We start from the raw sequence: 144,179 nt of genomic DNA, 5'->3' as shown, positions 1-144,179 counted from the left end.
GTGGTTACAGGCAACCTGGGGTAGTTACAGGCAACCTGGGGTGGTTACGGGTAATCTGGGGTGGATACGGTGAACATGGGGTGGTCACAGGCAACCTGGGGTGATTAAAGGCAACCTGGGGTGGTTACCGGCAACGTGGGGTGGATACGGACAACCTGCTGTGGTTACAGACAACCTGGGGTGGTTATGGGTAATCTGGGGTGGATACGGTCAACATGGGGTGGTCACGGGCAACCTAGGGTGGATACGGACAACCTGCTGTGGTTACAGACAACCTGGGGTGGTAACGGGTAATCTGGGGTGGATACGGTCAAAATGAGGTGGATACGGTCAACATGGGGTGGTTGCGGCAACCTGGGGTGGTTACAGGCAACCTGGGGTGGTTACGGGCAACCTGGGGTGGATACGGGCAACGTGACATGGATACGGACAACCTGCTGTGGTTACAGGCAACCTGGGGTGGTTACGGGCAACGTGACATGGATACGGACAATCTGCTGTGGTTACAGACAACCTGGGGTGGTTACGGGTAATCTAGGGTGGTTACAGGCAACCTGCTGTGGTTACAGACAACCTGGGGTGGTTACGGGTAATCTAGGGTGGTTACAGGCAACCTGCTGTGGTTACGGGCAACGTGGGGTGGTTACGGACAACGTGGGGTGGTTACGGGCAACGTGGGGTGGTTACGGGCAACGTGGGGTGGTTACAGACAATCTGGGGTAGTTACGGGCAATCTGGGGTGGTTACGGGCAATCTGGGGTGGTTACGGATAAACTGAAGTGCTCATAGGTAATCTGTGGTTACCTGTAATCTGGCGTGGTTACGGGCAATCTGGAGGCGGTCATTGGCAATTTGGGGTGGTTAGCAGCAAGGTGAAGTGGTCAGTGGCAATGTGCGGTGGTCAGTGGCAACGTGCGGTGGTCAGTGGCAACGTGCGGTGGTCAGAGGCAACGTGCGGTGGTCAGAGGCAACGTGCGGTGGTCAGAGGCAACCTGCTGTGGTTGCGTGCAATCTGGGGGGGTTACATGTAATCTGGCATGATTACGGCAACCTCGGGTGGTCACGGGAAACCTGGGGGGGGGGGGTTACAGACAATCTGGCATTGTTACGGATAAACTGAAGTGCTTATAGGTAATCTGGGGGTGGGTACATGTAATTTGGGGTGATTATGGACAATCTGGAGGGGGTCACTGGCAACGTGCGATAGTTACGGGCAACGTTAGGTGGTTATGGGCAACGTGCGGTGGTTACGTGTAATCTGGGGGGTTACGTGAAATCTGGCGTGATTACGGACAACCTGGGGCGGTTACGGGTAATCTGGGGGGGTTAAGGGTAATTTGGGAGTAAACTGCAATTATTACTATAATAAAAAGTGTGTGTTTTATTTTTTTGTATGTTTGTCACTTTTTGTACTTTATACATTCATTTTCACTGTATTACTATGATTACTGTGATATTTTCTATCACAGTAATCATAGTTCAGTGACTTTAAATTTTCAGAGTTGGCTGGTTATGGAGCGCATGCGCACTTCATTACCAGCCTGGACGTCGAGGAGGAAGGAGCTCCAGGAGCAGGTAATGTATAAGGGGCAGGGGGGTGACTTGGTGGGGGGGGGGGCACGTTGACACTTTTTATCCCCTGTCACCAATCATTTTTGGTGACAGGGGATAAAAAGTGCTGATCAGCACTGGGAACAGGCGATCAGCGGTATATAGTATATACCGCTGATCGCCTGTTCCGGGACCACACAGGGGGGTCCCCGATCACTGCCCCATGCTCTCCGCTACCTCCGGTGGTGGAGAGCATGGGTGTTTCATTCATTTATATTTTCTGATCACTGTGAACAGACATTAGTCTGTTCACAGTGATTGCGGCGGCCATCTTGGATCTGATGGCTGCCGCGGGGAGGGAGAGGGTTAGTGACCAGCCCACTAGGGGGGCTGATCTGGGGTCTGATTGACTTATTTCATCTCCCCACGCCGTGGATTCACGGTGGGGGGAGATGAAATGCAGTACAGCGCCGGCCCATTAGTGACCGCCGTATCGGCGGTCACTAAGGGGTTAACTGCCGGGATCCGGGCACGGCCCGGATCTCGGCAGTTGCGGCGGGTGCCCGGCTATCACTGACAGCCGGGCCCCGCCGTGGATGACAGGAGTGCAGCTACTGCGGCCCTGTCATCCCGTGGACGTACCGGCACGTCCATCTGCAGGAACTGTATGCAGATTTGGACGTGCCGGTACGTCCATATGCGGGAAGGGGTTAAATTTGACTATTAGTCGAATTGATGTCGATTTGATTTGAAAATTGAAATTAAAGATTAAAAAAAGGACATAAAGTGGCCTTTAACGAGCAGCTGACTACTGCCTTTGAAACAGCTACAAAATGAAAGGACGGCAAAGGACACCCGCAAGTTGACATCCACAGATTGTATGGTTCGAAATGGGCAACACAAGGATGCTAAATTAGGATCCATCATTTTCACTGTCTGTTCCTTTGAACTGTGCCAGTGCCTGACAAGCTGACTACTCCCCTCCTTCCCCCCTTATTAACTTATCTTTTTTAAATTAGTAGACTGACTAGTAGCTGACTACTGCCTTTGAAACAGCTACAAAATGAAAGGACGGCAGAGGACACCCGCAAGTTGACATTCACAGATTGTATGGTTTGAAATGGACAACACAAAGATCTTAAATTAGGATCCATCATTTTAACTGTCTGTCTGTTTCTTTTAACTGTGACTTGTATCTTGGAGATACAATAGATGACCTGACAGCCCTGCAAAATAGCACTTGAATTGAAGTCGATTTGATTTGAAAATTGAAATTGAAGATGAAAAAAATGGAAATAAAGTAGCCTTTACCGGCCTTTAGATGAGGCAGGCGTGGAACCTCCCAAAAATTAGGCCTGACACAATAGAGTACCAAGGGGCAGCAACCGACATGAGGTTCCTAAAAGCCTCTGTCTCTACCAGCCGACAGGGCAGCAACTCCAAGCTCAGCAGTTTGCCTATGTGCACATTTAGGGCTTGTGCATGCGGGTGAGGGGCAGTGTATTTGCGCTTCTGTTAAAAGGTCTGTTGTAGGGATAGTTGAACGCTACGCTTGGACACCTTGCTGGAGGGTGTGGAGCATAGTGGAGTTGAAGGTGTGGGTGTAGGGCAGGAGGCGCTCAAGCCTGGGGCCTTGGCGGGGGGACTGACAGAGCCAGCACGTTACACAGGGGAAGGAGTAGGGGTGAGACTTGCACTCACTGAACGGCCTTGGTTCCACTGAGTGGCGTGTTTAGCACTCATATGCCTGCGCATGCTAGTAGTGGTTAGGCTGGTAGTGGTGGCTCCCCTGCTGATCCTGGCGTGGCACAGGTTGCACACTACAGTCCATCGGTCATCCGCAGTTTCTTTAACAACATCTAGCCCTGGCCACGGGAGTTTGACTCCGTGAAACAGTTGCTGATCTACTTGCTCTGGCCCTGCTTCTCCCTCTGCCCACCCCTCTTCCTCTTCCAACCGGTCCTGTGGCTGAACTTGCCTCCCCCTCAGAAGCACTGTCTTCACTAGGCTTATCCACCCAGCTTGGGTCAATCACCTCGTCCTCATCCACCAGCTCTTCCTCCAATTCCTCACTCCCCACTTTGAGTTACATCCATGACAACAACCTCACTGTCTGACAACCGGGTCTCATCGTTATCATCAGACACCTCTTCCAACCCCACTTGCAAGTCCCCACTCTCATCACCACTGAATGCGTGACCTGCATAGTTTGGGCATCAGGACAGATCGACTGCTCCAGTTGCTCAGACTCAGAGAAGGGTCCAGAAAAGAGTTGGATATGGCTGCACTAAGAAATGTCCCTATTCTCTTCCAGCATGCATGTGAGCCGAGCGCCATGGGCACAAACTTTTATATGCCAGGGTCATCTGATCTGGCCAACCAATCGCTGCTATCGACATGTATGGGTCCCATGTGATTGCAGGATGCACCAAAGAGTCTCCTGCATCTTCATTGGCTGAGAAATTGCGTCCAAACTTACAGGAAACTGATGATGCCATTTTCTAGAGTATCGCAAAATGCTCATTTGAGTAATGAGTACCATTGAGTACCCTAATACTCAAACGAGTACCAAGCTTGGACAAGCATGCTCGCTCATCACTAATGCTGATCCTTGGGAAAGTAAAAAAAAATGAGTCCTTATGCCAATTGCCCCATACTAGGAGTAAATGTCTTCTTAACTCCAAATCTGGTGTCAGTATAAATCCCTGGTTCAATGTAAAGTATTGTAAAGCATTGTATACATTATGCACTTGTCAGCCTAAAAAGAATAAAATGAAGTTCACATGTTTACCAAATGGACGAGTGCACGTCAGGTGATACGCATGCCATTTAATAAAACATTTAGCACGAAAAAAAATTGCAGCTGATTATGGTCAGGACTCAGGAGTCCGGACCAATTGCGTTCTGCTCCGGGCTCCTGGTCCTGTATCTAAAGAGCCAGCGGTCATTTCCCGATCGCTGGCTATTAAGGTTAATTCCCTGATCCCAGATCCCCCTGTCTATTCCTGCGATCCCCATACCTAACCCCTCTGCTCGAATTACCTTACCTTTGACTATTACTTTGTATTATGTTGCCCATTTGGTTCTGACTTGGTTTCCTGACTCCCTTTTGTTGTGTTTGTTTGTCTGTCTTGTTCTGTGTCGCATGTATCCAGTACAGGGAACGTCTTCGTGGTTGTCCACGGCTGCCTAGGGCTGACCGAGGCAAGTAGGTAGGGACAGTGGTTTAGTTAAGTACCAGGGCCCACTGTCTTGTCTTGTCCTTATCTCCCTGTTTTGACAATTCCTCTATGAACGTGAATTCTTGGGTGACTAAAATCAAAGAAAAAAAACAGTACAAAATTAAACAAAGATTTTCTTTGAGGCACATTTAGGTAAAAATTGTTAATGTAGTCTGAATATTTGGGTGTGTTGAATGGTGCTAACACTTGTCCTGGAGCCACTGATACTTGGCCTACAAGACCAACCATCGCCTGCTTTGTCCATCATGTTCAGCTGCTGCTGCCACTCATCTTCTGGGTTGGCCACCACCACACAGAAGCAATTTCAAGGGGACATTAGTGATAAATTAGTGATAAGACAGATACATGTTCTACTTAAAGGGAACAAGTCAGCACATTTGTGCTGATTGAGCTCCTAGAATGGCTTGATGCACCTTGCAGCCAGGTCTACAATGGTGTAATGAGTTCCAGGCAGGAGGAGTGTGATCTGGGCTGTGACTACTTACGGCTCTGTGTCCTATCAGCACACTCTGTGGGGTGATTGACAGGCATGGAGGCCCAAAGACTATGGAGCCCAGAACCCATAACATCCATTCTGGGGGCCCAATCAGCACAAATTGGTGCTGATTGATTCCGTTTAACACCACGCCCATAACCTCACAGGGCAGATGTGGCGCTGTCATGGTCACTTCTATGCCCAATGTGCAAGGATAGATGTTACAAATGTAAAGGTTACCGCCATCCCTGCCGTGCTGAAGCTGTGAAATGTAACTTTATGGGCCCAAGCTTTGGTACCTGAGAGGATGACTGGAAAACACTTACTGTACAGACAATTATTGTTCAAGTAGGGTTTAATTTTCTAGGTAAATCGATAAATCAATTAATCGGAAACAAACATTAATCTGAAACATAGAGAACAGTTGCTGTTGAATGTGGTGATGTAGAGGATACTGCGGCTCTATGGTCTCCGGGATGCTGCAGTAAAATCTTTTTTCAGGTATTAGTTATCTTGCTGTCTCTGTAGCTTGATTTACAATAGATACATTTCCAATATTAAATCTTTATTATATTCCATTGTATGGAAGGAGATCGGCAGAAGAAGGGAATGAACTCTTTGTTGTGACTGAGAAAACTTCAGGTATTTCTGGATTCTCTCGAGGATCTGTAAAGCTGAATTTTTTTTTTTTTTTTAAATCTAAGCAGTAACATAAATCTGTAAGATAATTCACAGTTAGACCACTAAATATATAGAGTGCCTCTATGTGATATGGATTATGGGAACCAGAGCTTGGTGACAGAACTGATCTTAATTGGATTTACCCAGAACCCACAGGCAGGAATATCACTGTCCGTTCTGTTCTTATCCTTGTACATTGTCATCGTTTTGGGGAACGTTTTCATGATCTCCACCGTAATCCTCAGCCTCCAGTTACACACTCCTATGTATTATTTCCTCTGTCATTTGTCTTTTATTGACTTGTGCTTCACAACCTGTACTGTTCCAAAAATGCTGTTTAATTCATTTTCTAATATGAGAACAATTTCGGTGACGGGTTGTGTGGCCCAGATGAATCTTGGTATACTTATAGGAGGAGCTGAGTGTGTCCTGCTGGCGGTGATGGCCTATGACCGGTATATCGCCATATGCTTCCCCCTATATTACACCGTCATTATGAGTTGGAGGCTATGTAGAAGCCTCACTGTCGTTGTGTGGTTGGGAAATGTATTCTCTTCTGTTATCCCGACCACCATAAAACCTCTCGTATTCTGTCGGGGAAACACACTGGACCATTTCACTTGTGAGATTTTACTGGTTCTCGAGCTGGGGTGCGGGGATCTCTCTCTTACTAAATCCATCATATCTATTGAGAGTTTTGTTATTATAGTATGTCCTCTTCTATTCATTGTGGTGACTTATATTTGCATCATTAACTCGCTTCTAAAAATCCATTCGGCTCAGGGTAGATCTAAAGCCTTCTCCACCTGCGCCTCCCACCTCACCGTGGTGATCATGTATTATGGGACAACTATGACCACGTATTCCGGACAAGTGAAATTTTCTTCTAATTTGAAATATTTTGCTGTGAGTTATGGGGTTTTTACTCCTTTGCTAAACCCTTTAGTCTACAGCCTGAGGAATAATGAAGTGAAAGGCGCCTTTAAAAAAATAATAACCAAATATTCTGTAAAGTGACGGATGCAGGAAGACAAACATTGGACAAAGACATTAAGATGTCAAACATGGCTACAAGTGTGTACAGACGTTCTATCTCTTCTACAGGGAGTAGTTTAGTTGTTTCTTAAGTTCTTCTTTATGGGTTTTCACACTGTAGTTGGTGGCAGATATTTTATTATATGGAGAGATTAGTTATGGCTACTACCTAACGTACAACTAACAATATACAACGAGAGAGCCCCTCGGAGGCTGTACACTGCCTATAACACATCTTCTGGCCGTACACTGCCTATAACACACTGTCACATCTTCTGTGTCCTTGGGGGCCGTACACTGCCTATAACACACTGTCACATGTTCTGTCCCCTCGGAGGCCGTACACTGCCTATAACACACTGTCTCATCCTCTGTCCCCTCGGGGGCCGTACACCGCCTATAACACACTGTCACATGTTCTGTCCCCTCGGGGGCCGTACACCGCCTATAACACACTGTCACATGTTCTGTCCCCTCGGAGGCCGTACACTGCCTATAACACACTGTCACATCCTCTGTCCCCTCGGAGGCCGTACACTGCCTATAACACATCTTCTATCCCCTCGGAGGCTGTACACCGCCTATAACACACTGTCACATCTTCTGTCCCCCCGGAGGCCGTACACTGCCTATAACACATCTTCTATCCCCTCGGAGGCCGTACACCGCCTATAACACATTGTCACATCTTCTGTCCCCTCGGAGGCCGTACACTGCCTATAACACATCCTCTGTCCCCTCGGGGGCCGTACACTGCCTATAACACACTGTCACATCTTCTGTCCCCTCGGGGGCCGTACACTGCCTATAACACACTGTCACATCTTCTGTCCCCTCGGAGGCCGTACACCACCTATAACACACTGTCACATCTTCTGTCCCCTCGGAGGCCGTACACTGCCTATAACACACTGTCACATCTTCTGTCCCCTCGGAGGCCGTACACCGCCTATAACACATTGTCACTTCTTCTATCCCCTCGGAGGCCGTACACTGCCTATAACACATCTTCTGTCCCCTTGGAGGCCGTACACCGCCTATAACACACTGTCACACCTTCTGTCCCCTCGGGGGCCGTACACCGCCTAAATAATAGTATAATAGATAATGAAATAATAGCATAATAGGTAATAAAATAATAGTACAAAAGATAATAAAATTAAAGCATAATAGGTAATAAAAAGTTAAATTGAGTAAATGCGGGGGGGGGGGGGGGGGGGGCTGGGAGTGTTGGGTTTAAGAGATAAATAGAATAAATGTTACATGGATTGTGTGTTTCTCCTATATTTATACATTTTGTCGAAAAAAGGAAGTAAGAAAAAAAAAGTGTTCTAAAGAAACATTGGGCGATTCCGCAGAGTGATCCTATACTCGGTACGTGTAGTCCTATACAGGGCCGGCTCCAGGTGTCTGTGGGCCCTCGGGTTACTGAGCCTCGCTGGCCTCCGTGTGGAGCAAATCATGGGGATACAGGAAAGATGCAGGAGAAACACGCGGCTGATACCTATCTCTCCTCTCCTGTATCTCCTGATGACAGCCGCTGCCAGGAGGAGTGAGATCATGTGCTATGTACTATGGTGCTATATACTATGATATGTGCTATGTACTACGCAGCTATATACTATGACATGTGCTATATACTATCACATGTTCTATGTACTACGGTGCTATATACTATTATGTGCTAGGCATCAGACACGTCTACATCATCTCTCTGGAGATCTCTACATGCGCGGCCGTGTTTTTAAAGGGGTTATCCAGTGCTACAAAAACACGGCCACTTTCCCCGCTACTGTTGTCTCCAGTTCAGGTGCAGTTTGCAATTAAGCTCTATTTACCTCAAAGGAACTGAGTTTCAAAACCCCACCCAAACTGGAGACAACAGTAGGGGGGAAGTGGCCATGTTTTTGTAGCGCTGGATAACCCCTTTAAGCCACAAGAATAGACTCATGCGGACACATCAAGGATTCCTCCTCTAGTGCCAGGGCTAAGAACACTGAGAAGTGGAGTTCTGTCCTTAGTACAGGTCAGATCTTGTTTTTGCTGCGGTTCTGCTATTATAGCACTGTGAGGTTGGCTGCAGTTCTGCTATTATAGCACTGTGAGGTTGGCTGCAGTTCTGCTATTATAGCACTGTGAGGTTGGCTGCAGTTCTGCTATTATAGCTTAATGAGGTTGGCTCTGGTCCTGCTATTATAGCACTGTGAGGTCGGCTGTGGTCCTACTATTATAGCACTGTGAGGTTGGCTGTGGTTCTGCTATTATAGCACAATGAGGTTGGCTCTGGTCCTGCTATTATAGCACTGTGAGGTCGGCTGCGGTTCTGCTATTATAGCACTGTGAGGTTGGCTGCGGTTCTGCTATTATAGCACTGTGAGGTTGGCTGCGGTTCTGCTATTATAGCACTGTGAGGTCGGCTGTGGTCAGTGGCGGAACTACCGCCATAGCAACCGTAGCGGTTGCTATGGGGCCCGCCGCATCAGGGGGCCCGCTACCCGATCCTGAAATGGATTGGGCCCCCTGACACTAGCAGCACCCGGCCGCCGAGCGGGCCTCCCGGGTGCTGCAAATGCCCAGCTGCAATGTGCCCGGCGTCCCCCGTCCGGAGGCTCCTCCCTGTCAGCGTCCCCTGCGTCCGTCCGGCGTCCCCTGCGTCCCCCTGTCCAGCATAACATGCAGCCCCCGCCCCCATCCGGCATACCTTGCGGCCCCGCCCCCGTTCGGTATCTCCTGTGTCCCCCGACCAGCGGTCCAGCGCCCTCTGTGGCTCCCATCCTGCAACCCCACCCTCATCCAGCGGCCCCAGCCCCCCTACCCCTCACATAGTGTGTCCCCAGCAGCCCCAACCCCCCTCCTACACAGTGTGGCCCCAGCCCCCCCCCACACACATATAGTATGTCCCCAGCAGCCCCAGCCCCCCCCCCCACACACACACACATAGTATGTCCCCAGGAGCACCCACCCTCCATACAGTGTCCCCAAAGTCCCCCTCCCCCGCAGTGTCCCAGGGACAACTCCCCCCCCCCCCCCCCCAGTGTCCCAGCATCACCCCCACCCTTCCCCACAGTGTCCCAGGGACAACTCCCCCCCCCCCCCCCCCCAGTGTCCCAGCATCACCCCCACCCTTCCCCACAGTGTCCCAGGGACAACTCCCCCCCCCCCCCCCCCCCCAGTGTCCCAGCATCACCCCCACCCTTCCCCACAGTGTCCCAGGGACAACTCCCCCCCCCCCCCCCCCCAGTGTCCCAGCATCACCCCCACCCTTCCCCACAGTGTCCCAGGGACAACTCCCCACCACCCCTGCATTGTCCTGAAGCCAATCCCCACCCACACCCCCAAAGTGTCCCAGGGCCAATCCTCCCAGCCTGTATCACCCCCCCCCCCCCCCCCCCAAACTCAGACCATCACCCCCCCCCCCAGACCAGAGAGAGGAGGAAGGTGGGTAGAGCAGACACACAGGACGGAGCAGGAACCAGGACAGGTGAGATTACCCCCAGAAAATTACAACCCCCACTATGTCCTGCTAACAGTGCATGGTGGGAGTTGAAGTTTTGCAGCCTGTGGACATTCAAGTTGCAGAACTACAACCCCCATCATGCCCTATTGGCAGTTCATAGTATCATAGTAGGGGATTTACAGGACTACATCTTCCAGCATGGTGTGTGGTAATATATAGGACTACATCCCCCAGCATGGTGTGTGGTAATATACAGGACTACATCTCCCAGCATGGTGTGTGGTAATATACAGGACTACATCCCCCAGCATGGTGTGTGGTAATATACAGGACTACATCCCCCAGCATGGTGTGTGGGGTAATATACAGGACTACATCTCCCAGCATGGTGTGGGGTAATATACAGGACTACATCCCCCAGCATGGTGTGTGGTAATATACAGGACTACATCCCCCAGCATGGTGTGTGGGTATTATACAGGACTACATCTCCCAGCATGGTGTGTGTGGTAATATACAGGACTACATCTCCCAGCATGCTGTGTGGGGTAATATACAGGACTACATCTCCCAGCATGCTGTGTGGTAATATACAGGACTACATCCCCCAGCATGGTGTGTGTGGTAAAATACAGGACTACATCTCCCAGCATGGTGTGTGGTAATATAAAGGACTACATCTCCCAGCATGGTGTGGGGGTAATATACAGGACTACATCTCCCAGCATGCTGTGTGGTAATATACAGGACTACATCTCCCAGCATGCTGTGTGGTAATATACAGGACTACATCTCCCAGCACGGTGTGTGGTAATATACAGGACTACATCCCCCAGCATGGTGTGGGGTAATATACAGGACTACATCTCCCAGCATGGTGTGGGGGTATTATACAGGACTACATCCCCCAGCATGGTGTGGGGGTAATATACAGGACTACATCTCCCAGCATGCTGTGTGGTAATATACAGGGCTACATCTCCCAGCATGTTGTGTGGTAATATACAGGACTACATCTCCCAGCATGGTGTGTGGTAATGTACAGGACTACATCCCCCAGCATGGTGTGTGGTAATATACAGGACTACATCTCCCAGCACGGTGTGTGTGGTAGTATACAGGACTACATCTCCCAGCATGTTGTGTGGTAATATACACGACTACATCTCCCAGCATGCTGTGTGGGGTAATATACAGGACTACATCTCCCAGCATGGTGTGTGGTAATATACAGGACTACATCCCCCAGCATGGTGTGGGGTAATATACAGGACTACATCTCCCAGCATGGTGTGGGGTAATATACAGGACTACATCTCCCAGCATGGTGTGTGGGGTAATATACAGGACTACATCTCCCAGAATGGTGTGGGGTAATATACAGGACTACATCTCCCAGCATGGTGTGTGGTAATATACAGGACTACATCTCCCAGCATGATGTGTGGTAATATACAGGACTACATCTCCCAGCATGGTGTGTGTGGTAATATACAGGACTACATCTCCCAGCATGGTGTGTGTGGTATTATACAGGACTACATCTCCCAGCATGGTGTGTGGTAATATACAGGACTACATCTCCCAGCATGGTGTGTGGTAATATACAGGACTACATCCCCCAGCATGGTGTGGGGGTATTATACAGGACTACATCTCCCAGCATGGTGTGGGGTAATATACAGGACTACATCTCCCAGCATGCTGTGTGGTGATATACAGGACTACATCTCCCAGCATGGTGTGTGTGGTAATATATTGGACTACATCTCCCAGCATGGTGTGTGGTAATATACAGGACTACATCTCCCAGCATGCTGTGTGGGGTAATATACAGGACTACATCTCCCAGCATGGTGTGTGGTAATATACAGGACTACATCTCCCAGCATGGTGTGTCGTAATATACAGGACTACATCTCCCAGCATGGTGTGTAGGGTAATATACTGGACTACATCTCCCAGCATGGTGTGTGGTAATATACAGGACTACATCTCCCAGCATGGTCTGTGGGATAATATGACTACATCACATAATAGGAGTTGTAGTTCTGCAACAGATGATGACAGGGTACACAAGGGGGAGGCGGTTGCACAGTACACTAGTGGCCATATGGGTACATGTAGGGCTCACAACACGTTGCCGGAGGCAGCTGTGTACCTCCAGCCATAAGAGCCTCCACACATACAGTAATTATCTTGCCCGACGCAGCGTTTCTTCGTTCTTACAGCTGGGTGGGCCAGGTGAGGATGTTGGGCAAGGGGGGGGCCCCATTCAGTTTTTTGCTATGGGGCCCCATGAATCCTAGTTACGCCCCTGGCTGTGGTCCTACTATTATAGCACTGTGAGGTCGGCTGCGGTTCTGCTATTATAGCACTGTGAGGTTGGCTGCGGTTCTGCTATTATAGCACTGTGAGGTCGGCTGTGGTCCTACTATTATAGCACTGTGAGGTTGGCTCCGGTCCTGCTATTATAGCACTGTGAGGTTGGCTGAGGTTCTGCTATTATAGCACTGTGAGGTTGTCTGCAGTTCTGCTATTATAGCACTGTGAGGTTGGCTGCGGTTCTGCTATTATAGCACTGTGAGGTCGGCTGTAGTTCTGCTATTATAGCACTGTGAGGTTGGCTCTGGTCCTGCTATTATAGCACTGTGAGGTTGGCTGCGGTTCTGCTATTATAGCACTGTGAGGTCGGCTGTGGTTCTGCTATTATAGCACTGTGAGGTTGGCTCTGGTCCTGCTATTATAGCACTGTGAGGTTGGCTCTGGTCCTGCTATTATAGCACTGTGAGGTTGGCTCCGGTCCTGCTATTATAGCACTGTGAGGTTGGCTGCGGTTCTGCTATTATAGCACTGTGAGGTTGGCTCCGGTCCTGCTATTATAGCACTGTGAGGTTGGCTCCGGTCCTGCTATTATAGCACAGTGAGGTTGGCTCCGGTCCTGCTATTATAGCACTGTGAGGTTGGCTGCGGTTCTGCTATTATAGCACTGTGAGGTCGGCTGCGGTTCTGCTATTATAGCACTGTGAGGTCGGCTGCGGTTCTGCTTTTATAGCACTGTGAGGTCGGCTCCGGTCCTGCTATTATAGCACTGTGAGGTCGGCTGCGGTTCTGCTATTATAGCACTGTGAGGTCGGCTCCGGTCCTGCTATTATAGCACTGTGAGGTTGGCTCTGGTCCTGCTATTATAGCACTGTGAGGTTGTCTGCAGTTCTGCTATTATAGCACTGTGAGGTCGTCTGTGGTTCTGCTATTATAGCACAGTGAGGTTGGCTGCGGTTCTGCTATTATAGCACGAACTGGAGAGAATGGAACGGCTGCACATCCCATCTATGGCTGATACTAATGCCGCTAGGCCTATATTAAAAATCAACACCAGAGTGTCTGTATATGAATTGATCAAGCCATATTGCCCCGTGTACCACCGCGCAGGTCCTCTGGTCCACACGGGTCCCTACGCTAACTCCACAACGTGTCGGTCAGCGACCGCCAACCCCGCAAAGCGTGCACATGCAGGGAAGGGAGGCCATGGAACGGCCCTGCAACCCCAATGTCACAGGACCAGACCCAAAAAGCCCCACCAAAACCCAGCCAGCACCACCGGCGGGGAAGGCTGCCCCCAAATGACACAAGTATGGATATGGTATTACACTTACCATTGCTGCTGCTTTCCCATTCTGTCTGCTGCAGCTATGGTGAGCGCAATACCTCATCCAGACTTGTGCTGTTTGGGGGCGACCTTCTCCGCCGGCGGTGCTGGCCGGGTTCTGGTGTGGTGTTATTGGGTCTGGTCCTGTGGCATGGGGGTCGCAGGGCCGTCCCATGGCCCCCGTTCCCTGGCTGTGCACGCCTGCGGGGTTGGTGGCCACTGACTGGCACGGTGTGGACTTAGTGTAGGGACCCATGTGTATCAGATACCGGCACGAGGTACATGGGGCAGTATGGCTTGATCAATTCATACACAAAATTCTGATGTGTTTTTTATTTAGCCAAGCGGCACTAGTATCAGCCATAGGTGTGAGGTGCAGCACTCTGTTTCTTCCCTGAACCGCATTCTGCTATTATAGCACAGTGAGGTTGGCTGCGGTTCTGCTATTATAGCACTGTGAGGTTGGCTGCGGTTCTGCTATTATAGCACAATGAGGTTGGCTCTGGTCCTGCTATTATAGCACTGTGAGGTTGGCTGCGGTTCTGCTATTATAGCATAGTGAGGTTGGCTGCGGTTCTGCTATTATAGCAATGTGAGGTTGGCTGCAGTTCTGCTATTATAGCACTGTGAGGTTGGCTGCGGTTCTGCTATTATAGCACTGTGAGGTTGGCTGTGGTTCTGCTATTATAGCACTGTGAGGTTGGCTGCGGTTCTGCTATTATAGCATAGTGAGGTTGGCTGTGGTTCTGCTATTATAGCACTGTGAGGTTGGCTGCGGTTCTGCTATTATAGCACAATGAGGTTGGCTGCGGTTCTGCTATTATAGCACTGTGAGGTTGGCTGCGGTTCTGCTATTATAGCACTGTGAGGTTGGCTCTGGTTCTGCTATTATAGCACTGTGAGGTTGGCTGCGGTTCTGCTATTATAGCACAGTGAGGTTGGCTGAGGTTCTGCTATTATAGCACAGTGAGGTTGGCTGAGGTTCTGCTATTATAGCACTGTGAGGTTGGCTCTGGTCCTGCTATTATAGCACTGTGAGGTTGGCTGCGGTTCTGCTATTATAGCACAATGAGGTTGGCTGCGGTTCTGCTATTATAGCACTGTGAGGTTGGCTCCGGTCCTGCTATTATAGCACAATGAGGTTGGCTCTGGTTCTGCTATAATAGCACTGTGAGGTTGGCTCCGGTCCTGCTATTATAGCACAGTGAGGTTGGCTGCGGTTTTGCTATTACAGCACAATGAGGTTGGCTGTGGGTCCAGAATAAGTTTATATACAAGGATTCGCCGTCCGGCTTAGTGTTTATAATCTCCGCTTTTCTCTGATTCGTCCCCAATTACATTGATTTATTATGAAATATTTTTTTGTTTTACCGCGAGTCCGATCATGTGACTGAAATTCATAGAAGAACTACACGTCCAGTAATCTAGAACCTGTTCTTATCAGTGAGGGACGTCATTGTGCTCCCTCACTTATATACTTAAAGGGGTTGTCTAAGAGCCCTAAAGCCTCGGGCTCCCCGCCGCCTCCCTCTTCTCATTCCGGAACTCCAATGCTTCATTGCAGTAGCTGCCCGCTGTCTCCAATGTTGTGGGGTCGCTCTGAAGTTGTTGGACACGATCGGTTCTGAAACTCTGCGGGATCGCTTAGACCTTCTTGAAGGGATTTTGTGGGGTTCTGTATTTTTACATATTGCTGTTGAGCGTGTAAAACAATAAATATCTCACTCTTACCTCTCTGCGCTCCCCTAGTGTCCTGCTGCAGTGTGGTGGTGTCCCCCACTGACTGCACAGCCTCCATGTCCGAGACAAACTCATCTCAGAGGTTACAGCCGGCTCGGCCAATCACTAACTGAGACAGACAGCCCCGCGACCAGTGATTGGCTGAGCCGGCTGTAACTCCTGAGATGAGTTTATCTCGGACATGAAGGCTCTGAAGTCAGTGGGGAACACCGGAGACACCAGAGGATGCACGGACGGTAAGGAGAACAACCTCTTTACTAACTCTCCATGTCATGTACAACCACTTCTGTTTTGTTATTCTCTATTTTGTTTAAAAAGATTTTTTTTTAAAACACAATACACCTGAAGACACAATACCAGAGAACACAATACACCTGAAGACACAATACCAGAGAACACAATACACCTGAAGACACAAGACCAGAGAACACAATACACCTGAAGACACAATACCGGAGGACACAATACACCTGAAGACACAATACACCTGAAGACACAATACCAGAGAACACAATACACCTGAAGACACAAGACCAGAGAACACAATACACCTGAAGACACAATACCTGAGGACACAATACACCTGAAGACACAATACCAGAGAACACAATACACCTGAAGACACAAGACCAGAGAACACAATACACCTGAAGACACAATACCTGAGGACACAATACACCTGAAGACACAATACACCTGAAGACACAATACCAGAGAACACAATACACCTGAAGACACAATACCAGAGAACACAATACACCTGAAGACACAATACCTGAGGACACAATACACCTGAAGACACAATACCTGAGGACACAATACACCTGAAGACACAATACACCTGAAGACACAATACACCGGAGGACACAATGCACCTGAGGACACAATACCGGAGGACACAATACACCTGAAGACACAATGCTTGAGGACACAATACACCTGAAGACACAAGACCAGAGAACACAATACACCTGAAGACACAAGACCAGAGAACACAATACACCTGAAGACACAATACCAGAGAACACAATACCTGAGGACTCAATACTTGAGGACACAATACAACTAAGGACACAATGCACCTAAGGACACAATACACCTGAGGACACAATACACCTGAGGACACCATACCTGAGGACACAATACACCTGAGGACACAATACTCCTGAGGACACAATGCCTGAGGACACAATACACCTGAGGACACAATACAACTGACGACACAATGCACCTGAGGATAAAATACCTGAGGACACAATACACCTGAGGACACAATATTGAAGGACACAATGCCTGAGGACACAAAACACCTGAAGACACAATACCTGAGGACACAATACACCTGAGGACACAATACCTGAGGACACAATACCTGAGGACACATTATTGAAGGACACAATGCCTGAAGACACAATACCTGAGGATACAATACACCTGAGGACACAATACCTGAGGACTCAATACCTGAGGACACAATACAACTGAGGACACAATGCACCTGAGGACACAATACACCTGAGGACACAATACCGGAGGACACAATACACCTAAAGACACAATACACCTAAAGACACAATACAACTGAGGACACAATGCACCTGAGGACACAATACCTGAGGACACAATACACCTGAAGACACAATACCTGAGGACACAATACACCTGAGGACACAATACAACTGAGGACACAATACAACTGAGGAAACAATGCACCTGAGGACACAATACCGGAGGACACAATACACCTAAAGACACAATACCGGAGGACACAATACACCTGAAGACACAATACCGGAGGACACAATACACCTGAAGACACAATACCGGAGGACACAATACACCTGAAGACACAATACCAGAGGACACAATACACCTGAAGACACAATACCGGAGGACACAATACACCTGAAGACACAATACCGGAGGACACAATACACCTGAAGACACAATACACCTGAAGACACAATACAACTGAGGACACAATACAACTGAGGACACAATGCACCTGAGGACACAATACCTGAGGACACAATACAACTGAGGACACAATGCACCTGAGGACACAATACAACTGAGGACACAAAACCTGAGGACACAATACACCTGAGGACACAATACACCTGAGGACACAATACCTGAGGATACAATACACCTGAGGACACAATACACCTGAGAACACAATACACCTGAGGACACAATACACCTGAGGACACCATACCTGAGGACACAATACACCTGAGGACACAATACTCCTGAGGACACAATACACCTATGGACACAATACCTGAGGACACAATACATGAGGACACATTATTGAAGGACACAATGCCTGAGGACACAATACCTGAGGATACAATACACCTGAGGACACAATACACCTGAAGACACAATACCTGAGGACATAATACACCTGAGGATACAATACACCTGAGGACACAATACACCTGAGGACACAATACTCCTGAGGACACAATGCCTGAGGACACAATACACCTGAGGACACAATGCCTGAGGACACAATACACCTGAGGACACAATACACCTGAGGACACAATGCCTGAGGACACAATACACCTGAGGACACAATACACCTGAGGACACAATACACCTAAGGACACAATACACCTGAGGACACAATACCGGAGGACACAATACACCTGAAGACACAATACCTGTGGACACAATGCTTGAAGACACAATACCTGAGGACACAATACACCTGAAGACACAATACCTGAGGACACAATGCTTGAAGACACAATACCTGAGGACACAATACAACTGACGACACAATGCACCTGAGGATAAAATACCTGAGGACACAATACCTGAGGACACAATACCTGAGGACACAATACCTGAGGATACAATACACCTGAGGACACAATACACCTGAGGACACAATACACCTGAGGACACAATACACCTGAGAACACAATACACCTGAGGACACAATACACCTGAGGACACAATGCCTGAAGACACAATGCCTGAGGACACAATGCCTGAGGACACAATACACCTGAGGACAAAATACAACTGAGGACACAATACCTGAGGACACAATGCCTGAGGACACAATACACCTGAGGACACAATACACCTGAGGACACAATGCCTGAGGACACAATGCCTGAGGACACAATGCCTGAGGACACAATACACCTGAGGACACAATACACCTGAGGACACAATACCTGAGGACTCAATACACCTAAGGACACAATACACCTGAGGACACAATACACCTGAGGACACAATACACCTGAGGACACAATACACCTGAGGACACAATACACCTGAGGACACAATACCTGAGGACTCAATACACCTAAGGACACAATACACCTGAGGACACAATGCCTGAGGACACAATACACCTGAGGACACAATACCCGAGGAGACTATACATGAGGACACAATACACCTGAGAACACAATACACCTGAGAACACAATACACCTGAGGACACAATACACCTGAGGACACAAAACACCTGAGGACACAAAACACCTGAGGACACAATACACCTGAGGACACAAAACACCTGAGAACACAATACACCTGAGGACACAATGCCTGAGGACACAATACACCTGAGGACACAATACACCTGAGAACACAATACACCTGAGGACACAATGCCTGAGGACACAATACACCTGAGGACACAATACACCTGAGGACACAATACACCTGAGGACACAAAACACCTGAGGACACAATACACCTAAGGACACAATACCTGAGGACACAATACACCTGAGGACACAATGCCTGAGGGTGGTATTACACGGAACGATAATCGGCCGAATTGGCCCGATTCGGCCGATTATCGCTCCGTGTAATAAATGCAACGATCAGCCGATGACAACGATCATCGGCTGATCGTTGATATAGGTTTAGAACCTATTTTCGTCGGGCGCCGACCGCGCACCGCTGCGTGTAATAGCGGTGCGTGGCCGGCGACTAACGATATACATTACCCATCCACGTTCCAGGGCTGCTCCTGCGTCAGCTTCTCCCTGCGTCCCGCGCGCGCTCTAGCTTCACAGCGGCCTGTCAGCTGATAGGCCGCTCAGCCAATCACAGGCCGCGGCGGTCCCGGCCTGTGATTGGCTGAGCGGCCTACTAGCTGACAGGCTGCTGTGACGCTAGAGAGCGCGCGGGACCCCCGGGAGAAGCTGACGCAGGAGCAACCCCGGAACGTGGATGGGTAATGTATGCCAGTTTAGCAAGGGCTGCAAGGACATCGGTAACGATGTCCTTGCAGCTCTTGTCAAACGATTATCGGGCCGTGTAATAGGTCCAGTAAACGAGCAACGATCTAGCAGATCTCTGCTCGTTTACAGGTATTATCGGGCCCTGCTCGGCCCGTGTAATACCACCCTGAGGACACAATGCTTGAGGACTCAATACCTGAGGACAAAATACAACTGAGGACACAATACCTGAGGACACAATATACCAGAGGACACAATATACCAGAGGACACATTGCCTGAGGACACAATACACCTGAGGACGAAAAACACCTGAGGACACAATACCTGAGGACACAATACACCTGAGGACGAAAAACACCTGAGGACACAATACCTGAGGACACAATACACCAGAGGACACATTGCCTGAGGACACAATACACCTGAGGACACCATACCTGAGAACACAATACACCTGAGGACACAATGCTTGAGGACACAATACAACTGAGGACACAAAACCTGAGGACACAATACACCTGAGGACACAATACACCTGAGGACACAATGCATGAGGACACAATACACCTGAGGACACAATACACCTGAGGACACAATGCATGAGGACACAATACACCTGAGGACACAAAACACCTGAGGACACAATACACCTGAGGACACAATACCTTAGGACACAATGCTTGAGGACTCAATACCTGAGGACAAAATACAACTGAGGACACAATACCTGAGGACACAATATACCAGAGGACACAATATACCAGAGGACACATTGCCTGAGGACACAATACACCTGAGGACGAAAAACACCTGAGGACACAATACCTGAGGACACAATACACCTGAGGACGAAAAACACCTGAGGACACAATACACCAGAGGACACATTGCCTGAGGACACAATGCCTGAGGACACAATACACCTGAGGACACCATACCTGAGAACACAATACACCTGAGGACACAATGCTTGAGGACACAATACAACTGAGGACACAAAACCTGAGGACACAATACACCTGAGGACACAATGCACCTGAGGACACCGTACCTGAGGACACAATACACCTGAGGACACAATACACCTGAGGACACCATACCTGAGGACTCAATACACCTAAGGACACAATACCTGAGGACACAATACACCTGAGGACGAAAAACACCTGAGGACACAATACACCAGAGGACACATTGCCTGAGGACACAATGCCTGAGGACACAATACACCTGAGGACACCATACCTGAGAACACAATACACCTGAGGACACAATGCTTGAGGACACAATACAACTGAGGACACAAAACCTGAGGACACAATACACCTGAGGACACAATGCACCTGAGGACACCGTACCTGAGGACACAATACACCTGAGGACACAATACACCTGAGGACACCATACCTGAGGACACAATACACCTGAGGACACCATACCTGAGGACACAATACACCTGAGGACACCATACCTGAGGACACAATACACCTGAGGACACCATACCTGAGGACACAATACACCTGAGGACACCATACCTGAGGACACAATACACCTGAGGACACCATACCTGAGGACACAATGCACCTTAGGACACAATGCACCTGAGGACACAATACCTGAGGACACAATACACCTGAGGACACAATGCCTGAGGACACAATACACCTGAGGACACAATACCTGGAATCCCATCGGGTTTTTTTAATGACTTTTCTCGCCCTTCTAAATCGCCCACGGCCCAGATGGAAGTTGGAAGAATAGTCGGTTATAAAATATTGTTTCTCATTTTTCCAAATAGGTGGTGGTGGTGAAGGATATGAAGGAACATCCATAGTCACAATCTGGTTTGGTACTTAGTTGTTCAAAAGTTATCAACAAAGAAACAACAACCCGGAACGTTACGGAGACAAGAAGCCGAGTCCGTGGGCAGATTTTTCCCGTGTTTTGCCCCGACTACAAAGACTTATAGGTGACCTATAGACACCCAGAACCTATAGCCACTTGTCAGTAAACTTTGTATTATCACCCAGCAGTGGCTTTATGTTTCCCCGGATGTGTATGGTAATGGTGTGCCCACATTGTGAGCGGAGCCCTGTGGTTTGGACATCACAGCAGCACAGAGGTTATAAGCCCTTGGGTGCGGCCCATATGCAGACTGAGACTGGGACATGTCTTTGTATTGCTGCTGATCTTGAATTTCTGACAATTTTACAGATAGAACCTGGCCCCTATGACTATGAGGTGGATCTCTATATATTGGAACTTTTCTAGAGCCGGTGTCTGAGATCTCGGGGCTGATCTTCCAGGTAAGTGGCCGAGGTGTCAGACCCCGTAATGTAAAGATAGAGGCGTGTGAACAGAAAGGTGTGAACCACAAGGAGATAACCTGACCACCATTACTGATGGCTACGTGAGAGTTCTCAGATACACAGCACATATATACAGCATATATGCTGTATGGCTGTATATGTACTGTATAGATGGCGGTGGTCACTTTTTGTGATCATGGTACAAGCATTTCATCGATGGAGCCATTATTCTCCAAGCTTTTAATAAAACAGCAAAGAAGCATGAAAGGCAAAACTGCACCATGTGACCACAGAGTATACAAGAGGCCGTGTGCCATTGCTTACACTGTATACAGCCGGCGGGACACACCTGATCACAAGCTCCATGAGACACCCTCAGAAGTAATGGGCCACATAGCAAACCCTTCTATCCCACTGGCATCAGGACACTGGGAACAAATCCAGTATGGGCTTAGATATAAGGCTTTAGCATGGGCTTAAATACAAGGCTTTAGCATGGGCTTAGATACGAGGCTTTAGCATGAGCTTAGATACGAGGCTTTAGCATGGGTTTAATAAAAGGCTTTAGCATGGGCTTAGATACAAGGCTTTAGCATGGGTTTAATACAAGGCTTTAGCATGGGCTTAGATACGAGGCTTTAGCATAAGCTTAGATACGAGGCTTTAGCATTGGCTTAGATACGAGGCTTTAGCATGGGCTTAGATACAAGGCTTTAGCGTGGGTTTAATACAAGGCTTTAGCATGAGCTTAGATACGAGGCTTTAGCATGGGTTTAATACAAGGCTTTAGCATTAGCTTAGATACAAGGCTTTAGCATTAGCTTAGATACAAGGCTTTAGCATGGGCTTAGATACAAGGCTTTAGCATTAGCTTAGATACAAGGCTTTAGCATGGGCTTAGATACAAGGCTTTAGCATTAGCATAGATACAAGGCTTTAGCATGGGCTTAGATACAAGGCTTTAGCATGGGCTTAGATACAAGGCTTTAGCATTAGCATAGATACAAGGCTTTAGCATGGACTTAGATACAAGGCTTTAGCATTAGCATAGATACAAGGCTTTAGCATGGACTTAGATACAAGGCTTTAGCATGGGCTTAGATACAAGGCTTTAGCATGGGCTTAGATATATTACCTCTAGAGATGAGCGAATAGTGAAATATTCAAATATTTGATATTCGTACGAATATCTCCCGAATATTCGAATATTGGATCGAATATTCGATCCCATTAAAGTCTATGGGAACAAGTATTAGATTATTGAAAAACATCTATTCGACCACTTGGAGGTAAAAAACGGAAGCTGGGGGATTTGAACGCTTATCGAGTATTTTTTGAAAATTAAGCAAACTATTTGATAATATTCGATAGATCAAATACCTTACTATTTGATGGAACAGTATTCGCTCCTCACTAATCACCTCTCTCTATATAAGGTTCAATACTGTAATAGTCATGCAGTTGGTCCACTCTCTTACAGCACCATTCACACTAAGCAGGAGCACGTTACTGTGGCTAAAAATGAAGACACAGAAAAACACAAAAAAATGCACCAGTTTACTGCAATGGCAAAACCCCATACAGATATGAAAATCACTAAAAGCAACCCCCCCCCCCCCCAACTGCTAAAGAAAATCTCCATAGAAATAATGAGGCTCTTGGTTACCATCTGCAGGTAGTGTGAACCATCCCACCGTGGTGAGGCGGCCTCATGCCGGGATGGACCCTACACTAACTGCGGCCTCTCCTGGGCTAATAATAAGCCTATTCTCTGTGCACCATCCAGCTATTAGGAAGCTATTAGGAGCCCCCCCCCCCATCTGTAATACAGACAAAGAGACTATGATAATTATACCGTTACCTGTAGTCAGAAGAGAAACAGAAAGGTAAAAAATAAGTGAAATGACTATTTTGTCAAGTTCACACCAGGAATGCCGCAATGTCTTACAAGAGGAAGACCTATATACTGCCCTGGGAGGTATAAACTGTAAGGATGTGCGGAACAATCTATATGACGTCTATAGGGGAGACTAAGTGCTGGCTGCTGCACCCCTGCAAGGTCCACCCCTTACAAAAGTCAATGTCCGGTTATTGGACGGTAACAATAATTCCCCTATAGGAAGCCTCCTGCGCTCTCCTCCCAGAGCCGGGTGTGTTCTCTTCTTCTCTCCGTGCGTGAAGACCTGTACTAGGCCTGGCGGGTGGTATAATATCATAGACTGGCTCCACAATACTCAAGGCTTTGCCAACGTCAATGACAGAGCCTTCATCTTCAGGAACGTCTGTCACTATGATAAGAAGAGAAATGAGAAGGAAGTTTGGGCTTCTTGGGAAGCTCTTAATGCCGAGTTCCCTTTGTTTCGCTGTGACGGTCGCTGTAGTAAATGCGTTACACACGGAACAAAGACAAATGCTGAATGCTTCAAAGAAGGTTGTAACAATAACAATAACACGGAAGACAATATGTGCCAGAAAGAAGGTTATAACAATAACAAGGAATAACATGGAAGACAATATGTGGTTCAGTAATTAAACCGGCTGATCACTTACAGTCATTACTGATTTGTTATTACGTATAGAGTAAAATAAAGGGGAAAAAACAGGGATGCAACAACAATAAATGTTTAATATGTGACCATTGGCTTTTAATAAATAACTGTATCAGGTGTGGACTCTTTGTAGAAATTCTTTCATCTCGGTTAAAGCCGATACTGGGAGACTCATGGACGGCATCAGAAGAGAGACATGTTCAGATCACTGGAAGTCCTGCAGTACCAGCAGCTACCATGAGGTGGGGATGGGCGCCAGTGGACCAGCAATCCCAAAAGCTGATACAGTCACAACCAATGGAGACAAGGTCCGCCAGCATCCCAGGAAGGTCTTCATTACTTTATTTACATCTCCAGGTACAGGCAATAAGCAACGTCACTACCTGTGTGCTCTTTATGCTTTATTACAGGTAATAGGTGACTACACAGCTCGAAACATCACCTATTACCTGCATAAATAAAGCCATGAAAACCTTCCTGGGAGGCTGTCGGACCTTGTCTTCATTGGATGTACAGATCACCGGTCAGACCCACATATAGATTATTGTGTACAGCACTGGGCCCCTGTATATGAGGAGAATATGGCTGACCTGGAGCGGGGGCAGAAGAGGCTACCAGGGTAATAGGATAATATAGAGGGGATATAATTACCAGGGATATCTATATCAGTGGACAGGGATCTGCTCAATAATCCCTTTATACCCAGGCCTGTAACCATGAGCACAGGATCTACACGAAATGGTTTCACATTATCTCAGATTATATCAATGCTATAGATCACTAGGGAAGCAAAAGTAGTTAGACCCCCTCTGTGTCCCCATATCATAGTTATGCCTCTCTGTGCTCCCGTATAGTAGTATAACCCCTATGTGTCCCCGTATCTTAGTTATGCTTCTCTGTGCTCCCGTATAGTAGTTAGACCCCTCTGTGTCCCCGTATCATAGTTATGCCTCTTTGGGCTCCCATATAGTAGTTAGACCCCTCTGTGTCCCCGTATCATAGTTATGGCTCTCTGTGCTCCCATATAGTAGTTAGATCCCTCTGTGTCCCCGTATCATAGTTATGGCTCTCTGTGCTCCCATATAGTAGTTAGACCCCTCTGTGTCCCCGTATCATAGTTATGGCTCTCTGTGCTCCCATATAGTAGTTAGACCCCTCTGTGTCCCCGTATCATAGTTATGGCTCTCTGTGCTCCCATATAGTAGTTATGCCTCTTTGTGTCCCCGTATCATAGTTATGCCTCTCTGTGCTCCCATATAGTAGTTATGCCTCTCTGTGCTCCCATATAGTAGTTAGACCCCTCTGTGTTCGCATATCATAGTTATGCCTCTCTGTGTCCCCATATAGTAGTTATGCCTCTCTGTGCTCCCATATAGTAGTTAGACCCCTCTGTGTCCGCATATCATAGTTATGCCTCTCTGTTTCCCCATATAGTAGTTAAGCAGCTATGTGCCTTCATATAGTATAGATCCTCTCAATGACCCCCCCCCCATATATTGTTCCCCCTGTAACCCCATACAGTAGTTAGGCCCCCTCTTTGTATCCATACAGTTGTTTGGCCTATCTGTGCAGTTAGAGTCCCCAACCAAAGAAGGTAGTAGGTAGGTAGTTGTTCAAGAGGTTTCGAGGAGAACTGAGATAGGGGGGTTGCTGGACAAGGAGGCAGGGTCAAAAAATGGCTTTTTAAGGATGGGTGTGATGGTTATAAAACTAAAAACAAGAATCCCTGCTTTGGTAATAACCACTACCAGACTGACCGATTACTATCTTTCCGGAGCCGCAGGATAGGGTACTTGGCTACCTGCTTACCAAAAACATGAATAGAAGAAACAATATCAGCCCTTCTGCATTCAGAACACTATAAGGCCCAGCATGAAGGAGAATAACCTGCACACTAACCTGTTTATATAACGAGGGAAAGATGCCAGTGGTTAGGGATAGACTGAAGAGAAGAGTTAGTGCTGGGACAAACGCTGAGGTAAGGTTGGGGATCAGATGGGATTGGGTCAGGTGCACAGGTGGTGAGGTGTGATGAGGAGAGTAGATTGGAGAGGCGTTCCTCAGTGATGGTGGAGAGGTGAGTTAGTCGGAAAGAGCACTGAACAGGTGTGGGGGGGTGAAGGGACTGTGAGGTGAAACTTTCTCTGATGTCATCAATTATCTGTTTAAAGAATGTGACAAAGCCCTCGGGGGAGATAAGAGATGTGTGTGTGTGTGTGGGGGGGGGGGGGGGGGTGGAGAAGGAAGTTGAAGGTGTTTTAGAGTGTTTATTTAGTTTTTAAAATAAAGTCACTATCTTAAAAATAAAATAGTAAAATAACACAAAAGCTTTATAACCATTGGTATCTTTGTAATCAGACTGACCCTTTAATGGAACTGACCTCCAGGGTGGCTATTATGGAACTGACCTACAGGATCCCTGTAATGGGACTGACCTACGGGATGGCTGTAATGGGACTGACCTACAGGATGGCTGTAATGGGACTGACCTACAGGATGGCTGTAATGGGACTGACCTACGGGATGGCTGTAGTGGGACTGACCTACAGGATGGCTGTAATGGGACTGACCTACGGGATGGCTGTAATGGGACTGACCTACAGGATGGCTGTAATGGGACTGACCTACAGGATGGCTGTAATGGGACTGACCTACAGGATGGCTGTAATGGGACTTACTTACAGGATGGCTGCAATGGGACTGACCTACGGGATGGCTGTAATGGGACTGACCTACGAGTTGGCTGTAATGGGACTGACCTACGGTATGGCTGTAATGGGACAAACCTACAGGATCCCTGTAATGGGACTGACCTACGGGATGGCTGTAATGGGACTGACCTATGAGATGGCTGTAATGGGACTGACCTACGAGTTGGCTGTAATGGAACTGACCTACAAGATGGCTGTAATGGGACTGACCTACAAGATGGCTGTAATGGGACTGACCTACAAGATGGCTGTAATGGGACTGACCTACAAGATGGCTGTAATGGGACTGACCTATAGGATGAATGTAATGGGACTGACCTACGAGATGGCTGTAATGGGACTGACCTATAGGATGAATGTAATGGGACTGACCTACGGGATGGCTGTAATGGGACTGACCTACGAGATGGCTGTAATGGGACTGACCCACGAGTTGGCTGTAATGGAACTGACCTACAAGATGGCTGTAATGGGACTGACCTACAAGATGGCTGTAATGGGACTGACCTATAGGATGAATGTAATGGGACTGACCTACGGGATGGCTGTAATGGGACTGACCTACGGGATGGCTGTAATTGCACCGACCTACGATATAAAGATGACATCAGTTTTACAGTAAAGTGCCTGTGTGAAATCAAAACTCCCCAAAATTATTGAATTTATGATTTCTCAATTTCACCCCACAAATATAGTTCTTTTTATTGTTTCGCTGTATGTTGTCTGGTAGAATGGAAGGCGTCACGTAGTACAATCGGTGCTGCACAAAAAATTTTAAAAAAAACCAATGCTCTGTAGATGGAAACGGCTCCTAGTCAGCAGGGAACAAAAAAAAAAGAGCAAAAAAAGTTCTTAAGGGGTTAAAATGACATTTCTAATAAAGTTTGTAAAATTTCTTTTGAGCCTGAGAAACTAGAAGGAGGATGACGAGAAATGTCCGTCATTCCTGGACAGCTGACACGAGATTCTTGTGAATCCCTTTAAATTAAAGCTAAAAGTCTCGTCTCTGGTGTGGTGGTCACTGTGGTCGCGGAGAGAGATTAAAGGTTATTTTTATCAGTCACAGGAAGTCGTCAGCCCCAGCCATGTTCTGTGGAAGAGTCCCGGACTCTATAAATCCTGCGTCCCACAGGCAGAGAGCGGAGAGCAGCAGATCCCCGGCTACAACCACATCATCATCCTCAGCAGATCTCAGGTGGAGTATGGTCCTAAGATTACTACCCATACTATCGGGAAACCTCTGTCTAAAGTGTTTTTTAAGATTTTTTTTTTTTTTTGCTCAGCACCTATAGAAGCCTAAGTGTGGTATTACGTAACGATAACGATAAACGTTCTCAAATGGCTGCTATGATCTTAATCATTCACCCTATTACACAGGACGATGATCGTTATTTACAGTCGTCCGTGCGATCATCTGTTCCTGGCTGATAGACCAGGGAAGGACCGAATGACATGTTATTACACCAAACGATGTTCGATGAAAATAGTTCCAGATTCGATCAAATTATCAATGATTTCTCGTTGGTCGTTTAATCGTTGCCTGCTATTACCCAAAACGATTATCGTTCAAATCTAAGGATATGGCCATAGCATGCTGTAATTTGGCTAAAAACATTGACAAGGACTAGCACCATCTCAGCTAATATCGTTATACTTGTAGGACTCGTCAAAATATATATTTTTTTCAAATACATTCATTTACCAAACTTATCACCTCCGGATATGCTAATCTTTACCTCCCAATCCTCTCAACCACCGCCCTGCTCTATAAGCAGTGGTCTGGCTGATGTCTATAGAGCTAATATGTAGGTATATAGAGAGATAGGGAAAGATTTATTAAAATGCACCTCAGGGGCATATTCACCCAGCACCAGCCGTATGTCCCGCCTTGATGGGCGGGGAGGAGGCGTGGCAACACGGGGAGGAGGCGTGGCCACCAACACCTCATTTATCATCATGCTCGCAAGTGTAAATCATGTCAGAAACCTACTGTACATCTGACCCTGAGCAGGTGGTAAAGCACCGGCCCCATAGTAACAGATCGCTCCCCCCTACAATGAAACCAGATTAGCCAGATCTTTCAGGCGCCAAACAGCTGGTTGGGGGAAGGTTGTCTCCATTTTGCCCTTTATTCCTTAACGTTTTCCGTGACACACTTTGTTTTCTGTCTGTAAACGACAGAAAACATAGAAGTTTATGAGGGCGAGTGTCTGTAACAGTTTTACTACCAACAAACTACTAAGATAAGGGCTGCACCAGGTTAGAAAGGGGGTTTCCAGGCAGGGAAGGTTTGTTTGATGTATGGTGTGAGCTTTGGTGTAAATAACTAAGAAGCATCAACAAACACCCCCCCTGTCCTTACTTTAAAGGGGTATTCTGATGAAATTATTATTTTTTTTCTTTCATATCAACTGATATCAGAAATGTATAGAATAGATTTGTAAATGGCTTGTATTAAAATTAGAGCTGCTGTGTGTCCTGCAGGACATAGTGTATTTTCTCTTGCCATACCTGCAGGGCCACTAGGCACCCGCAGGACACATTTTTTGTTAAAATTTTTATTTATTTATCTATTTTGTTAACCCCCTCGGGGTGCAGCTTTTTGGCCAGGGTGAGCTTCCAGCACACATTCAGGCCGGAAGCTCACAGTGCAGCCCCGCGGTGCCCGAACTTCTCCCCTGCTCGGCGCCGATGACATCACATCATGTGCGCTGCCAAGAAGGGGAGAAGTTGGGGCACCGTGGGGCTGCACTGTGAGCTTCCGTCCTGTGTGACATGCTGAATGTGCCGGAAGCTCACCCTGGCCCGGCATTAGGGGGAACTTCCCAGCCTGCCTCTGTCTTGTACCCGGCTGTTCCCTATGCCACCCAGCTGTTCTGGCTGTTCCTCCTGCCGCCCGCCTGCTCCCTCTGCCCCTCGATCGCTCCCCCTGCTTCTCCATCTGCCCCCCCATCTGCTCCCCCTGCCACCCCCAGCTTCTCCCTCTGCTCCCAACTGCTCCCCCTGCCCCCAGCTTCTCCCCCTGCTCCCCCTGTCCCCAGCTTCTCCCCCTGCCACCCCAAGCTTCTCTCCCTGCCCACCCATCTTCTCCCCCTGCCCTCCCATCTTCTCTCCCTGCCAACTCAGCTTCTCCTCCTGCCCCCAAGCTTCTCCCCTTGCCACCCCCAGCTGCTCCCCATCTTCTTCTCCTGCCCACCCATCTTCTCCCCCTGCCAACCCATCTTCTCCCCTTGCCCTCAAGCTTCTCCCCCTGCCACCCCCAGCTTCTCCCCAACTGCTCCCCCTGCCCCTAGCTTTTCCCCCTTCCACCCCAGCTGTTCTCCAACTGCTCCCCCTGCCACCCCCAGCTGCTCCCCAACTGCTCCCCCTGCCCCTAGCTTTTCCCCCTTCCACCCCAGCTGCTCCCCAACTGCTTCCCCTGCCCCTAGCTTCTCCCCCTGCCACCCCCAGCTTCTCCCCTGCCCACGCTTCTTCTACCCTTGCAACCCCCAGCTTCTCCCCCAGCCCCCAGCTTCTCCTCCTGCCACCCCCAGGTTCTCCTCCTGCCACCCCCAGCTTCTCCCCCTGTCCACCCATCTTCTCCTCTGCCCCCAAGCTTCCCCTGCCACCACCAGCTGCTCCCCAACTGCTCCCCCTGCCCTCAGCTTTTTCTCCTGCCACCCCCAGCTGCTTCCCTGCTTCCTCAGCTCCCCCCCCCCCCCCCAGCTTCTCCCCTGGCCCCTGCCACCCCTAGCTGCTCCCCCTCCCCCTGTCGCCCCCGTCCCCCAGATTTTCCCCCTGTCCCCCAGCTGCTGCTCCCCCTCCCTCTGTCACCCCAGCTGCTCCCGCTGTCCCCCAGCTTCTCCCCCTCCCCTTGTCGCCCCAGCTGCTCCACCTTTCGCCCCAGCTCCTCCCCCTGCCACCCTCAGCTGCTCCCCGTCACCCCAGCTACTCCCCCTGCCACCCCAGCTGCCTCCCTTCCCCAGTCACCCCCAGCTGCTCCCTCTGTCACCCCCAGCTACCCTCCTGCCCCAGTCACTCCCAGCTGCCCGCCTGCAGATGAGTTGTGGTTGGAGAAGTCTTCATGGTGGCTGCGCCAGATGGAGAAGATAACGGTAATTCGAGAAGATGTCACCTGTGAGTCATTAGTAACTGCACTGTAATCATTTCTATAGTGTGCAGAGCCTGTGTACCATTGGTGTCTAAATGGGTCAGTGTATGGTTTGCGGTAGTGTACTGACACAGCCCCGCGGTCACTACAGTACACTAGCGCAAACTTTTAAACTAGGACCCAACTACAACAGCTGCAGGCACTACAACTCCCAGCATATCCTGAGGGCTGCAGACTGTCAGTAAATGCTGGGAGTTGTAGTGCCTGCAGCTGTTGTAGTTGGGTCCTATACACTGGATGCTTTGTGGCATATAAGAATACATAGATCTGTGGGGGCTCAGTGCAGGGAAGTGACCCCAGAACATCACTAATAGGGGATAGAACAAAAACCATCTCCCCCTATATCTTATTAGTGATGTTCTGGGGTCACGTCCCTGCACTGAGCCCCCACAGATCTATGTATTCTTATATGCCACAAAGCATCCAGTGTATAGGACCCAACTACAACAGCTGCAGGCACTACAACTCCCAGCATGTACTGACAGTCTGAAGCCCTCAAGATATGCTGGGAGTTGTAGTACAGTAGTACAATCCTCTGATAGCTGCCGCTGTAGACAGATGTATTGCTGAACCTTCAGGGCTGATGTCACCCACAGATTGCAGCCACCAGGAGACTCTGCACACAGTGATTTATTACAGGGTTGTCCTCTCAGAGACTACAACTCCCAGCATACCCTGAGAGCTGTATAAATGGAGGGTATTCTGAGAGTTTTAGTTCGACTGAAAATGTTGTTCACAAAGTATTTGTCACAGATACAGATGAATCCAGGAAAGTACGGGGTCAGCCTGTCGTGTCTCACTGGTTCTATATTTGGGGGCCACAAGGATCATTTCCTCTGGTGGGCCCCAGGTACCCCAGTCCGACACTGCACAGAAGCGGTCCCCGAACTAAGACGTCTCCAGCCTCCTTCCTTCCTTCATCCCATCTGATGAGAAGAGCGGGCATCAAGCAGAGCGTGCCTGCCATCTGTGCCAGGGTATACACCATGCATGTTACCTGCCAGTGCCGGGGGGGGGGGGTTGCCTCAACATGCAAAGTGCATAGGGCAGCGTGAACTCTAAGTGCAGGCCTTTATACTTGCATTCACTTACCCAATCACAGGGGGAGTTTTAGGTTGACAGATGTTTTGCACAGATCTCTGTACCCCAAAAAGTGGCCAAATAATACAATGATACATCCTAGAGGTTATGGCGCCCTACAGGACACGAGCTATTAAACCATGAACACTGAAAGTTTAATACACCAAGAAAGATACAACCTAGTGTGGTATTATGGGTACATGATCGGGGTGCAAAGACCATCTAGGCCAGGGGTGTTTTTACACCCATATAGATGGCCATGTCCAACCATTCCCACACTCACTTACCCATACTCACTATATCTTCACTCACTTACGCATACTCACCTATCCCTTCACTCCCTCACCCATACTCACCTATCCCTTAACTCCCTTACCCATACTCACCCATCCCTTCACTAACTCACCCATACTCACCTATTCCTTCACTTTCCATGCCAACACCATCTAAAGCTCTCAATCACTGGCCCAGAGTTCCAGGAACTTGTGATCATCCACATATCCAGACACCAGACACTCACCCCTACAGACTACACACCAGACACTCACCCCTACAGACTACACACCAGACACTCACCCCTACAGACTACACACCAGACACTCACCCCTACAGACTACACACGTATCTACTCATCCTCACTCACAGCCACTTAATGGCAAATACTGTAATGTCTGTAACAATGGAAAACCTATACAGATAGATGGGGGACAGGTCACCAATAATATAGAAAAAAAACTAAAACTTGTAATTTTATTATTTGTGTGATTCCAGGTAAATATGGGGCCCATCACCCTAACATTGCTCTGTGTGTGCAGCTGCCTGGTGACAGGGACCGCATTAGGGATAAAAGATTTGAAAACAGCAACAAGATACATTGAGGAACGCATCTTTAGGTAAGAACTGTTCCTGAAATTTGTCACCATGTAATGTGTTAGAGACCGATAGATAGGAGTGTGGTGTCCCACCACGGGTATTGCTATTGGTTACACCCGTAACCAGTCGTAAAAGCCTGTACTTTTCAGAGTAAGTGGTAATGTAGTAGTGCCAGAGTTTTGCCACTAGATGTCGTTGCTATCAGTATGTATACCTAGATATTGCATGGCTGTAGTACCCAAAGGGTTATTGTTTTGTTTGTGTACCACATGGATCTGCACACCAATGAGAGTTCTTTCTCCTCTTCACCTATCATCTCTCTCTTTACTTCTTCTTTTGCACTTCTCGCCCACTCACAGCGCACCTGGAAGGGGCTGTAGGAGGAAAGTCACAAGGGTAGAAGAAGTGTGAAGTTTTTTGCCTTTGGATTCTGTGGAGGAAGGACGCAAGCTAGAACGCTCTCTACAGCAGTCCAGTTGAGCCCTGCCTCCTGCCAGGTCCCCAGTCTAGGTTGTGCAGTCTAGACGTAGACCAGAGCACATGTAGCTCCACACAGTTTCTTCTCAAGTAACCTCATGCAACACTTTGCAGTGTTAAGCTTCCACTAGAGAGGACAAGTCAGGGATCATCCTAACCCACGTCGTGGACAAGGAGAGACACAGTGCAGGACAGTATCCACAAAGAAGAAAGGAACTGATCGGGATAGAGCAAAGTTACTAGAAGCCTATGAACTCTACCTCACAGCACGGGTGTCAGCAGGGAAACCTCAGCATTCCGCTCATCCCAGGTAACAAGGTCTGGGGCTTGTGTCACCCTCTAGGACTGGTCACTTGACACTGGGGGGCAATAGGTGGTGCAAAGACTAAAGAGCCAAAACACAGGCACAAGTATTCTCTTTACTCTCAAGTATTCTTCTATTTCTACCTTCGAAGTTTCAGCAGAGCACAGTACTACTTTGGTTGGGACTCTCTTGACATTCTCCTCTCTACTCTTCTGATCTACTATTTCACCTTTCATCACACAACTCAGTCAGCTCAACTGTACCACTCCTTCTACTCTCAGTGCAGATCTGGACTGTAAAGTAACTTATCAAGTGTAAAGTATTGTATGAAGGCAAAGCTGTATTATCTGCTGCCTACCTAAAGTGTCTTCAGAGTAAACAAGATTATATTTATGATATAGAGACTCTGTGATTCCTTGTCCAGCACCGACACAGCACACACGTCTTCCCTGGGTCATCTTCCCTTTCTGTGGGTGGAAGTACCAATAGTCCGGGTGGGTCACTACTCGACTCCGGACCACCGTGATAAGTACCCAAATAACTATCCCCAAATAGCCCAGCAGGTCACTGTCCACAGGGGAACAAGGTATAGCCGGCCCATTAAACTAAAAGCAGGTGTGCCACCATACCTGTGTGCCCAACCGGCACTGGCGTCACAACACTATACCATCAGGCAAGGCTATATCTCGGCCAACCACCACAGGACTGGCATCACGCTTTACCCTCTGGCAAGTGACCGGACGTACCTCCACACCGGCAGTGAACACCACAGGAGATAGATGGTCACTATGGTTGTGGGCTGCTCCAGTGTAGCACGCTGTCCGCTCTCCGGCACCTTCATGACTGACCTTCACCTCTCACATCACTGGGTGCTCTGCAGTTTCCACATCATTCACAATGGCGCCATACATCCTCTCACCATTACAGATAAGTCAACTTTTGAAATATTTTACACTCCACCATGTCACAGAACAGCCACTGTCTTACAAAGTGTGAACGTTGTCTTACTGTGATTTGCACAACTGCAGTAAAATAGCACCATTTTTACAGCAATATTTGAAAAATCCACAAAAAAAAATTAACCATAAATGTCAAATGTGAACACAGCTTGAGGGGAGGCGAATAACTACAAAATATCCAGATGACGTAGGAATGAGTAAGGAGGGGAGTGAGCTAAGAGGGGATGATGTCATTCTGTAGGTCACAGGAAGTCACCTGACCCAGGACCCACCACTTCTCCTGACACATTAAACACTGTGATTTTCTATGGGTCAGAAGGTGATCACATGACCCAGTTATAAAGAAAACATATGGAAGCAGCTGAGCTGGGATGAATCAGATGGTGCTGTAGGACTAGTAATGGGGATTGTGCATGATTTGGCCAAAATAAAATATAATAAAAACTGGAGTCTACTTTAACTATGTGGGTGTTACCATGTTCTGGATGAAGAAAGTTGAGTAAAGAATAAGTAATATTACTTTATGGAGCCAGAAGAATATTATGATGATGGTATTTTCTCCTCTTCTGTTACAGCCGCCATAATAATCAATACGCTTATTTTGTCAAGTTCACCCCGGATGAATGTGACAATGGCTTACAAGAGGAAGACGTACGTGCTGCCCTGGGAGACACAACACGTAATGAAGTGATCTTAAGCCTATGTAGAATCTATAAGGGGACACGAATGGTGGCTGCTGCACCCCTACAAGGCATCGAAATCAATGGTAAAATTGGTAATGTACATTCAGAGTATCGATTGTTGGACGGTGGCGACAATTCCCCTATAGGCAGCCTCCTGCGCTCTCCTCCCAGAGCCGGGTGTGTTCTCTTCTTCTCTCTGAACTCGCCATGTGTGGAGACCTGTACCAGGCCTGGCGGGCGGTATAATATCATAAAGATGCTCGACAATACTCAAGGTCTTCCCACAGACATCAGTAACAGAGCCTTCATCTTCAGGAACGTCTTTCACCACGATATGGGAAAAGATATAAGCACTTGGGCAACTCTTAACCACGTCTTCCCTTTGTTTCGCTGCAACAATAATCAATGCACCAAATGTTTTCCCAACAACGTTGGCGACAATACGTATTATGACAACAACAATAACCTAGAAGACAATAAGTATCATATGGAAGGTTTCGGCTGTAACAATACCATTGGCAGCATTAGATGCCTCGGTAATTAAATCCTGCGATCACGTATCGCCATTACCGACTTGCATTTCAACTTACATAAAAAAATAAAAAAACCGTGATGGAATAACTTAAGCGCTTTATACTCTATGTCGCCATTTAATAAAGGCTGTAACCGTATCAGGTGTGGACGACATTTGTGGCTTTTTAGATATCTATTCATGACGTTTGAAGCTGACGCTGGATGTTGGTGGAAGAATTGTGTAAGAAGAGGCACGGACGCTCATCCCAAGTACAGATCCCTGATCAGACCCCACATGGTGTATTGTATACTGTACTGGACCCCTATAAATGAGGAGGACATGGCTGACCTGGAGGGGGGGCAGAGAAAACCATAGGGATAAGGGGCCTATTACAGATCGGCGCTCACTTACCGAGCCTTTACACGGCTCAATAATCATGTGGCAGGGCTGCACAGACATTGTTAGAGATGTCCATGAAGCCCTTGCTTTGGTGTAAAATAAAGAGACATACTTACCAGTCCAGGCTTGCTCAGTGTACTCCTGCCTGTTCCCTGCTCACAGCAGCTGCTCAGCCATTGTCACATTGTCACGGCCTGTGATTTGCTTAGCAGCCTGGCACTTCGGAGACGGGTTCTGAAGTGCGGTAGAAAGCTACAGTGAGTTGGGAAGAGACAGTGGGAAACAGGGGGAGCCTGGACAGGTAAGTATAATCTTTATTTTTTTTTTCTTTACCTCACATGAAGCATTGCCCTTGCATTAATAGTACATGTGGCAATGCCGATGCCCAAAGATCAGCCAAACTTTATTTCAAGGAACTATTTACGTGAATCAGCTTTATTCAGCAGTTGGTGGATATTACTGGGAGGCTTCCTGTAATTAACAGCATTGGGAATGGTGGACATTACTGGGAGGATTCCTGTAATATATAGCACCGGGGTTGGTGGACATTACTGGAAGGATTCCTGTAATATATAGCACCGGGGTTGGTGGACATTACTGGGAGGATTCCTGTAATATATAGCACCGGGGTTGGTGGACATTACTGGGAGGCTTCCTGTAATATATAGCACCGGGGTTGGTGGACATTACTGGGAGGCTTCCTGTAATATATAGCACCGGGGTTGGTGGACATTACTGGGAGGCTTCCTGTAATTAACAGCATTGGGAATGGTGGACATTACTGGGAGGATTCCTGTAATATATAGCACCGGGGTTGGTGGACATTACTGGGAGGATTCCTGTAATATATAGCACCGGGGTTGGTGGACATTACTGGGAGGCTATCTGTAATTAACAGCATTGGGAATGGTGGACATTACTGGGAGGCTTGCTGTAATATATAGCACTGAGGTTGGTGGACATTACTGGGAGGCTATCTGTAACAAACAGCACTGAGGTTGGTGGACATTACTGGGAGGCTTGCTGTAATATATAGCACTGAGGTTGGTGGACATTACTGGGAGGCTTGCTGTAATATATAGCACTGAGGTTGGTGGACATTACTGGGAGGCTATCTGTAACAAACAGCACTGAGGTTGGTGGACATTACTAGGAGGCTATCTGTAACAAACAGCACTGGGGTTGGTGGACATTACTAGGAGGCTTGCTGTAATACATAGCACTGGGGTTGGTGGACATTACTAGGAGGCTTCCTGTAATAAAAAGCACTGGGGTTGGTCGACATGACTGGAGGGGGGGGGGGGGAGATTGTTGCTTTTTTCAGGTGGAGAGATAATTTGTACGTGATCAGGAGTTACGATCAGTTCCTCGGAAGCTGCCGCCATCGCCCTCCTCCTCCTCCAGAGTAAATAGTGGGGCATTGTTCTGCCAGACGACTCCCAGAGGCTCAGGGAACAATGAACAAGAACAAAGAAGAAAGAAATGAAGGACTATTCTTCATCTTGTTCATAGCTTTGCTGAAGGTACACGGTGACCGGACATGGAGTAACAAGGTGATGGCTGATGGTGCCGCCTGGCTCCGCTCATATACAGTGATATACAGCGGACTTCTGTCTTGATAATACAGGATCTGTGCTGAGAGCTTATAGAGTAGTGCAGCCATGCTGACTGGATTACATGCTGAGAGGTAGAAGAGGTTCAGAGATGTGGAGAGGAGGATGTCGAGAGAGTCCCAACCCAATGTAGTACTGTGCTCTTCCGGAACTTAAGAAGTAGAATAAGTAAAATACTTGAGAGTAGATAGAATACTTGTGCCCGTGTTTTGACTCCTTGGTCTATGCACCACCTATTTCCCCTCAGTGTGGAGCGACCCGTTCTAGAGGGTGATACAAGCACCAGACTTTGTTACCTGGGTTGAGCAGAGCAGTCAGAGTTCTCTAATTACACCACGCTGCGATATAGAGCACGTAGGCTTCTAGCAACTTTGCTCTATCCGGATGAGTTCCTCTTTCTTCAAGATTCTGTACTGCACCTTTAGAATTCACGGCATGGGCTGGTATGATCCCTGACTTGTCCTCTTTGAGAGTACTTAGCTATGCATAGTGCGTGTAAGTGCCGCTTTCAAGAAGAAATTGTTCTTGCTTCCCATGTGCGTCTGTTTTGTACTACACCTCAGACTACACTGGATACTGACTTTGGACTGGTTTTTCTGTCCCTGACAGGGGATCTGGCATAAGCCAGGGCCCAGCTTGACTATACCCAGGACTGTTCTGGCTTGCGTCCTCTCACTACAGGAACCAGACTAAGACTCACTAAGTGTGGCATTTTCTTTCCCCATGTGACAACTTCCTGCAGCATATGTAATGTGCTGTGAGTGGGTGAGAAGACAGTGCAAGACAAAAAAAAGGAGATAGGTAGAGAAGAGAAAGAGCTCTCATTGGTGCACAAATCACAGACACAATAACCCTTTAGTTACCTACAGCTGTGCAATACTTAAGCATACAATATACATACTAGCGACATCTAGTGGTTAAACTTAGGTACTACTTCATCACCACTACTACTTTGAAGTACAGGCTTTTGTAAGGGGTGTAAAGACAAGTAACACCTGTGGTGGGACACTACAAAGCAATTGAAGAAAAAGTGTTTGTGGTCACATCTGCAGGGGCCAGAGCATCAACACCACCAGAAAAAGTTATCAGGCTGAATCTACTAACTGCATCAGCTGCTTCCACAGAGGTCTGCACTGTCTCCTAAGTGCAACCCCAAGTCCAACTCCTGTAACAACCACTGCATCAGCCAGGTGGGAGACCTGCAATTGCTGTGAAAGAAGTGGGACCAGACGACTGCTGCTGGTGCAAGCTAGAAAGAAGACGTCAACTGCACCTCCAGCTTTTAAGAAAGAGTACAGAGTGTCCCTGACACTCTAACAAAGATGGACACTCTGCTGAGTAAAAGTTAAGCCACGTTGGCTCCCCAACTTTTGTGTGTCCCCAGTTAGCAACACCCCTGTTAAGCTGTCGTGCCCAGCCTAGCTGGGTTCCCATTTCCCTTACATCCCCTTTTCCTATGAGGAACAAGCCTCACTACTACTTGTGTTGCCACACAAAAAGGACTGGCGCATCATAGCACCACTCAGGGTGTAAAGGGACTGATGCATCCAGAGTTCCAGTTGTTTGCCAGTTGTTGCATTATGGACGATCTCACCATTGCCTACTACAAAAGTTCTTGTGCACTTTTATATGTATATTTTATTATTATAATATAACCCTTGCTGTACCTTAACTTTTCGTGCAAGCCTTTTTCTAAAAAGTATTACGTCGTGGACAGCTTTTCTCAAGTGGGGGAGTATGTGGTATCCCATCATGGGTGTTTCACGTTTCACACCTTATGCAAAAGCCCCTTACTTAAAGCTAAATGGTGATGAAGGCAGTTTATTATGTATGCTCTTGTGGATTGCACAGCTGAAGCTAACAAAGGGTTACAATTTCTTATATATTATGTATTTTTGTTGTCAAATGGAGATACTCTTCTCTTCTGACCTATCTTTTCTTTGCACACATTCTTTTCCATTAATCCCAGGGAGGCAAACTAGAAAGCCCCTGTAGGAGGAAATTTGCACTGGTGGTAGAAAGTGTAGCATCAGTCATATCCAGATTATATCTTGGGAGGACACACAGTCAGTCTAGTGTGTTAGTGAGTTCAGTACACATGTGTATGATGCAGCCAGAGACACTAAGTTTTTCCAGTCTATCCATTATAGCTATTTTGCAGTGCTAAACACCGACAAGTGAGAAAGTCGGGGATAAACTCAGCCTACGCCGAGAACCACTCTACAAAGTGCAAGGCAGTATCCTGATCTACAGAGGAACTAGACTGGATAGAACAAAGATATCAGAAGGTCTACAAATTCTATCTCGCAGTGCAAGTGAAACAGGGAAACCTCTTTACCCAGGAAACCACAGCTGGGGCTTGTATCACCTTATTAGGACAGGAAACTTAACACTGTAGGGCAGAATGTGGTCAGTCTAAACCCGGGTACAAGTTAAGTTCTCACTCTCTCACGTTTTGAGTATTTCAAGTTCCGGCAGAGCACAGTGCTACTTTGGGATGGGACTCCCTTGACTCTTCTCCTCTCCTCTGCTTCACTCTACTCTCAACTCTCCAAGCACCGCTACAACTACCTCTGCTATACATCACAGCACGTCACCAGTCGACTATCACATAATGCACTGTCATTAATAACACCTCTGCATATATGGGCAATATATATGGAAGTCACATATATATATATATATATATATAATTTCCTAAAGCCTAAGTACACTGTGAGCGGACGGCCCCCCCCGGCACAGGACAAGAGAGACGCTCATTTCCATCTCTACCACAAATACTTTGTATGTGAATTATACTAAGCATTGTTCATTGTCCGCAGCGACATTATTGTGCCCGAGAGACGAGTGACAGAGTCCACACTGCAGTGCTGAGAGTATAAGCTGAGGAGCCGCCCGAGACCCCGAAACACAGGTGCAGGATTGATCACCAGACCCTAATAGTCATGTGTTATCTGTGCTGTTACATAGGACTGCAGGTGACTACAACATTATCTGTACTCAGAGATATCACTGTGTTATCTGTGCTGTTACATAGGACTGCAGGTGACTACTACATTATCTGTACTCAGAGATATCACTGTGTTATCTGTGCTGTTACATAGGACTGCAGGTGACAGCTACTACATTATCTGTAATCAGAGATATCACTGTGTTATCTGTGGTGTTACATAGGACTGCAGGTGAAATCTACTACATTATCTGTACTCAGAGATATCACTGTGTTATCTGTGGTGTTACATAGGACTGCAGGTGACAGCTACTACATTATCTGTTCTCAGAGATATCACTGTATTATCTGTGGTGCTACATAGGACTGCAGGTGACTACTACATTATCTGTACTCGGAGATATCACTGTGATATCTGTGTTTTTACATAGGACTGCAGGTGACTACTACATTATCTGTACTGAGAGATATCACTGTTATCTGTGCTGTTACATAGGACTGCAGATGACAGCTACTACAATATCTCTACTCAGATATGTCACTGTGTTACCTGTGCTGTTACATAGGACTGCAGGTGACTACTACATTATCTGTAACCAGAGATATCACTGTGTTATATGTGCTGTTACATAGGACTGCAGGTGACTACTACATTATCTGTAATCAGAAATATCACTGTTATCTGTGCTGTTACATAGGACTGCAGGTGACTACTACATTATCTGTACTCAGAGATATCACTGTGTTATCTGTGGTGTTACATAGGACTGCAGGTGACATCTACTACATTATCTGTAATCAGAGATATCACTGTTATCTGTGCTGTTACATAGGACTGCAGGTGACTACTACATTATCTGTACTCAGAGATATCACTGTGTTATCTGTGGTGTTACATAGGACTGCAGGTGACAGCTACATTATCTGTACTCAGATATATCACTGTGTTATCTGTGGTGTTACATAGGACTGCAGGTGACATCTACTACATTTTCTGTACTCAGAGATATCACTGTTATCTGTGGTGTTACATAGGACTGCAGGTGACAGCTACTACATTATATGTACTCAGAGATATCACTGTGTTATCTGTGGTGTTACATAGGACTGCAGGTGACTACTACATTATCTGTACTCAGAGATATCACTGTGTTATCTGTGCTGTTACATAGGACTGCAGGTGACATCTACTACTTTATCTATACTCAGAGATATCACTGTGTTATCTGTGTGTTACATAGGACTGCAGGTGACTACTACATGATCTGTACTCAGAGATATCACTGTGTTATCTGTGGTGTTACATAGGACTGCAGGTGACTACTACATTATCTGTACTCAGATATCACTGTGTTATCTGTGTGTTACATAGGACTGCAAGTGACTACTACATTATCTGTACTCAGAGATATCACTGTGTTATTTGTGCTGTTACATAGGACTGCAGGTGAAAGCTACTACATTATCTGTACTCAGAGATATCACTGTGTTATCTGTGCTGTTACATAGGACTGCAGGTGAAAGCTACTACATTATCTGTACTCAGATATACCACTGTGTTATCTGTGCTGTTACATAGGACTGCAGGTGACAGCTACTACAATATCTCTACTCAGAGATGTCACTGTGTTACCTGTGCTGTTACATAGGACTGTAGGTGACATCTACATTATCTGTACTCAGAGATATCACTGTGTTATCTGTGCTGTTACATAGGACTGTAGGTGACATCTACATTATCTGTACTCAGAGATATCACTGTGTTATCTGTGGTGTTACATAGGACTGCAGGGGACATCTACTACATTATCTGTACTCAGAGATATCACTGTGTTATCTGTGCTGTTACATAGGACTGCAGGTCACATCTACATTATCTGTACTCAGAGATATCACTGTGTTATCTGTGGTGTTACATAGGACTGCAGGTGACAGCTACTACATTATCTGTACTCAGAGATATCACTGTGTTATCTGTGGTGTTACATAGGACTGCAGGGGACATCTACTACATTATCTGTACTCAGAGATATCACTGTGTTATCTGTGGTGTTACATAGGACTGCAGGTGACAGCTACTACATTACCTGTACTCAGAGATATCAGTGTGTTATCTGTGGTGTTACATAGGACTGCAGGTGATACTACATTATCTGTACTCAGAGATATCACTGTGTTATCTGTGGTGTTACATAGGACTGCAGGTGACATCTACATTATCTGTACTCAGAGATATCACTGTGTTATCTGTGCTGTTACATAGGACTGCAGGTGACACCTACTACATTATCTGTACTCAGATATATCACTGTTATCTGTGCTGTTACATAGGACTGCAGGTGACTACCACATTATCTGTACTCAGAAATACCACTGTGTTATCTGTGCTGTTACATAGGACTGCAGGTGACATCTACTACATTACCTGTACTCAGAGATATCACTGTGTTATCTGTGCTGTTACATAGGACTGCAGGAGACTACTACATTATCTGTACTCAGAGATATCACTGTGTTATCTGTGCTGTTACATAGGACTGCAGGTGACATCTACTACATTATCTGTACTCAGAGATATCACTGTGTTATCTATGGTGTTACATAGGACTGCAGGGGACAGCTACTACATTATCTGTACTCAGAGATATCACTGTGTTATCTGTGGTGTTACATAGGACTGCAGGTGACAGCTACTACATTATCTGTACTCAGAGATATCACTGTGTTATCTGAGCTGTTACATAGGACTGCAGGTGACTACTACTTTATCTGTACTCAGAGATATCACTGTGTTATCTGTGGTGTTACATAGGACTGCAGGTGACATCTTCATTATCTGTACTCAGAGATATCACTGTGTTATCTGTGGTGTTACATAGGACTGCAGGTGATACTACATTATCTGTACTCAGAGATATCACTGTGTTATCTGTGCTGTTACATAGGACTGCAGGTGACATCTACTACATTATCTGTACTCAGAGATATCACTGTGTTATCTGTGCTGTTACATAGAACTGCAGGTGACATCTACTACATTATCTGTACTCAGAGACATCACTGTGTTATCTGTGGTGTTACATAGGACTGCAGGTGACAGCTACATTATCTGTACTCAGAGATATCACTGTGTTATCTGTGCTGTTACATAGGACTGCAGGTGACACCTACTATATTATCTGTACTCAGAGATATCACTGTGTTATCTGTGCTGTTACATAGGACTGCAGGTGACACCTACTATATTATCTGTACTCAGAGACATCACTGTGTTATCTGTGGTGTTACATAGGACTGCAGGTGACTACTACATTATCTGTTCTCAGAGATATCACTGTGTTATTACATAGGACTGCAGGTCACATCTACTACATTATCTGTATTCAGAGATATCAGTGTGTTATCTGTGGTGTTACATAGGACTGCAGATGACATCTACTACATTATCTGTACTCAGAGATATCACTGTGTTATCTGTGCTGTTACATAGGACTGCAGGTGACTACTACATTATCTGTACTCAGAGATATCACTGTGTTATCTGTGCTGTTACATAGGACTGCAGGTGACATCTACTACATTATCTGTACTCAGAGATATCACTGTGTTATCTGTGGTGTTACATAGGACTGCAGGTGACTACTACATTATCTGTACTCAGAGATATCACTGTGTTATTACATAGGACTGCAGGTCACATCTACTACATTATCTGTACTCAGAGATATCACTGTGTTATCTGTGGTGTTACATAGGACTGCAGGTGGCATCTTCTACATTTTCTGTATTCAGAGATATCACTGTGTTATCTGTGGTGTTACATAGGACTGCAGATGACATCTACTACATTATCTGTACTCAGAGATATCACTGTGTTATCTGTGCTGTTACATAGGACTGCAGGTGACTACTACATTATCTGTACTCATAGATATCACTGCGTTATCTGTGCTGTTACATAGGACTGCAGATGACATCTACTACATTATCTGTACTCAGAGATATCACTGTGTTATCTGTGCTGTTACATAGGACTGCAGGTGACATCTACTACATTATCTGTACTCAGAGATATCACTGTGTTATCTGTGCTGTTACATAGGACTGCAGGTGACATCTACATTATCTGTACTCAGAGATATCACTGTTATCTGTGGTGTTACATAGGACTGCAGGTGACATCTACTACATTATCTGTTTTTTTTTCTTTTTTGTTTTCTTTTTTTTTGGGGGGGGGGGGGGGGCGGAGGCAGTGCCCCTTTGTCTCTCCTTGAACATCTTTTTCCCATATTTTTCATAGGGGCCCATTATATATGTAAATAATCATAATTAATTAATCATATCTCCCCTTAAACGTCTCTTCTCCAGACTAAACAATTTTAATTCATTTATTCTCTCCTGATAACTGAGATGCTCCATTCCCCTTATTACTTTAGTTGGAAGAGACCAGTCCGGCTGTGAGAAGTGTGAAGCTGTGACTGCCGCCTCCGCATAGTCCGGCCCTATGAGCCTCCCCCTGGCAGCAATTCTACTGTGCAGAAGATAGTTACCCTAAATCCCAGTCAGTATTGCCTGACTAGTCTGGGGTCAGGGAAGGGTGGCCAGTCTGAGGGGCAGGGGCAGGGTGACCAGTCTGAGGGGCAGGGGCAGGGTGACCAGTCTGAGGGGCAGGGTGACCAGTCTGAGGGGCAGGGTGACCAGTCTGGGGGTCAGGGTGACCAGTCTGAGGGGCAGGGTGACCAGTCTGGGGGTCAGGGAAGGGTGACCAGTCTGAGGGGCAGGGTGACCAGTCTGAGGGGCAGGGTGACCAGTCTGGGGGTCAGGGTGACCAGTCTGAGGGGCAGGGTGACCAGTCTGGGGGTCAGGGTGACCAGTCTGGGGGTCAGGGTGACCAGTCTGAGGGGCAGGGTGACCAGTCTGGGGGTCAGGGTGACCAGTCTGGGGGTCAGGGTGACCAGTCTGAGGGGCAGGGTGACCAGTCTGGGGGTCAGGGAAGGGTGGCCAGTCTGAGGGGCAGGGGCAGGGTGACCAGTCTGGGGGTCAGGGTGACCAGTCTGGGGGTCAGGGTGACCAGTCTGGGGGTCAGGGTGACCAGTCTGGGGGTCAGGGTGACCAGTCTGAGGGGCAGGGTGACCAGTCTGAGGGGCAGGGTGACCAGTCTGGGGGTCAGGGGCAGGGTGACCAGTCTGAGGGGCAGGGTGACCAGTCTGAGGGGCAGGGTGACCAGTCTGGGGGTCAGGGGCAGGGTGACCAGTCTGGGGGGGCGGTGCAGGAAGCGGGGGAGGAGCAGGGGAGGGGGTGCCTTCTCCGTGTTTTATCGATTGTAGTCTGAACACTGACTGGCAGGTACGCTGTAGTGTCTGAGAATATGAAAATCCAGCTGTCCCAGACTTAGCTCTGTTCCTTAGTTTACTAACCTCTAGCGGACCGGAGGCATCTGCCTGGCAGGGACATTCCACCATCCCATGGTAATGTTATCTTGGCACTATAGATATGTATATTCTACTTGTACTATGATCTTTGTCTTCACCCACCAAGGTGCACATCCTAAGCTTACTCACCAAACTTTTCCTCTATTTACCCACCCAGGTGCACACCCTCTCTAACATACCCAAACACCCATATTCTCATTCATCCATCCATACGCTATGGTATCACTAAACCGTCCAGACACCATTTTATTTGAGCACTTATCCTGCAGGTCACTCACATACATGACCACCCTCTCTAACACCCAGGCGCGTGCAAAAAATCATAGTTTTATTTGTTTACAGGTAAAGATGGGGCGCATCATCCTGGCAATGCTCTGTATGTGCAGCTGCCTGGTGACAGTGACGCCAATGAAGCCAGAAGATGTCAAGAGAGCAACAGCGTACTTTGAGGATAAAATCTTTAAGTAAGAAATGTTCCTGTAGTACAATATATCTCCCTGTGATTTATATGCATATAATCCATGTGTTATTAGTGATGATATATAGTGATCTATAGATGTGTCCATCCTCATCTCTCCTTTAGTTAAGGATTCCAGTTTCATATATAGGATACATGCAGCATTCTAGAACCCATGTCCACTGCTGCTGAAGTCCGTAGATGTAAGGGGACACTACTATCCTCTTTATTCCAGGTCTAAGGGGTTAATATGTGGGTGAAGTGTGTACGTTGTAAGCAAAGGGTTTCTAGGTGTTGTTAGCAGTGGGCTAGTGTGGTGCTATCACTTGGGCACTAGTCACGGTGGCCAGGAGAGGTTAAGTCCTTGAAAACCAGGCTATAGCCTCCTAAAGCACCAAAGGGTTAACTACAGGTAAGGAAACTAGACCTTTCCCCCACCGTCTCCTGCTCAGCTCCCTCCATGTAAGTTGAGGGTCTCTCTCTGCCCAGTCATATAAACCTTGGACCCGTACTACTGGACGTGCCATTCTCTGCACTCGGCCAGCATTGACGGACAGGACCTGAGTACGGGTGATTCTTAACTATATCTAAAGTAATCACAACCCAAGCCAAGACTGTAAGAATCCCCCCCGCAGGGTGTTGTGCCTATTGGACAGGTCCCCTCCAGGTAGACCCCTTGACCACAAATCTTCCTACAGGAAATCTTCAAAGCCTTCCCAAAAGAACCTCAAGTATTATCAACCTCAAATCGTCTGCTGACGCAAAATATCCACAATGTCTTAAAGTGAAACCCTTTTTTTTTCAATATAGTCGGGGAGGGGTAAAAAAAAAGCAGAAGCATCCACTTACATCCCTGGCTCCAGCAGTGACCCCAGCGTGGTCCCCAACCGCTTCCTGGTGGAGAGAGGGGACCCAGGAGGTGGTGGGCAAGCTTAGCCATTCAGTGGCAGAGACGGGACACCAGAACTGCGGCTGAATGGCTGATCTCCCAACACACAGCACATATATAGGATATACCTCTCCCAACACACTGCACATATATAGGATATACCTCTCCCAACACACAGCACATATATAGCATATACATCTCCCAACACACAGCACATATATAGCATATACATCTCCCAACACACGGCACATATATAGCATATACATCTCCCAACACACTGCACATATATAGCATATACATCTCCCAACACACAGCACATATATAGGATATACATCTCCCAACACACGGCACATATATAGCATATACATCTCCCAACACACAGCACATATATAGGATATACATCTCCCAACACACGGCACATATATAGCATATACATCTCCCAACACACAGCACATATATAGCATATACATCTCCCAACACACGGCACATATATAGCATATACATCTCCCAACACACAGCACATATATAGGATATACATCTCCCAACACACGGCACATATATAGCATATACATCTCCCAACACACTGCACATATATAGGATATACATCTCCCAACACACTGCACATATATAGGATATACATCTCCCAACACACGGCACATATATAGCATATACCTCTCCCAACACACAGCACATATATAGCATATACCTCTCCCAACACACAGCACATATATAGCATATACATCTCCCAACATACTGCACATATATAGCATATACCTCTCCCAACACACTGCACATATATAGCATATACCTCTCCCAACACACTGCACATATATAGGATATACATCTCCCAACACACTGCACATATATAGGATATACATCTCCCAACACACTGCACATATATAGGATATACATCTCCCAACACACAGCACATATATAGGATATACATCTCCCAACACACTGCACATATATAGGATATACATCTCCCAACACACTGCACATATATAGCATATACCTCTCCCAACACACAGCACATATATAGCATATACATCTCCCAACATACTGCACATATATAGCATATACCTCTCCCAACACACTGCACATATATAGCATATACCTCTCCCAACACACTGCACATATATAGGATATACATCTCCCAACACACAGCACATATATAGGATAAACATCTCACAACACACAGCACATATATAGCATACAGGGGCATAGCTAATGTCTCCTGGGCCCTGGTGCGCGAGGTCAACTTGCCCCCCCCCCCTTTCACGACCAAGTGATGCTACTTGTAGGTGTATGTGTGTGTATGTATATATATATATATATATATATATATATATATATATATATATATATATATACACACACACTCCAAGACAGATATTACCAATAACACCAGCATATAGGAAGTGAAAATATTATCACCATATATATTACCGCCATCCTGTTACTGTATACTGAGACCAATATTGCCAATAATACAAGTATACAAGGGGCAAATATTAACGCCACCACCACAACCATCACCACCATATTGTTACTGACCAGAACTAGTATACTGAGACCAATAAAACACAGTGCCGGATAACACGTAACAAATATTACCACCACATACCGACTAACACCGCCACATACCGACTAACACCGCCACATACTGACTAACACTGCCACATAATGACTAACACCGCCACATACCGACTAACACCGCCACATAACGACTAACACCGCCACATACTGACTAACACCGCCACATACCGACTAACACCGCCACATACTGACTAACACCACCTCTGCTACTGAATAAGATCCACTGTACACAGATCACTATCACCTCATACACTCATATAGAGGTGGAAGCAGCTCCACACAGGTTGTATACACCATATACATTACAGTGCAGATATATCAGGTGACTCACAGGGGGCGTCTTCTCTGATCAGAGTACTTTCCTTTTCATCTTCTTTTCCATTTGCCCTGGGCCGTTATGAGAACTTCTCCGAGCCACGAATCCACAGAATCTGCCAGACAGACATATTAGGCTCCACACACTGACACCATCCTCATCTCTATACACACTGCACATCTGTACTGTCCCCTTTACACCCTCATTTGGTGGGTAGCCCTGACTCTATGTGACCCCCTTATAGTATATATAGATGGCCCCCACTGCATGTTGCACCCCCCTTCCCTTATAGATGGCCCCCTCCCCTTATAGATGACCCCCTCCCCTTATAGATGACCCCCTCTACCCCCATTATAGATGCCCCCTCTCCCCCCCTTTATAGATGCCCTTCTCCCCTTATAGATGACCCCCTCTACCCCCATTATAGATGCCCCCTCTCTCCCCCCCATTATAGATGCCCCCTCCCCTTATAGATGGCCCCCTTGAAGATGGCCCCCTCTTCTCCCCCCTTATAGATACCCCCTCCCCTTATAGATGGCCCCCTCTCCCCCCCCCTTAAAGATGGCCTCTCTTCTCCCCCCATTATAGATGCCCCCCCTTCTCTTCCCCCTATTTTAGATGCCCCCCCTTCTCTTCCCCCCATTATAGATGCCCCCCCCTTCTCTTCCCCCTATTTTAGATGCCCCCCTTCTCTTCCCCCCATTATAGATGCCCCCCCTTTCCTCTATGCTAAGCAGTATTTAAAAAAAACAAACACACAAACTCACCTGACAACCCGCTCCCCCGGCGATCCTCTTCTTCTTCAGGCGCTGTCCCCGGCTGATGCGCGGCTGCTGGGGGTGTCCCTACCTATCCCCGGCAGCGCGGCACATCAGTGAGCTCCCTGTACGCCGGGGCTGTGACTGCTGACACAGGAAGCGTCTCTGACGTGCGCTTCCTGTGCCGGAAGTCAGGGCCCCAGGCAGCTCACTGATGCGCCGCGCTGCCGGGGATAGGATGGGACACCCCCGGCAGCCGCGCATCATGCTTGCGGTCACAAGAGTAATTTAAGGGGGGAGCAGTGCAGTGGCAAGGGGGTGCCCTCGCGGGCCCCCCCTTGTAGCGGGCCGGATCGCAGCTGCGACCGCTGCGACCCTGGTAGCTACGCCACTGATAGCATATACCTCTCCCAACACACTGAGGAGCCGCACATTTATAGGATTTGTGGTGCAGTGCTGTGAGGCACGACCGGTCACTTGCTAGGTGGTACTGTGCAACGCCACTACCGTGGTGGTTGGTTGGGATATAGCTCAGACAGATGTTGTACTGTCGTGACCCCAGTGCCAGGTGGGCACACAGGTATGATGGCACACCTGCTTTTAGTTTAGAGTGGCGAGCTATACCCTTTCCCCTGTGGTCGGTGACCTGCCAGGCTTTGAGAGCGTCCCTTGGGTCCAGAGTGGAACTGTGACCAACCCGGACTATTGGAAAGGGGAGATGACCCAAGGATGGTGTAATTACTGTGTTGGTGTTTAAGTAAGAATCACCGAGTCCTGTTACCATAAATAAACTCTCCTTTACTCTAGGAATACTTGATATAGTGATATACAGTAGACTTGTGACAAGATTTGTGCTGACAGCTTGAAAGGTAGAATGGCCGTGCTGGCTGGGTTGCGTGCTGAGAAGTAGAGTGAGTACAGAGAAGTAGAGAGGAGGAAGTCATGAGAGTCCCAACCCAAGTAGTAATGTGCTCTGCCGGAACTTTAGAAGTAGAATGTTATGGTCAGTACGGCAAAGGCAGTCTGACAATACACGGACAGTGAGCCCTGAGCTGACCCCATCCACTGACCCTGCCTAATTGCCACGGACGGCCCTAAATGGCCCGGACAACCACGGAGTCGGTCCCTACACTGAGTTGGTGCGACACACAGAGCACGGACAGACGAATAAACACAATAAGAGGTGTCAGACAAACCAGGTCAGCAACAGTCGAGCGGCGTAGTACAAAAACAGCAAACAGGAGAATAGTCGAGGTCAGATGCAGAAGGTCCAGAATACAGAGATCAGAGGAACTAAACAGGGAGCTGAGCAGGCGAGTGAACTCTAATAGTCAGCAGGGAAGGGAGAAACTTGCTGCTTTTTATCTGGGATCAGAGACTAAGTCCAGCAGATCATTGGACCAGCCCTGATCCCAGCAGCAAGTTCAGCTGAGAAGATCAAGCAGAGCAGTAACCCCTGCACTGCCAGGAGTCTGCCAGGAAAAGTGGGTGTGGCTGGCAAATACAACACAATTCAGACAGTGCAAAAAAAACCACAGACAAACTCAGCGCTTCCTCAACCGCCCGGCACGGACCGAGGAGCGCAAAGTCATATTCCTAACAGTACCCTCCCTCTTATGAGGGGCCATAGGACCCTCACTTAAAGGACAGGGCTTAGAGGGGTTACGCGCATGAAACTGCCGTATAAGGCGTGAGGCATGTATGTCCTTACTGGCAACCCAAGTATTTTCCTTGGAACCAAATCCTTTCCACAATTCAGACAGTGCAAAAAAAAACAAAGACAAACTCAGCGCTTCCTCGACCGCCCGGCACGGACTGAGGAGCGCAGAGTCATATTCCTAACATAGAATAAGTAGAATACTTGAGAGTAGAGAATAAGTTTTGACTTGTTACCTGGGTTGTGCAGAGTGGGATAGAGTACGTAGGCTTCTAGCAACTTTGCTCTATCTATCTATCCACATCTAGTGGCATAGTGTATAAACTAGTTACACTCGTGGTGGGACACCACATACACATCTCCCAACACACTGTACTGAGGGGCCACACATACGGTATATAGGATATACTGTACATATCCCAACACACTGCACAGATAAAGGATATACATCTCCCAACACACTGCACATTTATAGGATATACATCTCCCAATAAACTGCACTGAGGGGCTGCACATATACAGGATACACATCTCATGCCACACTGCACCGAGGGGCCATAACGTGGAGCTGTAATATATCACTGGTTTCTTTTTTTCATTATAAATCATATTTTGCAATACTTCATGCTCTGTTGTACATGGTTCTTACCTATGGCTTCTCCGTGTGCTGGAGACTTGAGAAACCTTTATCAAAAGTTGGGGGACATTCTATTAACATCACTTATATTTTATCTATAAAGTCTTCCTCATTGTCTGTGATGTACGCACGCAAAGGAGGATTTGACAGTAGTAATTATATATTGCTGAACACTGGAGGATGTTTTTACTCTTCCCTTCACCCTTTCTTCCCCTTCACCCTTTCTTTCCTTTCACCATTCCCTTCACCCTTCCCTTCCCTTCACCCTTTCTTCCCCTTCACCCTTTCTTTCCTTTCACCATTCCCTTCACCCTTACCTTACCATCAACCTTGCCTTCCCTTCACCCTTCTCTTCACTCACCCTTCTCTTCCCCCTTCCTTTCCTCCTTTCCTTTATACTTCTCTTCCCTTCACCCTTCCCTCTTCCCTTTACACTTCCCTTTCTTCGCTTTTATCTTCACCCTTCCCTTTCCCAATCTCTTCACCATTCCCTTCTCCCTTCCCTCCTTCACTTCCCCCCTCCCTCACACTTTCTTTCCCTCACCTTTACCCTGACCTTTCCCTTCACCCTTCCCTTCCCTCATCCTCCCCTTCACTGTTCCCTTAACCCTTCCCTCATCGTTACCTTCCCTCCCTCCTTCCCTTCCCCTTCCCTCCCTCCTTACCTTCCCCTTTCCCTTTCCCCTTCCCCTTCCCTCCCTCCTTACCTTCCCCTTTCCCCTACCCTTCCCCCTTTCTTTCCCTCCCCTTTACCCTCACCCTTCCCTTCACCCTTTCTTTCCCTTCACCCTTCCCTTCCCTCATCCTTCCCTTCACCGTTCCCTTAACCCTTCCCTCACCCTTCTCTTCCCTTCACCCTTACCTTTGCTCTTTTATCTTCTAGGGGTTATAATGAACCATACGCCTATTTTGTGGTGTTCACCTCTGATGAATGTACTAGGGGTTTACAAAAAGGCGACTTAGATATCGTGATGAAAGAAATAAATCCAATGGAAGTTCTTAAACAACTGAAAACCAGAGAACATCTCTATACAGGAAAGCGGATGGTGGCTGCTCTATCCATAAAGGTGGATGATGATACTGTAAATCCAGAATACCGCCTGTTGGATTCTGGGTATATATTTCCTATAACAAAGCTCCTGAGCTCTGGGATCCAGGCCAGTTGTGTGATCTTTTTCTCTCTGAACGCTCCGTGTGTGAAGGACTGCTTTGATTCCGATGGGCTTCATGATCTCAAAGACCTGCTCAATGGAACATCCAGATTTCCCCAGAACAGCAACAACAAAGCCTTCATCTTCAGGAACATCGCACAAAAGAATAAAGACAAGGAGGGAATGTGGAAATCTTGGGAATATCTCAGCCCTACAATCCCTTTATTCCGCTGTGACAATGCAAAGTGCACCGAATGCTTCAAAAATAAAGTGAGAGACCAGAAATGCGATGACAGGAAATCCGGACAGGACTGATTTCATGCAGATGTAACAGAGCAATCCGCTCATCCAATAAAGTCTAGTAGCGGAGCCAGTGTGGACCCATTTGTCTTATTTGTCTGGTCATCTAACAGACAGGACGCGTTCCGGTCTATACAATGTGAATGCTGCCTGATAAAGCATGGAAATGGCGCACAATACTGAGGTGTGACGCACGGGGTAGTCGCCTTACCGGTCTGGGGATGGTAAGTATGGCCGCCCTTGATTACATTGCTACACTGTGAGCAATACAAATGGGGAAAGTGCCGCGCTTCTTCGGCTGCAGGCTACCTGATTGAAATGAAGTCAGTGCCGCTCCCTTCTGCTGCCGCAGCATTGAGTTGGGTTCCATGCAATGCGGCCGACCGTGTTCCACAATTGTTATTTTAACGTCTGTTCTTTAGAATGTGCATTAAAATAATGAACAATTGCTGGCTGCCGTACTTCACATTGTATATACAGTTATATACAGTATAATACAGTTCTCGGCATAACTTTTTAGAAGATCCTCCATCTTCTTTTGTATACCTGGTGGTGGATTGGTCTGTAATCTCTCGTAAGTCTGAGAGTTGGCGCCTGACCTCCCTGTCATAAGCGGTGGTCTCTATAATAACTATGGAAACCCGGGTTTAATCGTAAGTTAGGCGTCTTCCACCAGTGATCGTAGGGTCAGTTTCTCTCTCTTACACAGGTTCATTTTTACATACATAATTGTGTCCGTTACTTTTTCTATTCCCTCACGGACAAAGTGTATGTATGTCTTGGTGGGGTGGTAAGACCTCGGGGGATCATATATACTCTTGTTCCTGAGATCTCAGGTGCGATGACCAGGCCTGGAATGAACCCCTAACAGGTCTGTAAATACAATGATTTTCAATGCCCCTCAACGTCTCCTTGTTCACCTTAAAAACAAATGGTGGGATTAGTGGTCCCCAAGATTGCTGGCCTGCTTTATGGATAATGCTAGAAGATGTATGGAACCTATGGGACCTGGTAGTAGTCAGTAGTATAAGCTGGGCTCATACTCAGCATTTCTCAACAGTTACACACCAAACTGAACTCTACACTCACTCTACTCACTCTCTCCCCCACTGAATTGAACTGAGCAGGGGCTTCCACCTATGGATTATTATCCCTGTGGGGAATGATTGGTGACCACAAAATCTACAAAATACTGTATATATTATATGTTAAACATACACGAACATTGTCAATTGAGGATTACGAAATAGAAAAACTACACAATCTGACAACAATAAAGGGCAGTTTTAGAGGTAATCTGTGTGGCAACCAAGAAGTGCCAGAAATTCACACAGTGGGACACTGCATCGGCCTCCACATGAAGCAATGGTGTAACTGAGAAGGACAATATACTCTAATATACAGATAACATGTCAACCAGTATAGAGAAAGGATAATGTCAGGACCGGCCTTTGGGGTGTGTGACCCCACTCCCAGCCACCTGGGGGGGGGTTCAGCAGACAGCTGCACATCTAACTTAGAAATAGAAGTTAGATGTGCTGTTTGTCTGCTGGAGCGACCGAAACAAACTTCTGTGGGAGGAGGAGGCCAGGCGCTCCGGCAGACAGACAGCACATCTAACTTCTATTTCTAAATTAGATATGCAGCTGTGCCCCGACCCCCCTCCTCTCACCTCCCACAGTGGTTAGCTCCTCCTCTCCACTCTCCTGTGCGGCGGCGTAGCATAATGTCACCCGGAACGCAAGTCCAGCCAATCAGCAGGTCGGGTGACATCATGCTATGGCACCGCGCTCTGGTAAGAACTCGGCGGCGGCTGGGTGCTGTACTTGTTAGGGGGGGGGGGGGGGCTGAGGGGGCTTGTGGCTGCAGTTGTGCAGGGAGGGGGGTTGGGGCTGTAATTGTGTGGGAGGAGGCTGTTGTTGCTCTGGGGGTATGTTGTTGTGCTGGGGGGATGTAGTTGTGCTGGGGGGATGTACAGTAGTTGTGTGGGGGCTGGGGAGGTACTTGTTTGAATGGCTGGGGGTACTTGTTTGTATGACTGTGGAGGTACTTGTTTGTATGACTGTGGGGGTAATTGTTTGAATGGCTGGGGGGGAATTGTTTGAATGGCTGGGGAGGAATTGTTTGAATGGCTGGGGAGGAATTGTATGGCTGGGGGGAGGTCAGGTAGTTGTGTGTATGGCTGGGGGGAGGTCAGGTAGTTGTGTGTATGGCTGGGGGGAGGTCAGGTAGTTGTGTGTATGGCTGGGGGGAGGTCAGGTAGTTGTGTGTATGGCTGGGGGGAGGTCAGGTAGATGTGTGTATGGCTGAGGGGCAGGGCCGCCGATAGGGCAGTACAACCGGTACTGCCGTATGGGGCCCGGACCCTTAAGAGACATGGGGGGGGGGCCCGGCGGGCCCGCCGGCCGCCGCCTCCCGCCCGACCGCTACCCCCCCACCCCGACCGCTACGCTAGGGGGGCCCGCACGGCCCCCCTTGCCACCTGGGGGGGGGGGGGTTGTGCCGCTTCGGTCCGGTGAGCTTCCGGCACACGCTGCCTCTATCACTGGCCGGAAGCTCACAGCTGCAGCCCCGCGGTCCTTCTCTCCTGCTCGGCAGCGGCGCACGTGACGTCATCGCGCCGAGCAGGAGAGAAGTTCCTGGACCGCGGGGCTGCAGCTGTGAGCTTCCGGCCAGTTATAGAGGCAGCGTGTGCCGGAAGCTCACCGGACCAACGCAGCATGGGAAGGGGGGACCTGCCTCACCTGCCTCTGCTCCCTCACCTGCCTCTGCTCCCCCGGCCGCTCCCTCTTCCCCCAGCCTCTCTTCCTGTACCCCCCCCTCCAGCCTCTCTTCCTGTACCCCCCCCTCCAGCCTCTCTTCCTGTACCCCCCCCTCCAGCCTCTCTTCCTGTACCCCCCCCTCCAGCCTCTCTTCCTGTACCCCCCCTCCAGCCTCTCTTCCTGTACCCCCCCCTCCAGCCTCTCCTCCTGTACCCCCTTCCAGCCTCTCCTCCTGTACCCCCCCTCCTGTACCCCCCCTCCAGCCTCTCCTCCTGCACCCCCTTCCAGTCTCTCCTCCTGTACCCCCTTCCAGCCTCTCCTCCTGTACCCCCCCTCCAGCCTCTCTTCCTGTACCCCCCCCTCCAGCCTCTCTTCCTGTACCCCCCCCCTCCAGCCTCTCTTCCTGTACCCCCCCCTCCAGCCTCTCTTCCTGTACCCCCCCCTCCAGCCTCTCCTCCTGTACCCCCTTCCAGCCTCTCCTCCTGTACCCCCCCTCCTGTACCCCCCCTCCAGCCTCTCCTCCTGCACCCCCTTCCAGTCTCTCCTCCTGTACCCCCTTCCAGCCTCTCCTCCTGTACCCCCCTCCAGCCTCTCCTCCTGTACCCCCCCTCCAGCCTCTCCTCCTGTACCCCCCCTCCAGCCTCTCCTCCTGTACCCCCCCTCCAGCCTCTCCTCCTGTACCCCCCCTCCAGCCTCTCCTCTTGTACCCCCCCTCCAGCCTCTCCTCTTGTACCCCCCCTCCAGCCTCTCCTCTTGTACCCCCCCTCCAGCCTCTCCTCCTGCACCCCCCAGCCTCTCCTCCTGCACCCCCCAGCCTCTCCTCCTGCAACCCCCAGCCTCTCCTCCTGCACCCCCCAGCCTCTCCCCCAGCCTCTCCTCCTGCACCCCCCAGCCTCTCCCCCAGCCTCTCCTCCTGCACCCCCCAGCCTCTCCTCCTGCACCCCCAGCCTCTCCTCCTGCACCCCACAGCCTCTCCCCCAGCCTCTTCTCCTGCACCCCCCAGCCTCTCCTCCTGCACCCCACAGCCTCACCCAGCCTCTTCTCCTGCACCCCTCAGCCTCTCCTCCTGCACCCCACAGCCTCTCCCACAGCCTCTTCTCCTGCACCCCCCAGCCTCTTCTCCTGCACCCCCAGCCTCTCCTCCAGCCTCTCCTCCTGCACCCCACAGCCTCTCCTCCTGCACCCCACAGCCTCTCCTCCTGCACCCCAAAGCCTCTCCTCCTGCACCCCACAACCTCTCCCCCTAGCCTACCCTCCTGCACTCCCAGCCTCTCCCCCAGCCTTTCCGTCAGCACCCCCCCAGCCTCTCTGTCAGCACCCCCCAGCCTCTCTGTCAGCACCCCCCAGCCTCTCCTCCTGCACCCCCTAGCCTCTCCACCAGCACCTCCAGCTGCTCTCCCTGCCCCCCAGCTGCTCCTCCTGCCCCCCATCTTCTCCCCCTGCCCCATCTGCTCCTCCGCCTGTCCCCCATCTTCTCCCCCTGCCACTCCAGCTGCCCAATCTTCTCCCTGCCACCCTAGCTGCCACCTATCTGCTCCCCCTGCCTGCCACCCCAGCTGCTCCTCCTGCCCCCCATCTACTCCCCCTGCCACCCCAGCTGCTGCCCCCGAGCTGATCCCTCTGCCCCACATTGCTCCCTCTGCCCCCCCAGCTGCTCCCCCTGCCCCCATCTACTACCCCTGCCCCTCTCACCCCAGCTGCTCCCCCTGCCCCCCATCTGCTCCTCCTCCTGCCCCCATCTACTCCCCCTGCCCCCAGCTGCTCCCTCTGCCTCCCCAGATTCTCCCCCTGCCACCCCTAGCTGCTCCCCGTCACCCCAGCTGCTCTCCTTCCCCCTGTCACCCCAGCTTCTCCCCTTCACCCCAGCGGCTTCCCCTGGCACACCCAGCTGCCTCCCTTCCCCAGTCACCCCCAGCTGCCTGCTTGCAGACTAGTTGTGGTCGGAGAAGTCTTCTTGATTGCTGCGCCAGATGGAGAAAAAAGCAAGAAGCGACGGCAATCGGAGAAGACGTCACCGGTGAGTCATTAGTAACTGCACTGTAATCACTTCTATAGTGTGCAGAGCCTGTGTACCATTGGGGTCTAAATGGGTCAGTGTATTGTTTGCAGTAGTGTACTGACACAGCCCCGCAGTCACTACAGTACACTAGCGCAAACTTTTAAACTAGGACCCAACTACAACAGCCGCAGGCACTACAACTCCCAGCATATGCTGAGGGCTGCAGACTGTCAGTAAATGCTGGGAGTTGTAGTGCCTGCAGCTGTTGTAGTTGGGTCCTAGGTGCATTATACACTGGATGCTTTGTAGCATATAAGAATACATAGATCTGTGGGGGCTCAGTGTAGGGACGTGACCCCAGAACATCACTAATAGGGGATAGGGGGAGATGTTTTTGTTCTATCCCCTATTAGTGATGTTCTGGGGTCACCTCCCTGCACTGAGCCCCCACAGATCTTTGTATTCTTATATGCCACAAAGCATCCAGTGTATAGGACCCAACTACAACAGCTGCAGGCACTACAACTCCCAGCATGTACTGACAGTCTGCAGCCCTCAGAGTATGCTGGGAGTTGTAGTGCAGCGTAGACAGATGTATTGCTGGACCTTCAGGGCTGATGGTTGTCACCCACAGATTGCAGCCACCAGGAGCCTCTGCACACAGTGATTTATTACAGGGTTGTCCTCTCAGAGACTACAACTCCCAGCATACCCTGAGAGCTGTATAAATGTAGGGATTTGTCACAAATACAGATGAATTCAGGAAAGGAGCGGGTCAGCATGTCGTGTCTCACTGGTTCTATATTGGTGGCCCCAGGTGCCCCAGTCCGACACTGGACAGAAGCGGCCCCCGAACTAAGACGTCCCCGGCCTCCTTCCTTCCTCCATCACATTTGTTTGATGAGAACAGCGGGCATCAAGCAGAGCGACACCCAAGTGCCAGGGTATATACCATGCATGTACAGTAATGGGGGGGGGGCACCTCAGCGTGCAAAGTGCCTAGGGCAGCATAAACTCTAAATACAGGCCTGGCTGCCGGCACTTCATACCAGCAGCCTATGGGAGGCCGGGCCGTGACCTCTCCGGCAGGCGTGATCATGTGACGTCATCACGCCTGCCGGAAGTCCCGTCCCTGCGGCTCGCAAGATGGAGCCCGAAGAGGAGGAAGAGCTGCTGCCTGCACAGCGCGGATTAGGTGAGTAGGATGTTTGTTTTTTTAGGGGCACCTCTGGGGGCATTATTAGTTCGAGGGGGGCACCTCTGGGGGCATTATTAGTGTATGGGGGCACCTCTGGGGGCATTATTAGTATATGGGGGCACCTCTGGGGGCATTATTAGTGTATGGGGGCATTATTAGTTCATGGGGGCACCTCTGGGGGCATTATTAGTGTATGGGGGCACCTCTGGGGGCATTATTAGCATATGGGGGCACCTCTGGGGGCATTATTAGCATATGGGGGCATTATTAGTTCATGGGGGCACCTCTGGGGGCATTATTAGTATATGGGGGCACCTCTGGGGGCATTATTAGTATATGGGGGCACCTCTGGGGGCATTATTAGTATATGGGGGCACCTCTAGGGGCATTATTAGCTCATGGGGGCACCTCTGGAGGCATTATTATCTCATGGGGGCACCACTGGGGGCATTATTAGTGAATGGGGGCACCTCTGGGGGCATTATTAGTATATGGGGGCACCTCTGGGGGCATTATTAGTATATGGGGGCACCTCTGGGGGCATTATTAGTGTATGGGGGCACCTCTGGGGGCATTATTAGTGTATGGGGGCACCTCTGGGGGCATTATTAGTGTATGGGGGCACCTCTGGGGGCATTATTAGTATATGGGGGCACCTCTGGGGGCATTATTAGTATATGGGGGCACCTCTGGGGGCATTATTAGTGTATGGGGGCACCTCTGGGGGCATTATTAGTATATGGGGGCACCTCTGGGGGCATTATTAGTGTATGGGGGCACCTCTGGGGGCATTATTAGTGTATGGGGGCACCTCTGGGGGCATTATTAGTTCATGGGGGCACCTCTGGGGGCATTATTAGTATATGGGGGCACCTCTGGGGGCATTATTAGTATATGGGGGCACCTCTGGGGGCATTATTAGTATATGGGGGCACCTCTGGGGGCATTATTAGTGTATGGGGGCACCTCTGGGGGCATTATTAGTATATGGGGGCACCTCTGGGGGCATTATTAGTTCATGGGGGGCACCTCTGGGGGCATTATTAGTATATGGGGGCACCTCTGGGGGCATTATTAGTGTATGGGGGCACCTCTGGGGGCATTATTAGTGTATGGGGGCACCTCTGGGGGCATTATTAGTTCATGGGGGCACCTCTGGGGGCATTATTAGTTCATGGGGGCACCTCTGGGGGCATTATTAGTATATGGGGGCACCTCTGGGGGCATTATTAGTGTATGGGGGCACCTCTGGGGGCATTATTAGTATATGGGGGCACCTCTGGGGGCATTATTAGTTCATGGGGGGCACCTCTGGGGGCATTATTAGTATATGGGGGCACCTCTGGGGGCATTATTAGTATATGGGGGCACCTCTGGGGGCATTATTAGTATATGGGGGCACCTCTAGGGGCATTATTAGCTCATGGGGGCACCTCTGGAGGCATTATTATCTCATGGGGGCACCACTGGGGGCATTATTAGTGAATGGGGGCACCTCTGGGGGCATTATTAGTATATGGGGGCACCTCTGGGGGCATTATTAGTATATGGGGGCACCTCTGGGGGCATTATTAGTGTATGGGGGCACCTCTGGGGGCATTATTAGTGTATGGGGGCACCTCTGGGGGCATTATTAGTGTATGGGGGCACCTCTGGGGGCATTATTAGTATATGGGGGCACCTCTGGGGGCATTATTAGTATATGGGGGCACCTCTGGGGGCATTATTAGTGTATGGGGGCACCTCTGGGGGCATTATTAGTATATGGGGGCACCTCTGGGGGCATTATTAGTGTATGGGGGCACCTCTGGGGGCATTATTAGTTTATGGGGGCACCTCTGGGGGCATTATTAGTTCATGGGGGCACCTCTGGGGGCATTATTAGTTCATGGGGGCACCTCTGGGGGCATTATTAGTATATGGGGGCACCTCTGGGGGCATTATTAGTGTATGGGGGCACCTCTGGGGGCATTATTAGTATATGGGGGCACCTCTGGGGGCATTATTAGTATATAGGGGCACCTCTGGGGGCATTATTAGTATATGGGGGCATCTCCGGGGGCATTATTAGTATATGGGGGCACCTCTGGGGGCATTATTAGTTCATGGGGGGCACCTCTGGGGGCATTATTAGTATATGGGGGCACCTCTGGGGGCATTATTAGTATATGGGGGCACCTCTGGGGGCATTATTAGTTCTTGGGGGGCACCTCTGGGGGCATTATTAGTATATGGGGGCACCTCTGGGGGCATTATTAGTATATGGGGGCACCTCTGGGGGCATTATTAGTTCTTGGGGGGCACCTCTGGGGGCATTATTAGTGTATGGGGGCACCTCTGGGGGCATTATTAGTATATGGGGGCACCTCTGGGGGCATTATTAGTTCATGGGGGGCACCTCTGGGGGCATTATTAGTTCATGGGGGGCACCTCTGGGGGCATTATTAGTATATGGGGGCACCTCTGGGGGCATTATTAGTATATGGGGGCACCTCTGGGGGCATTATTAGTTCTTGGGGGGCACCTCTGGGGGCATTATTAGTATATGGGGGCACCTCTGGGGGCATTATTAGTATATGGGGGCACCTCTGGGGGCATTATTAGTTCTTGGGGGGCACCTGTGGGGGCATTATTAGTATATGGGGGCACCTCTGGGGGCATTATTAGTATATGGGGGCACCTCTGGGGGCATTATTAGTTCATGGGGGGCACCTCTGGGGGCATTATTAGTTCATGGGGGGCACCTCTGGGGGCATTATTAGTTCATGGGGGGCACCTCTGGGGGCATTATTAGTATATGGGGGCACCTCTGGGGGCATTATTAGTATATGGGGGCACCTCTGGGGGCATTATTAGTGTATGGAGGCACCTCTGGGGGCATTATTAGTGTATGGGGGCACCTCTGGGGGCATTATTAGTATATGGGGGCACCTCTGGGGGCATTATTAGTATATGGGGGCACCTCTGGGGGCATTATTAGTATATGGGGGCACCTCTGGGGGCATTATTAGTGTATGGAGGCACCTCTGGGGGCATTATTAGTGTATGGGGGCACCTCTGGGGGCATTATTAGTATATGGGGGCACCTCTGGGGGCATTATTAGTGTATGGGGGCACCTCTGGGGGCATTATTAGTGTATGGGGGCACCTCTGGGGGCCTTATTAGTGTATGGGGGCACCTCTGGGGGCATTATTAGTGTATGGGGGCACCTCTGGGGGCATTATTAGTGTATGGGGGCACCTCTGGGGGCATTATTAGTGTATGGGGGCACCTCTGGGGGCATTATTATTGGTGAACATATACAAATCAAACAGCCCCCCAGACCCTCGAAATTCAATAACCCCAAACGGGGCATTGCCTAGTACTCAACAGCATTCTGAATACAGGGGAACCCCTACCCCACTCTTGTATAAGTTTTAGTCTCCATCATAATGAGCCCCGCTGGGCTTGTAGACACGCTATAAATTGTACGTTGCAGGGGTGAATATAACGCACTGCATACAGAGCACAAGAGACTCCTATACAAGTAAGTGTCTGTATGGGGACATTTACATTGCACCTTGTTCACATTTAGTTTCTACAATTTTATAACTGTATAACAGAGGTTACATTTTAAGCCACTGGGGAAAATGGGGAATATGAGCCAGTTCTCTAGAATTGATCGGAATCAAATTATACCTCCCAGCAAGGCGTGGGGCGAACACACTATTTTTTTTTTATTAATGTGGGGGGCCCAGACACTTTGGTTGTATGGGGCCCCGAAATTCCTGATGGCGGCCCTGCTGAGGGGAGGTCAGGTAGATGTGTGTATGGCTGAGGGGAGGTCAGGTAGTTGTGTGTATGGCTGGGGGGAGGTCAGGTAGTTGTGTGTATGGCTGGGGGGTCGGGTGATGGGTGTTGGATGTCGTCTGCAGGGGTGGGAGGCTGAAAGAGCTTTATGTTACCTTAAAGGTGTGCGCTGAAAAAAGGCTTTACACAGGGCGCCATCTACCCTAAGGCCGTCCCTGGATTATGTAATATTGGAATCCCCTTTGGGTGAGTTATTTAGGACAATTTCTTTGTTGAATATTGACGTCCATTATTTACTAACGTCCTGTCTCTATACATTGCCGATATTTTGATTTATTTGGCAGACCCGGGGGCCTTCCTTCTTTATGTCCTTGAGATTTTATATGGAAATGGCACCTACTCTGGCTTAAAGATTAGCTGGGACAATTTTCCTTTCTGGAAGGAGTAGGGTGGGTAATAGATCCTAAATTCCAATTTAAGATGGTTCAGGGTTCAGATACCTTTCTATAGCTTAGAGTGGTGTTGGCTAAAGATATTGAGAATTTCCATAAACTGAAAACTAAGCCAGTAATTGGTCAGATAGAAAAGAAAGCTAAAGCCTGAAAAGACCTTCCAATTGCCGGGCCGACAGGATGGCGCTTACCATTTGTCTTCCCTTGTTGCTTCATATATTTAGGACTTGCCCCACGAGGGTTGATGAGGGTACATACTGTATAAGAGAATTATTGCCATCTTTAATTCTTCAATCTTGGGTAGGAAACAAGACCTGGATTAAGATGAGCACCTTCTCGCAGACTATGGTGGTCCAGGCATTCCCGATAGGAGGAGATATTTTTGGTGGTTTTATCGGGATCTGTTATGAAATGGAAAAGAACTTCAGGTACTGGAGGGAGAGGGACAAGGGGAGCCGTGTAGATTTGTTTACATTTCTGAAAGCAAGGAACGCCAAGGTTAGAGAGAAAGTAAGGATAAGTCCAGCACTGGATGTCACAATGGCGAAGACCTCAGCGGCCACCGTAGGCCAGAGATAGGCCGGGACGAAGGAGATCCACACACTGCAGAAGACCAGCATGCCGAAGGTGATGGACTGAGGTCAATGGAATCTCCCCCTAGAGATAGAAAACAAATTCTCAGTATACTGTATATTGATTGAGCTAAAAGAGAAATAATGACAACTCCATGAAGATGAATACAATACAACTGACGGAGCCCGAGGAATCCAGGTATAAGGGGTTATCCAGGTACATATGGGCCACCATAAAAATAAAACAAAAAAAGGCAACTCACCTACCTCTCAGACCAGAACAAAGTCTTGTTTTATAATATTAAATAAAATGCTAATTTGTTACAAACATTGGCACAGTGCACTGGACTGAACAGGCTGGCACTGTTCCAGGAGGATAATTTGCAGTGCACTGGTATAGGTGGTATATGGGGAAAGTATGGGTTACGGATACACTAGCAGGCTGATTGACTGCACGTGATATGTAGTACACATCTGATTGACTGGAGATGATTTACAGTACAGTTGTATAGGTGATATGTGGAGAAAGGAGGGGGTTACTGATGCACTGGCAGGCTGGAGATGGTTTAGAGTACACTTGTATAGGTGATATGCGGAGAAAGGAGGGGGTTACTGATGCACTTGCTTGGAAAGGGCTATCCTATGCACTGAACTTTCATTGCTGCTGTTGATGATGATAAGCCTGCAAACCACAGGGCAGGGGGAAATTAAATTATAATCACACTGTACAAATAGTGTTTTTTTTAACCCTCTGATTACCTCCCAGCTAACTCTTGGCCATAGAGTTTATACAGAATTATCACCACGCACCCTCAATAGTTTTCAGTGTGTAATCATTGCTCCTCCTGCTGTCAGAAATCTGTACTGCAAGCACTTAGACCGTAATGGGGACACAGGTATCCAGCTAGAGAATAGGCCGAGTGTGAGCCCAGCTGTATCCTACATGAGTGTACAGGGAATAGAGATTACAGTTGTGGTTTCCAACCTTGTTAGCCTCAGCGCAACCCCTGGGAAATAATATTTACCTCAGGGAACCCCTAAAAATAAACAGCTACAAAGAAGATAATGCAGAACAATTAGAAATCACTGTTTGCTGTTTAGCAGCTTAATTACATCTTTAGAGAATAAAGAGGCTTCTACTTATAGTGTGACACGCGCTCCCTCTCCCAGCAGGGCAGGCATTCTGCCTTACAATGGCGACCATGGCTTATTATGGCTATTTACAGTGATACTCTCCTACTGGTCTCATGTTCTTTGTCAGATGGCATTGTGGGTAATATTTCCAGCAAGGTAATATACCCCCCCCCCCCCCCTCAGTAGTAATAACATTCAGGACTCACTCCTACCACCCCCCTAGTAGTAATAACACTTAGGGCTCAGACCTCAAACCACCCGATAGTATTTAAATTCAGGGCTAACATCTTGACACACATATACACACACATCTGACATACATATACACACATGTACACACACATCTGACATACATATACACACATGTACACACACATCTGACATACATATACACACATGTACACACACATCTGACATACATATACACACATGTACACACACATCTGACATACATACACACATGTACACACACATCTGACATACATATACACACATGTACACACACATCTGACATACATACACACATGTACACACACATCTGACATACATATACACACATGTACACACACATCTGACATACATATACACACATGTACACACACATCTGACATACATATACACACATGTACACACACATCTGACATACACACACACACACACACACACACACACACACACACCTGACACACATACTGTATACACACATACTGTATATACACATACACAACTGACATAAACATACACACTGACACATATATACATATACATATACACACATAGACACACATACAGTATATGCACACACATACACACACACAAGCAGACATACCTGTAAAAACAGTCACTATAATGAATGCAGTCGTGGATCTGCTGTATGGCTGCTAGCAATGGCTTAAGCCGCACCAGGGAACGGAGTCTAAGGGGCCGCTGGCCTTCACCAGTGACCACCGCAAGGCGATATGGACTTGCTGCAGTAAGCAACCCCCAAGTTGCTACCCCTGGCTTGCTAGTGGCGTCAGGCAAGGTGCATCTGGAGACTGGTAAGCAGATAGGAACACAGTAGGACACACGGTTGGAACCAGCATAGCAGTCACAGGCAGGAAGTACAGATAACTGGAACCTGGAATGGCAGGAATCATGGGCAGGAATCACGGACTGGAATCCGAGGACGCACGAAACGGGCAGAGCAGAAAGAGACTGGAGTGTGTCTGTGTAAGGCGTCCTGCAGAGCAGAATTGACCGTTGGCCGCTGTAAATGCAGTGCTTGGGAAAGCGGTGTGGCAGCCAGGAGCACGGGACACTGCTATGGCCATGACAGCCCCCCCTCCCCTTGGCCTCCCCCTCTTTCTTGCCTGCAGGAACCGCTTGATAAGATCCCGATCCAAGATGTTCAGGCTCCCAGGATCTTTCTTCTGGACCGAAACCCTTCCAGTTGACCAAGAACCACGGTCTTCCTCTAACTGTCTTCATGGCCAGGATGTCTTTGACAGTAAAGATGTCAGATGATTCTGGTTGATGAGGAGGAGAGAAAAGCTTCCTGGAAAAACGTTTAAGACTCACCGGCTTTTGGGGGGAGACATGTAAGGTGTTCAGGATCTGCATGGTGGGAGGTAAACAGAGCCAAGTGACCAAATTCATGTGCCTCAATACTGTAAAAGCTCCAAGGTACCGTGGGCCCAACTTGTAGCTTGGGATTTTTAAACTTACATACTTGGCGGACAACCAGACCTTGTCACCAGTAGAAAAGGTTACAGCAGGTCTCCTCTTGTCAGCCTGGGACTTTATCCAACCAGTGGCAAGCATCGAGTCTGTTCCTACAGTATATGGACGCAAAATCTTTAATCAGTTTGTCCATGGCTGGTACCTCGGAAGATGTTGGCAGAGGCAATGGAGGATGAGCATATTGACCATAGACAATGAAGAATGGCGACTTGCCAGTAGAACTTGAGTCCAGATGGTTATAGAAGAACTCTGCCCAGGGAAGCAGACTGGACCAGTTGTCCAGACAAGCAGACACAAAATGTTGGAGATAGTTTCCCAGAACCTGGTCTTGCCAGGAGGAAGATTCATTAGAATTGAGGTGACCACTAGCATCAGGCGTTTGGGTGGCATAATGTGACGAGGAGCATCGTCCTGACCAGAGGCGAGAGAGAGAGTAAGAGAGAGAGAGTAAGAGAGAGAGAGAGAGAGAGAGAGAGAGAGAGATGATGATGATTTCTTTCAGCTACAATTCATCTCTTGTGAACCTGTCAGACAAACATCTCAGGCTCCGCACTTTTACATCAACTTCCACTTTTTTTGTTGTCATGTGCAGTGAAGTTAGTAGGTATGTGGGTTTCCTTCAGTATGTAGCATCCCCTGCTGTACCCCCATATAGTAATAATGCCCCGTGCTCCCCCCCATAGTAATAATCCCTCCTGTGCTCTATCCCCATATTAATAATTCCACCCTGTACAGTCTCCATAGTAGTAATGCCCTCTGTGCACCCCCATAGTAATAATTCCCCCCATGCAGTCCCCACAGTAATAATCCCACCTGTGCTGTCCCCAAAATATAATCCCACTTGTGCATTGCCCATAGTAATATCCCCTCCTGTGCTCCCCCATAGTAATAACCCCCCGTGCCCCCCATAGTAATAATCCCCCTGTGCTCCCCCCATTGTAATAATCCCCCTGCGCTCCCTTAATAGTAATAATCCTACCTGTGTTCAACCCCATAGTAACAATCCCCCTGTGCTCTGCTCCCCCCTATACTAATAATCCCCACTGTGCTCCCCCCCATAGTAATAATCCCCTGTGCTGTCCATATAGTAATAATCCCTCCTGTGCTCTATCCCCATATTAATAATTCCACCCTGTACAGTCTCCATAGTAGTAATGCCCTCTGTGCACCCCATAGTAATAATTCCCCCCGTGCAGTCCCCACAGTAATAATCCCACCTGTGCTGTCCCCAAAATATAATCCCACTTGTGCATTGCCCATAGTAATATTCCCCCTGTGCTTCCCCCATAGTAATACCCCCTATGCAGTCCTCATAGTAATATTCCCCCTGTGCTCCCCCCATAGTAATATCCCCTCCTGTGCTCCCCCATAGTAATAACCCCCCGTGCCCCCCATAGTAATAATCCCCCTGTGCTCCCCCCATTGTATTAATCCCCCTGCGCTCCCTTAATAGTAATAATCCTACCTGTGTTCAACCCCATAGTAACAATCCCCCTGTGCTCTGCTCCCCCCTATACTAATAATCCCCACTGTGCTCCCCCCCATAGTAATAATCCCATTGTTGAAGGAAGAAGATGTGTGTGGGGGCGGCGGCGGCCTCGCATGTGCAGAGGCGCCGCTAGGTGAGATCCGGGGGGTGCCACCAGCACCCTTTAGCTGTCACCGCCCTGTACGGTCACCCGGTCCGCCTGCCAGTAGAAATGGCCCTGTCCTCTTTCTGAATGTTTTGCGGCTTTTCCTCAGCCAATCATTATGCAGGAGAGTCTTTGGGATCTGGTAGCAGCATGTGGGAACCCTACATGTCGATAACAGTGATTGGCTGGCCAGATCAGATGACCCTGGCATATAAGAATCTGCGCCGGATGTGCTGGCCTCACATGCATGCTGGATGAGCATAGAGAAAGAGCTGCTGATTGTCAGGGAGAGTGTTAGGGAGGGAATTAGCGTTCCAGTAGGCAGGGATACTAGAGAGAGAACCCTTGTAAGGGCTTTAAATCTTTTTTTTTTTTTTTTTTTTGGCGTACTCCAGACTGCTGGCTGGGACTTGCAGTGCAGCTACCACGATCTTAGCTGCACACTGTGGTGACTGGCTGCTGGCATAAAGGGGGCAGCAGGTGTTGCATACAGACCCCTAAGAAGTCATCAGTACTATTATTTTTTTTTTTGTGGCTGGTGCTGCTGCTGTTGTACATTGTATTGCTGTGATTTGTAGTACAGCTGCATAGAACCTCACTGCTCATTGTCCTGTGTAACAGGTGGCATACACCATAAAGCCCCACTTAGACTCAGACTATACGACAACCTCCAAAACTAGTGTGACCAGTATCTGTTGTCATCTGCAGCCAGTCCGCAGGGTTGCTTCCTTTTAAAGTGCAGCCATATCCAACCTCACTGCTCATTGTCAGAGGCTTCAGAGGCATCCATGCATGCGGCCCCTGCTGTTTCCTGTCCATTTCCATGGAGTTTCCATCATTTTCTAAGGTTCCCAGGTTTTCAAGCAACCTTCCCTGGGCCAAGCTTGGGTCCCCTGCAAAAATGCTCGAGTTTCCCACTGACTTCTATGGGGTTTGTTACTCAAAACAAGCACCCGAGCATCAGGAAATATTTGTCTGAAATATCGAGCACCCGAGCGTTTTAGTACTCGCTCATCACTAGAGACCACCTAGCCTGCCTGGGGTTTAGACGCTAGGCTGAGTGAAGATAAACCTCAACCAAAAGAATTTTTTTGCTTTATAGCCCCTAGTGGGTACCAGAATATATGTATATATGTGCTCAAGGATGTATGACTAATCACAACCCCTCCAACATGTTTCCCCGAAGAAAAAACAAAACATCGGAGCCACAACACAAGTATCTCAAAATATTAACAAAGTTTATTTGAAGCAAATTTGAATACATGATTTGAATACATAAATCAAAAAAAGATTTTATGAGAGGAGGACGGCACAAAGGAAACAACACAACACAGGGAAAGGGAGACGGATCATGCATGGATCCTTTATGGAGAATAAATAAAGTGCTTCGACCAGCGAATTTCACATATTTCAAAGTGCCATGTGCTTCATGAAATACTAAAAAATAACGGAGGCAAAGCGTGCTTAAAATACTACTGATTTAGACACGGAATGAGGAAAAAGTGCAAAATGCCACTAATAAACAATAAGTTAATCTCTCAAAGTAACATAATATATCACTGAAAGTGCACACCACATGCCACAGAGCTGTGCAGCTCCCTTACCCACAAAGACTCCCCAACGCACGTTTTGCTACCCCCTTCATCAGGGCGTACCGAAACATGCCTTGGGGTGCCTTTGTGGAGGAATCAGGCAATGACGAAAGAAACCGGGTATGAGGGGTCTTCAAACAGCGGTCAGGGCATTCCGGTCCCAACGCAAGATCTCCCTGGTCTTCCAGTCTATGTTGGAGTATGGAGCTGTAGCCAAGGTAGACCCAACAAGATGGACGAAGAAGAGCGTAAGAGGTCATTGCTGGCACAATAGGGGATATTTTAATGAACATAATTAGCATAAGCTTTTAATTCCCTCCTACGGAAGTATAAGTAGGCCCCATCTCCCCAGTATCATCAGTCTAATGAAAAGAACACAAAAAAGGGAGGCAGCCTTGTGATGCCAATGGGTCTCAGGGAAAACAAATTAACTTAATAATTTTTGCTTCCCTATCGTCCCATTGGCATCACAACAGATGGGGAACTAGCAAGATATCCCCAGGGTGGGTTACTCCAGAGCAGCGGCACTGAGCACCGATCTGGCGAAGGCTGTTCTGGCCTCAAATTTTGCATTCAACCTATAATGCTTGACGAATGTTGATAAAGCCGACCAGGAAGCGGCCTGACAGATGCTTTCCAAGGGTACGGATGATCTTTCAGCCCAGCTGGAGGCAACAGCTCTTGTAGAATGCACTCTTGTAAACTCCGGAGGAGTTTTGTCTGCCGACAAATAGCATAATCCAATTGCATCGCAAATCCAGCAAGATATGGAAGGCTTTGAGGCTTTCTTCCCCCTGTTTTTACCAGCGAACAAGACCAGCAAATTTTCATCCTTACGGAAATCTGCAACTCTAGACAAATAAATTCTAATTGCTCTAGAGACATCCAATAGAGATAGATCCACCTCATCTTGAGAATGACTTGTGGGAGAGAAAACTGGAAGGACCACTGGTTCATTCAAGTTTACAAATGAAGGCACCTTAGGTAGGAATCCTGGCAGGAATCTGAGGGTTACCTTGTCTTCTGCGAAAGTAATGTAAGGAGGGGCTGAACCAAGGGCTTGAAGCTCCCCTACTCGTTTGGCTGAAGTTACGACCAACAGCAAAGTAACCTTGAAAGAGAGAAATTTCAAGTCTTTCTCCTCTAACGGTTCAAATGGCGAAAGACACAGGCGCCTCAACACAAATGAGAGGTCCCACGAATCCACTTGCCTGGTTATTCTGGGCCTCAATCTTGTAATTGCTTTCACAAATCTCTTTACTTTCGGAAACTGAAATAGTCTAGAATTTAAGTGAGCTGATAAAGCTGCAATTTGGACCTTGATGGAGCTCGGCGTCAAACCCCTGTCAAATCCTTGCTGAAAAAACTCGAACAGCTGTGGGGTAGAAGGCTTCAGAGTATCAATCTGCCTTGCAGAACCCCATGATTGGAAAATGTTCCATATACGATCATAGGATTTGTTTGTAGCAGTACTTCGAGCATCCACGATTGACGGTCTGTCTGCTGTTTACAGGGAACAAAAATTCCTCAGTTTGGCATTCTCTGCTGATGCCATAAGATCTATCTGAGGAAGTCCCCATCTCCGGGTTAATTGAATAAATACTGTTCTCGACAGAGACCATTCTCCCGGAACCGTCAATCCTCGACTCAGCCGATCTGCCAGAGTGTTGTGGATGCCCCTGATGTGCATGGCAGTTAATTTGGACACTCTGGGTTCTGCCCATCTGAAGATACATTCCACTTCTCTGAGAAGTAGAGATGATCTGGTACCTCCCTGCTTGTTGATGTAAGCTACACAGGCAGTGTTGTCCGTCCTGACTCTTACCGCTTTCTGGGATAGTATTGGAGAAAAATGTAGAAGAGCTAGATAGATAGCTCTGAGCTCCCGAACGTTCGAAGGGAGCGTCGATTCCTGCACGTTCCATACTCCCGAGACCGTCTTCTCCTCCAAATGAGCACCCCAACCTGTGCCTGAGGCGTCGGTTGTGATCGTGATCCAGTGAGGCTCGATTATAGAGACTCCATGTCTGACCTGTCTCCACCATGTTAGAGACTGCCTTGTTTCCGTGGACAGTACATGAAGCGCATCCAGATCCTCCAAACTGCGATTCCACGTCTTTAGAACCTCTTGCTGCAGGTATCTCATATGCCATAGAGCCCATGGCACCGCATCTGCAGCCGAGGAGAGAAGGCCCAGAAATCTCATGAGTGTCCGAAGAGACACCTGGCGAGGTGGAATAAGAAATTGGGCCCCTCTCTGTATGCGAATCACCCTTGGCGTTGACAAGAATATCTTCATCTGGATGGAGTCTATGACGAATCCCAGAAATGTTTTCGTTGTGGACGGAACGAGATCTGATTTCTCCTGGTTGATTAGCCATCCCAATTGATGAAGAATGTCCAGGACATAATTCAATTGAGACATCAGAAGAGTCTGAGTCTGGGCCATAATCAACCAGTCGTCTAGGTAGGGAACAATCTTTATTCCCTGCAACCTGAAGAGTACTATGACGGCTGAGATTATCTTTGTAAATACAAAGGGGGCTGAAGTTATTCCAAAGGGAAGGACCTTGAATTGAAGGTGCCTTACCACCCCCTGTAACTGAATAGCTATGCGTAGATACTTTCTGTGAGCTGGTAGGATAGGGACATGAAGATACGCATCTTGAAGATCTATGGTTATCATAAAGTCCCCCTCCAGAAGGAGGGTCTTTACAGACTTTATGTTCTCCATACGAAATTTTTTCTTTGTCATAAACTGGTTTAGATATCTTAGATCTAATATAAGCCTCCACTTTCCAGATGGCTTCGGAACTAGAAAAATTGGAGAATAGACCCCTAGACCGATCTCCGATCGAGGTACTTCTTCCAGAGCTTCTATGGTCATTAGATGCAGGATTTCTTCTTCCAGTACAGGATGTTTCACCTGACCTAGGTACCGAGATACCAGAAACCTGGGGGGAGGAAGAGGAGATAAAGGAAGCACGTAACCCGAGCGGATAATGCTTACAATCCAGACGTCTTTTATTAACTTTTCCCAATTTTGGAGAAAATGAGACAGGCGAAAGTCAGGCTTTTTGGCTGAATCCTTGTTCTGCTTTCCTCCTCCCCTCTTGTTGTAATATCTTCCCTTGCCTCTGACCTGGTATCTGCTTTTTCCTCTCTGAGGGGATCTTCCCCTACGAAAGGAACTCCAGGGTCTATACGTTCCACTACTGGAGGTCAATGGAAGGGATTTTCCCTTTTTATCTGACATTTCTTCCATTAACTTGTCAAGTTCAGAACCGAAGAGCCTACCAGGTTGGAATTCTAAATTACATAGTTGAAACTTGGAATTGGAGTCGCCCACCCAAGGTTTCAACCAAAGGGCTCCGGCGACCCGCTGTGGATAAAGCCATAGTCTTTGAGGCAAGTCTAGTCCCTTGTGATGTAGCATCACAGAGAAAATCAATTGCCATATTCACCTTTTTAAACAAACGTAGGACCTTGTCCCTGTTCACACCGGATTCCAGGTCCTCCTGGACCTTGGCCAGCCATCTCCTAAAGCTTCTGGACACCTCGAAGGAGGAGATAGCAACTGCCCCTTGGGCTGCTGCAGCAGTGTATGACCTTTTAAAAGCCACCTCCACCCTTCTGTCCATAGGATCTTTAAGATTAGATCCATCTTTGGCAGGTAAAACTGTGTTTTTGGACAGTTTAGCTATGGCTGTATCAACCTTAGGAGGTTCATACCAATCCTTAGTTTGGTCCTCCTTGAGGACGTATAAGGTTTTTAATTTTTTGCTTAGAACCGGAGCTTTTTCCGGCTTCTTCCACTCAGCTTTTAGCATAGACATAGATGTTTCTCCTACAGAGAAAGCCCTAGGCTTTTTTGTAGGAGAAGCACCCTCTGAATCTTCAGGGTGAATTTCTGCCTGGACGGCCCTACGCAATTTGTAGATGCTGTCCATGGGGAAATAACTTCTAAATGAATCCTTCTCGTATTCAGATGGAGAAGATGATTCCGAAGAGGAGGAGGACTTGACCTCATCAATAACTGTAAATGCTGACCCCTAGGGCAGAAAGGAATACTTAGCTCAAGAGAGCAATTATAACCCAGCCCAATATTACTCACAATACTTACAGGCTGGGAAAGAGAAGGAGAAATACTACGCTTGGATTTCTTTCTCTGACAAGAATGGTGAGAATCTCGATTAGCGAAGGCTTTCTCAACATAATCCTTCTCCCAGACTACTACGTCCTGTACATCAGGCTCCTCAGTATTAGGTTTTGGGCGACATGAAGCACAACGAACTGAAACATATAAAATCTATATAAGCATATTATATAGAAAAAGGAACCTTATCTTGCTAGTAGGTTCAGGCGTACGGTATTCGTAAGCATTGGGTAAAGGTGTTTCGCATTCAGCGCAAGAGAAATGCTTGCCTTTAGTTGTTCTTTTTCCAGACGGACTGGTCTCCATAGCTGACATCTATATAAATATATGTATAAGTCTCACTTATAACCATACAAGCACAAATGTAGGCATAATCACATGAAAGCACAGGCCTAGCCTGTAATCATAAAGTGTAATACAGAAAAAATCCACTAGATGGCAGCAGAGTACAGTAAAATGACACACTTACAATGCAGTTAAAGAGCAGGGCAAACTGTACACACTAGCAGGCGAAGAACTGTGAGCTCCAGAGCAGCGGCAAACAGCAGACAATCCTTAAACTCCAAAGGAGATCCACATACCTGTAACGGACGCCAGAAATACCCGAGCGCGGTCCGCCCACAGCGCGTATGACGCAATGACGTTCGGGCGTGATGACGCGGATCCCGGAAGTCGTCCGGCCGGGTGACACGCAAGGCCTAAGCCCTGCGTGTCACATAAACAGATACTCCGGCGCCGGTAACCACACGGCGCCGCCTATAGTAATGCACAGACAGGAGCGAGATGCTCCTATCCACCACTTACCAGAAGAATAAGAAGAAAGAAATAGATAAGGTAGGAGGGGGCAAGGTCCCCTAGGGCTTACAGAGTATGAAGTAAAAAAAGACTGATGATACTGGGGAGGCGGGGCCTACTTATACTTCCGTAGGAGGGGATTAAAAGCTTATGCTAATTATGTTCATTAAAATATTCCTTCGTCCCAAGGGCTCGCAGGGGCGAGTTAACCCATCTGTTGTGATGCCAATGGGACTCAGGGAAAACAAATTAACTTAATAATTTTTGCCTCTATTGTGCCAGCAATGACCTCTTACGCCTGACGACAAGTTCTTTCCTCAAACATCAGACAAACTTTATGGATGTTGGCGAGGACACAGGAGCAGCCGGACTGTGGAAATCTGGCGCCAGACGGAACGTGGGGCAAGGACAGTTCAAGTCAAGTTTTTGTCGGACCTCCTCCTCTCTCTTAGAGAACAAGACGTCAATCCGGGTGGCCAGATGGATTGGGTCATTTAGAGGGATCGGGTGAGCATGTCCTTCACACGACTGGAATGGTAGCGTTTTTCCAGTCGATTTCAGCTGCCAGAGTACGGATCTGTACGCCAACTGAAGAATTCCCCTGTCGCAGATTGCAAAAGATGTACGTGCTACTCAAACACACTCCGGAAGTCAGTCAAGAAAGCCTGAAGATTCGCAGTGAGCAGGTCGTCCCGATCTCACAGAAGTGTAGCCCAGGCCGAGGCTGATGACAAACGCCACTTCGGAACTCTCTGTGGTGAACTGGGTGGCCATAAGCTCAACGTGCATGGTGCACTAAGAGACAAACCCCCTACACATCTTAGGGTCACCACCATACTTGGATGGCAATTCCAAACATACATTTGGTCCAAAGGGGGAGACATCACTGTCGAAGACAGTGATGGAGATGCTGATGGGGTCTGTTGAGCCGAAGCAAGCAACTTCAAGATGGTGGACAACTGTTGTAGCTGCTGAAACTGCTGTACAATCTGCCTGGTCTGTTGAGCAACCACTCTGGCGGTCTCCTGGGTTTCGGTGTAGTACGGGCCCCAAAGTCTTATTGCACCTGAGTAAGGTAACTCCCTCAGGTTCACACAGTTAAGGATGAAGTACTCACTGTAGTTAGTGTTTTCCCCACTAGGTGCCGCTCTGTATTTAAAGCTCTATGTGAAGCATGGCTGAAGTAGATTAATGGGTTAACTGTTTTTGTGTCACGTGTGTTGTCTTTTCCACTCACAGGTGCAGGTGCTTTCCATACAGTCTTTACCCTATTCACAGTCTTTTCTCTTTTCACACACACACATAGCCTCACCGTTCACAGTAGGGTTTGGTTAGACCCCTGTAGGAAGGAGCTAGTTCCTGGTGGGAGGAGTCAGTCTTCAGTCTGTATTCAGTGTGTGAAGAAGCAGCTAAGTACATAGGGGGAAATTTATCAAGGACTTTGCGTCTATTTTTAGGTGAATAATTGGATTTTTCACCCATTTTTGGTCTAAGTTTTATTTATGAACCAGTATTGGATGGGCGAATATTTTTTACATGCAACTTTTTTTTAATCTGGCTGTTTTGAGTGTTTACCCAAATGTTCGGATAATCCAGGATTAGCAGCCAATTTATCATTTATGACTTTTTAAAAAGGCACAGAAACAGGTGCAGGCTTACGTCTGGTCAATACCAGATGAATATGCTTGCGCAATTTTTTTGCGACTTTTTACTTAGATACATTCACTAAGGAAGTACATTTTAATAAATCAGTCACAAAATATTCCACCAAAATACTGTATACACCAATTCAACACATTAGATTCGTTAGTAAATGTCCCCCTAAGTCTCTGCTGAAGTTAGGCCAGGTTCTGGCTTAGGCCAGGTCCTATGTCAAGGACACAAGCAAGGGGGAGAGTAGCCACACAAATATGTCCATGCCGGGAACCTCTCTAAAATGTGCAGGGCAGTTACCTAGGATTTACAGGAATTTACCACAGTGGAAGAAATTTACTTCGAGTCTTGGTATTCCACTGTGCATCGCAAGACGATTGAGAAGTCTTGGATGTCTGTTTAGCCCAAATAACTGGACCTGGGGCTCGTACTACCCTGACAGGATGAGTAGCTCACTACTGTAGGGCAGAAGGCGGTCAGACACAGTCTATACGTGAGTTTGAGGGTTCTTTATATTCTCTTCAGTTCAAAATGTTCCAGGCATGGTACATGTCTAATTGGACAAGGCCCTTAAGACACCCACTCTCTCTCCTCCACTCTCTCCTCTGCAAAACCTTCTCTCACAAGCACCTGATCTCTACCTGAACCGCAAGCACCTGAGTAACCTCAAGTCCTGTGTATTGCACTAAACTGTATTTTTGCCACGTAACCTTGTATTTAGGGATGAGCGAACTTTTGAAAAGTTTGGTTCGATTCGATCCGACGAACTTTCGTGAATTTCGGATCGGTCCGAACCGAACCGAAAACTAACCTTGCTCTAACGGCTGAATAATTGCAGCTATAATAGTGGGAGTGTGATAGGGTATAGTTTCGTTTAGTTGCAGTTGATATTACAATGAAATAAGTGGGAAAAAAAATGTCCAAAAATAATGAGAAAAAAATAATAATAATAATAATAATAATAATAGGAATAAAATTAGTAAAATATAGTGAATCAAAGTGCCAAATTAGTGAAAAAAAAAATATTGGAAAAAAAAGTTTACAAGGAGGATGCGGCAGCACTTGATTGCACCCAGGCCAGTATTGTTGAGAAGAGACAAGTCGAGAACCAGGAGGAGGCAGCAGTAGATTGCTCGCCTCTCAGTCCAGTATTGTTGAGAAGAGACAAGTTGAGCAGCAGGAGGAGGCAGCAGTTGATTGATTCCAGGCCAGTATTATGGAGGAGAGGCTACTTGAGGAAGATGAGGCAGCAGTTGATTGAGTCCAGGCCAGTATTATTGAGGAGAGGCTACTTGAGGAGGATGAGGCAGCAGTTGACCGATTCCAGGCCAGTATTATGGAGGAGAGGCTACTTGAGGAAGATGAGGCAGCAGTTGATTGAGTCCAGGCCAATATTATCGAGGAGAGGCTACTTGAGGAGGATGAGGCAGCAGTTGATCGATTCCAGGCCAGTATTATTGAGGAGAGGCTACTTGAGGAGGATGAGGCAGCAGTTGACCGATTCCAGGCCAGTATTATGGAGGAGAGGCTACTTGAGGAAGATGAGGCAGCAGTTGATTGATTCCAGACCAGTATTATGGCGGAGAGGCTAATTAAGGAGGAGGAGGCAGCAGTTGATTGATTCCAGGCCAGTATTATCGAGGAGAGGCTAATTGAGGAGGAGGAGGCAGCAGTTGATCGATTCCAGGCCAGTATTATGGAGGAGAGGCTACTTGAGGAAGATGAGGCAGCAGTTGATTGATTCCAGGCCAGTCTTATGGAGGAGAGGCTAATTGAGGAGGCTGAGGCAGCAGTTGATCGATTCCAGGCCAGTATTATTGAGGAGAGGCTACTTGAGGAGGATGAGGACGCAGTTGATCGATTCCAGGCCAGTCTTATGGAGGAGAGGCTAATTGAGGAGGCTGAGGCAGCAGTTGATCGATTCCAGGCCAGTATTATTGAGGAGAGGCTACTTGAGGAGGATGAGGACGCAGTTGATCGATTCCAGGCCAGTATTATGGAGGAGAGGCTACTTGAGGAAGATGAGGCAGCAGTTGATTGAGTCCAGGCCAGTATTATTGAGGAGAGGCTACTTGAGGAGGATGAGGCAGCAGTTGATCGATTCCAGGCCAGTATTATGAAGGAGAGGCTACTTGAGGAAGATGAGGCAGCAGTTGATTGATTCCAGGCCAGTATTATCGAGGAGAGGCTATATGAGGAGGAGGCAGCAGTTGATTGATTCCAGGCCAGTATTATCGATGAGAGGCTACTTGAGGAGGATGAGGCAGCAGTTGATCGATTACAGGCCAGTATAATTAAAGAGACTACTTGAGGAAGATGAGGCAGCAGTTGATTGATTCCAGGCCAGTATTATCGAGGAGAGGCTATATGAGGAGGAGGCAGCAGTTGATTGATTCCAGGCCAGTATTATCGATGAGAGGCTACTTGAGGAGGATGAGGCAGCAGTTGATCGATTACAGGCCAGTATAATTAAAGAGACTACTAGAAGAGCAGGAGGAGGCAGCAGTTGATTGATTCCAGGCCAGTTTTATCGAGGAGAGGCTACTTGAGGAGGATGAGGCAGCAGTTGATCGATTACAGGCCAGTATCATTAAAGAGACTACTTGAAGTGCAGGAGGAGGCAGCAGTTGATTGATTCCAGGCCAGTATTATCGAGGAGAGGCTACTTGAGAAGGAGGAGGCAGCAGTTGATTGATTCCAGTCCAGTATAATCGAGGAGAGGCTACTTGAGGAGGATGATGCAGCAGTTGATCGATTACAGGCCAGTATAATTAAAAAGAGACTACTAGAAGAGCAGGAGGAGGCAGCAGTTGATTGATTCCAGGCCAGTATAATCGAGGAGAGGCTACTTGAGGAGGATGAGGCAGCAGTTGATCGATTACAGGCCAGTATTATTGAGGAGAGGCTACTTGAGGAGGATGAGGCAGCAGTTTATCGATTACAGGCCAGTATTATTGAGGAGAGGCTACTTGAGGAGGATGAGGAACCAGTTGTTCGATTACAGGCCAGTATTATTGAGGAGAGGCTACTTGAGGAGGATGAGGCAGCAGTTTATCGATTACAGGCCAGTATTATTGAGGAGAGGCTACTTGAGGAGGATGAGGCAGCAGTTGATCGATTACAGGCCAGTATACTTAAAAAGAGACTACTAGAAGAGCAGGAAGAGGTAGCAGTTGATTGATTCCAGGCCAGTATAATCGAGGAGAGGCTACTTGAGGAGGATGAGGCAGCAGTTGATCGATTACAGACCAGTATTATTGAGGAGAGGCTACTTGAGGAGGATGAGGCAGCAGTTTATCGATTACAGGCCAGTATTATTGAGGAGAGGCTACTTGAGGAGGATGAGGCAGCAGTTGATCGATTACAGACCAGTATTATTGAGGAGAGGCTACTTGAGGAGGATGAGGCAGCAGTTTATCGATTACAGGCCAGTATTATTGAGGAGAGGCTACTTGAGGAGGATGAGGCAGCAGTTGATTGATTACAGGCCAGTATAATCGAGGAGAGGCTACTTGAGGAGGATGAGGCAGCAGTTGATTACAGGCCAGTATAATTAAAAACAGACTACTTGAGCAGCAGGAGGAGGCAGCGGTTGATTGATTCCAGGACAGTATTATCGAGGAGAGGCTACTTGAGGAGGAGGGAGCAGCAGTTTATCTATGCCAGGCCAGGATTATGGAGGAGAGGCTAATTGAGGACGAGGAGGCAGCAGTTGATCTATTCCAGCCAAGTATAATTAAAAAAAAAGACTACTTGAGCAGCTGGAGGAGGCAGCAGTTGATCAATTCCCCTCTCAGGACCAAGGCTTGGAGGTAAGTGACTCTGCCTGGTAGGTTGCTGCTTCGGTAGCACCTCACTTTCCTCCCCTGATGACACTGAGGATAATGGTGCTTGGGGGCGCCACGTCCGATCGGCGACATCATCATCACCACCACTGCTACTTTCCTCCAGTGGCTGGGACAGGATCTCAGGTGTGGCACTGAATGCCCCTCCCTGGCTTACCGCCACCACCTCCTCTGCAGTCTCTGCACGTTCCACCTGCTGCCTTTGGTGGACTACCTCATCCTCCTCCTAAAAAGTGGTAGAGAATCCAAAGGCAGATCAAGATTTGCCAACAGTTCCCTGGCAGAAGGTGCCCCAGAGGTGAGTGGCATAGTAAAAACGGGACGGAGCAGAGGACTGTCGCTGACCCTCCAATGTAAGGGTGGTGTCGGATGATCCAGCCGACCTCGTTTGGGAGCTTTGGGCGGTGGAAGTGGAGGATTGGGTAAGCCAATCTAGAACCGCTGGCTGTGTGGTTCTTACAGAACCACTGGGTGTCTGGGGTAGCTGCACCCTGTTGCCACGCCTGTTTACCCGGCTGCCGCCGGGCCTGGTGCTGCCACTTCTCCTACCCTCACCGCCTGCCGTTGCAGTCCTTGCCTGGGAAGTGCTGGCAGTAGGACGCTTGGACATAGTTCTTTGGTTGGTGTACATTTTGAAAAAGAAATAATCTATTGGGCAGAAGGCACAAATTTTCAGTGACTATTGCTTTGTGGGTTGGAGGCACCCAGCAAAGCAGAAATTTACAGGTTATCCCCCAAAAACTTTTTTTTTTTTTTTTACTTTTTTGGTTGCGGGTGGCTAGAGGGTTTTTTTTGTGGGGCGCTGAGTTCGCCTCAAATAGAACAGCTGATCACAAACAAACAAACTTTTTTTTATTTTTTTTGGAGGTTTTTTTTTTTTTACTTTTTTTGTTGCGGGTGGCTAGAGCTGATAACAAACAAACCAATTTTTTTTTTTTTCTTAAGGTTTTTTTAAAGCTTTTTTGGTTGCGGGCAGCTAGCCGGGGTTAACGGCAACCAGCAGAGCACAAACGGACAGCTTTTGTGAGGCGCTGACTTAGCGTCACCTACAACAGCTGATCACAAACAAACGTCTAGCGTCTCCTCTCTGTCACGGAACAGTAGCTGGTTCAATGCTACGTGTCCTGAGTGACTCTTCTCACTTTTCTCTCCCTATTTCTTTTTTTTATCTCCCTATCTCTCCCTAGATATCACGATTTTTGAGTTAGATGCCTATCTCTCCCTCTCTCTACCTAACTCTTGATTTCTCAGCCTCTTTCACTATGTATGAGCTTATCAAGCTTTCCCTGGATCTTGCGATTTTTTTTTTTATCTTCCTCTCTCCGGCTTCTCTCACAAACAATATATACTCCTTCTCTATCTCTCCCTGTACTTATCCAGTTGTTTGGATATGTAATCTATGTGTTTTCCCTCTCTGCCTAACGTACACCTTCTTTCTCTCTGCAGTCTAGACACACAATGAGAAAGAGCATGGACGCTCAGGCACTTCCTGTTCCTGGAGTGACGTCACACACCTTGATATTCACATAATAACAGGATACAAAGGATTATAGGAGTAATAATCCCTTGTAGCCTGTTCTATTCTCTGATTAAAGTACAGTTTTGCGACACCGTTGCGATTTTAACGAACTTCGTCACGAGATTTTTGAAAGTTCGGTACCAAACCGAACTTTTTGCAAAGTTCGTAACGAATCTGGTTCGTAACGGTTCGGTTCGCTCATCCCTACTTGTATTGCACTATGCTTCTTCAAGTAAACTGTTCTATTTTTCACGTTTTGGCCTATTTTTGCGCACCCACACCTATACACATCTACACTTGGGTTAAACCTTTCTCTGCGGGCGGGGCCCTAAACTGTCTGGGGTGGGTCCTATACCACTTCAGGCTAACATGAGAAGTGCCCAAGTGACCTTGGATTCACTCAGCTACCACACCATTGTACCAGCCGCCCCCGCAGAACCCAAACAGACCTTGGGTTGCACCCCCGTGTACTGCACTGGCATCTTGCTGGGATCCATTGTTGGAGCCTACTGTAATGACTGGAGTTGGGGATCGGCTGTACCACTGCTAGAGATGGCAGAAGCAGCACCAGGCCGCACCAAGGAGCTGCTGATCTTCTCCAGTGATCACCAACAGGCAGCACTGTATGTACTTGCTGTGGCAGGCGATCACCAGGTTGCTACTCCTGGCTTGCTAGCAGCAGTGGGCGAGGTGCAGCTGAAGGTGACTGGTAGGCTGGCAGGAACACAGCAGAACTCACGGGTGGAACCAGGAGAGCAGTCACAGACAGGAAGCACAGATAGCTGGAACCAGGAGAGCAGTCACAGACAGGAAGCACAGATAGCTGGAACCAGGAGAGCAGTCACAGACAGGAAGCACAGATAGCTGGAACCAGGAGAGCAGTCACAGACAGGAAGCACAGATAGCTGGAACCAGGAGAGCAGTCACAGACAGGAAGCACAGATAGCTGGAACCAGGAGAGCAGTCACAGACAGGAAGCACAGATAGCTGGTACCAGGAGAGCAGTCACAGACAGGAAGCACAGATAGCTGGCTACTATCTGGGGCATATATGGGGGGATTGGCTACTATCTGGGACACTATATGGGGGCATTGGCTACTATGTGGGCACTATATGGGGGATTGGCTACTATGTGGGGCACTATATGGGGATTGGCTACTATGTGGGGCTGGAACCAGGAGAGCAGTCACAGACAGGAAGCACAGATAGCTGGAACCAGGAGAGCAGTCACAGACAGGAAGCACAGATAGCTGGAACCAGGAGAGCAGTCACAGACAGGAAGCACAGATAGCTGGAACCAGGAGAGCAGTCACAGACAGGAAGCACAGATAGCTGGAACCAGGAGATCAGTCACAGACAGGAAGCACAGATAGCTGGAACCAGGAACTGCAGGAATCACAGAGAGATGGGACCACACACTATGGAAGCATGCAGAGGCTTCAACAGAGAGGCCAGGGAGGTGAAGGAATTTACAGGGGAGATCCTTGGGTGCAGCACCAATTAGGGATGTACTGTCCCTTTAAATTTCCAATAGCTGTAAGAGACTGGAGCATGGCAGAGCAAGGCACTCATCAGGGACAAATTGACAGCGGCACTGGGTCCCTGGACTTGGGCTCTGGCACCTGCTGTAACATGAAAGCAATGCGGCCCGGAGCACGGGTCACCGCTGTGGCCGTGACAGTAACCATTAACATTATATATATATATATATATATATATATATATATATATATATATATATACACCACTACACACGTTTACACTGGAATGTGATTACTCTTATATATATGTATGTATGTATGTATGTATATGTGTGTATGTATATACTGTATATACTGTACACACCATAGATAGTATACACCATGTATAGACTGTACACCACATATAGACACCATGTATACACCAGAAACAATATCATCTGCTGCAGAACATCTTTATCAGCAGGTCTGTCAATCATCAGATTGTTGGAATGAGAGAAAGTATTTCCTTTTAGTGGTGGATTCTCTTATAAGAGCCCAGTATTAATAGAAGCTGCTGCAGAACATCTTTGGGAGCATAAACTTGTCAATCACTTGAGACACTGCTAACACACACACACAGAGCTTTCAGCTCTTAGTCCTCCCTCTCTTCCTCTCTTTACTTGGGCTGACCTCCACACAGTAACATTGAGGACCTGTGGGTCATGTGATCACATCCTTCATCACTCTGCTTCTCTGTGTGCATGACACCGGCAGATCCTGCTCTTTTGTTAAGCTGAATTGCACATGCTGTAACCCCCCCCCCCCATTGTTTTTTTTTTTTTGGGGGGGTGCTATCAGTGGCATACCATAAAGGCAGACGAAACACGCCTCTCCGGGCCCCCTTACTGCACAGGCCCCATAGCAATTGAGTGGTCTGCCTTCATGGTAGCTAAGCCACTGGTTCCTGGGTACAGTTCAGACTCCAATGTATGACTTGGCCTGCTAACTACCTGCCTGACCCTTTGGTACCATGTACAGATACCCTTTGGCCTGTTGCATCAATTTCTATAAATCTTGAAGCGGGATAAAGGGTGAAAATAAGAGATGAGCGAACCGGCTGAGGTTTGGGTATATCTGTGGAGAGGGTGGATACAACCTTGAGGACTGCCTGGAAAACTGGGATACAGCCATAGCCATAAGCTGTATCCCAGTTTTATAGGCGGTCCCCCCGCTGTATCCACCCTCTCCACGGAGCGGGCAGACAGCGGGAATCAGAAGCCCGTAGTTCAGGTTCATACGGACCCGAACCTCGGCCGGTTCGCTCATCTCTAGTGATGAGTGAACTTCTGAAACGTTCGGTTCCACCTGTTCATGAAAGTTTGTGTTGGCAGTTTGGTTAACAAGTTGGCTTTGAAAAAGTGGCCCAGTAGTCATGTTTCCCAGTGTTTTTGTCAGGATCAGCGGATTTGAGCCCACTGTGTCACATGCCTGTCTATCCCTAAGGGTGTTGTCTACTGCATCCTCTGGTGGAGATAATGCTTCCTGGAAGATAAGCCAGGTCACTACCTCTTGGGAGGAGACGGGACACAAGACAGCTGGCCAAGACGACCAGATGACAATGGGTGCTAGCCATCCGAGATGCCAAACACATAGTAGAGGCAAATACGTAGAAACAGGACACACCATATGCAGGTGACAAATGCTGGAGACTAAGGGTGCGTTTACACAGACAGATTTATCTGACAGATCTTAAAAGCCAAAGACAGGAATGGACTATAAACACAGAACAGGTCATAAAGGAAAACTGAAATCTCTCCTCTTTTCAAATCCATTCCTGGCTTTGGCTTCAAAAATCTGTCAGATAAATCTTTCTGTGTAAACACACCATAAGGGTCCTTTTACACAGAAAGATTATCTGACAGATTATTTGCCAAAGATTTGAAGCCAAAGCCAGGAACCGACTATAAACAGGAAAGCAAAGCCTGAGATTTCTCCTCTTTTCAAATCCATTCCTGGCTTTGGCTTCAAATCTTTGGCAGATAATCTGTCAGATAATCTTTCTGTGTAAATAGACCCAATGACACAGATGCAGAACACATGGTAAGGTTCCCACAATGCAGGTCACTTGGTTCAGGAACGGGTAGCTGGTACAAACCCGGGTCGGGTCAGGTTGACAAGATGAGAACACATGGAAATAGGGAACCAACCGGGAACGTAATACCAGATGAGAGGAACAGGAGCACAGAACCACAGGTACACGGGGACACTAGAAGAGGAACAAGAACCAGGAGGGCAGCTAGAGGAACCCCAGGCAAGGGATGTACAGGTGCAGAATCACAGACAGGCTTTTGCAATGCCAGGTGTGCTTTCCACTGGACCAAAGCATCTCAGCCCTCAGATAGGGAGAGTTCTTTTTTACTGTTCCTTAAATAGTTTCTGACCATAGAAGGGGATGGGGAATAAATAAGGCACTGTGCCTTTAAATCTGGAAAGGGCGACCACTCTGGCAATCTCCTGGACTCCTGACACCTTGCCGGGATCCATGATTGGAGCCTACTAGGGATGGTCCGAACCTGCCGAGGTTCTGGTTCGTACGAACCCGAACTCTCGGCATTGATTCCCGCTGTCTGTCCGCTCCGTGGAGGGGGTGGATACAGTGGGAGGACCGCCTAGAAAACTGGGAAACAGCCATAGCCATAGGCTGTATCCCATTTTTCCAGGCATTCCTCCCGCTGTATCCACCCGCGGCACAGAGCGGCCGGACAGCGGGAATCTGAAGCCGAGCGTTTGGGTTCATACGAACCAGAACCTCGGCAGGTTTGGACCATCCTTAGAGCCTACTTTAACGACTGAAGTCGGGGATCTGCTGTACCGCTGCTAGCGATGGCATAAGCTGCACCAGGGAGCGGAGTCTAAGGGGCAGCTGGTCTTCACCAGAGCCTGCCACAAGGCGGTATGGACTTGCTGCGGCAGGCGACCCCCAGGTTGCTACCCCTGGCTTGGCTTGCTAGCGGCAACAGGCTAGGTACAGCTGGAGATTAGTAGGCAGGCAGGAACACAGCAGAACTCATGGGTGGAACCAGGATAGCAATCACTGGCTGGAAGCACATATAGCTGGAACCAGGATGGGCAGGAGTCACTGGCATAAATGACAGAGAACTGAGACCCCACACTATGGAAGTATCCAGCAGCCACATCTGGTGCAGCACCGATACTATACACAGTAACCAGGCATGGTGGCGGCATGCAGGAGAAGTGCCGGCCGCCATGTCCGAAGTACCTGGGTCACAAGGATAAAGAGGACGTTGGTGGTGAATAGCACCATTGCCTGCCACAGAAAGAAATAGGCAGCAGGACGACAGCAAGGACGTTTAGCCATCGTTACAGTTTTACAATCCACAAAGCCCTGCCACACACTTTAAGGCAGTCTAAGGGCTCGTTCCCACTGAGCAAAAGCAGCTGAATTTCTGCGCTGAATCAGCGCTGAAATTTCAGCCGTTAAAATAGGTGCAGAGCTAATTTCCATTGTGTTGAATGGAAATTCTGCTCTGCAGTTCACACAGTGGAATTTCCGCACTGAACTAATCCGCTTTCCGCCAGAAGAATGAACATGTTCATTCTTCCACTAGCGGAAGCCTATACAAATCAATGGGGCTCTGATTTTCTGTTTCAGCGCGGATTCAGCGCGGAATACAAGCGTAATACAAGCGGAAATTACTCGCTGAATCAGCGCGGAAATGGGGAAAAGGGGGGGGAGGAGGATTCTAGTATATGTTCTGGTATAGTCTAGTTTACTCACCAAATACTCGCTGAATTTCAGCGCTGAATGCATGCGGATTCAGCGCGGATTCCTCGAGTATTCCGCGCTGAATTTGTCAAGAGCTGATTACGAGCTGAACACTTTCCTAGCGGAATACGCAGGGATTCTGCTTGCATTCTGCTTATATTCTGCTCGGAATTCAGCGTCAGTTGATTTCAGGCGGAAATATTTCCTTGCGTAATCCGCTCCTTTTGCTCTGTGTGAACGTAGCCTTAGAGTGTTTTTAAGTACTTTGTTGCTCTTTTTAAACAAAAGTTAATATGACATTCAAGAAAGATGTAAGCCATATGGGAAGGTACATGGTAATCAGATGGCCGGCTGGTGAGGGCATCAAAATTATTATTTAATTTTAATTATTTAGGATAGCCTTGCAAGTTAATACATTTGTTGTACAGAAAAGTCATTCTACCATCTTTAAAAAAAATAAAATTTTTTCCTAAATGCGTCTTTGATGTCACTGTTCCTTAAACTGTATATCAGGGGGTTTAGGGTGGGAGTGGCTGTTCCATATAAGAGGGCAATGTACTTGTGTTTGGATGAGAAGGTATCTGATGGGGCCATGTACACGGTAATGGTCGCCCCATAGTACATGAATATAACCGTCAGATGGGAGGCGCAGGTAGAGAAGGCGCGAGACCTCCCAGCCACAGAACGGATGGTTAATACTGAATAGATGATACAAATATAAGACACCACAATAAAGACGAGAGGAAGTAAAAGGGTGAATAAACCTAAAACAAAGATGGTGGTCTCATAAAAGGAGATGTCTCCACACGCCAGGCTCAGGATGGCTATTATCTCACAAACAAAATGGTCGACTTTATTCTCTCCACAGAACACGAGAGGTTTTAAGATCATGGGAATAGTCGATATCAAAAAATTTCCCACCCACAAAATGACGATGATCTTGGTGCAGACCCTCCGATTCATAATGGTGGTGTAATATAAGGGGAAGCATATAGCGATATAGCGGTCATAGGCCATCACCGCCAGTAACGTACACTCAGTCTCTCCCAGGAAAATCCCAGTGTTGATCTGTGCCAGACACCCAGTCACCGAAATCCTCCTCCTCCTCGAGAATATATCCACCATCATTTTTGGAAGAGAATTTGATGAGTAGCCGATATCTATAAAGGATAAGTTACAGAGAAAGAAATACATTGGCGTGTGCATCCGAGGGCTGACGAGAACAATGAAGAACAAAAAAACGTTCCCCAAGATGGCCGAGGCGTAAAAGACCAAGAACAAAATGAAAAGTAAAATCCTGATCTGTAAACTTTGAGAAAAACCAATGAGAATGAATTCAGTCACGTGGGTTTGGTTTCCGACCATCTTGGTGCCAGTGTCGTTTTTTACCCCTGTGATGGTGCTAAGTCTCCTAAAGAAACATAGGATAAAGGGGGACAGTTACAGAGAGTGGACTACTCTAATGAAAGGCCCGCCACCTTCCCATGGACCGATTTATTCAGAGACATACTCGGAAGCAGGTGGAGATCTTTGCCTGCGTTACACTTGGTAATAATAATAAACTGCAGGAGGAGGCTGCCCCCCGCACCACCCCCACCCACCCATCAGGAGAGCAGGGGTCACCGCTGATGTACGCCAGGGACAAGGTGAGACTCTCTGCCCTCTCTATGATGTACTCCAGTGGCACAACCTTAGTAGATCTCCCCCATAATGTAACAGCCTGAGGGGCTATGGCCAGAATGATAGAATTCTCTCTGTGAACACTATTCATGTCTTCTCGATCTGCTCCTCACCAGTCTTCCCAACGTTTAGTTGTATTTATTGCAGTAGAATTGCGGATCTTCCTAGACTGGTTTACCAAGAGCTCAGAGCTGACAGTGCCATAGGAGATAGGAGCAAACCATCCTGGACCCCAGACTGATACATTGTACATATAGTCCTGTCTATAGACAATGCTCTGTGAGCTCTACAGGACCCCAGACTGATACATTGTACATAGCTAGTCCTGTCTATAGGCAATGCTCTGTGAGCTCTACAGCCTGGACCCCAGACTGATACATTGTACATAGCTAGTCCTGTCTATAGACAACGCTCTGTGAGCTTTACAGCCTGGACCCCAGACTGATACATTGTACATATAGTCCTGTTTATAGACAATGCTCTGTGAGCTCTACAGCCTGGACCCCAGACTGATACATTGTACATAGCTAGTCCTGTCTATAGACAATGCTCTGTGAGCTCTACAGGGCCCCAGACAGATACATTGTATATAGCTAGTCCTGTCTATAGACAATGCTCTGTGAGCTCTACAGCCTGGACCCCAGATTGATACATTGTATATAGCTAGTCCTGTCTATAGACAATGCTCTGTGAGCTCTACAGGACCCCAGACAGATACATTGTATATAGCTAGTCCTGTCTATAGACAATGCTCTGTGAGCTCTACAGCCTGGACCCCAGACTGATACATTGTACATAGCTAGTCCTGTCTATAGACAATGCTCTGTGAGCTCTACAGGACCCCAGACTGATACATTGTACATAGCTAGTCCTGTCTATAGACAATGCTCTGTGAGCTCTACAGCCTGGACCCCACATACATTGTACATAGCTAGTCCTGTCTATAGACAATGCTCTGTGAGCTCTACAGCCTGGACCCCAGACAAATACATTGTACATAGCTAGTACTGTCTATAGGCAATGCTCTGTGAGCTCTACAGCCTGGACCCCAGATACATTGTACATAGCTAGTACTGTCTATAGGCAATGCTCTGTGAGCTCTACAGCCTGGACCCCAGATACATTGTACATAGCTAGCCCTGTCTATAGACAATGCTCTGTGAGCTCTACAGCCTGGACCCCAGACTGATACATTGTACATAGCTAGTCCTGTCTATAGACAATGCTCTGTGAGTTCTACAGCCTGGACCCCAGACTGATACCTTGTACATAGCTAGTCCTGTCTATAGACAATGCTCTGTGAGCTCTACAGCCTGGACCCCAGACTGATACATTGTACATAGCTAGTCCTGTCTATAGACAATGCTCTGTGAGCTCTACAACCTGGGCCCCAGACTGATACATTGTACATAGCTAGTCCTGTCTATAGACAATGCTCTGTGAGCTCTACAGGACCCCAGACTGATACATTGTACATAGCTAGTCCTGTCTATAGACAATGCTCTGTGAGCTCCACAGCCTGGACTCCAGATACATTGTACATATCTAGTCCTGTCTATAGACAATGCTCTGTGAGCTCTACAGCCTGGACTCCAGACTGATACATTGTACATAGCTAGTCCTGTCTATAGACAATGCTCTGTGAGCTCTACAGCCTGGACCCCAGACTGATACATTGTACATAGCTAGACCTGTCTATAGACAATGCTCTGTGAGCTCTACAGCCTGGACCCCACATACATTGTACACAGCTAGTCCTGCCTATAGACAATGCTCTGTGAGCTCTACAGGACCCCAGACTGATACATTGTACATAGCTAGTCCTGTCTATAGACAATGCTCTGTGAGCTCTACAGGACCCCAGACTGATACATTGTACATAGCTAGTCCTGTCTATAGACAATGCTCTGTGAGCTCTACAGCCTGGACCCCAGACTGATACATTGTACATAGCTAGTCCTGTCTATAGACAATGCTCTGTGAGCTCTACAGCCTGGACTCCAGACTGATACATTGTACATAGCTAGTCCTGTCTATAGACAATGCTCTGTGAGCTCCACAGCCTGGACTCCAGATACATTGTACATATCTAGTCCTGTCTATAGACAATGCTCTGTGAGCTCTACAGCCTGGACTCCAGACTGATACATTGTACATAGCTAGTCCTGTCTATAGACAATGCTCTGTGAGCTCTACAGCCTGGACCCCAGACTGATACATTGTACATAGCTAGACCTGTCTATAGACAATGCTCTGTGAGCTCTACAGCCTGGACCCCACATACATTGTACACAGCTAGTCCTGTCTATAGACAATGCTCTGTGAGCTCTACAGGACCCCAGACTGATACATTGTACATAGCTAGTCCTGTCTATAGACAATGCTCTGTGAGCTCTACAGCCTGGACCCGATACATTGTACATAGCTAGTCCTGTCTATAGACAATGCTCTGTGAGCTCTACAGCCTGGACCCCAGACTGATACATTGTACATATAGTCCTGTCTATAGACAATGCTCTGTGAGCTCTACAGCCTGGACTCCAGACTGATACATTGTACATAGCTAGTCCTGTCTATAGACAATGCTCTGTGAGCTCTACAGGACCCCAGACTGATACATTGTACATAGCTAGACCTGTCTATAGACAATGCTCTGTGAGCTCTACAGCCTGGACCCCACATACATTGTACACAGCTAGTCCTGTCTATAGACAATGCTCTGTGAGCTCTACAGCCTGGACTCCAGATACATTGTACATAGCTAGTCCTGTCTATAGACAATGCTCTGTGAGCTCTACAGCCTGGACCCCAGATACATTGTACATAGCTAGTCCTGTCTATAGACAATGCTCTGTGAGCTCTACAGCCTGGACCCCAGATACAGTGTACATAGCTAGTCCTGTCTATAGACAATGCTCTGTGAGCTCTACAGCCTGGACCCCAGATACATTGTACATAGCTAGTCCTGTCTATAGACAATGCTCTGTGAGCTCTACAGCCTGGACCCCAGATACATTGTACATAGCTAGTCCTGTCTATAGACAATGCTCTGTGAGCTCTACAGCCTGGACCCCAGACTGATACCTTGTACATAGCTAGTCCTGTCTATAGACAATGCTCTGTGAGCTCTACAGCCTGGACCCCAGACTGATACATTGTACATAGCTAGTCCTGTCTATAGACAATGCTCTGTGAGCTCTACAACCTGGACCCCAGACTGATACATTGTACATAGCTAGTCCTGTCTATAGACAATGCTCTGTGAGCTCTACAGCCTGGACCCCAGACTGATACATTGTACATAGCTAGTCCTGTCTATAGACAATGCTCTGTGAGCTCTACAGGACCCCAGACTGATACATTGTACATAGCTAGTCCTGTCTATAGACAATGCTCTGTGAGCTCCACAGCCTGGACTCCAGATACATTGTACATATCTAGTCCTGTCTATAGACAATGCTCTGTGAGCTCTACAGCCTGGACTCCAGACTGATACATTGTACATAGCTAGTCCTGTCTATAGACAATGCTCTGTGAGCTCTACAGCCTGGACCCCAGACTGATACATTGTACATAGCTAGTCCTGTCTATAGACAATGCTTTGTGAGCTCTACAGCCTGGACCCCACATACATTGTACACAGCTAGTCCTGTCTATAGACAATGCTCTGTGAGCTCTACAGGACCCCAGACTGATACATTGTACATACGGTAGCTAGTCCTGTCTATAGACAATGCTCTGTGAGCTCTACAGGACCCCAGACTGATACATTGTACATAGCTAGACCTGTCTATAGACAATGCTCTGTGAGCTCTACAGCCTGGACCCCACATACATTGTACACAGCTAGTCCTGTCTATAGACAATGCTCTGTGAGCTCTACAGCCTGGACCCCAGATACATTGTACATAGCTAGTCCTGTCTATAGACAATGCTCTGTGAGCTCTACAGCCTGGACTCCAGATACATTGTACATAGCTAGTCCTGTCTATAGGCAATGCTCTGTGAGCTCTACAGCCTGGACCCCAGATACATTGTACATAGCTAGTCCTGTCTATAGACAATGCTCTGTGAGCTCTACAGCCTGGACCCCACATACATTGTACATAGCTAGTCCTGTCTATAGACAATGCTCTGTGAGCTCTACAGCCTGGACCCCAGACTGATACATTGTACATAGCTAGTCCTGTCTATAGACAATGCTCTGTGAGCTCTACAGCCTGGACCCCAGATACATTGTACATAGCTAGTCCTGTCTATAGACAATGCTCTGTGAGCTCTACAGCCTGGACCCCACATACATTGTACATAGCTAGTCCTGTCTATAGACAATGCTCTGTGAGCTCTACAGCCTGGACCCCAGACAGATACATTGTACATAGCTAGTCCTGTCTATAGGCAATGCTCTGTGAGCTCTACAGCCTGGACCCCAGATACATTGTACATAGCTAGCCCTGTCTATAGACAATGCTCTGTGAGCTCTACAGCCTGGACCCCAGACTGATACATTGTACATAGCTAGTCCTGTCTATAGACAATGCTCTGTGAGCTCTACAACCTGGACCCCAGACTGATACATTGTACATAGCTGGTCCTGTCTATAGACAATGCTCTGTGAGATGTGGAGACATTCAGGGGTCGCTCGGCTCTAGGTAACACCAAACCTTTTACCTTTATTATAATGTATTTATTCCATGAGTAAAAGTAATAACTGGAGCAGAGCATGATGGGAGGAAAAGAGGGAAAACTTCATGTTATGAGAGATGGTAAAATGTGGAAAAGACTGGTGAACATAAAATGACCGAGATATCGGGAGGAAACGACCGAAAAACAGGAGATTTAGGGAAGCAAAATAATAAAGAAGAAACCCAGCGGCCCATGAGGCGTCCGCATCTTCTTACAGGACAAGAATTCTTTCCACGTGTCCAAATCCCCACATATAAGCCTGAGAATAACCCCCGAGAATACGAGGAATCCTGAGGAGAATCTGATCAATTATTTCCATAGATATTTGTAATTGTGCAAAGAAAATAAAAGATAATGGGATCCCATAATATTACCGGAGACAAGAACATAGTGTAAGATCAATGAGCAGTGATTCATAGAGAACCTGAAGCTAAACCCCGAAAAATGGGACGGTACTACCACTGAGCAGCTGGGGGCCCCCGATATATGTGACAGTACTACCACTGAGCAGCTGGGGCCCCCCGATATATGTGACAGTACTACCACTGAGCAGCTGGGGCCCCCCGATATATGTGACAGTACTACCACTGAGCAGCTGGGGCCCCCCGATATATGTGACAGTACTACCACTGAGCAGCTGGGGGCCCCCGATATATGGGACGGTACTACCACTGAACAGCTGGGGGCCCCCGATATATGTGACAGTACTACCACTGAAGAGCTGGGGGCCCCCGATATATGTGACAGTACTACCACAGAACAGCTGGGGGCCCCCGATATATGTGACAGTACTACCACTGAACAGCTGGGGGCCCCCGATATATGTGACAGTACTACCACAGAACAGCTGGGGGCCCCCGATATATGTGACAGTACTACCACTGAACAGCTGGGGGCCCCCGATATATGTGACAGTACTACCACTGAACAGCTGGGGGCCCCCGATATATGTGACAGTACTACCACAGAACAGCTGGGGGCCCCCGATATATGTGACAGTACTACCACTGAGCAGCTGGGGGACCCCGATATATGTGACAGTACTACCACTGAGCAGCTGGTGGCCCCCGATATATGTGACAGTACTACCACTGAACAGCTGGGGGCCCCCGATATATGTGACAGTACTACCACAGAACAGCTGAAGGCCCCCCGATATATGTGACAGTACTACCACAGAACAGCTGGGGGCCCCCGATATATGTGACAGTACTACCACTGAACAGCTGGGGGCCCCCGATATATGTGACAGTACTACCACTGAGCAGCTGGGGGCCCCCGATATATGTGACAGTACTACCACTGAGCAGCTGGTGGCCCCCGATATATGTGACAGTACTACCACTGAACAGCTGGGGGCCCCCGATATATGTGACAGTACTACCACTGAACAGCTGGGGGCCCCCGATATATGTGACAGTACTACCACAGAACAGCTGGGGGCCCCCGATATATGTGACAGTACTACCACAGAACAGCTGGGGGCCCCCGATATATGTGACAGTACTACCACTGAACAGCTGGGGGCCCCCGATATATGTGACAGTACTACCACAGAACAGCTGAAGGCCCCCCGATATATGTGACAGTACTACCACTGAAGAGCTGGGGGCCCCCGATATATGTGACAGTACTACCACTGAACAGCTGGGGGCCCCCTATATATGTGACAGTACTACCACTGAACAGCTGGGGGCCCCCGATATATGTGACAGTACTACCACAGAACAGCTGAAGGCCCCCCGATATATGTGACAGTACTACCACAGAACAGCTGGGGGCCCCCGATATATGTGACAGTACTACCACTGAACAGCTGGGGGCCCCCGATATATGTGACAGTACTACCACAGAACAGCTGGGGGCCCCCGATATATGTGACAGTACTACCACTGAGCAGCTGGGGGCCCCCGATATATGTGACAGTACTACCACTGAACAGCTGGGGGCCCCCGATATATATGACAGTACTACCACTGAGCAGCTGGTGGCCCCCGATATATGTGACAGTACTACCACTGAGCAGCTGGGGGCCCCCGATATATGTGACAGTACTACCACAGAACAGCTGGGGGCCCCCGATATATGTGACAGTACTACCACTGAGCAGCTGGGGGCCCCCGATATATGTGACAGTACTACCACTGAGCAGCTGGGGGCCCCCGATATATGGGACGGTACTACCACTGAACAGCTGGGGGCCCCCGATATATATGACAGTACTACCACTGAACAGCTGGGGGCCCCCGATATATGTGACAGTACTACCACAGAACAGCTGAAGGCCCCCCGATATATGTGACAGTACTACCACAGAACAGCTGGGGGCCCCCGATATATGTGACAGTACTACCACTGAACAGCTGGGGGCCCCACGATATATGTGACAGTACTACCACAGAACAGATGGGGGCCCCCGATATATGTGACAGTACTACCACTGAACAGCTGGGGGCCCCCGATATATGTGACAGTACTACCACTGAACAGCTGGGGGCCCCCGATATATGTGACAGTGCTACCACTGAACAGCTGGGGGCCCCCGATATATGTGACAGTACTACCACAGAACAGCTGGGGGCCCCCGATATATGTGACAGTACTACCACTGAACAGCTGGGGGCCCCCGATATATGTGACAGTACTACCACAGAACAGCTGGGGGCCCCCGATATATGTGACTGTACTACCACAGAACAGCTGAAGGCCCCCCGATATATGTGACAGTACTACCACAGAACAGCTGGGGGCCCCCGATATATGTGACAGTACTACCACTGAACAGCTGGGGGCCCCCGATATATGTGACAGTACTACCACTGAACAGCTGGGGGCCCCCGATATATGTGACAGTACTACCACTGAACAGCTGGGGGCCCCCGATATATGTGACAGTACTACCACAGAACAGCTGGGGGCCCCCGATATATGTGACAGTACTACCACAGAACAGCTGGGGGCCCCCGATATATGTGACAGTACTACCACAGAACAGCTGGGGGCCCCCGATATATGTGACAGTACTACCACTGAACAGCTGGGGGCCCCCGATATATGTGACAGTACTACCACTGAACAGCTAGGGGCCCCCGATATATGTGACAGTACTACCACAGAACAGCTGGGGGCCCCCGATATATGTGACAGTACTACCACAGAACAGCTGAAGGCCCCCCGATATATGTGACAGTACTACCACAGAACAGCTGGGGGCCCCCGATATATGTGACAGTACTACCACTAAACAGCTGGGGGCCCCCGATATATGTGACAGTACTACCACTGAACAGCTGGGGGCCCCCGATATATGTGACAGTACTACCACTGAACAGCTGGGGGCCCCCGATATATGTGACAGTACTACCACAGAACAGCTGGGGGCCCCCGATATATGTGACAGTACTACCACTGAGCAGCTGGGGGCCCCCGATATATGGGACGGTACTACCACAGAACAGCTGGGGGCCCCCCGATATATGTGACAGTACTACCACAGAACAGCTGGGGGCCCCCGATATATGTGACAGTACTACCACAGAACAGCTGGGGGCCCCCGATATATGTGACAGTACTACCACTGAACAGCTGGGGGCCCCCGATATATGTGACAGTACTACCACTGAACAGCTGGGGGCCCCCGATATATGTGACAGTACTACCACAGAACAGATGGGGGCCCCCGATATATGTGACAGTACTACCACTGAACAGCTGGGGGCCCCCGATATATGTGACAGTGCTACCACTGAACAGCTGGGGGCCCCCGATATATGTGACAGTACTACCACAGAACAGCTGGGAGCCCCCCGATATATGTGACAGTACTACCACAGAACAGCTGGGAGCCCCCCGATATATGTGACAGTACTACCACTGAACAGCTGAAGGCCCCCCGATATATGTGACAGTACTACCACTGAGCAGCTGGGGGCCCCCGATATATGGGACGGTACTACCACAGAACAGCTGGGGGCCCCCGATATATGTGACAGTACTACCACAGAACAGCTGGGGGCCCCCGATATATGTGACAGTACTACCACAGAACAGCTGGGGGCCCCCGATATATGTGACAGTACTACCACTGAACAGCTGGGGGCCCCCGATATATGTGACATTACTACCACAGAACAGCTGAAGGCCCCCCGATATATGTGACAGTACTACCACTGAACAGCTGGGGGCCCCCGATATATGGGACGGTACTACCACTGAACAGCTGGGGGCCCCCGATATATGTGACAGTACTACCACTGAACAGCTGGGGGCCCCCGATATATGTGACAGTACTACCACTGAACAGCTGGGGGCCCCCGATATATGTGACAGTACTACCACAGAACAGATGGGGGCCCCCGATATATGTGACAGTACTACCACTGAACAGCTGGGGGCCCCCGATATATGTGACAGTACTACCACTGAACAGCTGGGGGCCCCTGATATATGTGACAGTACTACCACAGAACAGCTGGGAGCCCCCCGATATATGTGACAGTACTACCACAGAACAGCTGGGAGCCCCCCGATATATGTGACAGTACTACCACTGAACAGCTGAAGGCCCCCCGATATATGTGACAGTACTACCACTGAACAGCTGGGGGCCACCGATATATGTGACAGTACTACCACTGAACAGCTGGGAGCCCCCCGATATATGTGACAGTACTACCACTGAACAGCTGAAGGCCCCCCGATATATGTGACAGTACTACCACTGAACAGCTGGGGGCCCCTGATCATGCTGCTTTATATAGTTTCTCGATCCGCGGTTCTGTTCACGAGATATGTGATTTAGTTGTCTGACAGTTCAGTTAAGAGTCAAGTAGGTGTAACCCAAATGTTTTAAATAACAACTTATTAGTATGACATTTGTCTCAGTTCAACAAATACAAAATTAGTTTGTTTGTTTTTTTTTGGGGGGGGGGAATCAAAAATGTCTATTAAGAACTTTTTTTTTTAACCCCCAACCACATAAGATAATTAAAATTTTTGCAGTCGTGTTTCCCCTCTTCTCCTCACCTTCTAGCAGCCATTACTACAATAATTTTCGATCTACGAGACATTTAGGGGCTTGTTTTTTGCGGTACCTTGAACTCTTAGTGACACCTTTCATTTTACTATCCAGTGCAACTAAACAATATAGAATTTTTTTGTGGATTAAAATTGAAAAACACTCTCCAATAATGCGAAATGAGGAAGGTTTCATTTCTGCAGTTACTTTGCAGTAAAAGCAACATATCACCTTGGTTCTGTTGGGTTATTCTGAATACAACACATATACACTCATATGTACATAGCCTTTATGTTATTGTATTATTTATAAAAAATAAAAAAAAAGTAGATGTTTTTTGACATTTTACAAATAATCACCAAAGACTAATGTCAAGTCTAAGACGGATAATTATTTATTTTTTTAAAGGGGTGCTCCAGCGAAAATCGTTTAGTAATAAGATGCAAAGTCATGTTGGAGACAAGAAATGAGATGGAGAGCTATGTTAGGGGCCATGGATAAGATGGGGAGCCATGTTGTGGGGTAAGAAGAAGATGGGGAGTCTTGCTATGGACTAAGAGTAACAGTAAGAGTAAGAGTAAGACTAAGTAACAGTAAGACTAAGAGTAAGAGGTCAGGGAGACCAGCCAAACGACAACACTGCCGGCTGCTAGTGAAAGCGCTCAATGCAGTGAAGTTCTAGGTGCATTGCCCCCTGGGAAACATGAATATGCAAAAGAAGAGCCCGCGGAGCCTCATCAAAGAGTCTCGAAACACAGGACTAGTCAGATGGATTAGGAGTGAGTTAAAGCGACTCTGTACCCACAATCTGACCCCCCAAACCACTTGTACCTTCGGATAGCTGCTTTTAATCCAAGATCTGTCCTGCGGTCTGTTTGGCAGGTGATGCAGTTATTGTCCTGAAAAAATACTTTTAAATTTGAAGCCCCGTGCCCAACAGGAGTATTTGTGCACTAACTTTGCACCACCTCTCTGTCCCTCCTCCCCACCCTCCTCATCATTAGGAATGCCAATAGAACATTTTCTCCATGCTGAACATTGCACAGGTCCTTAACAATCCAGCCCATGTGCCGGGCTTCCACAGGTGGGGAATAGTAGGCAATCTGCCTGGAGCATTCCTAATGATGAGGAGGGTGGGGAGGAGGGACGGAGGGGTGGTGCAAAGTTAGGGCACAGATATTCCTGTTTGGCACGGGGCTTCAAGTTTAAAAGTATTTTTTTAGGACAATAACTGCATCACCTGCCGAACAGACCCCAGGACAGATCTTGGCTTAAAAGCAGCTATCCGAAGGTACAAGTGGTTTGGGGGGTCAGATTGTGGGTACAGAGTCGCTTTAAGAACAGGATTAAGGGGAAAAGTTATACTTGGGGCTAGAAATGAGACGGAGCAAGGGTGGGCTAGGAATAAGATATGAGCCATGCTGTGGGCTAGGAATGAGATGGAAGCCATAATGTGGGCTAGGAATGAGATGGGGAGCCAGGCTGTGGGCTAGGAATGAGATAGGAGCCATCCTGTGGGCTAGGAATAAGATGGGGAGCCAGGCTGTGGGCTAGGAATGAGATAGGAGCCATACTGTGGGCTAGGAATGAGATGGGAGCCATCCTGTGGGCTAGGAATGAGATGGGGAGCCAGGCTGTGGGCTAGGAATAAGATGGGGAGCCATGCTGTGGGCTAAGAATGAGATGGGAGCCATGCTGTGGGCTAGGAATGAGATGGGGAGCCATGCTGTGGGCTAGGAATGAGATGGAAGCCATGCTGTGGGCTAGGAATGAGATGGGGAGCCATGCTGTAGGCTAGGAATACGATGGAAACCATGCTGGGGACTAGGAATGAGATGGGGAGCCATGCGGTGGGCTAGGAATGAGATGGGGAGCCAGACTGTGGGCTAGGAATGAGATGGGGAGCCTTGCTGTGGGCTAGGAATGAGATGTGGAGCCATGCTGTGGGCTAGGTATAAGATGGGGAGCCATTCTGTGGGCTAGGAATGAGATGGGAGCCATGCTGTGGGCTAGGAATGAGATGGAAGCCATGCTGTGGGCTAGGAATGAGATGGGGAGCCATGCTATGGGCTAGGAATGAGATGGGGAGCCATGCTGTGGGCTAGGAACGAGATGGGAGCCATGCTGTGGGCTAGGAATGAGATGGAAGCCATGCTGTGGGATAGGAATGAGATGGGGAGCCATGCTGTGGGCTAAGAATACGATGGAAACCATGCTGGGGACTAGGAATGAGATGGGGAGCCATGCGGTGGGCTAGGAATGAGATGGGGAGCCATGCGGTGGGCTAGGAATGAGATGGGGAGCCATGCTGTGGCTAGGAATGAGATGGGAGCCATGCTGTGGGCTAGGAATGAGATAGAAGCCATGCTGTGGGCTAAGAATGAGATGGGGAGCCATGCGGTGGGCTAGGAATGAGATGGGGAGCCATGCTGTGGGCTAGGAATGAGATGGAAGCCATGCTGTGGGCTAAGAATGAGATGGGGAGCCATGTGGTGGGCTAGGAATGAGATGGAGAGCCATGCTGTGGGCTAGGAATGAGATGGGGAGCCAGGCTGGGGACTAGGAATGAGATGGGAGCCATGCTGGGGACTAGGAATAAGATGGGGAGCCATGCTGTGGGCTAGGAATGAGATGGGAAGCCATGCTGTAGGCTAGGAATGAGATGGGAGCCATGCTGTGGGCTAGGAATGAGATGGGAGCCATGCTGTGGGCTAGGAATGAGATGGGGAGCCATGCTATGGGCTAGGAATACGATGGAAACCATGCTGGGGACTAGGAATGAGATGAGGAGCCATGCGGTGGGCTGGGAATGAGATGGGGAGCCATGCTGGGTACTAGGAATGAGATGGGGAGCCATGCGGTGGGCTAGGAATGAGATGGGGAGCCATGCGGTGGGCTAGGAACGAGATGGGAGCCATGCTGTGGGCTAGGAATGAGATGGAAGCCATGCTGTGGGATAGGAATGAGATGGGGAGCCATGCTGTGGGCTAAGAATACGATGGAAACCATGCTGGGGACTAGGAATGAGATGAGGAGCCATGCGGTGGGATAGGAATGAGATGCGGAGCCATGCTGTGGGCTAGGAATGAGATGGGAGCCATGCTGTGGGCTAGGAATGAGATAGAAGCCATGCTGTGGGCTAAGAATGAGATGGGGAGCCATGCGGTGGGCTAGGAATGAGATGGGGAGCCATGCTGTGGGCTAGGAATGAGATGGAAGCCATGTTGTGGGCTAAGAATGAGATGGGGAGCCATGAGGTGGGCTAGGAATGAGATGGAGAGCCATGCTGTGGGCTAGGAATGAGATGGGGAGCCAGGCTGGGGACTAGGAATGAGATGGGAGCCATGCTGGGGACTAGGAATAAGATGGGGAGCCATGCTGTGGGCTAGGAATGAGATGGGAAGCCATGCTGTAGGCTAGGAATGAGATGGGAGCCATGCTGTGGGCTAGGAATGAGATGGAAGCCATGCTGTGGGCTAAAAATGAGATGGGGAGCCATGCTGGGGATAAGGAGTGAGATGGGAGCCATGCTGTGGGCTAGGAATGAGATGGGAGCCATGCTTTGGGCTAGGAATGAGATGGGAGCCATGCTGGGGACTGGGAATAAGATGGGAAGCCATGCTTTGGGCTAGTAATGAGATGGGAGCCATGCTGGGGATTAGGAGTGAGATGGAAGCTATGCTTTGGGCTAGGAATGAGATGGGAGCCATGCTGTGGGCTAGGAATGAGATGGGGAGCCATGCTGTGGGCTAGGAATGAGATGGGAGCCATGCTGTGGGCTAGGAATGAGATGGGGAGCAAGGCTGTTGGCTAGGAATGAGATGGGAGCCATGCTGTGGGCTAGGAATGAGATGGGAGCCATGCTGTGGGCTAGGAATGAGATGGGGAGCCATGCGGTGGGCTAGGAATGAGATGGGGAGCAAGGCTGTGGGCTAGGAATGAGATGGGGAGCAAGGCTGTGGGCTAGGAATGAGATGGGAGCCAGGAGGAGCCAAATTAAGAGGAAGGTCATGCAGCTTTCGGTCTTGAGTAGTGATTAGTGATGTATTTAATAAACCACAGGACCGATACAGCGCTTATTTGTGTGGTCGCCCTCACGACTGATGGAGTCTTGTAAAGACAATGAGCACCGATCCCCGAGATCACGGATCATAGTCTGCAGCCTACGCATGGCTCCTGTAACAGGGCCCCTAGCATGGCTAAGGTTTTCTTTTTACAGCAGACGAGTGTGCATCATTTACGGGTCTTTGTCGGTTGTATAATTATAGTCATATATAATTGTAATTTTGTATATTATAGGGAAAAAATTCAATGTTTCACCATTTTAAGCACTTAAAATATATTTATTTTAGTTATTAGTTGTTTAGTAGAGATGAGCAAACAGTACTTGATCGAATATGAAACTGCTTGAAAGATTCTAATTCGATCAAATATTCAAATCTAAATTAACTTTACTAAAACAGATATACAACTATTTTACAAAGTCCACTCACCGCATCTGTGCTCCCGTGGCGTCATCTTTGGCCTCCTCTGCAGTCCTGTCTTTCTCAGTTACTGATTGACTGAGACGCTTAGCCAATCAGTGACTGCAGCCTGTAATTGGGTAAGCGGGCTGTAACTTATCTGGAGAGTGACCAATCACAGGCTGTGCGGCTGTCCAGCGGCACCTGGAAAAGAGAGACAGGTGCTGAAGACTTCAGACGGTGAGTAGAAAGCTCCCCCCCCTTCACTACACCCATCCCAGCAAGAAAGGGGGGTCACTTAACCTCTTGCTTGCTGGTATGGGTGCAGTGTTATATCAGTCTGGCCCCAAGGGGTTACGTGGGAACCCTTACTTAACCCCCTGGGTTCCAGATTGTTTAGTATGGCACCAAAAGGGTTAAGGGGGTTGCAATGCATCCTCCCCTAACCCCTTTGATGCCACACTGTAAGCAGCGAACTGTAAAGATGTTGCATACTGTAAGGTGCACAACCCTGCTCACAATGATGGGTGTTGTGCTCCTGTTTGTGCGTTTTTTTTGTGTGTGTTTCCCCCTTTTTGCTTTTCAGATATCGCTATCCTGTGCATTACGGCATATTCAGTGGACTACGTCGATTACCAGCGTTTTTTGGGGATTTTTTTTAATAAAATGGTGAACAAGGGCAGTGGGAGTGTTTTTATTTGAATTAAAAAAATTCACTTGTGCCTTGTGTTTATTTCTTTACTATATAGACTTAGTAGTGGAAGCCGTCTAATAGACGGAATCCATTACTAAGTTGGGGCCTAGTGTTAGCCGGTATAAAAGGCCTAACACTAACCCCCCCATTATTACCCCAGTACCCAATGCCACTAGGGGTACTGGGAAGAGCCGGGTACCAGCAGTCCCGAAGCGTCAAAATTGGCGCTCCTGGACTGGGTGGCAGCAGGCTGTAAATATTAGGCTGGGGAGGGCCAAAATAAATGGCCCTTGCCACCCTGGTACTACTAGGCTGCTGCTGTTTGGATTTTAACCCAGTAAATAGGGGGGACTCTATGCTTTTTTTTTCTTTTAAATAAATGGATAGTAAAAAAAAAAACCCTTAGGGTCCCTACTATTTTTATAACCAGCCGGGTTAAAAACAAAACAACTGCAGCCTAGAAGCACCAGGGTGGGAAGGGCCATGTGTTTTGACCCTTCCCAGCCTAAATATTACCAGCCTGCTGCCACCCAGTCCAGGAGCGCCAATTTTGACACTCTGAGACCAATGGCACTCGGCTCTTCCCAGTACCCCTTGTAACATTGGGTACTGGGATAATAATGGGGGGGGGGGGGGGGGGGGTTAGTGTTAGCCATTTTATACCTGCTAACACTAGGCCCCGGCTCACTATTACATTCCGTCTATTAGACAGCTTCCTTACTAAGTCTATATAGTAAAGAGATAAACACAAGGCACAAGAGATTTTTTTAAATTCAAATAAAACCCCCCCCACACCCCTTGTTGACCATTGTATTTTAAAAAAACAATGCCATCGATCATCAAAATAGTCCGCCGTAATCCACAGGATATCGATATCTGAAAAACAAAAAGGGAGGAAAAAAAAAACAACAACACACAAACAGTAACACAACACCCATCATTGTGAGCGGTGTTCTGCACCTTGCAGCATGCGGCATCTTTACAGATTACTGATTACAGTGTGGCACCCAAGGGGTAAAGGGAGGCTGCATTGGATCCACCTTAACCGTTCGGGTGCCATACTGAACAATCTGGCCCCCAGGGGGTTAAGTAAGGGTCAGCACTTAACCCCTTGGGGGCCATACTGATATCCCACTGCACCCATACAAACAAGGAAGGGGTTAAATGATCCCCCTTCCTTGCTGGGATGGGTGTTGTGCATGGGAGCAGGGGGAGCTTTCTACTCACCCTTCGAGGTCTTCTCTCTTTGCCAGAGCCCGCACAATGAGTTCAGTGTGACAGCTCCGGCTCCTTATATGTCCGCCCAGCCAATCAGCCATATAAAACAAAATGTTTATCCTAATATTGCTATTGTGATGAAAAAAATAGCATAATTAGAAAAACATTTGCTGTTTTAAATAAATCTAAAGTATCACATAGAGCTGTATTACCGGTATTAGCGATCCCTGGCATTAATACAGCTCCATATAAAACCTAACCCTTAGGCGACCCTGGACGTACCCGTACGTCCAGGGCTGCCTCCATGTGTTCAGAGCAGGGCCGCGCGGCTCATAGCCCGGGACGTGGCTATTAGCGGGCACGGTGCGATCGCCGTGCCCGCTAATAAAGTAATCGGATGCAGCTGTCAAAGTTGACAGCTGCCTCCGATTACTTGATGCAGCCGCTCCCTGGTGTCTACTGGGGTGGATCGATCCTCCGGGACGTTGTCCCGGAGGAGCGATCCACACATCCTTCTCTGCCGGGGCTCAGCGCCGTAATGGCACTGATCCCGGCTCGGCACTCGATTGCTTCCGCCTGCAGCAGCAATAAATGTGCCTATCTCATCGATCTATGCTGCATATCTATGCTAGAAGTCCCCCAGGGGGAATAACCCTAACCCCAGGGGGAATAACCCTAACCCCAGGGGGGCTTCTAGTATAAGTGTAAAAAAAAAAAAAATGTATTATCAATAAAAATCCCCCTCCCCTAATAAAAGTTTGAATCACCCCCCTTTTCCCAGGTTATAAATAAAAATAAATAAATAAACATGTTTGCTATCGCCGCGTGCGTAACTATAAATTAATCACATTACTGATCTCGCACGGTAAACGGCGTAAGCGCAACAAAAGAAAACAAAGTGCAAAATTGCGCATTTTTTGTCGCATCAAATCCAGAAATATTTAAATAAAAAGCTATGAAAAAGTCGCATATGCGCAATCAAGGTACCAATAGAAAGAACACATCATGGCGCAAAAAATGACACATCATACAGCCCCATAGACCAAAGGATAAAAGCGCTATAAGCCGGGGAATGGAGCGGTTTTAAGGAACATATATTTGAATTTTTTACACGCCATCAGATACACTGAAAGTTATACATGTTATATATCGTTGTAATTGTAATGACTTGAGGAACATATATAACAGTTTTACCCCAGGGTGAATTGCGTGAAATTAAATGAAAGAAATGTGTTTATTTTTTATTTTATTTCACCACACATTGAATTTTTTCCTGCTATTGCAGTGTACTTTATGAAAAAATTCAGCCTGTCATTGCAAAGTACAATTAGTGATGCAAAAAATAAGGTCTCATGTGGGTTTCTAGGTAAAAAAATGCAAATGCTATGGACTTTTAAGAACAAGGAGGGAAAAACGCAAACGCAAACATTTAAATTGGCCTGGTCCTCTAAGGGTTAAATTTAATTAATAAAATAAATTTTCATTCTTATAAAGCTATTTTTAATTTACAATAGCATAATTAAAACAAATAAATGCTTTTCTATTAAATATACTGTAATAAAAAGCATTTATCCGTTTCAATTATGCTATTGTAAATGAAAAATAGCTTGATTAGAATGAAAATTTGCTGTATTAAATATTAAGGGGTACTCCAGTGAAAAGCTTTTTCCTAGTAATTGAAACACATTACAAAGTTATATAACTGTAATATGCTTCAATCACCTATCTGTCACCCTTCTCTATCTTTTCCCCCCCAACCCCCAACCAGGAAGTAAAGTAAACTCATTCTTAACTAATGAATATTGACCCCAGGCTGCTCTGTGGCAGCCATTTTGGGACAATAACATAATCAAGAGGGGGGCGGGTCTAAGCCCTGTTAAGCCAACCTCCCTTTTTCAGATGACTCAGTTTGCTCAGCTCTGATTGGCTGAGCAAGCTGTAAGCCATCTAACATCATGGGAAAGCCCAAACCAGAAAGTGAAGAAAAAAATTAAGACTAGGAACCTGTTTTTTTTATCAGCGCCGGAGTACCCCTTTAAGTACTACATGGAGCTTTATTAATGCCGGGGACCGCTAATACCAGTAATACCGGTCCCTGTGATAGTGGTGTATTACTGCTTCCCTGTGATAGTGGTGTATTACTGCTTCCCTGTGATAGTAGTGTAACACTGCTTCCCTGTGATAGTAGTGTAATACTGCTTCACTGTGATAGTGGTGTAATACTGCTTCACTGTGATAGTGGTGTAATACTGCTTCCCTGTGATAGTGGTGTAATACCGCTTCCCTGTGATAGTGGTGTTGTACCGCTTCCCTGTGATAGTGGTGTAATACTGCTTCCCTGTGATAGTAGTGTAATACCGCTCCCTGTGATAGTGGTGTAATACAGCTCCCTGTGATAGTGGTGTAATACTGCACCCTGTGATAGTGGTGTTATACTGCTTCCTGTGATAGTGGTGTAATACCGCTTTCCTGTGATAGTGGTGTAATACTGCTTCCCTGTGATAGTGGTGTAATACTGCTTCCCTGTGATAGTGCTGTAATACTGCTTCCCTGTGATAGTGGTGTAATACTGCTTCCCTGTGATAGTGGTGTAATACTGCTTCCCTGTGATAGTGGTGTAATTCTGCTTCCCTGTGATAGTGGTGTAATACTGCTTCCCTGTGATAGCGGTGTAATACTGCTTCCCTGTGATAGCGGTGTAATACTGCTTCCCTGTGATAGTGGTGTAATACTGCTTCCCTGTGATAGTGGGTGTAATACCGATCCCTGTGATAGTGGTGTAATACCGCTCCCTGTGATAGTGGTGTAATACTGCTTCCCTGTGATAGTGGTGTAATACTGCTTCCCTGTGATAGTGTGTAATACTGCTCCCTGTGATAGTGGTGTTATACTGCTCCCTGTGATAGTGGTGTAATACCGCTCCCTGTGATAGTGGTGTTATACTGCTCCCTGTGATAGTGGTGTAATACTGCTCCCTGTGATAGTGGAGTAATACCGCTTCCCTGTGATAGTGGTGTTTTACTGCACCCTTTGATAGTGGAGTAATACCGCTCCCTGTGATAGTGGTGTTGTACTGCACCCTTTGATAGTGGAGTAATACCGCTTCCCTGTGATAGTGGTGTAATTCTGCTTCCCTGTGATAGTGGTGTAATACTGCTTCCCTGTGATAGCGGTGTAATACTGCTTCCCTGTGATAGCGGTGTAATACTGCTTCCCTGTGATAGTGGTGTAATACTGCTTCCCTGTGATAGTGGGTGTAATACCGATCCCTGTGATAGTGGTGTAATACCGCTCCCTGTGATAGTGGTGTAATACTGCTTCCCTGTGATAGTGGTGTAATACTGCTTCCCTGTGATAGTGTGTAATACTGCTCCCTGTGATAGTGGTGTTATACTGCTCCCTGTGATAGTGGTGTAATACCGCTCCCTGTGATAGTGGTGTAATACTGCTCCCTGTGATAGTGGTGTTATACTGCTCCCTGTGATAGTGGTGTAATACTGCTTCCCTGTGATAGTGGTGTTATACTGCTCCCTGTGATAGTGGTGTAATACTGCTCCCTGTGATAGTGGAGTAATACCGCTTCCCTGTGATAGTGGTGTTTTACTGCACCCTTTGATAGTGGAGTAATACCGCTCCCTGTGATAGTGGTGTTGTACTGCACCCTTTGATAGTGGAGTAATACCGCTTCCCTGTGATAGTGGTGTTGTACTGCTTCCCTGCTTTCCCATTTGCACCCAGAGGTGTTTGCATCATTTTTAAAGATATCTTTATGGACTTAGTGACCTCCAATTCAAATTTAGGTTTCCAAGAAATGAGCATTTGTCTCCTATGGACTTTAATGGGATTTGATATTCGATCGAATAGTTGAACATCCCGTTCTATTCAAATCGAATTTTGAACTTTCAAATATTTCACTATTCGCTTATCTTTAGTGTTTAGTTGTTTTTCAAACTTTTTTCTACACATTTGGAAAATCTATACGACTATAAGTGGTTCTGTAGAGGTTCCTACTATTTCTGCGTCACTCAGAGACTTTCTTATTCTAGAGGGGAAATAATTCATATTGATTAATAGAATGAAAAACATATTAATAAGAAAATCCCAGACGCTGCGCTCAGTCTCAGAGGTTTCCTATCTATCTAATAAAATCTGCTTTCAATGCCGTGATTGTTCTTATAGCAAGAAGAGGGAGACTGGAGACGCCATGCATGTAGATGGTAGCTTCCAGATCACACTTCTATCTTACAGAGTTTGTGGTAGATGAAATGTCCTCCACACTGGAGGGGTCAGGGGTCAGAAGAATTTGTCACCATCATCTCTAGCTATTTCCACCTTGCTGGTTATTGTACTGGTTGTACTGGTGGAATTATAGGAGAGAATTGTGGTTTATATTAAATAATGGAGAAACAGGACACAAAAATGATGCAGATTCAGGTTGAAACAAGACAAGAGTTTATCATGTTAAACCTTGAGAAAAGCTACTGTGTTGATCCAGAGGAAGGCAAATAACCCCTATGAGGCATATGACAACTGTCCCATCACAGGAAGAAAATTCCTTCCCGACTCCAATGGCGATCAGAATAATCCCTGGATCAGCGTCCTATCACATGTACTATAGTGTCTAAAACTTGTAATATTATATTTATAGAAAAGCATCCAGCCCTCCCCTGTACTTATATAATGAATCAGCCATGACAGCATCATGTGGCAGAAAGTTTCATAGTCTCACTGCTCGTACAGTAAAGAATAAAGAGAGTTCCATAGTCTCACTGCTCTTACAGTAAAGAATATAGAGAGTTCCATAGTCTCACTGCTCGTACAGTAAAGAATATAGAGTTCCATAGTCTCACTGCTCTAACAGTAAAGAATATAGAGAGTTCCATAGTCTCACTGCTCGTACAGTAAAGAATATAGAGAGTTCCATAGTCTCACTGCTCTTACAGTTAAAATCTGTGTCTGTGCTGATCATAAAACCTTCTTTCCTCTAGGAGTAGAGGATGCTCCTTTTCTTGGTTACTTAAGTACCCGCCGGATGTGCTCTGATGACCCCCCCAAACCACTTGTACCTTCGGATAGCTGATTTTAATCCAAGATCTGTCCTGGGGTCCGTTTAGCAGGTGATGCAGTTATTGTACTAAAAAAAAAAAAAAACTTTTAAACTTGCAGCCGTGCCCAACGGGGGAGTATCTGTGCCCTAACTTTGCACCACCCCTCCGTCCCTCCTCCCCACCCTCTTCATCATTAGGAATGCCACTGGAACATTTTCTCCATGCTGAACATTGCACAGTTGCTTAAGGATTCAGCCCATATGCTGTGCTGACAAAGATGGGGAATAGGAGACAATCTGCCTGGAGCATTCCTAATGATAAAGAGGGTGTAGAGGAGGGACGGAGGGGTGGTGCAAAGTTAGAGCACAGATACTCCCCCGTTGGGCACAGGGCTGCAAGTTTAAAAGTTGTTTTTTTAGTACAATAACTGCATCCCCTACCGATCGGACCGCAGGACAGATCTTGAATTAAAAGCAGCTATCCGAAGGTACACATGGTTTAGGGGTGTCAGATTGTGGGTAAAGAGTAGCTTTAAAGAGCAGCCTTCAGGTGACTGGACCTGGATACAGTAAGTATAGCTGTTATATAGCCGCCTTCAGGTGACTGGACCTGGATACAGTAAGTATAGCTGTTATATAGCTGCCTTCAGGAGACTGGACCTGGATACAGTAAGTATAGCTGTTATATAGCCGTCTTCAGGAGACTGGACCTGGATACAGTAAGTATAGATGTTATATAGCTTCCTCAAGGAGACTGGACCTGGATACAGTAAGTATAGCTGTTATATAGCTGCCTTCAGGAGACTGGACCTGGATACAGTAAGTATAGCTGTTATATAGCCGTCTTCAGGAGACTGGACCTGGATACAGTAAGTATAGCTGTTATATAGCCGTCTTCAGGAGACTGGACCTGGATACAGTAAGTATAGCTGATATATAGCAGCCTATAGGAGACTGGAGCTGGATACAGTAAGAATAGCTGTTATATATCTGCCTTCAGGAGACTGGAGCTGGATACAGTAAGTATAGCTGTTATATAGCTGCCTTCAGAAGACTGGACCTGGATACAGTAAGAATAGCTGTTATATAGCTGCCTTCAGGAGACTGGACCTGGATACAGTAAGTATAGCTGTTATATAGCTGCCGTCAGGAGACTGGACCTGGATACAGTAAGAATAGCTGTTATATAGCTGCCTTCAGGAGACTGGACCTGGATACAGTAAGTATAGCTGTTATATAGGAGCCTTCAGGAGACTGGACCTGGATACAGTAAGTATAGCTGATATATAGCAGCCTATAGGAGACCGGACCTGGATACAGTAAGAATAGCTGTTATATATCTGCCTTCAGGAGACTGGACCTGGATACAGTAAGTATAAAAATAATAAATGTAAATTTTAGACGTCTTCTTTTGATTTAGACTTTGAAAGTTTTAATGACACTGACATTTTAAAGTTGCTTCAGCTGGGTCCTAAGAGCACCTCAAATACTGACTGTATCCAGCTCTGGTCCAAGCCCTAGTAATGTTATCTGAAGATTCTCAGAATCTATAGTCAGTAAAGCTGGCCACTCTTCTGCCTGCTGCACCTTCTAGGATATCCAGGAACGTCAGCCAAGGATGTTAGTATATACATTGATTATAGAGAGACACTTATGGTTTAATGGGTTTTTCCTGTACTTCATATTAAAAAGTCATTTAATATAGAAGGTTACAACCCATGCTAGAACACTTCCATCTCCTAGAGCACCATCAAAGAGGTCAACTAGAGTGTCTTAAATGTTGTCCTGCAGATGTTTAAAGTGACTCTGTACCCACAATCTGCCCTCCCTACCCCCCAAACCACTTGTACCTTTGGATAGCTGCTTTTAATCCAAGATATGTCTTAGGGGTCTATTCAACAAGTGATGCAGTTATTGTCATAAAAAAATAACTGGTAAACTTGCAGCCCTGTGCCCAACGGGCGTGGCTTAGATTGTGTATGCATTAGGCTGGCACAACCTCTCTGTCCCTCCTCCTCGCCCTCCTCATCATTAGGAATGCTCCAGGCAGATTGTCTCCTATTCCCCACCTGTGTCAGCACGGTACATGGGCTGAATTGTTAAGGCACCTGTGCAATGTTTAGACAGGAGTAAAGGTTCCAGTGGCATTCCTAATGATGAATAGGGTGCGGAGGAGGGACGGAGGGGTGGTACAAAGTTAGGGCATAGATACTCTAAGCCCCGGCCGTTGGGTACAGGGCTAAAATTTTAAAAGTTGTTTTTTAGGACAATAACTGCGTCACCTGCCAAACGGACCCCAGGACAGATCTCGGATTAAAAGCAGCTGTCCGAAGGTACATATTCAGTACTTATCAGTCCACAAAGAGGATGGAAGAGTCCAGGTGGTTACAGTAGCTTTGTGCTTTGGCTGCAACATTTTGTAATTGGGGATCTGTAAAATTACGAAGGTCTTGACTATTGTGGTGTCAAATAACCAGATACAGGAATGAATGGGAAAATGGGGATCTTTACTGATTGGCCGGTGTGATTGTACATGAAGCTATAGGAGCCACAGAAGGCTGCGGGAATGCATTATAGGGGAGATTTATCAAACATGGTGTAAAGTGAGACTGGCTCAGTTGCCCCTGGCAACCAATCAGATTCATCCTTTCATTCCTCACAAACGCTTTAAAAAATTAAAGGTGGAATCTGATTGGTTGCTAGGGGCAACTAAGATCATTCTACTTTATACCAGTTTGATAAATCCCCCCCCCCATGTCTTTTAACAAGCTTTTTTAAAATCAGAGCACCCAAGCAGCAAGTTCGTTCGAGCACCCTGATGTATGATAGAGCACTATGTTTAATCGAGCATGCTCACTCAACACTTGTAGTTACGTAGTAGACAGCCGGTTACCGTTCTGTACATGATTAGGAGGGACGCTAGATTTAGTGGACATTTCTGTAGGTTGATCTTTTATAACCTTGTATATGTGGTTCTGTTTTACCACAGGTTCTGTAGGTCAGTGAGCGGCATTAAGTCATCACCATGTGGGATTTAAGAGACTGACAGCGGGAATAAAGGACTGCTTTGTTGTCAACCATCGGGAAGGATGCAGGTATGGGCACAGACCTTTAGGGGCCGAGTACTGGTAAGTAGACATGAATATTTTAAGATAGGCAGAGATTGGGCCATTGGCCTGCTGTGTACAGTGGTCCTGGACACATTGGGAGAGCTTGAAAAGCAATAGCGTGCTAGAGGGCCGCATATGTCTCCCAGTTTTCCAGCTTTTCTCCTGATCGGTAGAGGTGTCAGCAATGAGACCCTAACCAATAAAAATTTTTACCATGTCCCTGTTACCTGTCAAAATGTTTTTGTTTTGTTTTTTTCACTGACAGGTGAGCTGGCGATACTGTCATAACTCCGATTACATTGTTTTGCCTGTAACTTTTAAGCGACCTCTTGTGGTCTGGACGGTTCCTGACATGGATAGGAGTACCCCTTTAAAGTTCAGTCTGGCGTGAACTCCAATCTTGGGCAGTTTACTTCATCTGAACCATTGTTAAAGTTCAGCAAAGCTGCAGAACCAAATATCTTCGAAACATTCACTCATCTATATTTGACTTGTTTGAAATACACAGGTCCGCACCTGCACGAGGAAAATACTGGAGCCATGTTACACGTGATTAATCTCAACTAGAGATGAGCGAACCAAATCTTCCAAAATTAGATTTGTTCCAAACTTTGCAAAGTTTGGAACGAGCTAGTAAAGATGGCAGCCGCACATCTAAAAAAGAAAAGGTATTCACACCCGTCTGCCCTCTCTCGGTGTCCTCCGGATCTCTGGTGTCTCCAGACCATTCAGCCAATCTCTGAGATGGGTCAGCGCTGCGGCCAGTGATTGGTTGAGCCGGCTGTGACTTGTCTGGAGAGCTACAACCTACTAAGCCAATCACTGGCAGTGGCACTATCCTGTCTCAGTCAGTCAATGATTGGCTGAGAGGCCTGTCACTCTAGTTCCTGCAGTGTATCTTCTCAGTGTTCCTGCCGGTTAGTGCCATTGACTTTAGTCTCCTGGCAGCCATGATCAGGCTATGATCTATAGCAACATGGAGCAACAATGTGGATCAGAAATAGCATGGGTGCTAAAGGGTTAACTATGGGCGGAGCTTTAGCTTGGATACTTAGTGCTCACACCTCTGTGCTGCTGATCGTTGTGTATTTATCCAGCATGTTCCTCCCTTTACCGATGGGTTGTGATTGCTTCTGGTTTTCCTAAACCTAATTCAGTACATTTTTCCAAATTATTTACATTAAAGGTGGGCACATAGTGAGACTTGTAGAAATTCAAACTAACCAACCAACAGCCCTAAAGCCCCAATACTGAGTGGTGATCAGCTGTTCAACGGGGACTTTGCTGCTCGTTTCCCCAGCTCTTTGTCCTGTCCTCTCCCGATATCTACAAAGATGGAGGAGTAGACTCCTAGGATCAGATCAGGGGGATCTCAGGTAGTGAGGCTGATGTGGGGGGGCAAGCCTTCCCATATGACCGTAACTTAGTTCAGACTTTATCCACCTTGTACAGCGCGTTATACATCACTAATCAGCCTTTCAATACATCAGTAATTGCAGAACATTTATTATACCTATATAGGATCAGCAGTGTGTACAGAAGATGTGGGTGGCGCCACGGCCAGTGATTGGCTGAGCAGGTTGTTACTCTCAATACAAGAATGACAGCCAAATCAGCCAAACGTTGAACACAACACTGTCCTTTCTTAGTCAGTTATTGGCTGAGCAGGATTTTGGCTACTACAGGGGATATTGGAAAAGGAGGACACTGGGGGAGTGCAGGCAGGTAAGTACGGATGAGCAAAATTTGTGAACCGCACTAAAATAGCTGTTTTAATGCGGTTCATTTAAGGTTCAGTTTGGATGAACCCCAATTTTACACCAAACATTTGCTAACATGCCAAACTGAATTTTTGAAACGTTCGCTCATCTTTAAACTTAAAATAATATTTAAATAGCCTTACAATACACAAAATATATCCAAACTGGAGCAGTAACCTAGGGAGGCAAGCCCTAAACGCCACTCAACATTAAAAACGCTAAAATGTCATCCTTGGTCCAGCTGGCGCCCCAGCCCGGACTGAACACCCTACCGACCCCAGACACAGCACATAAGTACAATGCAAGAACAAAATCCCCCAAGCTATTACAAAAATTATGGGTAATGCAGTGACTAATAATAAAAATTAAAAGTGTACTGAAAACAATATCACCATGTGCGGTCCAGTAGATAAAAAGATTGGTCAGGTGGGAGCAACAAAAACATCCCACGCCGTCGTACCCAGCTTCCTCAGGGAAGTAGCAGTAGTATAACAGTATATATATATATATATATATATATATATATATATATATATATATATATGAGCCCCAATTACAAAGCAACCCCCAGAAACAATCAAAATATAATTACATACCATGTACGGGGGAACACTGTGTGTTGGACCAAACACCGGCACCATCTTGTGTATAGGGCACATGCTCCAGAGTCTCAAACACTAGAGACCAAAGATAAGAGTCTACAAAAAGATGGCGCCCGCTATATAAAATTAATAGATGGAGTGGACAATCGCTGACAACCTGAATTGTGACTCACAAGCCTGCTAGCTACAGGGCAAAGTTCACATTAAGTAGCTTCCTAATGTATCCAAGATATAGGCCACAGAGAAATGGCCGCCGTGTATAACAATCATACAGAGCTCACTACAGAGCTGTTATACAATGGCTTTAGAACTGTAGCATAATGTATAAATGAGACGGGAGGGTATATGCACTGAATAGAAGCTTGGATGGACACAATCTTTTGGTGGTCCAGAAAGACCACACTACATAGCTATTTCAGTATTATTGACGGGAGCCATTTTCTTGGAGCTCAGGGATCTTATTCACCTACAATATGTAATTTGGTATGCCGTTCTATGCAACTCTATATCTAATGCAATTCAGTGTACCGTTCAGTGTCACAGCCATTATATAACAGCTCTGTATGATTGTTATAAACGGCAGCCATGTTTCTGTGGCCTATGTCCTGGATACATTAGGAAGCTACTTCTCTATAATGTGAACTTTGCCCTGTAGCTAGCAGGCTTGTGAGTCACAATTCAGGTTGTCAGCGATTGTCCACTCCATCTATTATGTTTATATAGCGGGCGCCATCTTTTTGCAGACTCTTTCTTTGGTCTCTAGTGTTTGAGACTCTGGAGCATGTGCCCTATACACAAGATGGTGCCAGTATTTGGTCCAACACACAGTGTTCCGCTGCACATGGTATGTAATTATATTTTGTTTCTGGGGGTTGTCTTTGTAACTGGGGCTCTCAAATATATATGCTGTTATACTACTGCTACTAACATCCCTGAGGAAGCCGGGTATGGCGAAATGCGTGGGATGTTTTTGCTGCTCCCACCTGACCAATCCTTTCATCTACTGGACCGCACATGGTGATATTGTTTTCAGTACACTTTTCATTTTCATTATAAGTCACTGCATTACCCATTATTTTTGTAACAGTTTTGGGGATTTTTTCTTGCATTTTACTCATGTTCTGTGTCCGGGGTCAGGTAGGGTGCTGTGTCCGGGGTCAGGTAGGATGCTGTGTCCGGGGTCAGGTAGGGTGCTGTGTCCAGGGTCAGGTAGGGTGCTGTGTCCAGGGTCAGGTAGGGTGCTGTATCCGGGGTCAGGTAGGGTGCTATGTCTGGGGTCAGGTTGGGTGTTGAGTCCGGGCTGGGACGCCAGCTGGACCAAGGATGACATTTTAGTGTTTTTAATGTTGAGTGGCATTTAGCGCTTGTCTCCCTAGGTTACTGCTCCTGTTTTGTATATATATTGTGTATTGTAAGGCTATTTAAATAAAGATTTTTTTCTTGATGTGCTACCTTTTTGTGCATATGCTTTTTCTTCATAGTCCATCTGGGTTTCTTATATGCATTGGTTTAGCACTCAGGTTATAGGGTGGTGCCCACTATACTCTCTGGTTTGGCATCTTTAAACTTAAGTCTTCTACGCAGTTTGGTACCTTAACCGAGACTTCCAAGGGAAGATGGTTAAAGTGACTGTACCACCAGGCCCAGGCTGAAGCACTGGAGGCGAGGCAGGCCACCTTTAGTGGGAGGAAACTCCAGCCCCACCATGACGGGACTCCATTAGAATCAATGGAACCCTATCATAGAGGGGCTAGGGTTTCCTCCCACTAAGGGTGGGTCGGCCCGCCTCCAGCGCTTCAGCCTGGGCCTGGTGGTACAGTCACTTTAAAGCTAAAAGGTGTCCAATTCCACATGCAATTGTTAATTTCTTGTACTTTTTAACTTGTTTTTATTTTCTAACTTTTAGATCTCCGAACACTGTTTTATTTCGATCCTCTGTGTGTCTTCTAGGCTGAGAACCTTCAAAGTAAATATTATGACTCGCATTTTGGAAACCAAACCTTGGCCGATGAGCTTTTCTTCACTGCTTATCCTCCAAGCCTGGGGATGGAGATATTACTGTTCATCAGTTTTCTAGCTCTGTACCTACTGACCATGGTGGGGAACGGTCTCCTGATCTGCACCGTCATCCTCAGTCCTCAGTTACACACGGCCATGTATTTTTTCCTCTGTAATTTGGCATTAATTGATTTGTTCTCCTCATCCAATTCTATTCCAAACATTTTATTTATTGTATTTTCTGAAAGTAGAAGAATTTCTGTCGCTGGTTGCCTGACACAGATGTACTTTGGTTTGATTGTAGGAGGCACGGAGAGTGTGTTACTGGGGGTGATGGCCTATGACCGCTATATTGCCATATCCTTCCCCCTACATTACACCACCATTATGAGCTGGAGGAGATGTAAATACCTTATGGTCATTATATGGGCAGCAAATATATTAGTGACCATAACTCCGTCTATACTGAAGCCATTTGTGTTCTGTAGGGGTAACAAGGTGGACCACTTCACTTGTGAGAGTTTAGTGATTCGAGAGCTGGTGTGCGGAGACGTCCCCTTCTATAAACTAACTATGTTCATTGGCAGTGTACTCTTTGTGTTCCTGCCATTCATTCTCATTGTGGTCTCTTATCTTTGTATCATTGTATCAATGTTAAAAATCAGCTCAGCAGATGGCCGATCAAAGGCGTTTTCTACCTGCACCTCCCACCTGACGGTTGTTTTTCTTCATTATGGAACAAATATGACCACGTACATGGGACAAGGAAAAAATAACCTAGCAAATATAAAATATATTTCTATAGTTTATGGGGCTGTTATACCCGTATTGAATCCTTTCATATACAGCCTGAGGAATAATGACGTGAAAAGAGCATTTCGGAAAATGTTGACCAGATGTTCAGTATCAGATCCACTATAATGGCTTCGGCCAGAACCCTTAGTCCTATCGTAGAGATTGACACATGATCTAATCATATCTTGTAAGTATATAACGATAACAATTATATAAAGATTATTGAATATTTGGAAAACTTTCAGACTCTTACCATTGATCACCAATGGTCACCATTCATATTAGAGCAAACGTGTTTGGCAGTACTGGCAAATATTCTGACAGATGATCATGGAAGAAAACAAAGGGATATGTTGGTTTGCCTGTTCCTTTTGGTGCCCCTGTCTTGGAGAAAGGGGGGGGGGGTAGAGAGAAGATGAATATTTTCCCAACAGCGGTGTCTCAAGATGAAAGGCATTTAACTCCAGACTACAAGTAACCATATGTTTCCATTCATTTCTTCTTACCAAGTGAATGAGGTTATCTGAATCCACCAAGATGACTGTTTCTTTAACCTTAAAAACCAGGTACATTTTGGCTCTATGTGGGTCATCTGACCAAATGTATACAATTAAATGTTATTTTAATTCTATGGTCTTTTATCCCTTGTATCTACTTGTGAAGCAAACTTTCTGCCTTGTTATCTTCAACTAAATCTCCTGATTTCTCCTGATTACGGAAATACCCCATATGTGGACAAAAAGTGCTGGCACAAGGCCGACCTCCAAAGGGAAAGAGTGCCATTTGGCTTTTGATCATTATTTGTCGGTGGACTCAATGTCCAGGGCCATGTTGCAGAAATGATATGGGAGACTATGTTTGAAATGGGAGTAAGAAGGAAAGACATGCTAAGGACCAGGAATGAGATTGTGAGCCATACTGGGGCCAGGAATTAGATGCAAAGTCATGTTGGGGAATGAGATAGGAGCCATGCTGTGGGCTAGGAATGAGATAGGAGCCATGCTGTGGGCTAAATAGTAGAGGAAAAAGAAAATAGGCAAGAGGCAGCGCCTCGTGTGATACCGTACAGTAAGGTAGAAGGAAGGTGAGGTAAGTAGGAGGCTCACCTTGTTGCCACTTGGGCTTAATGCATATCACCCCTGAAATGGGGTACCGAAGTAGAGTCCGAATGGTCCTGGTGCTGAAGACTGCAAACTAGTATGGAGTAGCACGCCAGGATGCTCCCTAAGTGGGGGCCCGTGCAAAATTGCAGGAAAGGAAAAGGAAAAATTGCCAAACTCCTTGGAAACACCAGCGCTGTCTTCACAAAGTCATGGGACCAAAGTTTTTAGGTGAAAGCAATAAGAAGTGTTTATTTCAGATAGCACAAATATAACGCGTTTCCAGAGCCTAAGCTCTCTTCATCACATACAGTGCATGGGGTACAGTAACAAACAGGGGATTTAAATAGTTAGAGAGAGGTAGAAAAAGGGTGCCAGCCCCGCCCACTTATGCAAATTAGTAGACAATTACACAATTGAATTCATTCATATAGGACAGAACAAAACAACACATGTAGTGATCCATAACATAATACTACACTAGAGAATGCAGAGAATAAGAATCATTCTCTAGTGTAGTATTATGTTATGGATCACTACATGTGTTGTTTTGTTCTGTCCTATATAACAAACAAAACACAGTAATCACTGAACTCAAGGAGAACAGCGAAAAAAATTCCAATGAAGTACTCAATCAAGAGTCTCCACTGATGCCCCCAAAAATTTAAATATGCAAAACAAGAGTCCGTGGAGCCTCAGTTACGAGTCTCAAAACACGGGATAGCCAGATATCTCTAGCCTGTTGCCAACGGGGTGCCTCCCCCCGTTTTGAGACTGAGATGGGAGCCATGCTGTGGGCTAGAAATGAGATGGGAGCCATGCGGTGGGCTAGGAGTGAGATGGAAGCCATGCTGTGGGCTAGAAATGAGATGGGAGCCATGCTGTGGGCTAGGAAAGAGATGGGGAGCCATGCTGTGGGCTAGGAATGAGATGGGGAGCCAGGTTGTGGGCTAGGAATAAGATGGGAGCCATGCGGTGGGCTAGGAATGAGATGGGGAGCCATGCTGTGGGCTAGGAATAATATGGGAGCCATGCGGTGGGCTAGGAATTAGATGGGGAGCCATGTTGTGGGCTAGGAATCAGATGGGGAGCCAGGCTGTGGACTAGGAATGAGATGGGGAGCCATGCTGTAGGCTAGGAATGAGATGGGAGCCATGCGGTGGGCTAGGAATCAGATGGGGAGCAATGCTGTGGGCTAGGAATGAGATGGGGAGCCATGCTGGGGACTAGGATTGAGATGGGGAGCCAGGCTGTGGGCTAGGAATGAGATGGGGAGCCATGCTGGGGACTAGGAATGAGATGGGGAGCCATGCGGTGGGCTAGGAATGAGATGGGGAGCTAGGCTGTGGGCTAGGAATGAGATGGGGAGCCATGCTGTGGGCTAGGAATGAGATGGGGAGCTAAGCTGTGGGCTAGGAATGAGATGGGGAGCCAGGCTGTGGGCTAGGAATGAGTTGGGAGCCATGCTGGGGACTAGGAATGAGATGGTGAGCCATGCTGTGGACTAGGAATGAGATGGGGAGCCATGCTGTGGGCTAAAAATCAGATGGGGAGCCAGGCTGTGGACTAGGAATGAGATGGGGAGCCATGCTGTAGGCTAGGAATGAGATGGGAGCCATGCGGTGGGCTAGGAATCAGATGGGGAGCAATGCTGTGGGCTAGGAATGAGATGGGGAGCCATGCTGGGGACTAGGATTGAGATGGGGAGCCAGGCTGTGGGCTAGGAATGAGATGGGGAGCCATGCTGGGGACTAGGAATGAGATGGGGAGCCATGCGGTGGGCTAGGAATGAGATGGGGAGCTAGGCTGTGGGCTAGGAATGAGATGGGGAGCCATGCTGTGGGCTAGGAATGAGATGGGGAGCTAAGCTGTGGGCTAGGAATGAGATGGGGAGCCAGGCTGTGGGCTAGGAATGAGTTGGGAGCCATGCTGGGGACTAGGAATGAGATGGTGAGCCATGCTGTGGACTAGGAATGAGATGGGGAGCCATGCTGTGGGCTTGGAATGAGATGGGAGCCATGCTGTGGGCTAGGAATAAGTTGGGAGCCATGCTGGGGACTAGGAATGAGATGGGGAGCCATGCTGTGGGCCAGGAATGAGATGGGGAGCCATGCTGTGGATAAGGAATGAGATGTGGAGCCATGCTGTGGGCTAGGAATAAGATGGGAGCCATGCGGTGGGCTAGGAATGAGATGGGGAGCCATGCTGTGGGCTAGGAATAATATGGGAGCCATGCGGTGGGCTAGGAATGAGATGGGGAGCCATGCTGTGGGCTAGGAATCAGATGGGGAGCCAGGCTGTGGACTAGGAATGAGATGGGGAGCCATGCTGTGGGCTAGGAATGAGATGAGGAGCCATGCTGTAGGCTAGGAATGAGATGGGAGCCATGCGGTGGGCTAGGAATCAGATGGGGAGCAATGCTGTGGACTAGGAATGAGATGGGGAGCCATGCTGGGGACTAGGAATGAGTTGGGAGCCATGCGGTGGGCTAGGAATCAGATGAGGAGCCATGCTGGGGACTAGGAATGAAATGGGGAGCCATGCTGTGGGCTAGGAATGAGATGGGGAGCCATGCTGGGGACTAGGAATGAGATGGGGAGCCAGGCTGTGGGCTAGGAATGAGTTGGGAACCATGCTGGGGACTAGGAATGAGATGGGAGCCATGCTGTGGGCTAGGAATGAGTTGGGAGCCATGCTGGGGACTAGGAATGAGATGGGAGCCATGCTGTGGGCTAGGAATGAGATGGGAGCCATGCTGTGGGCTAGGAATGAGATGGGAGCCATGCGGTGGGCTAGGAATGAGATGGGAGCCATGCGGTGGGCTAGGAATGAGATGGGAGCCATGCGGTGGGCTAGGAATGAGTTGGAAGCCATGTTGTGGGCTAGGAATAAGACATTGAAGCCTTGCTGGGGACTAGGAATGAGATGGGGAGTTTTTTTGTGGAAGAAGAACGAGATGGGGATCTATGCTGGACACCAGGAATGATAGGGAATCGGTGCTAGGGGCCAAATTAAGAGGAAGGTCATGCAGCCCACGGCCTTGTGTAATGATGCATTTAATAAATCACAGGACCGATCCAGCGCTCATTTGTGGGGTCGCCCTCACGACTGATGGAGTCTTGTAAAGACAATGAGCACCGATCCCAGAGATCACCGATCATAGTCTGCAGCCTACGGATCGCTCCTGTAAAAGGTCCCTAGCATGGCTAAGGTTTTTTTATTTTTACATTAGAAGAGCACGCAGCATTTATTGGTCTCTCTCCATTGTGTAATAATAGTCATACATAATTGTAATTTCATATATTATAGCGGAAAATGGAAAAATTCAACGTTTCACCATTTTAAGCACCTAAAATATATTTTGTTATTTAGTTGTTTTTCGAACTTTTTTCTCCACATTTGGAAAATCTATAAGACTATAAGTGGTTCTGCAGAGGTTCCTACTATTTCTGCGTCACTCAGAGACTTTCTTATTCTAGAGGGGAAATAATTCATATTGATTAATAGAATGAAAAACATATTAATAAGAAAATCCCAGACGCTGCGCTCAGTCTCAGAGGTTTCCTATCTATCTAATAAAATCTGCTTTCAATGCCGTGATTGTTCTTATAGCAAGAAGAGGGAGACTGGAGACGCCATGCACGTAGATGGTAGCTTCCAGATCACACTTCTATCTTACAGAGTTTGTGGTAGATGAAATGTCCTCCACACTGGAGGGGTCAGGGGTCAGAAGAATTTGTCACCATCATCTCTAGCTATTTCCACCTTGCTGGTTATTGTACTGGTTGTACTGGTGGGATTATAGGATAGAATTGTGGTTTATATTAAACCTTATTAACTCTGTCAGGATAGGTTCACATTGTGCTTTTGCATTCTGTTGCATCCTCTTTCCTGTTTTTTTGTCTGTTTGGATGTAGATGAAGAAACGTTGAGCTATTGGATACAAAACTTGTGCAGATTCCATTTTCTGTCCTGTTTAACCCATTGGACAATTACATAGTTAATAAGGTTGAAAGAAGATAAGAGTCCATCAGGTTCAACCTAGAGAAAACCTACTGTGTTGATCCAGAGGAAGGCAAATACCCCTATGAGGCAGACAACAATTGCCCCATCACAGGGAGAAAACTCCTTCCCGACTCCAATGGCGATCAGAATAACCCCTGTGTCAGAGAGTTCCATAGCCTCACTGCTCTTACAGTAAAGAATATAGAGAGTTCCATAGTCTCACTGCTCTTACAGTAAAGAATATAGAGAGTTCCATAGTCTCACTGCTCTTACAGTAAAGAATCTGCATCTGTGCTGGTGGTGAAACCTTCTTTCCTTTAGACATAGAGGATGCCACTTGTCATAGTTACAGGCTTAGCAATAAGGAGATCACTACAAAGATATTGATATTTTTGTTTTTGTATTTTTTTTACTTTTTCCTCCTCACCTCCTACGACTCATACCTCATTTATTTTTCCATCTACTAAGCCACATCTGGGCTTTTTTTTATTTTATTCCATCCTATTGTACTTTGTAATTCCTCCTATCACTTTATCATGAAATGAATAGGAAAAGCAAACTAAATATTATTTGTGGAGTGAGATTAAAAAATAATAATAATAGAATTTGCAATTGCAGAGCTAGCATTTTGGGGTGTTTTCACACTGTGTGGTAAAACCGACAAGTTAGCTTTATCCTGTAGGTCAATACCATTACATTTCCACAGCTTTTTCAACTAATTTTAACCCCTTCCGGTCAGCCGTATGACTATATACTTTCCAACTGCAGATGCCCCGAGCAGTAGGAACATGTTTCTGGCGTGAAGGGGTTTTGAATACAGATGAGTGAACTTTCAGTACTAGAAAAGTGAAGTGTCTTAGAGCTCCATGCTGCTCTGCTCCAGGTGCTTCTCCCAGCTTCCCAGGACTGGATACAGCTTTTCCACGCAACTGAGGTTGGCAACTTGGAGAGAAACCTGGCTAATGGCTCTAAGGCAATATTGACAAGTATGGGGGGCAGGGGCCATACCCTTTCTAAGACAGGTGGTAGAAGGTGTTTAAGAGTTTAAGGTGTCCCTGTCCTTATAACTTTCAAAATCTAAATCAACAGTAGATGTGAAATAAAGCAAGTTTGCATTTACATTGTGTTTTTTTTTTTATCAGGGAAAACGCGGCACTTTGTTTTCTGACTTTTTTTTCCCAAAAAGAGTAAGCACAGGAAATTTCATGTTTCGCAGGTAATCTGAGCTAACAGAGAAGAAAGTCACGGGACTGATGGACACATAAAGCTGTGACATTGATCAGACTTCATGTGTATAGTCTCTTTTTTTTTTATCTAGCTCAAGACTAAACTAAAAAGCTTTGAGACTGGACCTGGATACAGTAAGTATAGCTGTTATATAGTTGTCTCAGGAGACTGGACCTGGAGACAGTAAGTATAGCTGTTATATAGCTGCCTTCAGGAGACTGGACCTGGATACAGTAAGTATAGCTGTTATATAGCAGCCATCAGGACACTGGACCTGGATACAGTAAGTATAGCTGTTATATAGCTGCCTTCAGGAGACGGGACCTGGATACAGTAAGTATAGCTGTTATATAGTTGTCTCAGGAGACTGGACCTGGATACAGTAAGTATAGCTGTTATATAGTTGTCGCAGGAGACTGGACCTGGAGACAGTAAGTATAGCTGTTATATAGCAGCCTCCAGGAGACTGGACCTTGAGACAGTAAGTATAGCTGTTATATAGCAGCCTTCAAGAGACTGGACCTGGATACAGTAAGTATAGCTGTTATATAGTTGTCTCAGGAGACTGGACCTGGATACAGTAAGTATAGCTGTTATATAGTTGTCTCAGGAGACTGGACCTGGAGACAGTAAGTATAGCTGTTATATAGCAGCCTTCAGGAGACTGGACCTGGATACAGTAAGTATAGCTGTTATATAGCAGCCTCCAGGAGACTGGACCTTGAGACAGTAAGTATAGCTGTTATATAGCAGCCTTCAGGAGACTGGACCTGGAGACAGTAAGTATAGCTGTTATATAGCTGCCTTCAGGAGACGGGACCTGGATACAGTAAGTATAGCTGTTATATAGCAGCCTTCAAGAGACTGGACCTGGATACAGTAAGTATAGCTGTTATATAGCAGCCTTCAGGAGACTGGACCTGGATACAGTAAGTATAGCTGTTATATAGCTGCCTTCAGGACACTGGACCTGGATACAGTAAGTATAGCTGTTATATAGCAGCCTTCAGGAGACGGGACCTGGATACAGTAAGTATAGCTGTTATATAGCTGCCTTCAGGAGACTGGACCTGGATACAGTAAGTATAGCTGTTATATAGCAGCCTTCAGGAGACTGGACCTGGATACAGTAAGTATAGCTGTTATATAGCAGCCTTCAGGAGACTGGACCTGGATACAGTAAGTATAGCTGTTATATAGCTGCCTTCAAGAGACTGGACCTGTATACAGTAAGTATAGCTGTTATGTAGCTGCCTTTAGGAGACTGGACCTGGATACACTAACTACAGCTGGTATATAGCAGGAGACTGGACCTGGATACAGTAAGTATAGCTGTTATATAGCTGCCTTTAGGAGACTGAACCTGTATACAGTAAGTATAGCTGTTCTATAGCTACCTTCAGGAGTCTGGACCTGGATACAGTAAGTATAGCTGTTCTATAGCTACCTTCAGGAGTCTGGACCTGGATACAGTAAGTATAGCTGTTATATAGCTGCCTTCAGGAGAATGGACCTGGATACAGTAAGTATAGCTGTTATATAGCTGCCTTTAGGAGACTGGACCTGGATACACTAAGTACAGCTGGTATATAGCAGGAGACTGGACCTGGATACACTAAGTACAGCTGGTATATAGCAGGAGACTGGACCTGGATACACTAAGTACAGCTGGTATATAGCAGGAGACTGGACCTGGATACAGTAAGTATAGCTGTTATATAGCAGCCTGCAGGAGACTGGACCTGGATACAGTAATTGTAGCTGTTATATAGCTGCGTTCAGGAGATGGGAGCTGGATATAGTAAGTATAGCTGTTATATAGAGACTGGACCTGGATAGTATAGCCTTGTTTTACAACATAAAAAAATAATCATATTTACTGTTGATTTAGACTTTGAGGTTATAACGACAGGGACACTTTAAAGTTGCTTTAGCTTGGTTCTTAGAGCACCTGAAATACTGACTGCATCCAGCTCTGATCCAAGCCCTAATCTAAAGTCAATAAAGCTGGAAGTTCTTCAGCTAGTTCCTGCAGTGAACCTCCCCAGTAGTCTCCTGGCAGCCATGGTGTACTCACCATGATCAGGCTATCAAGAGTTTATAGCAACATGAACCAACAATGTGGGTCAGAAATAGCATGGGTGCTGAAGGGTTAACTATAGGTGGAGCTTTACCTTGGATACTTCGTGCTCAGACCTCTGTGGAGGTGGAGGAGGAGACTCCTAGGATCAGATCAGGGGGATCTCAGGTAGTGAGGCTGATTTGGGGAGTGAATCCTTCCCATATGACCGCAACTTCGGACAACAATGCATCAGTAATTGCAGAACACTTATTATATCTACACTATATAGGATCAGAGGTGTGTACAGAAGATGTGGACGGCGCCGCGGCCAGTGATTGGCTGAGCAGGTTCTTACTCTCCATACAAGAATGACAGCCTACTTAGCCAATCCCTGGCCTCAGCGCTGACCCATCTCAGAGATTGGCTGAATGGTCTGGATACACCAGAGACCCGGAGGAGGACACCGAGAGAGGGCAGACTTAATCAGTCATTGGCTGAGTGGGACTTTGGCCACTACTGGGGACATTGGAGAAGGGGGACACTGGGGGAGCATGGGCAGGTAAGTATGGATGAGCGAACTTTGTGAACCGCCCTAAAACAGCAAAATTTCTGCTATGATTGAGCTGTTTAATTTGGTTGGTTTAAAGTTCAGTTTGATCAATTAAATGCCAAAAATTTGCTAACATGCAGAACCAAATTTTTGAAAAGTTTGCTCATCTCTTATCTGAATTCTTCTGCAGAGTTTGGCACCTTATCCAAGAATTCTAAGGTAAGATGGTTAAAGGTGTCCTATTCCACATCCAATTGGTAATTTCTTGTACTTTATAATTTGTTTTTATTTTATTCCTTTTAGAACACTGTTTTATTTCGATCCTCTGTGTGTCTTCTAGGCTGAGAACCTTCAAAGTAAATATCATGTCTCTTATTTTGGAAACCAAACCTTGGCCGATGAGCTTTTCTTCACTGCTTATCCTCGAAGCCTGGGGAAGGGGATATTTATGTTCATTGGTTTTCTAGTTATGTTCATACTGAGCATGTTGGGGAACGGTCTCCTGATCTGCACTGTTATCCTCAGTCCTCAGTTACACACGGCCATGTATTTTTTCCTCTGTAATTTGGCTTTTATTGACTTGTTCTCTTCATTCAGTTCTCTTCCAAACATTTTATTTTTTGTTTTTTCGGAAAGAAGAAGAATTTCTGTCGCTGGTTGCCTGACACAGATGTACTTTGGTTTGATTTTAGGAGGCACGGAGTGTGTGTTACTGGGGGTGATGGCCTATGACCGGTATATTGCCATATCCTTCCCCCTACATTACACCACCATTATGAGCTGGAGGAGGTGTAAATACCTTATGGTCATTATATGGTCAGGAAATATAATATTAGTTATAACTCCATCTATATTAAAGCCTTATGTGTTCTGTAGGGGTAACAAGGTGGACCACTTCATTTGTGATAGTTTACTGATTGTAGAGCTGGTGTGCGGAGACGTCCCCTTCTATAAACTAACTATGTTCATTGGCAGTGTACTCTTTGTGTTCCTGCCATTCGTTCTCATTGTGGTCTCTTATCTTTGTATCATTATATCAATGTTAAAAATCAGCTCAGCAGATGGCCGATCAAAGGCGTTTTCTACCTGCTCCTCCCACCTGACGGTTGTTTTTATGCTTTATGGAACAAATATGACCGCGTACATGGGACAAGGAAAAAATAACCTAGCAAATATAAAATATATTTCTATAGTTTATGGGTCTGTTATACCCGTATTGAATCCTTTCATATACAGCCTGAGGAATAATGATGTGAAAAGAGAATTTCTAAAAATGTTGACCAGATGTTCAGTATCAGATCCTCTATAATGGCTTCAGCCAGAACCCTTATGATGTGTTTACACAGACAGATTTATCTGACAGATTAGAGAGAAGATCAATATTTTGACATCAGCGGTGTCTTAAGATGAAAGGCTTTTAAAGAGGATGTACCTGACACAGGTACGTCCTCTTTAACCTGACACATGGATAGAACGGCGCCGTCACAGGCAAGCCGGTGCCGCGGTCCGTTTCTTGATCCGCGGCCTGGTTCCCGTGTACGGCGCTGTTCTATCCACGGTTACCGACCGGTGTTCAAGCACTGGAGGCGGGCCGGACCGACCCCAGTGGGAGGGAATTCCCTTCCCTCTATGACGTGGCTCCATTGATTCTAACGGAGCCACGTCATAGAGGGGAGGGAATTCCCTCCCACTGGGGTCGGGCCGGCCCGCCTCCAGTGCTTCAGCACCGGCCGGTAACCGTGGATAGAATGGCGCTATACACTGGAAGGGACCGCGGCCCCGGCTTGCCCGTGACGGCGCTGTTCTATCCATGGTACATCCTCTTTAACTCCAGACTACATGTAACCCTAGGTTTCTATTCATTTCTTCTGTCCAAGTGAATGAGGTTATCTGAATCCACCAAGATTACTGTTTCTTTAACCCCTTTAAGACCAGGTACAATTTGGCTCTATATGGGTCATCCGACAAAACGTATACTGCTAAATTATGTTATTTTACTTCTATATTATTTTATTCCTTCTATCTTCTTGTGAAGCAAACTTTCTGTCTTGTTATCTTCAACTAAATGTCCTGATTTCTCCCGAGTACGTAAAAACCCCGTAGGTGGACATAAAGTTCCATCCAGTGACTAGAGATGAGCGAACCGGTTCGGCCGGTATGGGATCCGGTTCGGATTTTTCCAAAAATCCAAGTCCGATCAGATTTGGATTTTTGGAAATCCGCTCAGATTTTTTTTTTATTGCTTTCTAAAATGGCAGCCGCCATTCTAGAAAGCAGGAAGGGTTCAGGGCGGGAAAAGCGCTTTCCCATGATGCCCGGAACACATCCAATCAGCAGGGATCTTGCACTAGCCCACCCCCTGTGTGACGTCGGTATTGCTTTAAGAGGAGTGGTCACATGACCACACCACGCAGTCTGCACAAAGAGAGGAAGGAGGTTGTTACTGGCTGCAGTGCACACAGCTCGGGATTATCAAAACGCTGCTGCTGCTGTTGTGTACTACAGACTACTGAGAAGATATTATAGGAAAGGAAAGATTAGGAAAGCGGAGAGGAGAAACATCTAGTGATTGAGAGAGAAATATAGAGAGGGAGAAAGATAGATAGATTAGGCATGAGACAGCAAAGGGTGCACTAAACAAAAATGTGCAGTACAGATATACAAGTCCTATTCTTCTCATAGTGTGTATATCACATCCGTCTTATCCTGACAAACAAAAATACCTGGTTCAGGTGTATAGCATAAAAGTTTTTAAAAAAGTGCGCTATATATATATATATATATATATATATATATATATATATATATATATATATATATATATATATATATATATATATATACACTCACCGGCCACTTTATTAGGTACACCTGTCCAACTGCACGTTACCACTTAATTTCTAATCAGCCAATCACATGGCGGCAACTCAGTGCATTTAGGCATGTAGACATGGTCAAGACAATCTCCTGCAGTTCACACCGAGCATCAGTATGGGGAAGAAAGGTGATTTGGTGCCTTTGAACGTGGCATTGTTGTTGGTGCCAGAAGGGCTGGTCTGAGTATTTCAGAAACTGCTGATCTACTGGGATTTTCCCGCACAACCATCTCTAGGGTTTACAGAGAATGGTCCAAAAAAGAAAAAACATCCAGTGAGCGGCAGTTCTGTGGGCGGAAATGCCTTGTTGATGCCAGAGGTCAGAGGAGAATGGGCAGACTGGTTGGAGCTGATAGAAAGGCAACAGCGACTCAAATAGCCAACCGTTACAACCAAGGTAGGCAGAAGAGCATCTCTGAACGCCCAGTACGGCCAACTCTGAGGCAGATGGGCTACAGCAGCAGAAGACCACACCGGGTGCCACTCCGCTCAGCTAAGAACAGGAAACTGAGGCTACAATTTGCACAAGCTCATCGAAATTGGACAGTAAAAGATTGGAAAAACGTTGCCTGGTCTGATGAGTCTCGATTTCTGCTGCGACATTCGGATGGTAGGGTCAGAATTTGGCGTCAACAACATGAAAGCATGGATCCATCCTGCCTTGTATCAACGGTTCAGGGTGGTGGTGGTGGTGTCATGGTGTGGGGAATATTTTCTTGGCACTCTTTGGGCCCCTTGGTACCAATTGAGCATGGTTGCAACGCCACAGCCTACCTGAGTATTGTTGCTGACCATGTCCATCCCTTTATGACCACAATGGACCCAACATCTGATGGCTACTTTCAGCAGGATAATGCGCCATGTCATAAAGCTAGAATCATCTCAGACTGGTTTCTTGAACATGACAATGAGGTCACTGTACTCCAATGGCCTCCACAGTCACCAGATCTCAGTCCAATAGAGCATCTTTGGGATGTGGTGGAACGGGAGATTGGCATCATGGATGTGCAGCCAACAAACACAGACAATGACGCACATATACACACACAGAGGCACCATTAACATATATACAGATACGCCACTCACATACACACATATATACGCTGTAATGTGATTACACTAGTGCTGATGTATACACCATGAATAGAGCCCAGCATTAATAGAAGCTGCTGCAGAACATCTTTGTGAGCAAACCTGTCAATCACTTGAGACACAACTGACATACATAAACACACACATATACACCACTGCTACAGACACTGCTGACATACACACACACACACACACATATATAGCCACAGATACATACACATACTGACATATAAATATATACACAGATACTTATATACACATACTGACATATACATATACCCACTGATACATATATACACTCACTGACACACATACACAGCACTTACAGCTCCCAGGCTTCCCCCTCCTCCTCCTGTAGCCCGGGCTGATCTTCATATAGAAGTATTGAGGACCTTTGGGTCATGTGACCCAAAGGTCCTTAATCCCTCTCCTGTGCCGCCTGGCAGGTCCTGCTCCTCTGTTCAGCCCGCACACCCGACACTACAGTGAGGGGGCTGAACAGTGCAGTGGGGGTCCCTCTTCCTCTCTGGACCCCTGGGGGAGCGGGTACCTACCATGAGGGCAGGGCAGGCTTCCTCGGGCCCCCTTCCTGCAGGGGCCCCATAGCAGTCGCCATAGCTGTAGCTACGCCACTGGCCTGTCGGTACTAGACTCTACACCTTGCCTGTGTGGCAGTTTTTTAAAAAGTGCCCGGAGGATACCTATGTGGTCATCTGTCACCTGTGCGACAGGTGCATTAAAAGAGGCAAGAGTTGCCATCCTGGCACCAGCCCCATGGCTGCCCATATGAAGCGCCACCACCTTTCTGCCAGGGAGAAACGGGGTGATAGTGGGTCACAACAGGCCCAGGCAGAGCCACGGTCAACAGCAGCAGGAAGCAGCAGTAGTCAGGGGGGCCTTTCAAAGAGTCAGACCTCCTCTGTGGAAGGGAGTGTGGCTTCACTCCCTTCTTCGGCCGCTGGCTCCTGTGTTGCTAGCAGTAGGCAGCCTGGCAACATGGAGTCCCTATACCGAAGGCAGACATACACTACCGTTCAAAAGTTTGGGGTCACTCAAACAATTTTGTGTTTTCCATGAAAAGCCACACTTATTCACCACCATACGTTGTGAAATGAATAGAAAATAGAGACAAGACATTGACAAGGTTAGAAATAATGATTTGTATGTGAAATAACATTGTTCTTACATCACACTTTGCTTCCGTCCCAGAATCCTCCTTTTGCAGCAATTCCAGCATTGCACACCTTTGGCATTCTAGCTATTAATCTGTTGAGGTAAGCTGGAGAAATTGCCCCCCACGCTTCTAGAAGCAGCTCCCACAAGTTGGATTGGTTGGATGGGCACTTCTGGCGTACCATACGGTCAAGCTACTCCCACAACAGCTCAATGGGGTGGTGATCTGGTGACTGCGCTGGCCACTCCATTACCTATGATAGAATACCAGCTGCCGCTTCTGCTGGAAATAGTTCTTGCACAATTTTGAGGTGTGTTTAGGGTCATTGTCCTGTTGTAGGATGAAATTGGCTCCAATCAAGCGCTGTCCACTGGGTATGGCATGGCGTCTGGGCAAAATTGAGTGATAGTCTTCCTTATTCAGAATCCCTTTTACCCTGTACAAATCTCCCACCTTACCAGCACCAACCCCAGACCATCACATTACCTCCACCATGCTAACAGATGGCGTCAGGCATTCTTCCAGCATCTTTTCATTTGTTCTGCGTCTCACAAACCTTCTTCTTTGTGATCCAAACACCTCAAACTTGGATTCATCCGTCCATAACACTTTTTTCCAGTCTTCCTCTGCCCAATCTCTGTGTTCTTTTGCCCATCTTAATCTTTTTCTTTTATTGGCCAGTCTCAGATATGGCTTTTTCTTTGCCACTCTGCCCTGAAGCCCAAAATCCCGCAGCCGCCTCTTCACTGTAGATGGTGACACTGGTGTTTTGCGGGTACTATTTAATGAAGATGCCAGTTGGGGACCTGTAAGGCGTCTGTTTCTCAAACTAGAGACTCTAATGTGCTTATCTTCTTGCTTAGTTGTGCAACGCGGCCTCCCACTTCTTTTTCTACTCTGGTTAGAGCCTGTTTGTGCTGTCCTCTGAAGGGAGTAGTACACCGTTGTAGGAAATCTTCAATTTCTTTGCAATTTCTCGCATGGAATAGCCTTCATTTCTAAGAACAAGAATAGACTGTCGAGTTTCAGACGAGTTTCAGATAAAAGTTCTCTTTTTCTGGCCATTTTGAGCGTTTAATAAACCCCACAAATGTGATGCTCCAGAAAAGGTCAGTTTTGTAGCTTCTGTAACGAGCTAGACTGTTTTTAGATGTGTGAACATGATTGCACAAGGGTTTTCTAATCATCAATTAGCCTTCTGAGCCAATGAGCAAACACATTGTACCATTAGAAGACTGGAGTGATAGTTGCTGGAAATGGGTCTCTATACAACTATGTAGATATTGCACCAAAAACCAGACATTTGCAGCTAGAATAGTCATTTACCACATTATCAATGTATAGAGTGGGTTTGTTTAAAGTTAGGACTAGTTTAAAGTTATCTTCATTGAAAAGTACAGTGCTTTTCCTTCAAAAATAAGGACATTTCAGTGTGACCCCAAACTTTTGAACTGTAGTGTATGCATTCAGCAATCCCGCAGCAGTCAAGCTGAACGCCCACCTGGCCAAGTTGCTGGTGCTCCAGGCTCTGCCGTTTAAAGTGGTCGACTCGCCACCTTTCCGTGAACTGATGTCGTGTGCGGAGCCATGGTGAAAGGTGCCGAGTCGACACTACTTTTCCAACACAGCTATCCCGGCCATGTATAGCTATGTTCACGAAAAGGTTGCTGACTCGCTGAGCCACTCAGTGAGCAGAAATGTACATTTAACCACAAACATCTGGAGCTGTAATTATGGGCAAGGGCAGTATATGTCCATTACTGCTCAGTGGGTAAATGTAATATGGCTGGAAGACCCCCAGCAACTTGGCCAGGGAAGGGCGATGACACCATCCCATTGTCACAGCAGGGTTCCTGTGTCGTGGTCCTCCTCCATTTCCTCCAGTAGGTCCAAAACCTCCTCAACCGCCAGTGTTCCTCCCTGGTACCACTTGGGTGTAGCACGGAGGTGTCACGCTGTGCTACACCTAGCCTGCCTGGGTGAAAGGAGACACACAGGGGAAGAGCTGCACCGCCTGCTCGAGACGGAAATCCTCTCGTGGCTGACTCCGTGCCATCTTAAAGTTGGGACGGTGGTGAGTGACAATGGGAGCAACATTCTCTCTGCGCTGCGTCGAGGAGGTATGAGGCACGCCCCGTGTATGGCACATGTTTTAAACCTAATAGTTACACACTTTCTTAAGTCTTCATCCCATTTACAGACTGTGCTGTCAATGGCTCGAAAGCTGTGTAACCATTTCAGCCATTCAAGTCGCTCTCACCACATCCTCCTTGACCTGCAGCGGAGGAATGGTCTTTCCAACCATCGTCTTATTTGCGATGTAGCCACGCGGTGGAACTCCCCCCTCCACTCCCCCCCTACGTTGGACTGGCTCTATGAGCAGAGGAAGGCCTTGACTGATTTCCTCTTGATGCAGGCGGACACGGTAACTCCCCTGTGTAACCTGGAGCTTGGGCAGTTGCAGCTCATGCGTGACACCTGCCACTTGCTACGACCCATTGAGGAGACCACCTTTCTGGTCAGTGGGCAAGACAAAGGACTGAGCGCCATCATACCCATGCTTCATTTACTGGAGACAATGCTTATGCGACTCAGTGGCGAGGGGGAAGAGGTCTTGCCACTGTCGCAGCCTGGGTTGCTGGTGGAAGGCTTGGCGGATGTGGAGGAAGAGGAAGTTGAGGAGGAGGAGGACCTGAACGCACAGGAACTCTTAGGGGAGACGAGTGGAGGAGAAGCAGATGAGCCTTCCTGCATGACCAGAGGGGGGCCAGAAGAGGGTATGCAGGGCTATGAGGAGGATGAGGATGATGAAGGCAGTACCCTTTGGCAGTATGCTGTGGAGACGGAGGCGGGGACTCCTTCCCACTCTCTGGTGGAAATGGCTAAGCGCATGTTGATATGCTTTCCAACTGTTGATATGCTTTCCCCATCGCCCCCCCACGCTTGCAAAGAATTCGTCAACGGGATGAGTTCTGGCTGGCCACACTACTGGACCCACGGTATTGCAACAAGCTGCGTGAATTCATTCAATCTTCACGGGAGGAAAAAATTTATTATTATAGAAAGGTGCTGGGTGCACAGTTAGTGGCAGCCTTCGGAACACGGCGCTCTCATACACGCCATTCCCACCAGGGCCACACCAGCAGCGCTGCCTCCTCCACATCCTCCTCTAGCAGCTTGGGTGGCATGAGCAGTGGCACCAGTCTGAGCCTGATGTCCATGATGCACGCTTTCATGCAGCCACAGGCCAGGGTAACAGGAGCACCCGCACAGCAGCAGGACATGGTCGAACACCTCAAACAGCAAGTCCAGGTGTTTTTGGACTCTACATTGCCACCTAACGTGTCGGAACCCCTGGACTACTGGGTGGGAAAATTAGATGTCTGGTCACAACTCGCTGAATTTCCTTTGGACATACTGTACTCTCCTGTCCGGCCAGCAGCGTGTCATCCGAGCGAGTTTTCAGCGCAGCAGGTCATATTGTCAGTCCCAGGAGAACCAGATTGTCCTGTGATAGTGTGGAGGGTCTTACTTTCATCAAAATGAACGCCACATGGATAGATAAGGACTTTGTGATACCTGCTCCTGATACCACAGAGTAGGATTTGGTCCTGTTGTCACCAAGATGTAGGACCTTTTCTGCTTCTATTATAGCCAATATGTGAACTAGACCTTACTGATCATTCCACCATTCCTGCTGCCCTGCTACCTCTCTCCTGTCCATGGACCTCATTTTTCTGCTTCTGCTGCCCATGTCACCCCATTACAACTGCTACTCCTGCCCTGGCCTCCATGTTGACTACTGCCGCTCCTGCCCTGGCCTCCATCTTGGCTACTGCTGGGCCTTCACTGGCCTACATATTGGCTACTGCTGGGTCTTCACTGGCCTCTATGTTCGCTACTGCTGTGCCTTAACTGGCATCCATGTTGACTACTGCTGTGCCTTAACTGGCATCCATATTGGCTACTGCTGGGTCTTCACTGGCCTCCATATTGGCTAATGCTGGGCCTTCACTGGCCTCCATCTTGACTACTGCTGTGCCTGCCATTGCCTCCATGTTGGCTACTGCTGTGCCTTAACTGGCATCCAGGTTGACTACTGGTGTGCCTGCCCTTGCCTCCATGTTGACTACTGCTGCTCCTGTACTGGCCTCCATGTTGACTATTACTGCTCCTGCCTTACCTCCATGTTGGTTACTGTTGCTCCTGCCTGGCCTCCATGTTGACTACTGCTGCTCCTGCCTGGCCTCCATGTTGACTACTGCTGCTCCTGCCTGGCCTCCATGTTGGCTACTGCTGCTCCGGTACTGGCCTCAAATGACTATTGCTGGACCTCCACTGGCCTCCAATGACTACTGTTGCTCCTTCACTGCATTTGTGACCTTTTTCCTGCATAGACCCTGTAATATTTAAGTCTAAAAAAAAATATTGACTTTGAGATATCGAAAAGATAATGATGTTACTGACATGTAGAGCCCTAAATTCAACCAAATACACTACCCCCGTATCATATAGATGCTTTAAACTATGAAATCCGAAGAAATCCGAAATTCTGTCGACCCGAACTTTCGGTTCGGTCGGCACAAACTTTTGAAAAGTTCGCTCATCTCTACCAGTCACACAGGAGGCCTCCAAGGGAAAGACGTGCCATTTAGCTTTTAGTGACTGGCTTTGGCTGGAATGGATGTTGAGGGCCATTTTTCTAAAGTCATTGTGCTGCCAAGACAAAGAAGACCTCTCACAAGTGACCCCAGAAACAAAAGCCCTTAGGGATTGTAAGGAGGGTTTGGTGAGCATTTGGACCCCACAGGTGTTTTGAAGTTTTTGTGAACAATGGGCCATAAAAATTATATAAAATATAATAAAGCCTCATTTTTTCATTTTCACAAGACGTTAAAATAAAAAAAAGTCTACAGCGTTCCCTTCAGAGTACAGAAATACCCTATATATGTACATAACATGCCATGTAGGGACAAGGCCAGCCTCAAAAGGGAATGAGCTCAAATTAGCTTTTAGTGACCGGATTTGGCAGGAATGGATGTTAAGGACCATGTTTGTAAAGCCCTCATGCTGGCAAGTCAGCTGAACTCTCCCACTATTGACCCCTCCCAGAGAATATCCTATAGGTGGACATAAATTCCATGCGGAGGAAAGGCTGGCCTCCAAAGGGAAGGAGCGCCATTTGGATTTAGGAGACTGGATTTGGCTGGAATGGATGTCAAGGGCCATGTCGCATTTACAAAACTTTCATACTGCCAAGCCCGTAGAAACCCATCACAAGTGACCCCAATTCATGAACTACACCCCTCAAGGAATGTAACAAGTGGGGTAGTAAGCATTTTAATCCCACAGGTGTTTCACAGATACACACAGTGGTCTTAAAATTATTCATTTTCACAGAAGGATAAAAGAGAAAGAAAGAAAACGTGGAGCAATTTCTCCCAAGTATGGAAATACCCCGTATGTGGACAAAAAGTGCTGGCACAAGGCCGATCTCCAAAGGGCTTTTAATCATTATATGTGGGTGGACTGAATGTCCAGGGCCATGTTGCACAAATGATATGGGAGATCATGTTGGAAATAGAAATAATAAGGAAAGACATGCTAAAGACCAAGAATGAGATTGTGAGCCATACTGGGCCCAGTAATTAGATGCAAAGTCATGTTGGGGAATGAGATGGGAGCCATGCTGTGGGCTAGGAGTAAGATGGGGAGCCATGCTGTGGGCTAGGAATGAGATGGGGAGCCATGCTGTGGGCTAGGAGTAAGATGGGGAGCCATGCTGTGGGCTAGGAGTAAGATGGGGAGCCATGCTGTGGGCTAGGAATGAGATGGGAGCCATGCTGTGGGCTAGGAATGAGATGGGAGCTATGCTGTGGGCTAGGAATAAGATGGGAGCTATGCTGTGGGCTAGGAATGAGATGGGGAGCCATGCTGTGGGCTAGGAATGAGATGGGAGCCATGCTGTGGGCTAGGAATGAGATGAGGAGACATGCTGTGGGCTAGGAATGAGATGGGAGCCATGCTCTGGGCTAGGAATGAGATGGGGAGCAATGCTTTGGGCTAGGAATGAGTTGGGAATCGGTGCTAGGGGCCAAATTAAGAGGAAGGTCATGCAGCCCACGGCCTTGTGTAATGATGCATTTAATAAATCACAGGACCGATCCAGCGCTCATTTGTGGGGTCGCCCTCACGACTGATGGAGTCTTGTAAAGACAATGAGCACCGATCCCAGAGATCACCGATCATAGTCTGCAGCCTACGGATCGCTCCTGTAAAAGGTCCCTAGCATGGCTAAGGTTTTTTTATTTTTACATTAGAAGAGCACGCAGCATTTATTGGTCTCTCTCCATTGTGTAATAATAGTCATACATAATTGTAATTTCATATATTATAGCGGAAAATGGAAAAATTCAACGTTTCACCATTTTAAGCACCTAAAATATATTTTGTTATTTAGTTGTTTTTCGAACTTTTTTCTCCACATTTGGAAAATCTATAAGACTATAAGTGGTTCTGCAGAGGTTCCTACTATTTCTGCGTCACTCAGAGACTTTCTTATTCTAGAGGGGAAATAATTCATATTGATTAATAGAATGAAAAACATATTAATAAGAAAATCCCAGACGCTGCGCTCAGTCTCAGAGGTTTCCTATCTATCTAATAAAATCTGCTTTCAATGCCGTGATTGTTCTTATAGCAAGAAGAGGGAGACTGGAGATGCCATGCACGTAGATGGTAGCTTCCAGATCACACTTCTATCTTACAGAGTTTGTGGTAGATGAAATGTCCTCCACACTGGAGGGGTCAGGGGTCAGAAGAATTTGTCACCATCATCTCTAGCTATTTCCACCTTGCTGGTTATTGTACTGGTTGTACTGGTGGCAGTAGCGTAATTTGGTGGGGGCAGAGGGGGCGGTCGCTCCCGGGCCCACACAGGCAGGGGGCCCACTGATGATTTCGCCAGTTAATGCTGTCCGCAAAAGCTATTGCTTATGCAGACAGACTTAACAAATGTCAATTGGCTGTAGGTGGCCCCTGGCCAGCAACCAGAGCTCGTGGGGAGCCCACACGGCTACCGAATGTTGTGCCTGATTTGAAGAGAACATAGGGTTTAATGAGGCACAGTGATTAAAAAGGCTCTCCACCCTACCAATCACTGTTGTGGCCACAAGAGGCTGTTCCCTCCCTTAGAGCTGTGGGACCTCAGTGATGTCAGTTGTGTGCTTACAGAGCAGGGAGAGAGTTGACATCAGAAGACTACAGTACTGCAACCGCACAGCAGGTAAGTATGGCTTTTTTTCCTTAATTATAGAGGAGGAGACCTATGTGGGTGGGCGGGTGGGGCTAACTCCTGGAAAGGATGTTACCTATGGGGGTTGTGGTATGGGATGTGCTGGCTAATTGAAAAGAGGGTACCTAATTTTGAGGTACATTTGGTGGTGGTGGTGGGGTGTCTAACCACCAGGAGGATTACCAGGGAGATTACCGCTGGGGAAGGGGGTGGCTGCATGAGGAATAGATACTGGGAGGATTACCTACATGAGATGGTGCTGGAGGGGATGCCTACATGGAGAATAATACCTTCTATATGAAGGCACAGAGGGCCCTAACTACTACTATATGGTAACTGAGGGAAATAATAACTATATTGGGCCACAAAAGGTCTAACTACCATATGGATGCACAGAGAAGCTGAATTTCACATGAAAGTACAGAGGGGCCTGACTACTATATGTGGGTGCACAGGGAGGGTCTGTCTTCTACATGGAGGTAAAGGGGGGATAATCTAATATGTTAGGGTATAAATGGTGGCCTTTTTACTATGAGAGCATAGAGGGAACTACACTCACCGGCCACTTTATTAGGTACACCATGCTAGTAACGGGTTGGACCCCCTTTTGCCTTCAGAACTGCCTCAATTCTTGGTGGCATAGATACAACAAGGTGCTGGAAGCTTCCTCAGAGATTATGGTCTATATTGACATGATGGCATCACACAGTTGCTGCAGATTTGTCGGCTGCACATCCATGATGCCAATCTCCCGTTCCACCACATCCCAAAGATGCTCTATTGGATTGAGATCTGGTGACTGTGGAGGCCATTTGAGTACAGTGAACTTATTGTCATGTTCAAGCAGAAATCGAGACTCATCAGACCAGGCAACGTTTTTCCAATCTTCTACTGTCCAATTTCGATGAGCTTGTGCAAATTGTAGCCTCAGTTTCCTGTTCTTAGCTGAGCGGAGTGGCCCCCGGTGTGGTCTTCTGCTGCTGTAGCCCATCTGCCTCAAAGTTGGCCGTACTGTGCGTTCAGAGATGCTCTTCTGCCTACCTTGGTTGTAACGGTTGGCTATTTGAGTCACTGTTGCCTTTCTATCAGCTCGAACCAGTCTGCCAATTCTCCTCTGACCTCTGGCATCAACAAGGCATTTCCGCCCACAGAACTGCCGCTCACTGGGTGTTTTTTTTTCTTTTTCGGACCATTCTCTGTAAACCCTAGAGATGGTTGTGCGTGAAAATCCCAGTAGATCAGCAGTTTCTGAAATACTCAGACCAGCCCTTCTGGCACCAACAACCATGCCACATTCAAAGGCCCTCAAATCACCTTTCTTCCCCATACTGATGCTCGGTTTGAACTGCAGGAGATTGTCTTGACCATGTCTACATGCCTAAATGCACTGAGTTGCCGCCATGTGATTGGCTGATTAGAAATTAAGTGGTAACGTGCAGTTGGACAGGTGTACCTAATAAAGTGGCCGGTGAGTGTATATGAGGGCTAAAACTGCGTCTAAATACTACATGAGGGCATAAAGTGGGTAACAGTGTAGAGCAATACACATAGGGATGGTGCCTTGGTGAGATGCCTAGAATGTTTGTCTGGCAGAGACGAGGCATCGCCAGGAGAAGTCTGCATGATGGCCGAGCCAGACAGAGGAAAAAGGAAAAGCAAACCACCTAGCAAACACGTCATTACATTTCATGCGGAGAATACGCCCCCAGTGCTTTGTCTGTTCAAGCCTAATGGGAATTGTAATTTTTAAAAATCTGGAAGGCGGTGAGTTTGACCCCCCTGGTATTAGTCATTATGGTGCGATGGTGGTGTTGAGGTATTACTCGTAAAATTGTCTTATGTTAACTATATATATATATATATATATATATATATATATATATATATATATATAATATTATTTTTTTTACACATCCTAAAATTTGCTGTAGTCTTTAACTGTTGTGTGTGCCCCATGCCAGGTCCATCAACAATGGTTAATAATCTATAGTAAATATATATCATACAGTAATTATACCATTTAGTTATGTTGCAGTAGTCTGGCTTTTTGTATATAGGTTATTTAGTATAGTTGCCTTAGACTTCATGGGACTATTTATTATTACCTTGCATTTGTACTATACATTTACACTATTGGTACTGCGGGTTCACCCTTCAGGTGTTGCCTCTTTGGTCACTGACCATCAGCTATGGTGTAGTCCTCATGCTGCCCAATAGAAATTAGACAGATAGATATGAGATAAAGAGATAGAAGAATGGATGGATGGAAGGATGGCTAATTAGAAAACAAACACAGCACCATAGCTGCCCCTATGTTGTGTGTGGTATTACAACTTGGTTCCATTCACTTTTAGTGGAACTGATCTGCACTACCACATCCAAGCTTTGGAGGTGAGTGGCGCTGTTTCTGGAAAAAGACAGCTATGTTTTTGTAATGCTGGATAACCCCTTTAATTTGTACTTGGTTATATATGTGAGATGTAGAAAGTCTTTCCCACTGTTCTCAGTCCCTGTTCACTATAAATAATGTAGTAGAAAATACCCTTTATTATTCGGAAAGCATCGTCATCTACTGAGGTTCCCTATGGGTAACATAATCGGTTGGGGGCCCACTGAGACTCGCTCGCCCCCCCCTAGGCTGAACCCCTAGCTACGCCCCTGACTGGTGGGATTATAGGATAGAATTGTGGTTTATATTAAACCTTATTAACTCTGTCAGGATAGGTTCACATTGTGCTTTTGCATTCTGTTGCATCCTCTTTCCTGTTTTTTTGTCTGTTTGGAGGTAGATGAAGAAACGTTGAGCTATTGGATACAAAAATTATGCAGATTCCATTTTCT

General features: G+C 47.3%; 3 protein-coding genes across 3 annotated transcripts; 2 read left to right on the top strand and 1 right to left on the bottom strand.

Annotated features, from left to right (window-relative positions):
• The first annotated feature begins 28,759 nt into the window (after window positions 1-28,759).
• Window positions 28,760-36,783, top strand: LOC138795151 (uncharacterized). Its single transcript, XM_069974134.1, has 3 exons — window positions 28,760-28,818; window positions 33,625-33,746; window positions 36,042-36,783. Exons 2-3 carry the CDS (start codon window positions 33,631-33,633, stop codon window positions 36,691-36,693), a joined length of 768 nt encoding a protein of 255 aa, XP_069830235.1. The 5' UTR covers window positions 28,760-28,818; window positions 33,625-33,630; the 3' UTR covers window positions 36,694-36,783.
• A 52,552-nt stretch (window positions 36,784-89,335) lies between these two features.
• LOC138795343 (olfactory receptor 5V1-like) lies at window positions 89,336-90,253 on the bottom strand. Its single transcript, XM_069974330.1, has one exon. The coding sequence runs from the start codon at window positions 90,251-90,253 to the stop codon at window positions 89,336-89,338; it is 918 nt and encodes a 305-aa protein (XP_069830431.1).
• Window positions 90,254-90,372: 119 nt separating this feature from the next.
• LOC138795342 (olfactory receptor 13C9-like) lies at window positions 90,373-120,084 on the top strand. Its single transcript, XM_069974329.1, has 2 exons — window positions 90,373-90,534; window positions 119,116-120,084. The coding sequence occupies exons 1-2, from the start codon at window positions 90,373-90,375 to the stop codon at window positions 120,082-120,084; spliced, it is 1,131 nt and encodes a 376-aa protein (XP_069830430.1).
• Window positions 120,085-144,179: the final 24,095 nt, after the last annotated feature.

The sequence above is a fragment of the Dendropsophus ebraccatus genome, chromosome 6 (assembly GCF_027789765.1).
Source record: "Dendropsophus ebraccatus isolate aDenEbr1 chromosome 6, aDenEbr1.pat, whole genome shotgun sequence".
In the NCBI taxonomy this organism is placed as follows: Eukaryota; Metazoa; Chordata; class Amphibia; order Anura; family Hylidae; genus Dendropsophus; species Dendropsophus ebraccatus.
This window is presented reverse-complemented; position numbering and strand designations above follow the sequence as displayed.

What these genes read in the sequence shown, in the direction of transcription:
- LOC138795151 (XM_069974134.1), top strand. Translation starts at nt 33,631, where the DNA reads ATGGGGCCCATCACCCTAACATTGCTCTGTGTGTGCAGCTGCCTGGTG. An exon ending in ATTGAGGAACGCATCTTTAG is followed by an intron (nt 33,747 to 36,041) that starts GTAAGAACTGTT and finishes CTTCTGTTACAG; the next exon opens with CCGCCATAATAATCAATACG.
- LOC138795343 (XM_069974330.1), bottom strand. Translation starts at nt 90,253, where the DNA reads ATGGTCGGAAACCAAACCCACGTGACTGAATTCATTCTCATTGGTTTT.
- LOC138795342 (XM_069974329.1), top strand. Translation starts at nt 90,373, where the DNA reads ATGGACCGATTTATTCAGAGACATACTCGGAAGCAGGTGGAGATCTTT. An exon ending in TGATGTACGCCAGGGACAAG is followed by an intron (nt 90,535 to 119,115) that starts GTGAGACTCTCT and finishes TGTGTCTTCTAG; the next exon opens with GCTGAGAACCTTCAAAGTAA.